Here is a 119,643-nt window from a genome sequence, read left to right as displayed (position 1 = left end):
TGTCATCATAATGTAAGCAATTTAGTCTAAAGAATGATTTCTCACTGTGCATGAACACGCTGTTGTAGAAGTTGACTATATGAGCTATTGTGTAAGACTGAAACATGGAGAGCACAGCTACTCTCACACTAATATGTCTCACATTGTTTTATTGTAGTTAAATGATTGTTGTTTAGCACTGTGCCTGTTTTTAGCCGTATGTCTATCTATGTGCATGTACATTTAGATAAGTCATATTTATTGTATGTGTACACACTTAGCGCTGATTCTGATTATATAATTAACAATACATCATTTGGGTTAGTTTGCTGTTCCTGTAAAACTGAGCAAAAGGGCCATTGGGTTCCCCAGGTTACATGTCAGTCACTAACAAATTTACATCAGCAGGTCATGACCTTCCTTAGCTAAGAGCAGTAGCTCACACAGTACAAGTTAAACACTCACACTTCTATATGATCCAATGACCTCTGTACACGTCTAGATTAGCAAAGAAAGACAATCTTTGGTATTTTCTAATTCTGTATGCCAAGCGCAAATTAAACACGCAGAAACCTTCAGAATCAGTTGTTGCATTGTGATTACATTCCTGTATTCGACTTGTATTGCTGTATCTTATACTTATTCTTCTGATTCTCCCATATGCAGTTAATCTGCTCACATGATTTTAATCATCACAGTTGAAATTGCAGGATGAAACTGCATCTGTATTTGATAGCTACTCTACGGTATATCAAATGATGATGATGCTGTCCAATCTTTGATGCAGGATTTAGAAAATGCACGAAACATGTTTTCAGAGGTGAATACTCCCTACAAAATGTGCAAATATTTTTCTGAAAAACACCTTGTCAAGCCCACAGAAATTTTCTTAGGGTAAAGAGGGGATATGGCAAGAAAGTAGGGGAAATTGACTCAAGTACTGGCTGCAGACACTTGCCAGTATATCTCCATTATTGATACCATAAAGTGTCTCTTTAAAAGTGAAACGATGCAGAGACTCTCTAAGCAATCTAACAAAAGTGTTGATGGTAAAATGCATGATTATTGTGATGGCATACAGTTTGCACATCATGGATAATACAGCAGGTATCCCAATGCCCTACTAATCCAACTTTATTTTGATGACTTGGAAACGACTTCAAAAACTAAAGTTGGTTTAGTTTTGCTTGAGAAACTTGTCTGTGTAATTCAACTCATTCCTTGCAAACATTCACCTTGGTCTACTCTTCAATTCTATAGACAGAGAGGTATATGGCTTTGGCAAATATTTGAGCCTTTGTTGGATGACATTCGATCACTTGAAACAGAAGGGGTAGAGGTTGAAATTGAGGGCCAGAGTTCTCTGCTCTATGGTACTATCTGCCTCTTGACTGCTCATAATCTTGCTTGCCATTCACTTGGAGGGTTTTTAGAAAGCTTTTCAGCCAACAAATTTTGCCATTTCTGTATTACCGACAAACATGCTGCCCAGGACGTGTTTGATGATGATCACCAGGAGTTTTTTAACAAAGTAAACTATAGAGAACATGTCATGCTGAACAATCCAACTTTAACTGGTGTAAAAGAGGATTCCTGTTTAAACTCAATCAACTACTTTCATGTGACCGAAAACATTTGTGTAGACATTATGCATTATACATTCTGGAGGGCGTGGCTCGAGTTGAAGTGAAATTGATGGTAAAACATTTCATCTATGGTGAAAAGCGTTTCATTGTTCTTGGGTTTTCAATGCCAGACTCTCCAGCACTCTCTTACGGACTGGTCTCCTGTTACCGACCCTCCCTGCCCCTGTTCTACCCACCTTGCCTGACTCCTGGTAAACCCACCAGCCTTCTGATCCTGTCTCTGATTAACTCTGCCTGCTGTACCTGGAAGTTTGTAATAAAAGCCAAAGATCCCTGGAATCTTGTGTGTTGCATTTGGGTCCATATACAACCAGTTACAGGTTCAGGACATTGAACCTTCTCCGGTGAGGTCACACTGCTGACTACTAAGGTGGCCCTGAGAGCTCAACACTTGAACACTCTATTGAATTTCATTTGATTTCCCAAACAACCCTCCCCCTCCAATAGCTTATTCGCAAAATATTAATTATTAAGTTATAAGTCCATTCAAAAGATTTAGAACAGTCTTCCAAGCCACACTGGATGCAGTCACCGCTTTGAAGTAGAGGGCTCCAAACATTTGAACGCTGGTGTACATGACACCAGCAGCTCTTCGTCTGGCCTCTTCGTGAGGCTCTATAGAAGGTGTTCACTCACTTCTGCTCACGTCACCTGTTGACTCTACCGTGTGAACCGTTCACTCTCCTGGAAGAAACCCACTTTACATAAAGCTAGCGAACTCAACCGTCAGTGAACAATAAGGTAAGTCCTCTAACAGCTAGTTTATGAGCTCACTGTAAATGTCAGGGACGTGCGGTCAGGGGAGGCAAGTGAGGCAGAGCCTCACCTGTCATCATGACAAGTAAAAAACAAATAATGCTAAAATAAAATAAATATTATTATTTCTCTACTGATCTGTGCACAGTTTATCGCGGAATCTCAAGATTTTCGTGGGTGGCGCCCGCGAGCGCTCCGCTTCTGAAACGCTCGTGGAATCAAATATGTACCTTACCTATGTGTGTGTAAAGAATGCTGATATGAAATATGAAAAACAACCAGTAGTCAATGTGCAAGCTGCCAGTTGAATGGTGATTTAAGCTTCTCTATTGGGTTCATATATTTGTAAATCTGACTTATGTAGCGTCAGTGCCTCACCAGCCACGTACCTCACCGCATGTCACTGGTAAATGTTTGTTTAACACAGTAGAAGTTAAACACTCATGAAGTGGATTTTATTACCTCTCTAAACTTTACTAAAACATGTTTCCTCTGCTCTGTTAATTGTCACATTGTTCACCTCAAAGAATTGTTGAAGAAAGCAAAGAAACTCAGATTCAGAAGTATTATCGACACAATAAGAAAATATGAGCTTATCATACAGATTGGCTCATTTCAAAGTTTTATATCATATTTTACATTAATGGATTATTAATACTGATTCATCAACATTTAAGCTGTATTTAAATGTAGCACGCTGAGCAGGTGAACCCAATTATACACTTTATATATTGTTCACTCTTTAAAATGTGTCATATCTTATAAAAATATCATGGAAAATAGGTTGTGTAAAATGTTTATTTGCAAAATAAGTAGGAACTGTAGCTGTCAAATATTGTAGCGAAGTCAAATGTAAAGTATTTCTCTTTGAACTGTAGTACAGTAGAAGTAGAAAGTAGCAGGGAAAAAAACATCATTGTATTTTACAGTGGGAACTCCAGACACATCGTGATTTTATTATTCTGTCAGTAATAGACTGTTATTGTGTAGCTGTGTGTTTACTATTATTATTATTTTATTATCATTATTAGTAATTATCAGTCTTATCAATGTTTGTCACAGGATCTCAGTTTAAGAGTCATTCTGAAAGTGAGAACTAACTGTAGGAAGACATGGATCAGAGTGCATTACCATTTGATCTGGATCTGGAATTGGATGACCTGCTGTCCATCCTCCGGAATGATTATGGTGATCTAGCACCACCTCCAGCTCCATCCCAACCTGTAGTCCCCGCTGGGATGGATGGGTGCACCCCCCTGGGAGCAGCCCCACACACATTTGAGCAGCTAAATACACCAATGGCTCCTCAGAGACCGAATGTTGGACCAGCTGCTCCCATCGTCCACCAAGAACTCAACCTCATACAGCCAGGTCCCCTGTACAATCAGGCAGGTTCTCATAGCCAGGGACAGGTGAGATACTACGAAGAGGTTAGGGAGAGATATCAGAAGAGTTTTATCAATACCTGCATCAGAAAAGATCAGCCTGTCAGAGCTGAAAGGGTTAGTCAATCTGCAAATATTTTGATAATCAATTCATTTCATTTAAACAACAATAACCATATATAAATGGTTGCAGCTTTTCAAATGTGAATATTAGCTTTGTGAATATTTTGGGGACTTAGATTGTTTAAGATATTGTGATTGACATTTTTTGGACTATTTAGTGAAATTTAAAGCCCAAACGGTTAATCAATCAATCAATAATGGAAGTAATGATTAGTAGCAGCCCTGGTATCAATGGTGGATGCATTAGGACAACAGAAGGACAGAAATGATTTTAATATAAGTACACTTTGTTATCTCAGGTGATGTTGAATGTAATGAGTTGTACAACAGTTCATCAATAAGCTCAATAACTGCCTATTAGTCATAATTCAGAAGTATTAACCCAAGACTGCTCCTTGTTGGCTTAATTCCATCAGTAAACCAGTAAGATTATCCAAATGTTCTTGTAGTGATGTCGCCTGATAGACAGGTGACACCATTGCAGCTTCTCTAACTAGCTGCTCTGTGTGTGTTTGTGTCTCCAGTATAACAATGTTCCTGTGTTGCAAGAGCTGATCCAGAGCCTGCCAATTTTTGGAGTCCTGCAAGTAACACACACATGAATGCAAACAAACACACACAAGTGTACATAGATAGTGAGCTTCTGTTTCTATCTTCAAACACAATCTTTCTATGAACTAAAGTATCTCTGTCTCTCTTTATCTGTGTAGGAACGGACAAGTTCTGTACAAGCTTCCTAAAAATTGTTTCTCTGCTTTCCACCCGGCTGCTCCTCCTCCGGACAGCGTGAACACAAAGTAAGCTCTGCCGCTTTGGTCTTGACTGGCTCATGATCTTTGGCAGTGGACATCAACTCATAAACAAACCACATTCACCTTTTTGCAGCTGTTGTTTGATTGAAGTGTCTGTTATTTGTCTACCAAAATTCCTGTATGAATATTATAATAATCAGCATTTCACCCATGTCTTGTATTATTCTGCTCATTTTAGAGTTCCTTCCTGAAATGCTTCTGTTTTTGTTCTGTACTCTCACAGAAAGAGAAAGCGTGATGAGCCGTACGTCAAGAAGCCACTAAACCCCTCCATGCTGTTCATGAAGGAGCAGAGGCCAAACTTTGTGGCTGAAATGAACACCGGCGGGATGGCAGCTGTCAACACTATCCTGGGACAGAAGGTAAGTGTGTTTGCTCTGTGAGACACTCAATGTTACACAACCTTCATGACAGTTTGGTAAAAGATTCTTCAGATGTGCTTATTCTTTATTGATCAGTGTCCAAAAGAAGTCTTTCCTCTAACTCTAGATCTTCACATCTGGACAGCAACTTTTGATGATTTTCAGTTATTGTCTCATATTATAATAACTATATAATAATAACTCATTAATGTTGTCCTCTTTCCACAGTGGACGTCTCTGTCCACTATCTCGAAGAGCAGGAGAAATACCACCAACAGGCAGACATAGAGAGACGTGTACATGCTCAGCGCCACCCTGAATGGTCAAACAGTACCAATTACGTATGTACAACTCATGTTAACACCAGAATGCTAGAGCTTATGAAACAAAGTCACTGACAGACTCTTGTTTTTATCTGCTCATGTCAGATGGAAAGTCTAACGTGTTTGTTTTTGTTTAGGGAGTAAAGAGAAAGAGGAACAGGAGGCAGGCCACCAACATTGCTGCAGGTAAGACAATATTTCTGAGGATCACAGCTTGTTTTCATATGAAATGGGATGAAAACTCCATGACAGGATCATATTGGACTATGATAGATCATAGATAGTCAAAATACATAGAAGAAGAAGCTTTTACCATGTGTTACGAAGTCTGAGAGGATTGATCAGTGCTTTGTTTGTTTGTACTGCAGCATCTACATCCGGAGAGATCACCCAGCAGGTGACCTCAGTGTACACAGGCGTGGTGGAGGCTCCTCCCACACACACCAGCTTCACTCACCTGCTGGATAAAAATGACTCCTTCAGGCCGGAATCTATACCAGTGATCCCATGGATGGAGTCCCCCACTTTACCAGCGGATTCAGAACACATGGATTTGGCTAATGAACTAGAAGCCCTGGTAGCGGGGCTGATGGAACCTCTTCCCCTCGAGTCAGAGCCTCATTCCTTTTTTTCATGGACATCTTATAAGGAGGATCATACAGATGTGTTCACATGCTGAGAGTCTGCTTAACGCAACACACACATTGTGTACATTTGTGAAAAAAATAAAAACATCCTCCTAATTCAACTCTTTTATAATTGATCTATAATTTACATTGTTTTTAAATTGTTAACATGTTATATATTACAATATTACACGCACATGTAAGAGTCCACCTGAGACTTTCTTTTTTGATAACTCTTGTAATTAGGGCTGGCTCAGGTTTATAGTGAGGGCTGGCTCAGGTTTATAGTGAGGGCTGGTTCAGGTTTATAGTTAGGGCTGGCTCAGGTTTATAGTTAGGGCTGGCCCAGGTTTATAGTTAGGGCTGGTTCAGGTTTATAGTGAGGGCTGGCTCAGGTTTATAGTTAGGGCTGGCTCAGGTTTATAGTTAGGGTTGGCTCAGGTTTATAGTTAGGGCTGGCTCAGATTTATAGTTATGGCTGGCTCAGGTTTATAGTTATGGCTGGCTCAGGTTTATAGTTAGGGCTGGCTCAGGTTTATAGTTAGGGTTGGCTCAGGTTTATAGTTAGGGCTGGCTCAGATTTATAGTTATGGCTGGCTCAGGTTTATAGTTAGGGCTGGCTCAGGTTTATAGTTAGGGCTGGCTCAGGTTTATAGTTAGGGCTGGCTCAGATTTATAGTTATGGCTGGCTCAGGTTTATAGTGAGGGCTGGTTCAGATTTATAGTTAGGGATGGCTCAGGTTTATAGTGAGGGCTGGTTCAGGTTTATAGTTAGGGCTGGCTCAGGTTTATAGTTAGGGATGGCTCAGGTTTATAGTTAGGGCTGGCTCGGGTTTATAGTGAGGGCTGGCTCAGGTTTATAGTTAGGGCTGGCTCAGGTTTATAGTTAGGGCTGGCTCAGGTTTATAGTGAGGGCTGGCTCAGGTTTATAGTTAGGGCTGGCTCAGGTTTATAGTTAGGGATGGCTCAGGTTTATAGTTAGGGCTGGCTCGGGTTTATAGTTAGGGCTGGCTCAGGTTTATAGTTAGGGCTGGCTCAGGTTTATAGTTAGGGCTGGTTCAGGTTTATAGTGAGGGCTGGTTCAGGTTTATAATGAGGGCTGGCTCAGGTTTATAGTTAGGGCTGGCTCAGATTAATAGTTAGGGCTGGCTCAGATTTATAGTGAGGGCTGGCTCAGGTTTATAGTTAGGGCTGGCTCAGGTTTATAGTTAGGGCTGGCTCAGGTTTATAGTTAGGGCTGGCTCAGGTTTATAGTGAGTGCTGGTTCAGGTTTATAGTTAGGGCTGGCTCAGGTTTATAGTGAGGGCTGGTTCAGGTTTATAGTTAGGGCTGGCTCAGGTTTATAGTTAGGGATGGTTCAGGTTTATAGTTAGGGATGGCTCAGGTTTATATTTAGGGCTGGCTCAAGTTTGTAGTTAGGGATGGCTCAGGTTTATAGTTAGGGCTGGTTCAGGTTTATAGTTAGGGCTGGTTACTGCTATTACTGTTATTATCATTCTATTGTATCCAGTGATGCTGTTATTAGTAGCAGTAGCAGACATATCTATATTATTATCTCTGCTATTACTGTTATTTGTATTATCATTATATTATATTCACCGCCACTACTATCATTGTTTATTAGTCCAATATATATTTTATTAAAGCTGTTGTGCTACTACTGCCTCTCTGTGTCTCCCTCTCTCTCTCTGAAATCCCAATCATATGTGCTTCTATTTTGACTGAATGGAAAAGATAAGCAAATTAATTCATTTTGGGTTCAACTTACTCTGATAATTGTCAGAGTCAGTATAGGAAACAGGTTGTAAGTCCAGAAACTGTAATTGTAACTTACAGTAACTGTATAGTAATTGTTAGAGGAACATTCTGTTCAATAAAAGCCAGACAGAAACCTTCATAGGGGAGCTAGCAAGAATGTGTTAACTTAAAAGAACAAGTCTGTCAGAAAAGATAAGACTATGTAAACTGTTTAACCAATGAACTGAGAATGATTAGTTGTCCACCATATATGGACCAGGAGGTTATGGATAAATGAATATTAAACTGCATGTAGTCAACTACTGTTGCTAACACACTCCCATCGACCCAGGTTTATCTATTTCTATTCATTGATGCATTTTCTTCTAATGTGGTTTAATTATTTATATTCATGAATGTATTTTCTTCTGATGTTACTCTGGTATGTGCTTTACCGTCACTTTTATTTTGAAATATTCTTCTTTCCGGGTTACCTGTTGTGCTATGCGTCTCATTTTAAAGGAAACAAACTAAAAAGGGATTTGCAAAAACGAAATTCGGCTGTTATTTGACTTCAGACAGCAAAAACAGAAACGAAAAACGAGAATACCATGGTATTTCCGTATTTTGTTTTTTTCGACTGAACGGTAAAACAGACTATCAAAACGTACACGGAGCCGGTCGCAGGGACTCACACTTTGTATGAAGTCCTCACTCACCAATCTTAACCCGCTGGTAGGGGGCGCTAGTGATCCCACAGCTGAGAGCATCGCAGACCCCCCTAGTGGAGAGAACAGTTTGCTCTCTTGTGTTGTTGGCTAACAGCTGACTGAACTAGTTTGTACACACACACCACTGTACCTCTCCACCACTCAGGGGTTTGTCAACTGATCTATGACATGTTAGCATTACCTCTTTACAAATTATTCCTCATTAGAAAGGGATACTATCTACAGAATGTTTTAGAAAACGGTCAACTTTAACACAAACACACTGTGGTTGTCAGAATATGAGAGGCAAAATATGCTTTAAAAAAATTATAATTTGCACCTTTTAGTGTAAAGAAATAAGAAGTGCATTGATTTCAGGTGTATTAAAAGGTAAATTTGCTGAGGATACTGTATGTGTCTCGCTTTGTTGCTATTTACAACTTGCTGTGAAAATAAGGAATAATCATCAGTCCAGTGAAGAGCCCATGAAGACACGGGGAAGTGATTTGAGTATGTAAATCAGTTTATTGCAAGAAGACCACTGGGAACAAGGCCAACATCTTCATCTCTGTGCCCAGAGGTCCTCATCAACAAAAGAATGAGGATTTACAAACAATTCAAAAGACATGAGCATATAATGACACTGATTAGCTGAACGCTAACCGTTGTAGGTCTACATTCTAAATACAGTATAGATCTCAAATATGACTGCTCAGTTATTCCAACATCCGTGTTTCTAATAGCAGGAAGTTGATCTTGGAAATGCATTAAAACTACACACAAAATAATCTGAATTATGAAAGAGGCATGCAATCCGACCGGTATGTATCTCTACTAGACTACCTGGAAATATTCCCACACCCTCTTCTACTGAGCGTGTAAATGAGCCACACAGCTTAGCAGCGCTCTCTAGTGGCCGCAGGAGGCGCATCAACACCTACAGAGGAGGCTTTTAATTAAGCAGCAACTCTATTTGATATGAGAATTCAAGGTAAAAATTAAAATACATATCTTCCACATTTAGTTTGAACACATGCTGAAACAGAGTGGCAATACTGTTGATAAAGGTGGTGTTATTTTTGGCTCAAAGACAAGCAGGAGGTGTTCAAGCCTCAAATAGATGGGATGGCACAAGAGTTAAAGCACTGTGTTTAAGAAATCACTCTTCATCACCTATCCACCACTCTTCATCACTAGTTCAACGCACCACTGGATTATCTTCCACACGTGATAAACATGGCATTTCTAGTGCGTTTCACCGAATCAGACCCCCCCCCCATGTGTTTGTACTAATACACAAATGTTGCAACATCTTTCCAAACTATACAAAACTTATAAATTATAAAGTACTATTCTTAAATATAAACAACATCAAGTCAGTTTCCAGTACTTGGATTATATATTAAGGTACAGTACATTGTACGTTCCAGTAAATACACCGTGCCCATCCTGAAACTGGTGGTTAGACATGATCTTTGAATAAATTAATTCATAAATAAATCATGATTATGTCTTCCCAGTAACAGTTGTGTCTTGGCTCCCCCTCAAGACACTCACTCGCTCGCTCGCTCGCACGCACGCACGCACGCACGCACGCGCGCGCGCGCGCGCACACACACACACACACACACACACACTTAAGTCCAAATCTAAGATTTTTACTCCTATTCTAAAAATACTTTTGGCTTTAAGAAGTAACAAGTATTACACTCAAAACGGAATCTTTATTATGAACATGACATCTACTGTCTAGAGGGAACTTTAAATTCAGTAGTTCTATGTTGAGAGTACTTGTAGACGCTTTGCAATGATGGAATAATATTTCTAAAGTGACAGTGCTGGATGTCAGTTCCAGATAGATCCCTTTGCTATGTGTCTTTTATTCAGTATTATTATGTGTTGGGATGTGCCAGTCTATGTGAACAGTGTGTTAAACATTTAGACTCTGTCTGTCAGTGCAAAGCTACAGTTGACTTGTTAGTACGGCATGCTGTGTAGCTGGTGCTGAGCATGGGAAACATCTGGACCAGATCACTACAGTAGAATATATAATAATGTCACTGTCACCGGATCACTGGGCTCGGCAAGCCTGATGCAGTGGTGTATAAGATAATCCCATGTATCAGCTAATATTATATATATATATATTTATATACATATATACACGGAGAATTTTTCATTCAAAATACCTAAATGGTGTGCTTATATCCAAACTTTTACAAAGAGTAACAAGAATCCAGCTAAAAATGTCTGTTAGCGCAGGATTTCTCTCTTTCCTCCAGTCAGCAGCAGCGTCTTCACCAGCAGCAGCATAGCTTTTGGAGTGGATAGGGTGAAGTTCAGTCCGGACAACCTTTGGGTTCATGAGACGATTGGAAGCCATCTCTGCTGCAGGGACTTTCTCTTCACGCCTCCTGTCCGGTCCCAACAAACTAACTACAATTCTGGTGTATTGCACCAAAGATAAATCATACGGAGCTCTATTTTTCTATTTGAAAATAAAAAAAGGCAGGACTTGTTTTCAAGGCGCAGAGAAACTGGAAGCCAGGTGAGGTTTCCTCCATCAACCGGAGGGAGACGAAGAAGACGCAGAAGAGGGGCAGGATGGGAGGTCAGTGGATGTCTCGGCACATAGGGAGGTTGACGAAGATGAAGACATTGAACTCGATGAGGATGGAGAAGCACAGAAAGACGGCGTACAGGACAAGGCAGGCCAAGCCCAGTCGCCAGTCCAGAGTCCATTTGTTCAGATGGACGCCGAGAACCTGCAGACAGGAGGGACAGGCAGGAGGGACAGACATAGTGACAGAGAACAGATGGTTTAACACGACACGCTCTTTGTCCTCCTACGGAGCTCTTTGTCTATTAGCAGACCTTTTTTTTTTTGTCTCCAGCATTTAATTAGCCCCACCTCCACCTGAAGCACCCCCCTGCAGAGAGGAAGTGACCATCATCACCCCACTAATGATGGGAATCCACATCCGGTTCCAAATGGTCCGAGCCATCAGAATTGTGGGCTGGACAATATATGATGTATAAGTCATTTCATATGTCCATAACCATTTATTTCACAATGTAGCATGTTTTCTGCTACTGTTTTTTGTATTCTCCTGTGTGAACTAGATACTTGACAAATGAAAAGTACTGAGCTCATTTTATTTAGAACTAAGTGAAACAACAACATGAATAAAGGCCTACCCTATTTTCTTATCTAAACAGAAACCCTGTGTTAACACATGGTTTCACACGAGACAAAAGGCAAGAGGCGTTAACCAGAGGTTTACTGGTCGCTGTCTGACTTTCTCACGAGCGCTCCTGGTTTTGGTCGGGTGGTCTGAGACTGTAGGCCTTTCTCATTTCCCAGTTCGTACATCCTCCATTCTTTTCCTTCCCTCCTCTCCTTGCGTTTAACAAATGAGAACTCGTTGCCTCGTCGTTTTATTAATGCACTTGTTAACATCATGTCTGGATACTATCTTTTGTAACCTACATTCAGTATGCAAACAGAACTAATATCAGTGCAAATGTGGTTAGAACAGAGCCTTAGGAGGAGCTACACAAACTGTCATGGACAGAAAGTTTGATCGCCTTAGATAACTACAACTTATGAACTAAATAATGAACTGTTACAGTTGTGGTCAAAAGTTTACATACACTTGTAAAGAACATAATGTCATGGCTCTCTTGAGTTTCCAGTTATTTCTACAACTCTGATTTTTCTCTGATAGAGTGATTGGAACAGATACTTCTTTGTCACAAAAAACATTCATGAAGTTTGGTTCTTTCATGACTTTATTATGGGTTAACAGAAAAAGTGACAAAATCTGCTGGGTCAAAAATATACATACAGCAACATAAATTAGCAATTTTGGTGACTTAGAAAGTTGTGTCAATGAAATGAGCTTCATAGCATGGCCTCTTAACTTCTTGTGAGTGATTATGAGTGACTACAGCTGGTGACTTCTCTGAGGCCATTTAAATAGGGCTCATTGGATACAAACGCCCACAAACGCTACAATGGGAAAGTCAAAGGAGCTCAGCATGGATCTGAAAAAGCGAATCATTGACTTGAACAAGTCAGGAAAGTCACTTGGAGCTATTTCAAAGCAGCTGCAGGTCCCAAGAGCAACAGTGCAAACAATTGTTTGTAAGTATAAAGTGCATGGCACTGTTTTGTCACTGCCACAATCAGGAAGAAAACGCAAGCTATCACCTGCTGCTGAGAGAAAATTGGAGGGTGAAGAGTCAACCGAGAACCACCAAAAAGCAGACCTGCCAAAGAATTAGAAGCTGCTGGAACACAGGTGTCAGTGTCCACAGTCAAGCGTGTTTTGCATCTCCATGGATTGAGAGGCTGCCGTGCAAGAAGGAAGCCCTTGCTCCAAAAGCGGCACCTTAAGGCTCGACTGAAGTTTGCTGCTGATCACGTGGACAAAGATAAGACCTTCTGGAGGAAAGTTCTGTGGTCAGACGAAACAAAAATCGAGCTGTTTGGCCACAATGCCCAGCAATATGTTTCGAGGAGAAAAGGTGAGGCCTTTAACCCCAAGAACACCATGCCTACCGTCAAGCACGGTGGTGGTAGTATTATGCTGTGGGGCTGTTTTGCTGCCAATGGAACTGGTGCTTTACAGAGAGTAAATGGGATAATGAAGAAGGAGGATTACCTTCAAATTCTTCAAGATAACCTAAAATCATCAGCCCGAAGGTTGGGTCTTGGGCGTAGTTGGGTGTTCCAACAGGACAATGACCCCAAACGCACATCAAAAGTGGTAATGGAATGGCTAAATCAGGCTAGAATTAGGGTTTTAGAATGGCCTTCCCAAAGTCCTGACTTAAATCCCATTGAGAACATGTGGACAATGCTGAAGAAACAAGTCCATGTCAGAAAGCCATCAAATTTAACTGAACTGCACCAATTCTGTCAAGAGGAGTGGTCAAAGATTCAACGAGAAGCTTGCCAGAAGCTTGTGGATGGCTACCAAAAGCGCCTAATTGAAGTGAAAATGGCCAAGGGACATGTAACCAAATATTAGCACTGCTGTATGTATATTTTTGACCCAGCAGATTTGATCACTTTTTCTGTTAACCCATAATAAAGTCATGAAAGAACCAAACTTCATGAATGTTTTTTGTGACAAAGAAGTATCTGTTCCAATCAATCTATCAGAGAAAAATCAGAGTTGTAGAAATAACGGGGAAACTCAAGAGAGCCATGACATTATGTTCTTTACAAGTGTATGTAAACTTTTGACCACAACTGTACATTTGTAGTCCTGCCATGGTTGAAATTATTCCAGAAGTGTGACACGCCTCTTTTATTTGTTTATCATTTCTCACAGTTGATAGATGTCTCGACATTTCTAGAACATGTCGAGTGACTTCATGTGTAGTGATCTCGACTCTGTCCAGAGGAGATTCCATTCTGGCTACATGGGGGGGCCGAATGTCTGATTTGACATAGAATGGCTTGGTTTCTCCCAATGAATCATGATATAAAGCCTGTTTTGGTTTACATAACAACCTATTAATGACATTGTTAATAGACATTTGAAAATGTCTCATGTGATTTCAATTAATGTCCTTAGTGTGCATGAATAAATCACTATGTATTCACAAATGAGCAGAACCACCGGAGCAGCATCTTGGCTGTAGCCTCTCAAAGGGTAAGTAACAAAAACAGAAGGCTGCTGTTACAGATTTGTAAAAGTGTTACTTACTGTGACGAATACTGAAGCTAGCAGGAGTCCAACCGAGAATATGAGTCCTCTGCTGTTGAGATGGATCTGAGGAGGTCCAAACACACATTCCATTATACCTAGTCCAAATGTCTTTTCTTGTGTGAAGTGCAATCAGCAGGCTAATTAACACATAATATGTCCTCAGTGTGAGCTGCTAAACCGTGCAGTGCCCCCATGAATATTGTGTGTTTGAGTACAACTCCCTCATTGCTCTGAATATGACAGACTATTGTCCCCGTCCTTCATGCAACCAGCTCTGCTGTCCTCTGGCTGAGCGGAGCGGCACTCACGTTGGAGCCATAGTCGATGCAGAGTGTTTGCAGAGTCCAGGGCAGGCCCAGGCCCACCAGGATGTCAAACACATTACTGCCTATGGAGTTGGAGATGGCCATGTCTCCCAGACCTGAGGCAAGGAGAGCAACACTGTCAAGGTCTGAAGTACAAGTGTAAGTGGAGAAGTACAACGCCTCTTCTCCTTCTAACAGCATCCACTTTCTTTTGATCCAAACAGGGATTGATTTCAACTTCCTGTGTGTGTGTGTGTGTGTGTGTGTGTGTGTGTGTGTGTGTGTGTACCTTGCCGTGCGACTATAACACTAGCCATGCAGTCTGGGACGCTGGTGCCTGCTGCTAGGAAGGTGATGCCCATGATGACGTCTGGAATGCCCAGAGTGAAGCCGATCACAGTCACCTGAAAGCAGACATTTACTCCTCATATGTGGCTCAGCAGTGAAATGACCAGACCTGTCTCCACAGAGGTTCCTCACAGCATCATTCTGCGATAGGGAAAAACTCTCCGGTTTACTAATCAAACTAATCAGACTAATCAAATCCAGACCACAATTGAAACACCTGGAATTCAATCACAGTAGAGTAACTAGAGTTAGTGAACGAGATCTCCACCTCAGTAACAATCCTCCTGCTCATGATTACTACGTCTCCTCTGTGACCATGGAGACACTCTGAGTGTAGATCAGCCCTCTCTATGATCCACTGCACCACTCTGCTTTATAGAAAGAGCATCTTTTAAAGATGTTCATTAAAGGACTAAGAACAACACCAGTCTCACAGAGGGACTGTATGAAAAACAACTCCCCATACCTATGCATATTTGTCAGAAAAACCTTCTTCAATATCTTAAAGGAATACAACAGTATTGACTTTGTACATGATGTTGCCACTGTGAGGCTGTATACTAACCAATAATCTGCTTTTATTCTCTATCATCTATTGATCCTGTATGAGCAGCTAGTTGAAGCCCTGAGACAGATTTCAGTCCTCTGCACATGGCCAAAGTCATTTCTCTCAAGAAATCAAAGATCAAGACTTCAAGATCAAATCCTTTTAGTGCAGTCCTCAAACTAACAATAAAGTCCTAGTATCTAGTAATTCTAGCAATAGTTAAAGATCAGAGGTCTCATGACAGAAAAATATTCTAACTGCTTGTCCTGTCTTAAGTTTCAAAGACAGGAATATTCCAATCTTCCTACTACAGAGGTAATTCCTAAAGTCATATCTGTGTCCCATCCCGGCTCAGCGCTCCTGTCTCATCTTAACTTAAGAGACCTTACTGGACTCTGGGTCTGACTCTTCAATCGTCCCTCGTCCTGTCCTGTCTGGATCTATGTTTAGGATGCACAGAATGTATCAGAATGTACCGCAGGCTACTAGAGACGGACAAACCACAACGTCAACGGCTCTGTCTAGCTAGCTTGCCATCATTGACACAAAAAGACGGCTGATCAATTTTAGCTATGAACATTCTGAGGCACCGATCGAGTCTGTTGAGGATTAATTATTGTTTAATATTTATGTCTTAGGACAGGCTATATGCCATCCTAACTTGGGAAATCTTGAAGTGAGGACAGTTCTGTAATAGATACGTTCCTATCCTGAGATTAGATGGGATTGTTTCCTAAATGTAGTTGGGAAACATACCAATATTCCTACATGTCATCCTACAGTGAGATGAGAGTTCAGACTTATGTCTCTGTAATGAGGCCTCTGGACAGACTGGACTGACCATCCAGACCATGATGTAAGAGAGGCCAGCAATCCAGACGGTGGCGGTGAAGAAGGAGACCATGAACCATCTCTCCCAGCGCCGCTTGGCACAGTTGGGCACGGTGAGGAACAGAAGCAGGGACAGCGGCCACATTGTAAGCCACTTCAGCTTGTTACAGGCCCCGGCTGGAGGGACGGGGACAAAGACATGGTGATGGCCTCAGCTCTACACACAAACACTTATTGTCAGGGATCATTTCATTTCAAAATGTGCTCTGTGCTGTACCTGGAACTTTGAAAGGCACCAGGGGGCCGTTATCGTCATCCTCTCCCTCTCCTTCCTCGTCGTTCTCGTTGTTCTCATTATCCTCATTTTCGTTCTCTGTCTCATTCCCCGATTCCAGCCGCTGAAGTCTACACCTCCCGTTCAGACCCTGCTCAGCTCCGCCCATCCCGTTCTCTAAGCCCCGCCTCCCCTGAGCCCGGGCTGCAGATTCAGGATCGCCGTTAGTGATGCGGTTGACTCGAGTCTCAGTGGTGTTGATCAGTCTTTGTCTCTGGGGGTGATTATAGAATATCAGTAAAGACAGCATTAGAGGGACAGTGCTATGAATCACTCTAGATAATAATAACAATAATGATTTTTAATAATACAAATTATTATTGTAATACATTTTTTATATACCTTTAAAAACAGAGTTTACAAAGTGCTTTGACAGACAAAGCAGCACTAAGGTAAGAGTTAAACCTGATAAAACAGTACGATACGATAAAAATAAACTAAGAAATGAATAATATAAAATAATATAGTAAAATAATTTAATGAAATCAACAAATACAAATAAAACAGTAAAGCAATGACATCGCATGAAAGCCAGTCTGTAAAAATGTGTTTTAGATAGATAGATGATACTTATTCATCCCCAAGGGGAAATTTGTTTGTTACAGCAGCAAAAATAAAAAGTATAATATGTAAAATATGAAAATGCAATGAGAATGAGTCAAAATATTAAATATACAAAATATAAAAGAATGCACAATACATACAATTAAATAGTATGATGTTATTAACTAAACTAACCAGTAGTGCAAAGATTAACCACAGCAAACAAACAACAGTGTAGCAGTGTTATATGTTATATGTATGTCTAGTGGATGATTTATTATAAAGTCTTATTGCAGTGGGCAGGAATGTTCTCCTGAAACTGTCCTTGTGACAGCGGAGCTGGATGAGTCTGTCCCTGCAGTAGGTGGTGGTTTAGAAGTGATTTAAAAGAGATTACAGATTCTGCAAGCCTTATCTCCTCTGGCAACTCGTTCCAAAGCCGAGGGGTCCTGATGACAAAAGCCTTGACTTTGGAACAGAGAGAAGAGTCCCACCTGAGGATCTAAGGCTGCGAGCTGGCTCATAGGGGGTCAACATTCCTCTATATATGGTGGGGCCAGACCCATACGTGCTTTAAAAGTAATCAGTAAAATCTTAAAATCAATTCTAAAATGAACAGGGAGCCAGTGTAGATAGTAGCTCAGTGTTGGAGATGTAGACAGTAGACATGTCTGCTGCTCTCCACTGTAATGCTTTCTATTTCTATAGCACCTTAACATTTGGAAAAACTGAACATGAAATCATGACTCAAGATAATCCACAGACCTTGTTGTTAGATGTAGGAACTATTTCCTTTCTATTGAACTACACTCCTCTAACCGTATCAAAGTACAGAAGGACATTCGATGCTGCTAGCTCACCTAGCGCCACCGAGCTAGCTAATGCTACAGCTCAGCCAAGGAGGACGCCATTACAATACAACATGTGGCGCTGTCACAAGCACATTCAGGCTTTCCATCATAGAGAGTAAGGCAGACATCTCTACGGACGATATCTCCGACACTACACTGATTCAAAGCACAACAGGTAAGAGGACCAATGTGTCTTTTTGATTTGGGGTGAACTGTCCCTTTAAGCTAGGACCACAATACGTCTATTAAGACATGTTGCATTGCTGCAGTGTAGCATGAATGGTATTGTGTGAGTCCCAGTTAACTACTCAAGTTTGTTTTCATTTATTTATATCCTAGAAATCAGAAGAAAAGCCTCTTATATTTGTCTGAAGCAGAAGTTGATATTCTTTTCTTTTCAAAGTAACGTGAGTTGACCAATCATTGTGTTGAGGGTAGCTTTGCTGCCCTTCAACTCTTCCCAGAGTGTGTGTGTGTGTGATGGACATGTACCTCATTGATAAGCATGCGAGAGGCCATGGTGAGGCGGGTTCTGGGGGAGAAGTGACTGGTGATCATGATCCTCATGCCGGCCTCAGAGAAGGACAGCTGGTGGGGGTACGCAGACAGCAGCTCGTCCACCATCAGCACTGACGGCTTACAGTGGAAGTTAGCTGGAGAGAAATAACACGCACAACAATTAGACATCAGCCAAAAAATAAATGAGAGAGCAATTTTTTTTAAATATATCGTCTTATTATTAAAAGAAAGAAAATGTTTTTTTGCACAGTTCTTCTCTAAACGTATTAGTGGGTAGGCCTGTGTACTGCTTTGATTGACAGCTGGGGCTGCTGAATCCAGTTTACAAGCTAATTAGCATCTGAAGTGACGGAACATGCAGGCAGGTTTTTCAGCTGGACCGTCTCATGTAACCCTGACTCTCATGCAGAACCAGCCTGCAACTTCAGTTTATCCAGAGTTCCACGTTTGATGTGACATCAGCTTTTAAAAGGACTGAAATATAAAAGATCCAGCGTCACTTTGAGCTCCACCCTGTCTGTTGCCCAATACTGTCACCAATACCAGGACCTTATTACTGCGTATCAATACATAACACTAACAACAGCGATACTGACATGGGCCATTCAGTAAATGTATATAGTTATTATCTTTGTATTAGTAAAGCAATGTTTAAGTCAATGATGTTGCCCTACCCATAACAGAATGATATCAGTCTCTTCCTCACAGTAAGGCATACAGCATATTCATTAATCACTGGTATATAATCCGTGCTCGGTATCCGCCGACACCCAAAGCCCAGGTATCGCTATCGGTATCAGGACGGAAAACTTTGGATAGCTGCATCCCTAAGCAATTGTAGGCTCATGTGATCATTTCCCCCCAAAGCCGTACACCATCTGCCAACCGTGATCATGTCCTACAAAAGCCCTGTCAGAGAGGCCTGCATGAAGACAGAGACGTAGGACGTTATCTCTGCAAAGATCTGAAGAGCCGGGTCCCTGCTGGTTTCTGTGGGACGCTGCCCATCCCGACTTATCCAGCCTCGTCTCTGGGTCAGTGCTCGGAAAAATCAGATGCAGAACAAGCTGACGGAGCAAGCTCCGCTGAAGAAGGACGAGCACAGGCCTGAGCCAGCATCTTGTGCTGCTCTCCTCTGATGCTACACTTTAGCTTTGAGGCCAGAGACACAGAAAATACAAACACTAGAGCAATCAGTGGAAGTGCTGGGTGACAAAAACAGTCCCTCCTTTGACAGTGGAGGACCCATTCCATTTTCCTGATCCTTCTAGCGGCCAAACACACTGATGCAGACCGCAAATAAAACCACGGCATAGCCAAAGGCATCTCTGGTAGGGAATCACGAGGAGGATTTACAGGCAGACACATCCATCTGCACGGTTAGCAGAACCAGATGCAGGTGAATCCTCATGGCTCTGGTGTTACTGAGGGGCAGGTGGTCATTTTACTCAAGTGAATTTTGACTCATCTACACACTCTCAGAGCGAGACTCAGAGTTAGTTTAGGAGTGACACTGGCTCAGCAGCACACTGAGGATCTATGCTGGCAATCATCCCAGGACAAGCAGACAGAATGTAGTGCACAAAGTCATCCTTACTGTCTTATCCCGGAGCTGAACACAAATAGATGCCTTTATATTTCTGTAAATGTCAGAGCGCGGAGAGGATCGGCTCAGACCTACAGAGTCCAGTGTAAAGCAGAACAGATGGGGCTACCTTTCGTGAGCAGGACTGCAGTAGCGTCACACATGACGTTATCCTCCAAATCAGTGCTGCCTGTCAGCCCGTTGGACAAATTCACAGAGCTCCTCTTTCGACGGTCAAAGTAGCGATGTGCCCTGCTGTTGAACCTGGCAATGACAGACGAGGAAGACGAGGCCACAACTTTTAAATAACTGAGTCAACTGAAGGCATCAGACGTTCCTGATGATGACACTCACTTCATGATGAGGATGTAGACTGCATACATGAGAATCAGGACAAGAGACTCCCACCTGCACACAGACACAAGGTCAGCAAAATGTTCTTTCACCATATATACACATATATGGTGAATATATATACACACACACACACACACACACACACACACACACACACACACACACACACACACACACACAGAGATAATATGATTACTCACCAGCACACCTTCTCATCGTAGATGAACTAAAGAGACAAGAGGACAAAGAGGACACAAAAGGACATTAGGTGGAGGCAGTGAAGCATCTCCTCCACCAGAGGACTTGACCAATACAGAGCTCAGACAGACAGGAAAAAAGGTGAAAGCATGACCTTTTGGTTCATTAGGTTTTATTTTGAAAGCACTCATGAGGTTTGCTCTGTGACATCCTGAAGTCATGAATCACACTGTGACTCACTGCCACATATCACCATGGTGCCGGAGTGCTGCCGACTTCTCTGTTTTTGTGTGCATGATATGAAGGAACACATGAGCCAATCAGACATGACAAAGAGAAAGTATTGTCAGCCGAATATACATGAAATATCAAATGTAAAAGTATTCGTTTTGCAAAATGACCCAAGTCATTATATGTGTGACATTGTTGGATTGTCTTTGTGAATTACATTGTGGGACATTAGTGTACTAGGACCATGTGGTGTTTCTTTAGTTTGCGTATTGTGCTCATTGAGGGGTCATGATTTGTCTCTTGTCTTGTGTGAACACAGTGCATACTGAAAAACCATACACAGCTTCATTCTCTCATGATTCTCCATACAGACTACGTTTATACAACCAGACACACTCTGCCACAAGTCCACATTAACAGTTGATGAAAGGCATGCTGGGTATTCAAACCATAAACAGGCCTTTAATGCTTCACAGTAAGGATTTCTGTAGTCAGCACAATCTGAATCCTGTTTTGTTGCATGTCAGTATCTAATCTCTTACCGCAATGAGGGCCGTGATAGAAAAGGTGTAAAAAGTAGAATCTCGGAGTAGAGCCCAATGAGAGAGCTTCACTGCCTGCAAGGAAAAAACAGATAAGGAGAATATATATATATGCAGCTTTAATTCAAACACTTTAATAGCAACACTTATCCTCGCTGGAGCTCATGCAGCTCTGTGACATCATTACCATGCTGATGTAAACACAGGAATCACAAGTTACCATCCTACAAAGACACAATGCAGGAGCCCACAGCGCAGTGACTCACGCTGCAACACTCTCCCACACAGCACTCACACTCTGTCACACGTAAGTGGAGGGTCAGAGGTCACATCTTCAATGAGCCACTCCCAGCTGTGGAATGGTTTGCCGCTGCGAGGCGGAGCAACGTTTAGAGCATAACAGAGATTTGAAAATGTTTGCTTGTACTCTGTTTGTTTTGTTTCCCTGAACAATCCTGCTTTGTAGAGGGAACCTGCTACAATCAGCCAGCTAATGGTAACAAACAGTGGTGAGGTGCAGTGGCTTCTACTGCACCCCATCCCTCCGAGCCCCGTTCCACCTCTCATTATCTCTCTTTGATTACGTAATGCACTGTGCATCACTGTTTGAGGTCCAGTGCGTACATTCTTCGGAGCAGAGAGCTTATCCTTGTACTCCGCTCATTTACATGTCTCTGGAACGTCCGATAGCATCAGAGAGAGGCTGCACTGCATTACGTTATCTCTGTAACTCATGCAACACACAGCATTGAGGATGCGAAGCAGAAATAAAAGATACAAACGACAGACGGACGGTATATTGTTCATGTGGCTGGTCAAGCCCAACGAGCACAGAGGGGAGTATGAGAAGAGATCATCAAATGAAAAGTTTCCAATGAGTATTCAGGTTTTAATCCTAAACTTTGTTCTTTGAGAAAGTCATATAAAATATAAGACAAATCAGACTCACACTCATGAAAACATGACACAAGCAAAGGTTGAAAACAGCATGAAATATAAGAAGAAAATATGCATTATGTGGTTTACACATGGAGCGGATTTCCTCTGAAGCTGTATTTTGGTGCAGTCGGGCTCATGGACTCATGCATGCATAAATCAACACTGAGTGTGTGTGTGTGTGTGTGTGTGTGTGTGTGTGTGTGTGTGTGTGCATGTCCTGCTTCCTTCTGCAGAAACATCTACATGAGTACTTTCTCCCACTTTGTGTGTATGTGTCTGAATATTTAAAGGTGACATTAGACTGTTGCTTGCTCTGTGTGAAATGCCACCAGGTCAGTGTGAGGATCAGCTGCAGCAGTGTACCGCCGGTGTGACATCATACCTGGCCGGCAAAGAAGCCACACACACCAATGATGCAGAGGATGTTGAAGACAGCTGAACCCACGATGGTCCCAACACCCACATCACCTTTAGTTATGAACACCCCTGAGGAGAGAATGAGCGCCCACACACACACACACACACACACACACACACACACACACACACACACACACACACACACACACACACACACACACACACAGCATCAGGACTCCATAGAAAGCACACATGATGTGTTGTACACTACTTGACATTTCCAGTAGCAGCGCAGTGCTGACAAACAGATGTAGGAATGCCATGTTGGTCATGGACCTCCCTCTCTCCTCTCAATCCAAAGCCCTGGCTATGGAGCACGGCAATGTTTGATGCAATGTTATTGCTAACACACAAGCAAAACTGCTAAATTGGTTTAAATTCTGAATATTTGGTAGAGACTGAGGTTCTAAGATTACAAATGGTTTGCCACAAGGTTTAATTTCAGGCCCATTGTTGTTTGTGATACGTGCATCAGTAGACAACAGCAAAGCACATTTTTATGCAGATGATACCATTCTTTATGCAAATGCAGCATCTGTGGAGCAAGCTGTGTCAAATCTTCAATGTGCATCTTACTGTGTGCAAAAAAAAATTGGTTCTAAATAAGTCAAATATATGCTATTCACAAGGTCATGGAAGTACGATCATGAGGCCTACCTCATTCGTTCCCCAAACTGAACGTGTCACAGATTACTAATATCTGGACAGAGCTCAAAACATATGTGCTTGAGCTCACAAAGAAGTCCTAGATTAGGGTAATATATGTATTTACACTACATTGCATTTTAGAGCTCACTGCTGTGAACTACAGCAGAATGTGGAATGGTTTTCTCTCAGTAAAAAAGGGGTAAGACACTGCCTACTTACAGGGCATTGCTAGGCAAGATAGCACTCTTCCTCACTTCTCTTTTAAAATTCAAATCAATTTGTCAACACACACTCACAAGAATGTGAATCCCTTGAAACTCCTCCGATCAATAATGAGGTTGGTAAAATAGCTTTAATTTTTTTCATATTAGAAGAGATATTGAAATTAGACGTATGAGTTGATCGCTTTAAGTGAATGCTTAAGTGAATCTCTACATTTTATTGTTTGCATTGTTGTTATTGTTGCATATTCTTCTGGCCGGTGTGATTGTGATTTCTGCTATAAAAGAGCTTTCCTGAATAAACAATGGATGATGAAGGACATCAAAGCAACTTTTTTAAAGAGAGGCTCAATGGTTAACGGGATTCTGATGGGATTCAGTATACTTAAAACCATGTACAAGACATGCATGCTTCCTCCCTGATGCAGCTCCAGTGTTGTTGCATGTGCTTCAGTTAGACGGAGGAGGTAACGAGATGGACCGGTAGTTGTGGTGAATACCTATGATGGATGTGAAGAGCTCAGGAGCCGAGCTGCCAGCGGCCATGAAGGTAGCACCTGCTACGTCCTCGCTGAGTTGGAGACGCTGCAAAGGACAAAAAAAAACAAAAAAAACTTGTATTTTAACATGAAACAACAGCTGCGATTTGAAATTCCTAACCCCTAACACTAACCCTTGGCTGATCATACTGATCTACTAAAGATGTCTCACTGTGTCAACACACTGTGAACCTGGGATTTCATCATTCAATGTCGAAACCTGACGGTGAGTCAGTCTGGAAGAAGGAAACTGGATTTGACCATTAAAAAATATTGATTTTTACTGGGAGCCAGCAACACATTGTTTATGAAGACATAAACATGAATATATTTAGATACACAACATACATATCAGTTAAGTATTCAGTTACTTGAAGAACGCCTGGGAGAAAACAAAACAAAAACGGTTATAAGAGTACATGTATGATTTGTGACTGATGTCATGTGTAACTGGAGATGCGGCTGTATTTTCTCATGTTTGATATTGTAATCATGACTCACACGGCCCTGATGAAGTAGATTAGCTGAGTTCTGGACTGTTGATCTATTTAAGGGATGGTTGTGATGTTGTAAGCTTTGGAAATGTCCGAAATATATCGTACACTTAAACTGATATCGATTAATTTTAGTGTCTAAAATACGTCCACAGCAGAACATTGCTTTGTTCCTTCTAAATGTAGTAAAACACTGACCATGAAGAATCTCAACCCACCACACTTCAACACATCACTACTTTCCCTTTAATAAATAATAACTACAAACTTTTTAGTGGCTTATTCAGTCTTTAATATTTAACGTTATGAGTACATATTTAAGATTTTAAATCAAGTGTATAGGACCTTTAAAACCTCACATTCATACCTCACACAACTTGTCCAGTGAGGGGACGAAGTAGTCATCACAGACGAGGGCCAGGGCACAGAACATGTAAATGGTCTATAGAGAGAGAGAGAAAGATATTACAGGGATCTGTGAAGCATGAACATGTGGCCTGCTGTGATTTAAACATATGATATGATAAGTCCACACTTATACAATATAAGTACGTTGATATTTGTAATATAACAAGAACAAGAGATGCTGGTTACCACCTCCCATGTCTTTTATTGCTTTGTATTCTCCTTTGAACGAATGCCTGTGTACCCTGGATAGAAGCTCTAACTGCTACATTAAAGTTTAATGTCAATTACCATGAAAAATGAAAACAGGGATTTAAGTTATTTAAAGCGAAAGATACAAAGATCTGATCCCATGCAAATGCAGTGCAGTGCATTAAAAAATCATGAATAACATAACTGTGGGACCACACTATTTACATTTTTAAATAGGGAAGTTAGTTTTCTCATTTAAACATGCTGGCATTACAAAAGGATGATGATGGCTTTTTCTTATTGCCCGACTGAAATAAACTGGAAAAAGCAACTTGACTTCTGACCTGGAATGACACTATGGGACCAAGTTAAAGAACAACATGTGACACAAAATTATATTATAAAGCCATATTGCTTTCTTTCTTTTTCATTTTATACAACTGTTGGAAGCGTTCAGGTAAAGATTTAGTTCTACCTTTATACATACTGTATATCTGAATGATAGAGCCTATCAGCAATGGGTTTGTATGTTTTACTACAGTAGATACAGTTTGTAGGAACAGACAGGGGTACCAGCACAGGAGCAAAGCAATGTACTGCTGCGGACATATTTTAGACACCTAAAAGAATGAATATGTACGCTATATTTAGAGTATTGTTACTGCTTCACCTTGCTGTCAGACAGCCCTTTGTGACAGGGAACTGAAGCCCTTATATCCATCTACTTTGGTGTTTTAGGGAGTTGGTTCAGGTTCACCAAAGTTGCACACAAACACAAACTAACTAATCGATGGAGGCAGCAGTAGACCAGCAACTCCTATGTTCTGTGAGGTAAAATCACTGTTTTTGTCAAAAGTCTAGTGGCTTCAGTATTTTGGCATTTTGGCTAAAACAGGTTTTGCTGCTGCCGCTGTCCCCAGCAGTACATTGCTTTGCTCCACAGCTGGTACCCCTGTCTGTTTCTACAAACTCCATCTACTGTAGTAAAACACTATGGATAACAACCTCTCACAACCACACTTCTAAACATCAGTACTGTCCCTTTAAGAAGTTTTCTTGTGTTGCTTTACAGCTCTCGTTTGCAGCATGAACATTGGATTTGTATTTTTATGCATTTCCTGAAACTTCTTAAGTAATAAACAGTTTGGAAGTATAAATGAAGAGTAGAAAGCTCAGGCAGCTTGTCCTGATACATGCTGTTTATTATACATACAACTATGTTCAATTACCTTTCAAATTCTTACCACTACAAAATAAAATTATCTTCAAATAGTGTGTGAGGATTCACTGAGACTGTAAATAATCTACTGAAAGCTTTTTAATGTGTTCCCTGGTGTATTATGCAGGAAAGCTACCAAACCTCGTTTCGGCTTCACATAGCACAAAAAACAGAGCATGGAGAAGCAGAGACAGACTGGAGATGAAAAAGACACAGCGATGATCAAGACAGAAAAGCAGGTAGTGACGACAGACTGACGGAGAATGTGTGAAGAAAGGAAAAGCATGAATATCTTTACACTTTGTAATGATGAAGCCTTTCAGAGGAATGACACAGTCATTATTCCTTTTTCCTCTTGAGTCACATTTTACTTTGCACCGGGGGTTTTTCTGTTTCCTGAGTGAGCTACACAAGAATGAGCCACACACTTTGTTGTGTGTGTATATGTGTGTGTGTGTGTGTGTGTGTGTTTGTGTGAAGAAGAGCAGTGCCTTTTGTACAAGGTCATCACTCACTGAGATAAAGATTTGTTAATTCAGGGCAAGCAAAAGGTCAAAGGTCACAGGTAATCCTGATAACTGGGTTTAATCTTGATTCAGATTTGAGGTGGATATGGAGTGAAATATGTGTGCAACATATATGTAAATAAGTGTGCATGTTTAATGTTGCATGCAGATACCGAAGGCCTTAAATCTAGAGTTGTGGTTTTTGAGAGCAGAACTTTTCTAAGAAGTGATGATGCCAGCTGAGTTGGAGGGGCTCGGCAGTACAGCTGTCAAAAAAACAGCAGCTGGAATATTAAAATTCAGCTGGAATCCGAAGCGTTATTATTCACTTTTCTGTCTTCAAGCTAAATCAAATACCTGTGTTGGGACTTCACCATGTGGAGGGGAACAAAGAGAGAGAGACCTACATGTAAAAAATAAACTGGTTTAATAAATCGCGCCAAGCCCCCATCAAGCGCTAAAATCTCAGCTGAGTGTGAGATTTGGTTGAAAACACAACACTGGTGCCTCATTGAACGAGCCCCAGGGGAATCCCAGGGGCTCCCTGTGACACGGCCGTGACGTCACCATGACTATAAACATCAGCGTGCACCTCCACACTGCGCCATTCTAACTGTGACTAACGTTGCTAAAAGGAGGTAAAGAGAACATTGGTACCCCGAGAAGAAAAACCGAGGTAGCAGTCCCCACATCACTGGTCGAGCAATAGACTGCTTTTTCTTTTTTTTGTGTTCACACACTTGGATCCTGAAGGAGAAACAGTTAACTTGCCCTGTGCTATCCCACTTTAACCTGCAGAGAGAAGATCATGGAATTCCCGGATTCTTCAAGTCGACATTCGCTGTTTTCTCCGCTGCCATAATTGGAGGATCAGTGTGTTACGGTCCCGGGTCGCAGGCTGGAGAAGCTCCGCCGAACAAGTCCGAAGAAAGTGTTTCAATCAGCACCCTGGATTAAGACCATAAACTGCTACAAGTACAGCATAACACAGACAACGTGAGCCACAGGGTGACGTGACATTCTCTACTTTCTTCAAATGTTTTTAATAACATTTTCAAACTATAAATTGTTTTTAAAATGAGATTACTTCACAGGGCATTGTAACCTGCACAGTAGCAGGACAATAATCAGGTAGAACAGAGGGCTGCCAGTACATGTATACTACTACTTATACTATATGTTCTGGCTACTCAAAAGTGTGACAAAGCCAAAGTCTAGGGTATAAGGTCTCAAGTCAAGTCCCAGCAAGACTGAAGACAAGTCCAAGTGCTAAACGTTGTCTTCTTGATCAAGTCACTATGATTTCAAAGCAAAAAAGGACCAGCTGAGTCATGGGATGTCCTTATTTACATCTGAATGACATCATCTGTTGGTTTTGCACAACTAAACACACCTGTTACAAAAGCTCAGAGAGGAAGGTCAAGAGTTACCCATTTCCAAAGTCTGACCCGAGTGTTTTCTGCTGTAATACTCGCTGAAGAGCACCACTCCCTCATGTTCTAAATAGGACTAAAAGCGTTCATGCTCTCTTCCTGGTGAGTTTTAATTTAGTCACTCTAAACACAAGGTACTTCTGTAGTGCATTAGTAAGTTATGTGAATTAAAGCTACAAAAAAAAAAATTCACCTGCAAAGACTTTAAAGATGATCCTGACTAGGGCTGCAACAACGAATCGATAAAATCGATTAAAATCGATTATTAAAAGTGTTGGTAAAGAATTTCATTATCGATTCGTTGTCGCGCGATTATTACGCCACTCAATAAGTCGCGGAGATGTTTGAGTATAAAAAAAAAGTTGAGTTGAGCACGAAGCAGAGCGGAGGTAGAGGAAAGACCATCGGAGAGACCCGTAACGTTGTTCTGAAACACATGGCGGAGGCAGAGAAATCAGTACGACCTAAGTCGTCCAAAGAGTGGGAGCATTTCACACTAAATAAATCGGAAAAGGGTGATATGCAAAAGCGACATGGCATGGCACGGGAGCACCACGGTGATGATTCAGCACCTAAAACATAAACATGTTGGAGTCCTTGATGAGGAGGAAGGGAGTTCAACAGCAGGATAAGTCACTACAGAATCCTACTGTTGTTCCGTTTTGAAGTGAGGAACGTAACGTCCCTCCAGTAGCTCTCCTGGTGCTGCTGTTTACTCGTTATCCACCTTGACAAGCATGACAAGTTAGCGTTAGCTCGTTAATAACAGTGGTAAAGCAGGGGTGGTATAGTTTGCAAGACTAAAGACATGTTTTTATTCACTCGCCTTTTCCCCACCGATTCATCGATTAATCGAAAACATAATCGACAGATTAATCGATTATTAAAATAATCGTTAGTTGCAGCCCTAATCCTGACCAAACCTTTTTTCAGCTGTTCTTAAGTCATAAACACAGGAGAGCAACACTTTAGATCAGACTGAAAAATGGATCACCAGATTTGTTTTTCTCACATACACAGAATAAATGTTGCTTTTGTAATATAAATAATCTTCATCAGTGAATGAAGACTATTCTGATTGCTAAAGAAGACTGTCAGATGTAGTTGAAAACTAAGTGGACCTTGAGTTAATTTCTTGTTCTTGAAGTCAAGAATAAACTTTCACCACCAACATATGAATCGTTTCTATGGGTGGGACTCACCAGAGGCCCCACAATACAATATTATGACGATACGTAAGTCGCAATTCCATATTATCACGATCCCTAAGTCCCATTACGATATTATCACTATACCTAAGTCCCAATACAATATTATCACGATACTGTCAGGATCCCTGTCTGACCCTTTGTGTGTTAACCTCTGTTTTCCCCCCAATCTCCTCTCCTCATGTGTCTGTCATTTCCCTGTTTGTTATTGTGCGCCATGTGCTCTGTGTTTGTTTTCTCGGGCCTGCCTCCAGACACCTCCCATGGTCACGCCCCCTGATCGGTGCACAGCTGCGGACAATCTGGCTCGTTACCGCCTGCAGTTGGCACACTGGATCTTGATCCCACTAATCACCGCCTGGCAGTATATCTACCCTGGTCTTGCAGGCCTAGGTTGTCAGTCCGTACCGTCTTCTGCCTCGGTATTTAGCTACCGCAGTTCCTTAAGTTCCCATTGTCTAGTCCAGACCCTAATCGCTCTCTTCTCTGCTCGGGTATAGAGTAGCGGAAAATCTGCCTGCCTCCGGTGTCGAGCCACGGGACATCACACCGTCGATCCGCCAGCCCTCCGGTGTCAAGCCACGGGACATCACACCGTTGATCCACCAGCCCTCCGGTGTCGAGCCACGGGACATCACACCTTCGATTGGCCAGCTCTCTGGTGTCGAGCCACGGGACATCACACCGTCGATCCACCAGCCCTCCGGTGTCGAGCCACGGGACATCACACCGTCGATCCACCAGCCCTCCAGTGTCGAGCCACGGGACATCATACCGTCGATACGCCAGCCATCCTGTGTCGGACTACGGGACATCATACCGTCGATTCGCCAGCCATCCTGTGTCGGACCACGGGCTCCACACAGGCATTCCTTTTCTTCGCTGGTAGAAAATAAATAGACTTGTACCGTATTCTGCGTCCTGTGGTTGCTATTGGGTCCAGATCCTGAACTCCCGTGACAGATACCTAAGTCACAATACGATATTATCACTATACCTGAGTCACAATACCATATTATCACGATACCCGAGTCACAATACCATATTATCACAATACCCGAGGCACAATACCATATTATCACGATACCCGAGGCACAATACCATATTATCACGATGCCCGAGTCACAATACCATATTATCACCATACCTTAGTCACAACACGATATTATCACAATACCTAAGTCACAAAACCATATTATCACAAAACCAAAGTCACAATACCATATTAAAGCTGCAAGCAGCAATGAACGGCCCTTCTAAACGCTTGAAGATATCAACAAGCTTTTGATAACTTCATGTGATCTTGATCCAATAATGATCCACAGAAAATTTGGTAGCAATTGGACCAAGTGTGTAGGAGGAGTTCTCAAAAATGTGTTTTTCACAAAATTCAAGATGGCGGAAAATCTAGGGAGGCGGACCTTAGGGGTCTGAGAGGCTTTTTTTTAGAGCTAGTGGATCTGGACATGTGTGTCGAATTTCAAGTAAATCGGACATACTGGCCGAGGGGCGTCGTCGGTCCGACTTGTAGGGGGCGCTAGAGAGCCATTTCTTTTCACACATATATGAAACCTATATCATACCTCTATTTTCACCAGGCCTGACAAGTCTGCAAAATTTGGTGAGTTTTCATGCATGGCAAGTATCCCAAATATGCGCCCAAAGTACAAAAATAATTAAAGCTGCAAGCAGCGATGAACGGGCCCTCGCCTCCTCCCGCACGTCGGTGGTGCCGGCGGGACTCCAACGTATGCAGCCGAGATCGTCTGCGAGAGTCGGACAACGCGCGTCGGAGTCCGATGTTTTTTTTCTGCTTGGACCGCGTGACGCAGGAAATGATGCTATGCAAATAGTCCACAGCATCCTGTATCCACTGTGTGGTGCTACAGAGCATGCAAAAACATGTTTTATGTTGCTCTATAACAACTGTAGACAACATTGTGTAAATATTATGTAAATCGGATGCCGGTTGTCAAAAAACGCAGAATTACTTTGGCCAGCAGGTGGCGCTGTGAGTATTAGTGAAAATTAGCTTGTAAACATCCTCAGGCCATGAGTGTTATAAAGCATGGGAAGTTTAGGAGCGTTTGGAACAAGTCCAGCTGAGTTACATCAGCTTTTTTCATGGGGAGTCACGTAAAGTAGCCGCCCGCTACGGCTAAGCCATTCCGTCAAACGTAAAGCTTTTGATAACTTTTAATCACAAAGGTCTTGAGACTGTACCGACCAAATTTCAAGTGGATCCGACAAAGTGCCTAGGAGGAGTTCGTTAAAGTATAGCGACTAGAAATGAGCCTAAATCCATTGAAAAATGACACAAAAATCAAAATGGCCGACTTCCGGTACGGTTTAGAGCATGGTCCCAAGAGACTTATTTATAAGTCACTCTGAGATACATAATCCTACCAAGTTTCATACAGGTACCTCAAACGTAGCGCTGGGGCTGCTCTTTTGAAATATTGTAGGGGGCGCTATGGAGGCAATTTAAAACGGCCAAGCCAAACACCCATATAAAATATGTCCTCCCATTACCTATAACACATGTATAAAGTTCCATGAGTTTTTGAGCATCGCAAGCCACTGATCCATCAGCCTACTTTTTCATGGCGAATGATGCGTTGCCGCGGCAACAGCGTTCAACGAAAACTCCCAATATTCATGATGGTGCATCATCAACGTGTTAAGACTATCTTTACAAAATTTCAGACTGATGTGGTGAACTGGCTAGGAGGAGTAAATAAAAGTATAAAATATGACATTTCCTTTTGCCAGTAGGTGGTGCTATGAGTTATTGAACATTTTTCAATTGAAATGTGCTAAGGGTTGAAGTAGCATCATGCATAAGAAATTTCGTGCAGATTGAATAATGTACCTTGGAGTTATAACAACTTCTTTCTTCCCGGCCAATGAGGCAAAATGGCCGCACCGTCACGTCAAGGTTCTTTGATGAAAACTCTAGCTTTTGATAACTTTTCATCACAAAGGCCTTAAGAGCATTCTGACCAAATTTGAAGTCGATCGCATGAATTCTCTAGGAGGAGTTCGTTAAAATACAAAGGCTGAAAATGTGAAAAATCACCAAAAAACTGAAATTCAGTGAGTTACTGTAGCGCCCTCTATTGGTTTAATGGAATGAAAATTGCAGGGTATGTTCCACCATGCAATATGCACAAATACTGCAAATTTGGTGATTTTAGGATACACGGTTGAGAAGTTATGTGTATTGAAAAACAAGCCACGCCCCAAGAAGTTCATTGGTCCGTATCTTCTAAACGCTACAAGATATCAACAAGCTTTTGATAACTTTTGTGATGGACATCTGATAATGACCAACAGCAAATTTGGTAGCAATCGGACAAAGCAACTAGGAGGAGTTCTCAAAAATGTGTTTTTCACAAAATTCAAGATGGCGGAAAATTTTTCCAGGCGGAGATTAGGGGTCTGAGAGGCTTTTTTGTAGAGCTAGTGGATCTGGACATGTGTGTCGAATTTCGAGTAAATCGGACATACTGGCCGAGGGGCGTCGCCGGTCCAACTTTGAGGGGGCGCTAGAGAGACATTTTATTTCACACAAATATACAACCTATATCATACCCCAAGTTTCACCACACCTGACAAGACTGCAAAATTTGGTGAGTTTTCATGCATGGCAAGTACCCCAAATATGCTCCCAAACGATAAAAATAAAAATCATAATAATAATAAAAACTCAATAGGGCCTTCGCTGGCCCGACGTTGTCGGTGGCTCGGGCCCTAATAATAATAATACCCCATAGAATTTCAATAGGGCCTTCGCTGGCCCGACGTTGTCGGTGGCTCAGGCCCTAATAATACCCCATAGAATTTCAATAGGGCCTTCGCTGGCCCGACGTTGTCGGTGGCTCGGGCCCTAATAAAACCCCTTAGAAACTCAATAGGGCCTTTGCTGGCCCGACGTTGTCGGTGGCTCGGGCCCTAATAATACCCCATAGAATTTCAATAGGGCCTTCGCTGGCCCGACGTTGTCGGTGGCTCGGGCCCTAATAATAATACCCCTTAGAATTTCAATAGGGCCTTCGCTGGCCCGACGTTGTCGGTGGCTCGGGCCCTAATAATACCCCACAGAATTTCAATAGGGCCTTCGCTGGCCCGACGTTGTCGGTGGCTCGGGCCCTAATAATAATACCCCATAGAATTTCAATAGGGCCTTCGCTGGCCCGACGTTGTCGGTGGCTCGGGCCCTAATAAAACCCCTTAGAAACTCAATAAGAAACTCAAACTCAATAACTCAATAATAGTCACTCAATAATAATAATAATCCTTAGAAACTCAATAGGGCCTTCGCTGGCCCGACGTTGTCGGTGGCTCGGGCCCTAATAATACCCCATACAATTTCAATAGGGCCTTCGCTGGCCCAACATTGTCGGTGGCTCGGGCCCTAATAAAACCCCTTAGAAACTCAATAGGGCCTTCGCTGGCCCGACGTTGTCGGTGGCTCGGGCCCTAATAATAATTCTTTGAATTACAATAGGGCCTTCGCCCGACTTCGTCGGTGCTCGGGCCCTAATAATACCCCATACAATTTCAATAGGGCCTTCGCTGGCCCGATGTTGTCGGTTGCTCGGGCCCTAATAATTCTTTGAATTACAATAGGGCCTTCGCCCGACTTCGTCGGTGCTCGGGCCCTAATAATACCCCATACAATTTCAATAGGGCCTTCGCTGGCCCGATGTTGTCGGTTGCTCGGGCCCTAATAATTCTTTGAATTACAATAGGGCCTTCGCCCGACTTCGTCGGTGCTCGGGCCCTAATAATAATACCCCATACAATTTCAATAGGGCCTTCGCTGGCCCGACGTTGTCGGTGGCTCGGGCCCTCATAATAATTCTTTGAATTACAATAGAGCCTTCGCGCGACTTCGTCGGTGCTCGGGCCCTAACCAGTACAATTTAAATAGGGCCTTCGCTGGCTCAACGTTGTCGGTGGCTCGGGCCCTAATTATCACAAAACCTAAGTCACAATAAGATATTATCACAATACCTAAGTCACAATACCATATTATGTTGATACCTAAGTCACAATACCATATTATCACTATACCTAAGTCACAATACCATATTATCACTATACATAAGTCACAATACAATATTATCGCGATACCTAAGGCACAATAAGATATTATCATTATACCTAAGTCACAATACAATATTATCACCATACCTTAGTCACAATAAGATATTATGATGATACCAAAGTCACAACACAATATTATCACGATACCTAAGTCACAATACAATATTATCACTATAATTAAGTCACAATACGATATTAACGCAATACGTAAGTCACAATACGATATTATGATGATACCGAAGTCACAATACGATATTATCACGATACCGAAGTCACAATACCATATTATCACGATACCTAAGTCACAATACCATATTAACACGATACCTAAGACACACTGATACCACTTACTGCTTTTAAATCTAAAATGAAAGAAATACAGGCAGGTTCCCAAAAATGTAAATGTTTTTTAAATTAACTTGGTTACGTCACTGTCTCTTAACTTTTAGTTTCTTTTAACTTGTCTTGTTCTGTGTTTTCTGTCTGTAACCATGTGTTTCTTATGTTGAAAAAGAGATTTTTAATCTCAATGGGACTCTCCTGGTTAAATAAAGGATTAAAAATAATAATAATAATAATAATAATAATAATAATAATAATAATAACAATAATAATAATAATAACAATACGCATAAAAGTTAAAATATTCACAACTTTTCAGCGCGGCGTCGCTGCGCCTGTCAATGTCACTCATGATCGAGGCAGCCAATCAAATCAAGCAAGAGGCAGGCTTTACTACTTTACCACTGACTTCCTGTATATTTGCCGGTAGATGTGGTAGGAACGTCATTGATATTAGTGATAGTTAATTATGATGAACTATGACATTTTTCCCTCCTCCCCATTCAACAGCAGAGCAACAGCAAGAGCTGGATGTCTGCACTAAATCATTTTTTCCTCGTTATTTACATCCCATCGTCTGGTTGCCCACGCATCTCTGCTCAACTGGCTGTTGTTTGCCAAGGCGCATTTTTGAAGCGTCCGCGCCTGTTGTCAAGCCTCTCAGTTTGATCGGCGCCTTAGGAAGTTAAACAGGACATAATTCATCTCTAATATCTATTTTTTGTTGCTGTGAAAAAATCTCCTTCAAACAACTGGATTTATTATTTTTATTATTTTTATTTTTATTATTTTCCTGAATGGAGCTTGAACGCATCACAATGTAACCTAATGGAACCTCAATATCATAGCTCTTCTCCATTATAACAGCTGTTGCTGTCAGTGTTACTAACGTGACTATCTCTCCTCCTGTCGATTTCAACATGGACTTAATGTTCACAAGTATTATTATCAGACTAGACAGCATCAAGGCCGATCTTCAGATCGCATATTTCTACTGAATATAGGCCGATAGCTAAGATCACACTAAGATGGTTAAACTGTGTAATTAATCAGCCATTCACATGACTCCCTGGTATTTTATAACCAAAATGCTCCATCACTGTTAATTTAAGGCCCTTTTTGAAAGATATAAGGCTGAAGTGTTAGTTCCCTCTGAAATGTTTGGTGAGTAGCACGACTCTCTCAAACACAAAAAACAAACCAGCACGCGCACACACACACGTGTTATGTGACTATTGCCACAGGAGATTTCAGCACATACACAAACCTGTCTCAATGCAGGAATCAAGACACCATAGATATCACAGCTTCTTTAACTGTCATGGTTATGAAACCGAGACTTATGTAACTGCAGTTAAACCCGACATCCCTAAATGAATTATTAATAGTTTTATATAAAAGAAGATTGTGTATCGATACAATATTAACAAGCAAGGTCGAGGAGACACTGTCACTGCTCTCATTTAGCTTTTGCTCTGGCTCACTTCCTACAACATTCCAAACCTTTTTGAGGTCATATTTATACATGGGTATATTCATGTCACAGTGGACGATGGCCCATTCTTATTTTAAAAAAGTAAAGGTGGAAAAGAACAACAGCATTACAACTATACCACAAACTCTGCAGGTATAAGCCCTGATTGTCTTTCCTGGAATTCAGAGAACGCTGTTCTCTCCACAAAGCCAAGTACAGCAACACCTGCTGTGAAATGACACAGAGTACATTACTTTAAAGGTTAGACATCCCAGGAAAATAGTTTGTGATGATATACTGTTCTTTGGGGTTTTTGTTATTTTAATATCCAAGCATCCCAGAAAAGGTTACATTCATTTGCCCCTCTGCTGCTGGAAAAGGCTAACTCAGAGGGTGGCCGCGCTGTAAGCAGTGACATTGCCTATAATGTCAGAAATATTGTGGCAACACGGTCTATTCTGCAGTTCTTAGTGCTCTGTTTATGCACAGCTAAGTTCCCCTGATACACTGCACTGCTGGACGAGCTTTCACTACAGTTGGCCCTCCTGAGACCGTCAGCACTGCACAACATGGGTCATCATGTACTGGAACATTCTGCCTGTAAGAGTGACGGCAGAGGGGCTCCATCGGAGCCTTGACCTGGCTTATTGATGCCTGCTGGGCCATGCTGGAGAGGCCAGGGGGGCTGATCATGCATCAGCTGAACCAAAACTGACAGAGGAGAGGAGAGGTTTGGTTTTTAAAGTCCCTTTATTTCACTATTTGGGAAAGAAAAGGAGCATGTTTGAGTTATTAGCATATATAAAAATAAATTATTGACATCAATAGAATTATTAATGTCGGTAAGATTATTAACGATTATTAATAATAACGGGGCACCACCCTGGGAAAAGGGACCAATAACCTAACTATAAACTAAGTCTCATAATTAGTATTCACTCACAATGTCAATAGTCAAAGTACTATTCCATGTGTGTGTGGGGGAGAGGCGAGACAACAGCTCAGACAACGTATGATGTAATCTAAACGTAGCTACGTCACGTGGGACTGCACATTGAAGATAGATCGAACTATCAAAATGGAGCGGGACTCTAACATGGCGCTAGACAATAGAGAGATTGCGTTATCTGCATGTGTCTGAAGCAGTTAGCTCACCCCCGGAGCTACATTAGCTTAACGCTATATGTGTGGGTTAGTAAAAGAAGAGAGAAAGCAAACAAAACAAAATAAATCCTCCAAAAACAAAATAAGATCCTCCCCGCCGGGGTGGAGTAAGGAAGATTGTTCTCTCATCTAGAAAAACACGACTGACGACTCTTTGATTCGCACAGCCGTGGTTCTGACCTCTGAACTGATGGGAAACAACTTCCGGTCTCACCAGCGGTGAATTATCGCAACACGATTGCAGCAACAGTCATTTCTACACAACATTAACTATCTTGATCGTTAATCTTGGCAATTGTTGAGCATACACACCACGTCATAAATATGACACAGTAACTTAAGCAACACAAACAAGATAATAAACACAAGAACCTAAATCTGCCCAAACTCTTTGCCTTACTAGGAGTTGATTTTGTGGTCGAAGATGTGGTCCTTCTGGGTTTCTCGCCGGAACTCATGAAATCAGAATTATCATCAATATCCATGTTTGCTTTTTGGGATAAAACTCTCTGTGTGTCAGAGATACTTTCTTCGGCTCAGTAAAGGAATGTTCTTTCCTTACGGCTGGAACAAATCCACTTGGGTGGAGAGGAGAAGTGTGCTTCTCTTTCTCTAAAGAATCCGTTTCTTGACATCTTCACAAAACAAGACCTAGGATTTTCTTTTAAAAACAGCAACCTGTTCGCACCTCCTCACTTCGTCGTTAGTCAGAACGGAATGACAAAGTTTTCAGGGGCGCTAAGCGGTTTTGTAAGCTGGTCGCTTCCAGCTGTAAAACCGGAAGTCCCGCCTCGGCATCCCTGGGCTCGTCCAATGAGCAGCACCAAGCTTTCTCAACTGAACTACCTCAGAATTTCACAGGTATATGTGAAATTCATTGTTGTGGGGGGTTTGGTTGCTATCTACCCCAAATCAGGCTCCAGATTGCTCTGCAAAATAGGAAGGCCAGATCCCTTTGTCTCAGAGCACATGGTCAAGCACATGGTCCCAACACAGGGAAAACAGAAAACACTCTAAAACATCACTAGAAAAGCAAAAATGGGAAAATAAAAAACCTTCAAAATAATCAAACAAATAAAATAACCAAATTAAAGCACCAAAGAACAAATAAACAATCAATCACAATGATCAATATGTTCAAAAGGTGTACTCACTGCAGAGTGAGAGGAGTACAGTTTCCTGCAACTGCTCTCAGGTGTTGTGGCAGTGCGGCACAGACCTCCACTATTCTGTTGGTCAACCTGACAGACGTGATGTTGGCGTTTTGCCTGAAGGTGACCATGGATGATGCTGTTGGTGACATCTTCGCCAAATGTCCCAGTTTAGTGCAGCCGGCTTCTCTTAAACACGTTCGCAGGCTGGCAAACTGCAGCGTTTAAGTCCTTATGAGTCTCATCAGCTTCACATGAGATGTTAAAAACCTGCCACGCCTGCAGAACAGAGCCGTAGAACGGCATCAGCCTGGCGAAGTCCACTTACTCAGGTTGTAGGTGAAAGAGCTGCTTATCGTATCCCAACCAAGTTATTAGCAACCAGAACTCTTCCCCTATATGACAACTGGGGCAGCAACCATTTCCACCTAGAAAACTGAGCACACACCTTCTCCTTAACTCCCTCCCAGTTCTTTTTCTGAAAATCCTCAGAGCCTAAAAACACACCCAACACCTTTAAACCTCCTTTTCCCCACTGAAGACCTCCAGGCAGGCAAGATTTTGCCCAGTTCACCCGTGAACATCCCCCCGGCCCCTGATGAAGATGTTTACATCATCAGCATACGCAGACACAGCGAGGGAACGACAAAGACTAGAGGACCCAGGCAGTGACAGACCACTGAGCCGACTTCTCAGCTTGCACAACAGAGGCTCAAAAGCAAGACTGTATAGCTGCCCTGAGATAGGACGACCCTGCCTTATCCCTCGCTGTACAGGGATCGGTCGACTCAGCCCAGCTCCCATTTTTACCATACATTCAGCACCACCGTACAACAAACCCACCCAAGCCAAAAACCCATCACCAAGCCCAAAAGCCCTGAGTGCAGAAAACAGATAAGAGTGATCCACCCTGTCAAAAGCCTTCACCTGATCCAGTGAGACAATACCAACATCTACAACGTGGAATTTACATACATCAAGCACATCACGAATGAGAAAAATGTTGTCCATAACTGTTCTCTCCGGGATACAGTAAGTTTGGTCGCTATTTACAATTACTTCCAAGTAGTCTCTTAGTCTGTTGGATAAGGCTCTGGAAAGCACCTTATAGTTAGTACAAAGCAGGGCCACTGGTCTCCAGTTCTTAGGAAGGGCCAAGTTGCCCTTCTTGGGCAGCAGGGAGAGTACTGCCCGCTGGCATGAAACAGGAAGTGATCTTGTTTAAAAAAATCCCAACAAAACACAATGTAAGTCATTGTGTTTTGTAAGTCCAGAACTGCTTAAAGAAATCCGTGGAGAGACCGCCGATTCCCGAAGCCATCTGGTTCACTGCAGCCGTCAGCTCCTCCAGTGTCAGCACTCCGTCCAGCGTAGCCCTCTCTGCTGGACTGAGCTGTGGAAGACCCTCCAGGAGCTCCTTACTGCTCTCTGTACAGCATTGCTCTTCCCCAAAAAGAGCAGCGTAGAAACCCACGACATGGGACCTCATCTCCCTCTGGTTGGTGGTAATCCTGCCTTCTGGGAGCTTCAGACATCCGCTTCCTCTGTGCCACGATCTCTCCAGGTTGAAGAAAAACAAGCTTGGGGCATCCATGTCCTTCAACTGGAGAACACGAGACCTGACCAGAGCTCCCTTCGCTCTCTCTTGCAGGAACGAGCTCAACTCCAACCTCCTCTCCTTCAGCAGTTGGCCCACACTGGAATCCGGGTCTCTCTGGAAGCCCTCCTCAATACTTTTTATGTTAGCTTTAAGGTCCTTAATAGCAGACTTGATTTTAGACTTGAGGTGTACTGCTGGCAGAATACACGGATCTGTGCCTTTCCGACCTCTCTTCAGAGAACTGAAACAAACTTTTTCAGTTTTCCACTGCTGTCCCCTCCGATTATCAGTTGCTCCTGATGGCATCTCTGCAGTTCGTTTTGCAGCATAGTGAGGAAGCGTGCTCTTTCTGGCCCCTGATTTGGTGCATATATATTCACGAAGCAGTAAAGCAAGCTCTCTATCTCTGCCCTCACCATCAGCAAACAACCCTTCACCACCTCAGTGACTGTTGCATTAACTGCTGTTCTAAACAGCACGGCTACTCCGGCACTAAGATTGGTGCCGTGGCTCAGGGTGTATGAGCCCTCCCACCATAAACCCCAGTCTACTTCATCTGATGGAGTGGCGTGAGTTTCTTGCAAAAAGACTATGTCCAACCTTTTTTGATTTACAACTTCCATTAATGCTCTTTTATGTCTGTCCCTCCCACCATTGATGTTTAAAGCTCTGCATAGAAGCTGGATAGGAGTCAGAGGATAGGTCAGAGGATAGGAGGCAAGACAAGACCATAAATAAGCATTGAAAAGTGGAAAATCTCGTGTGACACATGATCATGTTAAACTGTTTTTTTTTGTTTTAACCCTTTTACTTTTTCTTACTCTCCACAGGGTTGTGATGTGTGAAGCGCTGTGTGAAGCGCTTTCGTTCTTCTAAAAGGTCAAAACCCACCTGTCTCTGCACCACCCCAACAGAACATATGAACTTCTCAATGTCACCGAAATATTCACTCACTTTTACAGATCTTTTGTAAGTTACATCCAAAAACGAGTTTATTTTCTCTAGTGAATACAGATCAGTGCTTTTAATGCACGTTTCAGAATTAGATGCAGTATCTGGTTTACTCTCATCCTCCATGTCCTCTCCTTCGCAAGACAGCTGGCTGTTGGACACAGACCCTACACTCTGTCCTTCATCTAAGGCTATGGTGTGATCTCCACCTGCAGAACCTGTAGCTGCCTCTTCACAAAGTTCTACAGACTGTGGTGGTGCTTTGGTACCAGATGCAGTGAGGTTCTGCGCAACCACAGAAGCATGCAGGTTGTAAGACTGGCCCTGATCCTCCTTGTCGACATTGTTGTTATCAGAAGAAGACGAAGAAACGCCGCCGGCCGCACTGCCGCCGGCCACACTGCTGCCGGCCACAGCCCCACCAGCGGGACCTGCCACGCCCGCGGTCCCAGCCACGAGAGCATCCGGGGCTCCAGCCACGAGAGCGTCACACGGTGATCTGTGTAGGGGGAGCTGAGAGCGGAGATACCTGCACAAAACTTTCCCTGATAAATATGTCACTCTCTATCAGGTTGTGGACACAAGGCCTCGCTCGTCACGAACACAACGACAGCTTTACTCATCCTAGACGCAAAGGAAAGTTTGTCATGTCCCACCTGTTCTCCAACAGCCAGCAGGACCTCCTCTACTGAAACATTGCTATTCCCTGCCGGATTGACGGGGGTGACGTCTCAGAGGACGCCATCCTCCCGAACAACGCCAAACAAAACCACTAATCACACGTTCGTCTACCGATAAATAAACTGCTTTGTATGTTACCTGATCATATGCATAGACAGAAAAACAGAGGAAAAATCCCAAAGCAGTGAAAATACAATCCAAACTCCACGGCACTCTCACATCCACCACTCACACGTTCACCGTTCTCACGCAACCGGAAACGGAAACGAGAGGAGAAGAGAGAAGAGGAGAAGATATATTTTTATCTTATTGTCAATAAGTCCCATCACTGATCATGAATTTCTTACATTAATAATGTAAGTTCAGTAATTTCCCCAAACAGCAGGGCACTGTAATTTTGAGCAATTGTTACTCAAACAGGAGTAAATAGGTGCATTAGGTAAGGACTATTTTCAGTGGTGTATTAATCCATATTTGATACTTTAGTATCATCTGGGTCCAGACCTGGAATACGTCCACTCCAGTTTAAGTCCACTGAGTCGTCAAGCATCGGGACATGAAACAGCGGTTTCACGGTTAAAAGGTAATCGACCAATAAGTTCAGCAGGGAGACTAATGATTAGCCAATCAGAGCCAGGGGCGGGACTAATGCCATTGTCAAGCAGTCGTCAAGTCAATTGCAGAGCTGAATACTTAAGAGGTAAACTTACACACAGGACATGCAGAGCCACGGCTCCTTCTGTTCTCTCTTTGTTGGTGAACAGGTCTGTGGGGAACTCGTGCAGAGCTGGAAGAGACAAACACACACTGTAGGGTTAGAACAGGGTGTGTGTGTATACATATGTGTGTGTTTCTGCAGAGTGTGAACTTCCCCAAATGTGTGTGACAGTTTGACTGTGCCCCGATTGTGTATGAGCAGGAAGAGGAGACCAGGGACATGGAAAAAGGGAGCACAGGAGGACAAAGTGAGGACAAAGTGAGAGAGAGCACTGCAGAAGTAGAGCGAGGGATATTCAGGGTACGGCAAAGATGGAGAGGGTGGTGTGAGGCGCAAACTCTGCATGGGAATCCAGAAAGTGAGACTCAGAGACAAGTTGGCAGACAGAGAGAGTGTGAGAGAAAACGGAGAGAAAGACATGAAGCAACGGCGCTTGGTTTAGATCCAGTAGTTGATAAACAGATGTATTTCAGTGTGGACCAACTGACCAACACTCTCTCTCCAGCTGTGCCCCCCTAGCATGGCCACAGAGTGATAGGAGACAAGGAAAGGTCTGACTCATCTTACAGAGAGCAGGATGTCTTTTGCATCACTCAGGCCCGCTCAGGGGACAGGGAGGCTACCCAGAAGTGAATGAATGAATAAACCAAGTTAGTGGTTTATCATTCCACCTACCTTTGGTCTTATTTCAGCCTAAACTCCCTCGCAAAATGAGAGCAGAGAGAATAGTTCACTTCTCTCCCGCTGTTCTCTCCCGTTTTGTACTACGTTGACCTATTTGCATCTCCAGCACCCTCGCTGTGTTTGAGCGGCTGCAGTCTTCCTCTGCACTGTGTTCCATTGCTAGAACTTCTTCAGCCTAGCACGAGGCAGAGACGCCTCTAAAAAGACACCGAGGGGCCGAAGCAGCGGAGCAGACGGCCATCTCACAGCCACAGCTGGATGTGTTGAATGTCTGCTGTATTTAAGTGTTAGCTCAAACATAGAGGCACAACAAGCAGCTCTCGGGAAAGGAATCAGAGCTTAATGTGGACAAACACTCCTCAGTACTGAGCATCAAAGCTTGTGCGTGGCATTTTTCAGCCCTTTTCTTGTCTGAAGCAGAAATGAGAACAAAAATAAAATAAAAACCAGAAATGATCAGAATGCTGAAGCTGAATGTTGCCTGCAGATAAAACCTTAGCGTATCACTGAAGTCTGATGTCCTCAGGGACCTGTGTGCAGATGGGATGCATTCAGGTACACAAGGAGTTTGAACGACACCTGTCTCTTTCTTGTTAAGGCCCCTCCTCATAGACATCCTGCCGCATCCTCCTCCAGGCATGATCCACTTTTCAGAAAGTGTATTCACTAACTTGGATCCAGGTGGACCAGTGTTAGAACCTATGTACTCATGTTGGCATTAGGTCATGTTTACTGAATGGCTCATTTCTCATTAAAAACATCAACATTATGCACTACACTGGGTGGGCCCATTCCTCCTTCACACACACACACACACACACACACACACACACACACACACACACACACACACACAGGGGGGGAATGTTCTGGAGCCGATCCCAGCTGACATTGGTGACCTATACTCACATCGGGATTACATTACATTTGGACTGTGGGAGGAAGTCGGAGAACCCGGACAGAACCCACGCTGACACGGGGTCCCTCTTGTTATGACAGTACTAGCCACTTGTGAATTTGAGGAGTGACTCATCCATGTCATACCAGACACCCAGGCATAGGGAGGGCGCTTTTAGGTTCAACAAGACGATGCTGACTTGTCCTCTCAGAGCTGCCAGGAGGCATATGTAAAGGTCCAACTACTCCACACATACCGGAGTTGATAACCACTCACAAGTATCCAGATTCAGGCCTTCACAGAGCAGACACGGTAATGCTGCTTCTGTCTTTTTTGAATAAGAATTGCTCGGGTACCGACGACGATGCAGCAGCTAATTCCTGCACGACTTAACATGTGATTTCATGTGTGGAGTGCGTGGCACTGAAAATGATGCATTGCAAATTTTGCAGCACCTCCTGTGTCTCGTATGTGGTGCTAGAGAACACACACACACACACGGATTACACATCATGTCGCTGTATATCATGTGTAGATCAAAACATGTACATTTTATGATCTTTGCCACATGAGGTTGACTTCCTGTGGTCAGTAGGTGGCGCTATGACTATGACTCAATATGGGCCTGTACATTTGAGATGCATCCGTTGTACCTCTAGGAAGACTTTGAAAAGTCCCATACCTGTAAAGAGCCTAAAATGGCATATTGTCATATGACCGATGACATCATCATTCAAGGTATCAACTAGTCCTTCACAATTAAGCGTTGCATTAGCCAGAGGGTTGTACCAACAAAATGTGAAAGGAATCCAATAAACTCTGGGAGGAGTTTGAAAATGTTTGCATAAAATACGTGTAAAACTTTGAATGTGTTTTTAAACATGAAAGCAATGATTCCATCAAATTTTGTGAACATCGAACATCATCAATTTGTGCTTTGACCTGAAAACATCACTGAATAGAAAACTATCATCAAGCACTGTAAAAACATTACAATCGTCATATACAAACAGGCACAAACATGAAATCTGACCTCTGCACTTAACCCATCGTCATCGTCAGCATCAGGACCAGTAGTCTGCTGTAAAGCTCCAAGGCACTTAGACATGTGGACAGTAGGAGCCAGAGATCGAACCGCCCTAACCCCTGAGCCACAGACTAATGTATTAACAGTATTAATCTGATAAATAGAAGATCACAATGCCCTTTCAGGATTTCATAGTCTGTCGAAGTTAATTTACAATTTGTCTACAGAGCAGAGAAACGCACTCACATCCGTCCACTTTGATTGGTTTCATCGATATCAGAACTCCTGCCCGGGCGCCTGTAAAGTGTGCGCCACTGTATCTGAACACAAACTCCATAGCAACAGAGTGAGTGTATCCTTGAGGCGCAGTGTGTTTAAGTGGCAGAGAGGTGGGCAAAAACAATAGACCGCCATAACCCGCAGGAGTGGCTCCACATGCTGCAGCTGTCATCACCGTGATAAGGTTGATGCAGTGCATCATGCATGCTGTTTGGGGATTGGGGGGAAAAAAAGTACACATGTGCCCTGATATATGATGGGATCCATTTTGGTGTGATGGGGGCCAGTTAGGAGAGAAGGGCTGAGGGGGAAAGTGTCAGAGTGAAACCTGAACCTGAACTGACAGCTCAGCAATAAGAAAGGAAGGAATAAGAAGGAGAGAAAGCTGGTTGTTCCGGTAATTAGCACAGTTTTACATAAAGGTCACTAGGATGAACCCACACCAGCTGCCAATGGTGCTCTGGCCCCAACTACTCCTGCTGGCTGTAGGACTGCACACACACACACACACACACACACACACACACACACACACACACACACACACACACACACACACACACACAAGCCAGAGAGTTTTCCACTCTCCCTCCTCTTCTTCACTGCACAATCAGTGGCAGCCAATGTATCAATCAGCAATCAGGTTTCAGCTTGATGGGGGACATGTTCTGCCTCAGTCTGCTTCATTCTCCTGTTGGTAGCTGACCACCCGCCCTGCTCGCCCACCCACCTGCTCCTTCCCATGCCCGTCTAATTTACCAGGCAGAATGAGGGCTCTGAATGGAGATGGAGCAGGACTTGTTTTCGTCCTGCTGGAGCTCTGCGCCACCTTCGCTTTTCCTTGAGGCTCCGTTACGATAGCCGCCGTGTTTTGTAAGATGCTGTAAAATCTCTTTTGCATCCTACTCATCCTCCTCAAACTGGTTTAATATTTGTCTGCATAATGTCTGTCAGCATCATTGTAGAAGACAACCAATATGGTCTCTGAAACTGAAAAAAAACTTTTTGGTGATGTTGACCCATGCGAGCACAGACAGCTTTTCTGTGTGTAAACATATCTAAGGAGAAGAGATGGTCACACAAATCGGGTCAGGAGCTTTACACCAAAGTAATGACCCCCTCTGAACACATACTGTATGTGTACTCAACATTGCTCTATGACTGGGGAGGCAGAGCCACCTTCACATCAGAGAGACCATGAATGCTCCCGGGTTTAAACCAAAGAACAGTCAGAGTTGTTGATGAATGTCCTGTCGGTTGGCTAGTCGTGAGGTTACAGATCACCATGTCATCTCATAACGTAACACACCCTGAACGTGGGCGAGTGTGTGGATTTATTTATAGAGAGGGAAATGCACATGCATACAGTGGTGTTCTAGCTGTTGGCCTGAAGCTCTCCCTCACTCATCTACTCAAAGCACTCTCGTCATCTTTACCTCGCGCTCCCTCACTCCCTCCAACTTTCACATCTATTTATAACCATCACAGAGATGCGGGGTGAGAAGGTGGAGTAAGTCTTTGGGGATTTCCTGCTATCTCTGCTTTTTAAATATATAATGTAGAAGCAGGAAGCCCCCTGCCCGCCGACGTTCCCCCTTAACCACTGTCTGCCCAGTGCTTCTGCCTTGCTCATCTCTTGCCATGAGAAGCCAGAAGGCTGAAACCACTGACTGCTGCATATTTTAGTTTTACACTCAAAATAATCACAAGTAATATCTGGTTGCTCACTTCATATCCCGGCGAATGAGAGCAAAGCACAACGCAGGCCTGACACTGTAAACAACCAATCCGTATTTAAATCAACAGGAGAGCTGGTAACCAGGGTAGCACCAATAATGGTCAACGATGGAATTTTCCGTTTGGTTACACAATGATGCGTTCAGGCTCTCTTCATTGACAATTAGTATTGGGCGAAGGTAAATTATAACGTTATCATGATGTGTTCACATGTAGTCTCGTAAAATGTAGTGTTGGTGAGAAACTGTTATGTTCTGTTGTTTGATGGCGATATTTTCACAACAACATAAATAGATATTAGAGATGAATTATGACACTAGCTCTAAGCAGCTTATAATATATCATTAAAACTACAAATGACTAGACTTGTTTTAATCGCATCAGTGGACATGAGGTCCTGGCGGCCGATCGACCCGGTCACGGCTGTTTTCTGTCCTGGCCCCACAGTGGTGGAATGAACTTCCCACTGACGTCAGGACAGCAGAGTCGCTGCCCATCTTTCATCAGGCTGAAAACCCACCTCTTCAGGAAGTGCTACCCTGAGCCTTCCACTTAGCACTTATTGTATTCATACTAGCTTGTTGCACTTCTTGTATTCGTATTACTTATAGCACTAACTGTTTTTCTTGTTTCTGCACTGTACTTTGGCTCTGAGTTATGCTCTGTTTCATGCTCTTAGATGCTTGTTTGGAAAAGAAAATGTACTTATGACTTCTGGTGACTAGTAGTTCTTTTGATTACCAATGTTGAATGCACTTATTGTAAGTCGCTTTGGATAAAAGCGTCTGCTAAATGACTGTAATGTAATGTAATCAATAAAAGTACAATATTTTATTTATTGTAGTTAAAAAACACTACAACAAAGTAAAAGGATAAAATTTTGAATTTTTTAATGGTTTACCGACTTCAGAGCAGTTGAAATGATTTTTTGACGGTGGCAAAAAAAATTTGTCTGGAGCCTTGTATACCAGTGTATAAACAAACAACAAAGGGATCTGTATCAGCTAACATGGATCATCAATGATCAGCAATTAGTATCATCTGCAAAAAAACGTGATCAGGGATCTCTAAAAATTATATTTCCTCCCTTTTTTCTTTTGTTGATCCGTTACGTGACTCTGATCCACGATACGATCCGAACCCTGAGTTTTAATATCCGTTCTCCACTAACAAAGAGACACCAAAATATTACAAAGAGACACAAAACAACTACAAAGAGACACAGAAAGACTACAAAGAGACACAAAACGAAGACAGAGAAACACAAACAAATTACAAAGAGACACAAAACGACTACAAAGAGACACCAAACAACTATAAAGAGACCAAAAGTTGTGAGAGTGGTATCTTTGCACCAAAGCTACTATGAGGAGATATATACAGTTGTGGTCAAAAGTTTACATACACTTGTAAAGAACATAATGTCATGGCTCTCTTGAGTTTCCCCGTTATTCCTACAACTCTGATTTTTCTCTGATAGAGTGATTGGAACAGATACTTCTTTGTCACAAAAAACATTCATGAAGTTTGGTTCTTTCATGACTTTATTTTGGGTTAACAGAAAAAGTGATCAAATCTGCTGGGTCAAAAATATACATACAGCAGTGCTAATATTTGGTTACATGTCCCTTGGCCATTTTCACTTCAATTAAGCGCTTTTGGTAGCCATCCACAAGCTTCTGGCAAGCTTCTCGTTGAATCTTTGACCACTCCTCTTTACAGAATTGGTGCAGTTCAGTTACATTTGATGGCTTTCTGACATGGACTTGTTTCTTCAGCATTGTCCACATGTTCTCAATGGGATTTTAAGTCAGTACTTTGGGAAGGCCATTCTAAAACCCTAATTCTAGCCTGATTTAGCCATTCCATTACCACTTTTGATGTGCGTTTGGGGTCATTGTCCTGTTGGAACACCCAACTGCGCCCAAGACCCAACCTTCGGGCTGATGATTTTAGGTTATCTTGAAGAATTTGAAGGTAATCTTCCTTCTTCATTATCCCATTTACTCTCTGTAAAGCACCAGTTCCATTGGCAGCAAAACAGCCCCACAGCATAATACTACCACCGTGCTTGACGGTAGGCATGGTGTTCTTGGGGTTAAAGGCCTCACCTTTTCTCCTCCAAACATATTGCTGGGCATTGTGGCCAAACAGCTCGATTTTTGTTTCGTCTGACCACAGAACTTTCCTCCAGAAGGTCTTATCTTTGTCCATGTGATCAGCAGCAAACTTCAGTCGAGCCTTAAGGTGCCGCTTTTGGAGCAAGGGCTTCCTTCTTGCACGGCAGCCTCTCAATCCATGGAGATGCAAAACACGCTTGACTGTGGACACTGACACCTGTGTTCCAGCAGCTTCTAATTCTTGGCAGATCTGCTTTTTGGTGGTTCTCGGTTGACTCTTCACCCTCCTGACCAATTTTCTCTCAGCAGCAGGTGATAGCTTGCGTTTTCTTCCTGATCGTGGCAGTGACAAAACAGTGCCATGCACTTTATACTTACAAACAATTTTTTGCACTGTTGCTCTTGGGACCTGCAGCTGCTTTGAAATGGCTCCAAGTGACTTTCCTGACTTGTTCAAGTCAATGATTCACTTTTTCAGATCCATGCTGAGCTCCTTTGACTTTCCCATTGTAGCGTTTGTGGGCGTTTGTATCCAATGAGCCCTATTTAAATGGCCTCAGAGAAGTCACCAGCTGTAGTCACTCATAATCACTTACAAGAAGTTAAGAGGCCATGCTATGAAGTCACCAAAATTGCTAATTCATGTTGCTGTATCTATATTTTTGACCCAGCAGATTTTGTCACTTTTTCTGTTCACCCATAATAAAGTCATGAAAGAACCAAACTTCATGAATGTTTTTTGTGACAAAGAAGTATCTGTTCCAATCACTCTATCAGAGAAAAATCAAAGTTGTAGAAATAACTGGAAACTCAAGAGAGCCATGACATTATGTTCTTTACAAGTGTATGTAAACTTTTGACCACAACTGTATATATCAGCATCAGTTACTATTACTTTAAGACTGTTCGTCATAGAAACACCTATAGCCTGGCGGTGGGGGCGACGCTGTCCATAGTCCTGAAATGGAGAGGCAAATATCCATAGACAGACTCAACACATGCATGGTCAAATCACTTAACCTCTTGGACTTCACATGAGTGAGAACCACTTAAAGTGAACTTTCAAAATGTGTCCGTTGCCTGCAGGAGCTGAATAGGTTTTGCCTGTTGCTGTAAGCGTCCAATTAAGAAATAGTAATTTCACTAAGAAATAAAGTTGCAGCAGCACGACACCTGGTTCTGTCTCATTAAGAGAAGAAGGTGAAAAGAAGAAAGATAACGATTCAGGTAATGTATTTCACAACAAACTTAATTTTGAGAAAATAAAAAGCTAGCAAACAGAAACATTCTGTTTATTTCCTAAATGTGCTTGCATGAAACCTCAACTCAAAGGGAATAGGCTAATTATTTAATATAGTAATGTATTATAATATAGCCTATAATAATATATGTACATATAATAATATATTCAGAATAATATATAGTAAAATAGCCTTTAATATTGTATGTAACATATATAATAAAGTCAATTATAATAATATAATATAATTTCACTATATTGAAAAGATAAAGTAGCCTTTGTAAAAGTTCAAAGTGCCACTCAAACTGGGGGGCCTATTACCAACACTGGCTGAACTGTTAAAGTAGGCCTAATAAAGTTATTCAACAATGATCTTCTCTCAGCTGCGGAGCACTTTTTGGAGGTCCAGGCCAAGTCTTTGTGGATGTGGAGGAGGAGAAGATAAATGAGGCGTTGCTCGGACATTGTTGAGTGAATGAAGGTTTTCGACTGACAGAGGCTGGAGAGAGGCTCCGCTCTGCTGTTACATTTTACGTGGGCACCGTCAAATACAGCCGGAGAAGCCTGGTGACTTCACTGAAGAGCCTCGTTCCTGTGCTGCCAGCATGCAGGCAATTGTGGCCACCTCTGTTATCCGACTCATGGGTCTATCAGCGGAGCCGGGGAGCATGCTGATGCTGTCGAATTCCAGGGGACTGTTGATGCTGTGAGGAGCACCTGGCCATTGCTCACCAGCAGATGCAGAGAGGGTTGGTTACACATGCCAGTCAGCTCTCAGGTGAGCAGGAATGGCCATTCTTTGTCCATCTTCAAAGATGCTGTGGGACGCATCAGTGGACATAAAAAGTTTTGCCGTGTGTCTGGAGCATCTGCACTGCTGACTGAACTGTCTCTGCCGAGACGTCCCAGCCACCTCTTCCACAGAAGAGATCAGTCATCATCATTCTGATTATTTCATCTTAAGTGTCGTAGACAACTTCATAATGATCAAGCAGCGATTTGATTGCACTGGTTGTGGCTGTCCAGTAGAGCGGAGTGGGTTGAGGCTGCTGATGGGGTTAAACATGGCAAGTTGTTTTGGTGAATTCTTGATTATTTCATGTATGTCATGAACTTAACTGAGTGCACCACAGACATTGATGGACTTTGAAGCAGCTTCTCGAAGTAATGGGTTTAAACTGTGATTGGTGCAAAGCATTGAGAATGCTTTAAGATTAAAGTCTTCAATACATCTAGCCACACCTGACATTTGTCCCGGGAGAACAGATGCACCATCGTATGCTTGCCTCCTCATGTCACCGACATCAGGGCCACATCCAAGTCACATGTCTGATTCTACATGGGTATTAGGACAGGCATACATTCCTATGAAGACTTGTGGATATCATAGTTGGACAAAACCCATCGTACAGACAGAGACAGCTGTTCATGGAGTTTCATCCACAGTAAACGCATAGTGTTTTGCCTTGATTTTCACATTTGTTAAGAGAATGGTGAGAGACTCCCGGCACAGATACTCTTGTATTTGTTCATTGATTGTCTCGTGTGATGCCTATTTCATAGTCTTTTCTCAGCTAGTTGGACTAGCTTTTTTAAGTTGCTGTCCTTGTCCGTATGTCTCCGTACCGCAAGCCTGTGTCGAGTTAGAGAGTTGCTCCATCATTCCATCCCTTCATTTCTCCTGCTGGATATTGACTGGTGTTTTACTGAAGTAAGCACTCTTTTTTACGACACACGCTTTGTGAAAGTGACTTTTCATGTCTGTCAAGGAGGCTTTCCAGTTATTAATTCTGGACTTTACAAAGCCATAATCTCCACATTTGGAGAAAGTTACAAGCTGCGTAATTCACAGGTTTGCTGACTATGAGCTATGCAGATTTCCCAGTCTTTATGTCCCGACTTCAACCCTCCACACAGTCAGAGACAGCACCAGCTTGTTTCTTTTCATCATCCCAGGGGGCTCAGAGCTGCTTTGGGGTTCTTCTTGCTGCGTTGGTTCTCGGGTTGAAGGGCCAAGATGATCGATCGGAGTTGTGGTTGGGACAAAGTGACTCGAGATGACCCCAAATAGACACAAAACTTAGACGAAGTGACACAAAACAACGACAAAGACACACGAAACGACCACAAAGAGACTTAAGCCGAAGACCAGCAGAGGAGCAATAAGTAGGAACAATGCTTCCCAAAGATGACCTCTGATGATGTCACCTCTCCACAGGGTCAGCCCGGGGAGTGTTAGCAAACACAGGGCAAGGCTTCGTAAGCTCTGGGGGGGGGGGACTTAGTGTGTGTGTGTGTGTGTGTGTGTGTGTGTGTGTGTGTGTGTTGGTGACACAAGAGCAAAACACACACACAGTGAGGGAATGCATGTGTGTGTGTGTGTGTGTGTGTGTGTGTGTGTGTGTGTGTGTGTGCATGCATGCAAAATACTTCCCTACTCCCTTCTCACTGATGACATAATACTTTCAGGCCGTTGTCATGGAAACCAACAGGCACCGCTGACTGGATTTGGCATTGGGGGGGTAAGATGATGATGCATTTGGAAATTTGGATGGCAGTCCCTCATTTGGATTGCACTGTGTGTGTGTGTGTGTGTGTGTGTGTGTGTGTGTGTGTGTGTGTGTGTGTGTGTGTGTGTGTGTGTGTGTGTGGGGCCAGTGCTGTTTTTCTGTTCTGATGACTAAGCATATTACTGTATACTACAGTTTGGTGCAGACCAGAGCCGACCTCTAGAGTAAAGGCTCAAGAGAGGATTTCACTGTCTGTGTGTGTGTGTGTGTGTGTGTGTGTGTGTGTGTGTGTGTGTGTGTGATAAACAGACAGACACAGCAGTACAAACACACTATGATCTGACACTAGTGGTTCAGATCACACTGGCCGGTAAACATCCCCATCGCCTTAAAGGACAGTTCCACCTAATTTCACCTTGGTGTCTTATTTTCACACTCCTGACATTATTTCCATTGATTTGGATAACTCTGTCCTCACTAAGTTTACTACTACAATATGTTCTGACTGGGGGTTCACATTATACAGAAGTTGAACCGCATCAACCGCTTTATTTGGAGACAATAGGTCAATTCTGAATAATAATGGTCATGTCGGTAATAATTCCTCAAGAAAGCCATGTGTGCACAAAACAGTGTGCACACACATTGATTAGAATCAGCTGTTTAAGTTACTGACTCCTTCATCAACTGTGTGACTACAGTTGACCAGTAATGGAGTGCTCTCCTAGTCAGTGAACAGATTATGAAACTCATCAATATACTGTTACACAATATGTCAACACTAAGTCAAGGCAAAGTTCGTTTTCAGCCAAGGAGGCCAAGTGTCATCATTCAAAATTAACAGAATACAGAATACATCCCCAAGGTTCAATACTGGGGCCTCTTCTGTTCAACATCTACTGTACATGCTCCCACTAGCTCAGATTATGGAAAACAACAAAGTGTGTTATCATAATTATGCAGACGACACACAAATCTACATTATATCACCAGGGGACTATAATCCCATACAAGAGCGCGGTAAATGCATTGAACAAATCAACAACTGGATGTGCCAGAATTTTCTTCAATTAAACAAAGATAAAACAGAAGTAATTGTTTTTGGTACCAAGGACGAACGATTGAAAGTCAGCGCTCAGCTTCAAATCACTGATGTTAAAAACCACAAACCAAGCCAGAAATCTAGGTGCAGTTATGGATTCAGACCTCAACATGAACAGGCATATCAAGACAATCACAAAATCAGCCTACTATCACCTGAAGAACATATCAAGGATTAAAGGACTTATGTCTCAACAGGATTTGGAAAAACTTGTCCATGCATTTATCTTCAGTAGACTGGACTACTGTAACGGTGTGTTTACAGGTCTCTGTAAAAAGTCAATCAGAAAGCTGCAGCTGATTCAGAACGCTGCAGCTCGAGTCCTCACTAAGACCAAGAAAGTGGATCACATCACTCCAGTTCTGAGGTCTTTGCACTGGCTTCCTGTCGAACAAAGAATTTACTTTAAATCCTGCTGTTGGTTTATAAAGCACTGAATGGTTTAGGGCCAAAATACATCTCTGATCTGCTGCTACCTTATGAACCATCCCGACCCCTTAGGTCGTCTGGGACCGGTCTACTTTCTGTTCCCAGAGACAGAACTAAACGTGAAAACAGTAAACAGTGAAACTCTATTAGCAGGACTGTGGGTGAACAACAGGTAAATATGCCAATAATGAAATCCTGCTAACTTGCTCCGGTGTGAGGCACAATGGCTCTGCAACACATCTCCCTCTGCTCTCTCTCATCGTACTAACTGGAAGCTATCCAGCCCATCATGAATGCATCTTACACTTCTGGGTAATTATGCACAGTGGGAAATGGTTTTTTTTCTGTGTGTGCGTAGTCAATGTGTGTTTCTCTCAATTAAAAACACAGAAAATATCTCATGAATGATGTTTGGCTGTAATTACACGGTGGTGGTGGTGGTGGTGGTTGAAGTTAGAGCGTCGTTATCTCCTGGTTCGGTGCACTCAGAGGCGTTTAGAAAAAATAATCCAATCAAATGAGGCTTTGGAGCGACTAGTAAGCCACAGCGGTCATATAAAACTGCACTTCACTGTTTGTGGATGGTAGCAGCTAACAGAGCAATATGAAGAGAGACAGGGAGAGTGTGTTTGGATATCAGTGGACAAAAATGTTGTTTCTGTTTTCAAAACAATGTGGCTGAGGTCTAATTCATTCCAGAGAAACATTGCCGACTTTCAGCCCGCTCTGCGTCTCTGCAGCGCGGTCAGTGCAGCGGATAAACGCGGGGATGCTGGCGGCATGAAGGGAGACTGGGTGCTGTTCATCTGCATGAAGTGGTCGCTCTGCAGTGACACAGAGCATCTCTCATCTCTCCCTCCTCCTCCTGATCTGACAACAAGTGAGGGAGGCATGTGTGGAGCCAACAGTCCTCTGTAGCTCATATTGTGCTGAACTATAAGCCTGCCCACTTTAGCTGTCCAATCAAATATGAAGGATTTGATTTAAATCCCTCTTGTAACTGTTTAATGCTCAAATACTCTGTTTCATTGTGTAAGATGTCACAGTACAGAAGCTACAGACGCTCCAACGTCTGTTCCACTGGGACTTTAACATGGTTAAGTTCACTGAGGCACAACACAATTGCCCTGAAAAACAAATCTGACTTTCCTCCTGATTTAGAAAACAGAATAATACTGGCCGCTCAGCGGTACGGTAGACAAACTCGTCTATGAACATCCAGCATATTTTGTCACTCCAAAATCCAAAGAACTAAGAACTAAAAGACTCCATGAGTCTGTCTGCATGAGAGCAGCAGCATGCTGGTGGGAGTCTGGGTTCAACTGTTTATCACTAACACATTGTACTGCTCCTTTAACACTTGCATCTTTTAATGTAGAAAAACAGGTAAAGTCTTGGGCATTGCTCGCTGAAGAACAAATATCATAGTACCTACGAATAGCTGGAAGCTAAGCATTCTGGGAGATTGACTTGACTGGGGAGGAAGGTAGAGCAAAGAGAGCGATGAGAGTTGTCATGTTAAGACGATGATAGAGATGATGAAGGGGTTTCATTCACGCTGAAGTGACAGCTGTCCTGTGGAGCTGTGGATGATTTAATGGCGCTGGGACAACGAAGAGCAAACACTGAGGACAATAACAACAACAGCCAGGGGGGTGACGGCTCAGCAAAACAAACCAAAAAAAGGCGATTAAAGTTGCATCTCCCACCCTCGGGGATCTGCACAAGCTCACCCCATCTACATCTCGTGCATATTCCAAGCGCACGTGGAGGGCTGGGGGCCTGTTCTGCACATGCTCAGTGGGTGATGGTGATGCGGGCTGACACATCGCATGTCGTGAGCGTAGTTACCGTGCTGAGTAATGTGACATTTAAGGACTCCCGCTTTTTGCCTTCCCGGCGCAGTTTGCAGCACGCGCACACTATGCACAATACATACACAGATGTGCTCACACGCGCGCACATACACACATATCATGAGCGCATCCTTCAGCGGAAGAGGAGAGAATAGTTTGAGCATGGTTAGAGTGTGACACACCACTTACTAGTTCATGACTACGTGCTTCTTCTGCTACACTGATCCTCTGTTTGTCTTGTTGGTGGGACAGTGAGGGAATGTGACGAGGTCCTCTGCTAACATTGTCTCACCGCTACGACTGAAATCACTTCATCTCACATGAACTGGGTGTGGACACTCCCATGAGAACAGAACAGGTATGAAGAGAGCGGTAACAGGAAAACAGTGGCAGCACAAAGACAGAGTCAGATCAGCTGTTACCCGGGTCCTTAATTAACCAAACTCAGAGGTACACAATCAGGAGCCCTAATACAAAACTAGAAAATCAAAACTCTCTCATGGATTTGTGAGTCAAAAGTGGACTGAAGCAGTTGCAAGTCAAATTTCTCTGTTGGATAATTCAGTTTTTGTACTTGTGCCTCCAACAAAAGTCGACAGGAGCAGTGAGATGATCAGGCAGGTTTGAAGCAACTCAGACACATAAATCAGGCTAATGTGAAGGCTGGTCAAACTGCTTGCAAATGCATCATAGATTATGAGTAGCCTGTGTTTTAGGCTGGATTACTGCACTGTAGCTCCTGTACTCAGGTAATCCCAAGGTAATACTGGGATTGTGCGATTATGGGTACTACAGTATATGCATTACGATGGATTAAGTGCATGCTCATTCAACCATTACCATTATAATTAAGATGAGCAATCTAACTATAGATCTATGAATCTCTGAGCGAGATACTGAACTCCAAATAGCTCTGGAAGGCTGAAGACTGTGAATATGAGTTTATATGAGTGTGAATAGTGTACAGTCCTTTGACTGCTCAGAAGACTAGAAAGATATAGAATATAGAAATGCAAGTCCATTGTCCATTGAATGTGTAACTTGAACAGTCCCCACTGACTCAGTAAGACAGAAAAGTGTCTAGTGACGTCTCCTCAGTAACAGATGGTGACATCAGGAAGCCTTTGCTCTCTGGTCAGCCATGAGTAGAAGATGTTTCTCTACTAATCCCATCCAGTGTCACATCCACCAGCACATCAGCAAAGTCAGTCGGTGGGACCAAACCCACGAGGGCTCAGTTTGGGCCCAACTCTGGCCTTCAATAAAACACTGATGACTCACTTTGATACAGTGCATCACCATGGTAACACAGGCTGCAGGTTAAGTTCCGTCTATTGAATCCATGTATGAAGCTGAACTGCTCGTGGTTCATCTGTGCTGTACTGAGATCAGTGAGGAGTATAGGACAGCGTTTTATCATAGAAGAGATGCCTGTTTGTAGCATTTATAGAGCAAGAAGCAGCAGACACCTTACACAGCATTATATGATTATCAGTTATGAATGAAAATGAGTGAGATGAAGATGAATAACAGCGTACCCACATTCCCATTTCCTCAGCATGAGGCCAGCTTAGTGGACAAAGAATCTGTTCCGTTTATTGTCACAGTGCTTTGTGTTCATCTTTCTTTTATTTTAATTGCTTGTTTCTTTTCTTTTTGACAGATGACAAATCTTAGTCATCACATTTCCCCCCAAGTCTTCATATTTTTACTGTTTGCAAAGTGTGCTGAAATTGTCGGTAGCTTATTTTAACATAACACACTGTAAATCATTTTACAATGTTATGGTATTGTGTATAATAGATTATAGTTGTGTGTCACTGCTGTAACAACAGGAATGAACTTTATCTTACTTCTCTATAACAGCAGACCTGAGCTCAAGTGTTACTGTGTTGCAGTAAACACACAAAAAAGTAGTTTGCAAAGTGTTTTGTGCATTCTGATTCCTTCATATGTTGTATAATGATGTGTGGGGCCACGCAAACTCATAATCAAAGCCTTCTTGGCCTAAAAAGATTTCATATTCTATGTACATCTGACAGGATAGGGATATATATACCTTGGTTGCATCTCTCTCCCCCTCGTATCTAGTCAGCGCTCTATTAGTCTTATAAAAGATATAAAATGACCGCAGCAATACTTTGTTTATACCTTCACGTCCTCCCAGACTCTTTGGACAGCAGCAGTAAAAGGAGGACAACTGTGGCACTCAGGAAACAGCTTCAACATGCTCACAGTCACACCAGGATGAATCATTAAAGGGAGCGTCGTTCTCTTCTGCTGCTGGAAACAACCTGGCCTCCTAACTACAGGAGGAGGCATTGTGGGAAGATATAAAAGAGAGAGACGGTAAAGACACGGGACAACAAATGAGCAAGGGAATAAAGGGAGACAAACAGAAGTCCTGTTGGATAAATGTTGTGGAGCAGAGTAAGAGGGAGTGGGGGTGCAGCAGGAGCTGATGTAGAGAGGACTCCCACTCTCACTGAGCTAGTTGTTGTGATGGATCGTCTCATTCCCCAGAGAACGGACAACAACATGACTTTACAATCTGTACGTTGGGCAGTTATGAAGGAACTTTGCCTCCATCTGCAACCGTTATACAGTTGCTGTCATTGTGTTGGGAGGCAGCAGCAGCCCACTCAGAGCTAATATTGTAATATGGCAGAATTGATTTCTCAGAGGAAATCATTCTGGGAGCTCCCTGGGTCAATTTGCATTTGATTAGTGGAGGTATTAAGGAGTGATTGTGTTTCTGATTCTATTGATTCATCAGCTGTATTATGGAGATGCTTACTTACATGGGACATGTGGAGGAGCCAGGAGGCTGACCATAAGAACATACTCTCACTCCTACTGACTGAAGAAACCAGGGCCAGCACCCTCGCATTAATCAATACTATTCTTATCGAGGCTCTCTTGTGTGCGTACACACACACACACACACACACACACACACACACACACACACTTCTCACAGGGAAGCCCTGATTAAGTCAGAGCAGCCTCCTTTCCTAAAATGGAGTGTTGCGTCGGAGGATCTTCAATAACGGAGGAGGACAGCCTCAGGGGAAACACCCCGGAGGGAGGGCTCACGTGATCGGGGTACCCAGACCGCTATCCATCGAACACGCAGCCAATGCTACTGTACACACAGCTGCTCAGGGGCTACATTAACCACCTGTGTCTGCAGATGTGTTCCAGAGAAGGAGACGAATGCATCAGCACTGTTGTGGTGCGTGTTTGATGGAGGAGGAAGATCGAGTGCGAGGGTGTGTGCAGGTGAAAACTAACATATGATGAATCTTCAAAAGCAAATTTTCTTATTTCCCACCATAAAGGTGGAGCATCAAAGTGCGACGTGGCCTCAGGCATTGCATCTGGACAGCAAAGTCAATGAAATGAACAACTCCTGCTTTGCATGATAAAGGGAAGGTCAAGAACAGAGGGCTCCATTTTGCACCGCCTCCCCAACTACACATGCTCACACTGACAAGGACACACACACACACACACACACACACATACTGTATGTGAACTCACCACCCTTCTTCAGCCACAAAACTCTCTTTGATATTTTCAGCAATTTGCAAACCTCAAGGTGGCAGAGGCTGAGAAATACTGACAGAAAGCTACTAGGATGTTGTTGGAACTATACTGCAGATTGTACGCTGGTCTAACAAGAGTGGAATTATTTCCCTCACAAAGGATCTTTGGCTGAGTACAGACGTCAGCACTTGTTAACTTTTACCGTTGTCCTGTTTAATGGCGTTAGTCATCTAAACCAGAGAAAGCGATCGTCAGCGTGGACTTAATGAGAAGTGATTCGTTAGTCGGAGCTTAGTGAGTCAGTGTCAGAGTCAGAATTCAGAGCCATTAGCTAACAGCTCAGCCTCAGCTGTCCTAGTATCACACTAACCATGAGATGGTGAACATGGTACCCGTTAAACATCAGCACATTAGCCTGTTCAGCATGCTGATGTTAGCATTTAGCTCAAAGCACTGCTGTGCATACGTGCAGCCTCCCACAGCCACTAGCGAGTATTGATGTGATCCAACTGGTTCCGGCATCCTAGTTTGCTACTTGTCCCTGTTTAATTAATATCATTTTAATTCTACCCTGTCACTATGAACCGGGATATTAATAATAATACATTTATTTTGTATAGCGCTTTAAATAAGGTACTCAAAGGCAATTTACATGGTAAAAACAGAAACAATAAAAGCAATAACAATATAAACAAGGCAGAGAAACGACATTATATATGTAGTAAACAAAACAAAAACCATACATAACTAGCTTCACAGGTTAAACGCTGATTTAAATAGGTGAGTCTTAAGTGCAGTTTTGAAAGTGGCGAGTACCAGAGAATGTCTGAGGGAGGGGGCAGCAATGGAGAAGGCCCTGTCCCCCCAGGTCCGATGCTTGGACAGAGTAGTGGGGGTAAGGAGGTTGGCGTCGGCAGATCTGAGGTTGCGGTTGGGAGCGTGTCGATGCAGGAGGTCCGAAAGGTATGAAGAGGTCCAGGGTTATGAAGGGCTTTGTATGTGATGAGGAGAATATTGAACTGGATTCTTTGCTGTATTGGGGGCCAGTGGAGGTTTTGAAGGACTGGGGTGATGTGGTCTCTGGTGGAGTGGGAGAGCAGACAAGCAGCTGAGTTCTGGATGTATTGTAGTTTGTTGATGATTTTGGTGGATGAGTCGTACAGGATGCTGTTGCAGTAGTCGAGAGGTGATGAAGTTGAATGATTCTTCAAAGTCCTTGATCACATTCAATATCAATGCCAACATTTTAATGGCAACTTGTGGTTGCCATTAAACCATCGAACCAGAAACCAGAGATATCGTCTTCTGTATTCTACGCAATATTCTTCATTGTCAAAACCTGGAGCCTATAATATCCACAATGCACCTCGACCACCAACACTTTGGCCAGAGATTGTGGTGCGTTCTGCACGTAGCGGCGCCTCAGGCAGAGATGAGCAGCAGCTCCAGAGGTCTGGTAACATCACTTCTTTCTAACTCTACACCTCCAGATGTTTCTACTTCTCTAACTTGTAGTCTTCAGACCCAACAGATGCTGGCTCAATCGACATCACTTGAGGACATTTAACAGGCATACTTTATATTTTCATGGATGCAGTAGTGTCCCAAAACCTGGAAACAGACTTTGATGTTTAAAATCAGTTCTTCTTTAAGGTTAAGGAAATATCATGGTTATGGTATAAAAACATCATTAGGTTTGTGACGGGACACAAACTGCATTCAGGGATACGTTGGATAAGTTACACCTCTTACTTTCTGCCTCGCTACATGAAGGGCAAACTACTGCCTGCACTGGCACTGGATGAAGGTAATTCCTCAGGATACTGGGCTGTTTCTTTAGACAGCTTGGACAAAACAAGTCACTTCAACCTGGGGATCTAAGGTTGCAATGGAAATATAGAAGTTTTTTGACATTGAAAAACACATCAGCTGTGACATAACCTCCAGAACGCACCTGCTCTCACTTTACAGCCCATGCGTACTGCTTCAATGTCCTTCTTTTCACACGTCCACCAGCTTCTTAATTTACACAGATTCTTCCCTTTCAACAGTGGAATAAAGAATGACTCAATAACTCCACACAAGGCTACATATTTGTGTCTCATAGAAATCATCAGAGTAAGAAAATAGTCTCTTTTAGCAAAAAACTTGCAGTCCTCCAGAGGGGGGCAGGGGCTGTAGCCACCAGGGTATGTGCTGTAATTTTAGCCTGACACGAGGAAAGGGCAGAATCTGTGTAATAAGCAGGATAAGAGAATAAGTTGAACTTTGACCTACGCTGCCTCTATAGATGACAGCAGCGACCTTGGGAGGGTGAGGAAGGAGATTGATGACAGACATTTTCCTTAATGAGCTCACAAGAGAACCGCCCCTCCCTGTGTGGGGAGGTGAGTCGTCTCCCGCTCAAAGCAGAAAAGACAAATGTCAGTGAAGCCCTCTCTACACCCTACCATGTACACACCAATTATAACAGGAGTGAACGACAAATGTCCTTCCATCTCCTACTTCCATCTAAAAATAGCCACAGATATGGGTGATGGTGAGATTCAGGACTAATCCAACGAGAAATAGTCTAGACTACATGAGAAGACATGCTTATATATAACTTTAAAAGCGTTAACTTTCATTATTTCATTTAATAAAATCACCTACAAGTGCCCTATGTCAAACCTTTAATCTGGACGGAGTGATTTCAACATTACAAACAAGAAGCCTTCAGCATCCTCACACGCTATCCTTGAGTGCCTCAAAGAGAAGTCGCTGGTTGATGATAAGATAAAAGGTCGCCATGGAAACAGGGTTTTTTTTCTGAGATGTGGCCACAATGAGCGAAAACGTTAGCGAAACACAGAGGAAGGGAATGGGAGGGATGAAAACAGAGTTGGTGCGAGACGGAGAGGGACAGCTAAGTGGAGGAAGTGAGAGTGAAATCTACAGGATCCTTAAAAACAATTTGACGGAGAGTGAATGAGAAAACCGCTAAGGCCGCCTGTTGTAGCCTGTGCTCATGGGAAATCATCTGACTCCACAATCTGGGTTATCCCACATCAGGAGGAGAAAATAGGGGGACAAGAAAGGGGAGAAAGAGCGAACATGTGGGGTGATTTGTTCTGGAGGAAAGGAGGAGGGGGGGGGGGGGGGGGGGGGGCATTTGGGTGTCCTCTTTCTATCAACTTGTCTCTGTCTTACCTGGAGTAGTACAGTTCTTAGATTCTTCCTTCTCCATGTCCTCTAGGCTGCTGTTGTCTGTTTCCTGCAGTAGCCTCCTCCTCCCTCCCCATCTCTCCTGGTCGCTGCTGTGGCTGGAGACATGAAAACCTGGGGGATGTTTGTCACAGTGAAAAGTCAAAACAGATTCAAGGACGTGTCAGTGCAGCTACAACATCTAGATGACGATTTCATATACAAAAACTTGAGTCTGAAACTGTGATAAGATGCCAGCTTTGAGCTAAATACTTGTGGACTCAAGATAGACTTGACTTGGACTAGTTGAAAGATATGGACTCTAGCTCAAAGACTTGAGAATTGACGTGGACTCTAGCTTAAAGAATTTAGACTTGACCTGGACTCTTGCTCAAATACTTTAGACTTGACTTGGACTCTAGCTCAAAGACTTGAGACTTGACCAGGACTCTTGTTAAAAGACTTGAGGCTTGACCTGGACTCTAACTCAAAGACTTGAGACTTGATCACTAGCTCAAAGACTTTAGACTTAACAGGACTCTAGCTTAAAGACTTGAGACTTGACCAGGACTCTAGCTCAAAGATTTGAGACTTGACCAGGACTCTAGCTTATAGACTTGAGACTTGACCTGGACTCTATATTAAAGACTTGATCACTAGCTCAAAGACTTTAGACTTGACTTGGCCTCTAGCTCAAAGACTTTAGACTTAACAGGACTCTAGCTTAAAGACTTGAGACTTGACCAGGACTCTAGCTCAAAGATTTGAGACTTGACCAGGACTCTAGCTTATAGACTTGAGACTTGACCTGGACTCTATATTAAAGACTTGATCACTAGCTCAAAGACTTTAGACTTGACTTGGCCTCTAGCTCAAAGACTTTAGACTTGACTTGGCCTCTAGCTCAAAGACTTTAGACTTGACAGGACTCAAGCTCAAAGATTTGAGACTTGACCAGAACTCTAGCTTAAAGACTTGAGACTTGACTTGGACTCTAACTCAAAGACTTGAGACTTGACTTGGACTCTAGCTCAAAGACTTGAGATTTGACCTCTAGCTCAAAGACTTGAGACTTGACTTGGACTCTTGCTCAAAGATTTGAGACTTGGCCTCTAGCTTAAAGACTTGAGAATGCACCTCAAGCTTAAAGACTTGAGACTTGACTTGCACTCTTGTTAAAAGACTTGAGACTTCACCTCAAGCTTAAAGACTTGAGACTTGACTTGGACACTTGCTCAAAGACTTGAGACTTGACCTCTTGTTAAAAGACTTGAGACTTCACCTCGAGCTTAAAGACTTTGAGACTTGACTTGGACACTTGCTCAAAGACTTGAGACTTGACTTGGACTCTTGTTAAAAGACTTGAGACTTGACATTGAGCTTAACGACTTGAGACTTGACCAGGACTCTAGCTCAGAAACTTGACTTGAACACTAGTTCAAAGACTTGACTTGGACTATCTAGCTATCATTTGATTGGACAGAATGACACCAGAGAAGGTTTGGCATTTTTGCTTAAAAAAAAAAAAAGAAAGAAACAATTATTAAATTACCAAGTTAATTATTTGTTGATCAACTAATTCATTGCTTCAGTTCTATTGTAGTCCAGCACATTTAACATATTACTTGTCATTTCTATGTGTCAGTTACATGTTGGTGTTGCAGGTAGAAAAGTGCGTGTCAAGCAATTTGTTTCATTTTTATGTGCAGGGTTGTCTTCTCTGTCACATTAAAGTTTGATTCTTTATGTAATAGTGGGGTAGGGAACGGCTGGAGGAGTGCACCACAGATGTTCCAGTTTGGTATCCCCCCCCCCCCCCCCCCCCCCCCCGATTCATATATTGAAGGGGAATTTCATGACTTTCCAAAACAAAATCCTCTTGGGGGGTGGAGCAACAGTGCACAAAGTGGGGCTCCCACTGTGGCTACATCTGCACATTCTTCAAGAAAGCAGCAACACCAATGAATTCATTTCATACTTCAGAGAGCCCAGCAGGAGCACTCTGCCCTTTCCACCCTGCCAACCACAAGTCTGGTCCAAGCGAGGGATTCAGGTAGAATTATGAAGCCCAGTTATTCAATAGTCCTCAGGGCATGGCTGAACTTCTCACCTGGCCTCACCTTCACTACATCTCACACAGCAGCATCAGCAGCTAGAGCAGCAGCTACAGCAGCAGTGAGATTTGCGTGCAAGCGCTTTGCTCTTCCCTCCCTCTTTCTATCTTTCGCTATCTTGCTCACAGAGAGGAGGAGAGGAGAGGAGTGTGGGAATGATTAATGCACCACTGTGAGGAGGCGTTGAGTGCTCTGCTTCCAGCTCCACAACATCAAGCTCAATTTAGCAGAACTTCATTCAGCGCATCATAAATAATCAACTTTAATTGATATTCCGGCAAGCTGATTAAGAGTTAACTAGAACACAATAGGGACAAGGGAAATGCATTAAGTGTCACAGAGTCATCCCTTGCTCAACTCTGATGGTGAGCACATGCAGGGAGCTGCACTGTTTCATTTCCATGTAACCAGGATACGCAGCAGGGAGGAAAGAAGAAAAAAGAATGAGTCCCACTGATGATGCACAAATCATGAGTGTATGAATATTCATGCAGGCCTTCTGTCCATAGAAAGTGATAAATACATCTCAATTTAGCAGACGCTGACTCAGTAATCAAGAGGAGTTTTGGGGGCACAGTCGAAGACGTATAAAAAGAGTTAGAGAGGATCATGCAGACATTAAGTCAAGTGGTACAGATGTTTGCTGTTAGGAAGTACAGCAGTACTTACTCTTTATCGGTGTTTCATCTGATTGCATTTGGATTTGTTTGGTAATACTAATCATGTCAGAAGAGCTTAGAAATGAAGTTGGAGAGAGACATGTGCAGTAACCTGGAGAGGTTTATACCCTGGCTTACACCCTGGTTTACACTCTGGCATATGGCATTGACCCTGGAGTTTACCCTGGTGTATGCACTGGTTTATACCATGGCGTATACTCTGGCATACACTCCAAAGTATACCTGGTATACACTCTGAAGTATACCTGGCATACCTCCTGAAGTATACCTGGCATACACCCTGAAGTATACCTGGCATACACCCTGAAGTATACCTGGCATACACCCTGAAGTATACCTGGCATACACCCTGAAGTATACCTGGCATACACCCTGAAGTATACCTGGCATACACCCTGAAGTATACCTGGCATACACCCTGAAGTGTACCTGGCATACACCCTGAAGTGTACCTGGCATACACCCTGAAGTATACCTGGCATACACCCTGAAGTATACCTGGCATACACCCTGAAGTATACCTGGCATACACCCTGAAGTGTACCTGGCATACACCCTGAAGTATACCTGGCATACACCCTGAAGTATACCTGGCATACACCCTGAAGTATACCTGGCATACCTCCTGAAGTATACCTGGCATACCTCCTGAAGTATACCTGGCATACACCCTGAAGTATACCCTGGGGCTCACTGGCCTGATTTCAGAGGTGTGGACATACAGGAGTCTCTGCATCCCTCAGTCCAGAACAGTTCCCCATGAATAAATGAACTTCAGTGATAGTCTGTGGTGTACTTGCATGACAGTACAGACACCTTGATGCTGTGTCACCCATGGCAGTTTCAAACTGGGCCAATGGTTGTGCCATATTTTAACACAACATACACTTCTTATGTCATAGACTAAATGCTATGGAACACACACTGCTTTGGTTATGCTAATGCTTGGGCACATAACTAAAGGAAGATTTGATAAGAACTTTAGTCCCCATAAGAACAGGCTTTTACACATTGTGCCTCAATTTAAAATGAAACCACAAGCACACAGTTCAGTTAGACGTTGAGTAAATGTAGCACGCTGTAAGCAGGCTTCCGGAAATTAAGAGTGATAAATGGCATGAAGTGAAAACAGGAAGGATGGTTTTCATCATGTAGCTGCCTAACGTTAAAGTCACTTTACGAGCACAGTAGGGAGATGTGTAATTGTTAAGAAAATAAAGACAGTTAGCGTTAGCCTAACTGGAGAACCGTTAAAAACGCGTAGCCTACAGAAAAGAAACAAACAAGCAAACGACTGGAGGTATTCAGTTGCACTTCTATTCAGCGTCCCAGAGCCCCAAACAGGAGCTGCACACACGGCTAAATCCTCACCTGAATTTTCCGCAAAGTAGGAAAACCCCTTCACGACCAGAAGCAAGCCGCCGAACAAGCATATCTGGATTAAAACCAACTCCTTTCGTCTCTTCCGTCTCGCTTTGACCTTCCTCTGGTTCGGCATCACTTGCGTCGGCCGATTCCGGAGTCGGATACCCGGCAGAGACCTCCCCTCTACCGCTGCCTCATCCATGCGGATCGCCGAAGTAAACAAATAACGAGGAGCCTCCTTTTTTCCCCCTCAGGGAACTGCTGTATCTTCCGGGAACGGAGGACAAACAGAGCAGCCGAGTGCTTTCACAGGAGCAGGGGAACGTGGAAAGAAAAAGTTGAAAATTGGTGCCGCTGGGATGCTGCGAGCGTCTGCTGTCTGGAAGAGCCGGGTTTCGCTTCTTAAGTCATGTTGGAATGCGGCTTTGGAAGTAGTAAGGCGGGCGACTGCTGTACGAGCCCTGCGTTGGCGCGTCCGTCTGCGGAGTGTCGAGTGAGAGAGACACGGTGAGGGAGCACGAGACGGTGCGCGTGGCCATGCACGCACACGCGTTAATTTAAGTGAAACCCAGGTCAAAAAAATTATATATTCACATTCACTGGAAAATAAATAATACTTTTAGTATATATGTGTGTGTTTGAATAGTTTCTACCCATATTACTTAGTAGTCATTTTTAGCATCTTTTATTTATTAATTCAATGTGCAGTCAAAGTTAAGGTGGAGCATCCTTAAAGCTGCACGACTAGATGCTCTGCCTACTTAAGGCAATCTGTAAACACATCAGTGAGGTTGATATGGTGAACATGTTAGTTACCAGTTGACACAAAGAAACAGAGGTGTGTTACAGGTCATTAGACCAATAGCAACATTTCATCTCAATATTTAGCTAAATGACCCACTGAGCTCACCTGTCTGTCTGCTGCTTGGTCCAGGCTATACATGTATACAATGCACTTGGACCCCTTTTCCAGTTTGAAAACAACGATGACTTATATAAGTGTGCACATTACATTACATTACAGTCATTTAGCAGACGCTTTTATCCAAAGCGACTTACAATTCAGTATCTATCTATAAACAGTGTGCAGGTATCAGCATGTATCTGGTGGAAAACATCAAAAACCAGGACAGAGACTCAGAGGTTGGACTTTATTCACTTTTAAAATGGACAGTGGTAGTCAACATGTTTAATAGCTTGCAGCCATAGAAGCTGATGTTTCTGTTTAACTAGTGACCGTGTTAACTGGTAACTCTCAGCAGAATGTGTGACGGCAGCTGTTGAAAACACCAACAGAACATGTAGGTGTCCTCGTAAAAGACTTCAACCCGTTTTAAATACAGACTCATCTGAGTTTACCAACCATTTACATAAGTTACTGCGAGCAACCACGGACGCATTTGGCTGAGAGTCACCAGTTAACACGCTCACTACTTGAACTGAAACACCTTGTTGCCCTGAAAAGGTTGTGATCCTGACTAAATTCTGTAGAACCTGAGTAGGTTCTGACAAGGCGAACATGTAACAACCAGACATTTAGATGCTGGTAACAAGATTCTCGACACAACGACACTTCTGTTGACAACATACATACAAAAGTTTTTGATCTGTAAAAAGGGTCTATACAGCAGTGATACAGTCCAGTGGTTATGATAGATGCCGAATGGGAAAAGGCATCGATTGGCCAGATTATGAGGATTTCTGCCACAGAAGGCTGGAAACCTTTCTCTTCCAAATAAGGCTTCCATGAATGAATGAGTGAAGTAATGTCCGTTTATTTTAAATGTAGGTACAATTTACTGCATATAGTTATTTACTTGTATATGTTTGGCAGTTTTTCATATAGCCTATAAACGACATTGACAACTAGTCCAATCAGGTAAGTTTAGGTATAAGACCAAACTTCTGGCCTCCTCTGGGACTGTCTAATTGATGAAGGAGATGACGTAAAGGTTTGTTCATGTAGCTGTATCGGCTGTCTTATAACCACACCAGCAATAATAATGTTATTATTCTAAAATATGTAAGTATTCCAGTCAAAAGTCAGTAACCGCCACTTCTGTTTCTCTTCAGACATTTGGGCTAAAATAAGAGGAAGACTCTCTCAGGACAGATTAGCTGTAGTATGTACACAATGCTAGTTAGGTCATATGGATTGATTTCTCTTGTGGCTTCTTGTACATGTTGGGATTTCACGGTGCGTCTGCCATGTGTGATAGTGAAAGAGAACTTTAGGATAGTGGATCAAACTTTATACAGGCCAAATGGGTTTGTTGATTGTCGGGCCTGAGGTTTCATATAAATAGCACTGGAAACTTTCCAGCAAGAATGGAAAAAGTGGTCAGGGCTCTAGGCAACATGGTTTCTTTGTGTTTTTTTTAACCCTTCGGAGCATGGAGCTTAGACCAATAAAATAAAAGACAAGAAAGAGGGAGGGAAAACAAGAAAGAGTTATCCAACATGTTTTAAGATAAATAATCCACATTTATATGTCCAAATACAGTTAGGTTCCAAATAAGATAAACACACTATGAGCATCCCTTATGGCAAACTAGGGACAACCCCCCCTCCAACCCCTGTGACTGGTGATCTTAAAGCTGCCATGAAACCTTGCCTGTCCGGGTTGTAAAGGGAGCCCAGCCTGGGCATGGAGTTACCAAGCGAGATGAATTCCCAACCTCTCAGAGGCACACAAAGTAAGGGGAAGGAGGGAAGAGGAAGGGGGGGGGGGGGCAACAAATTAAATCCAGTTAAATTGTTTTTCCATAGCCAGTGGGCTTGGCAAAGGACTCTCACACACGCACAAGATGTAAGATAAGTTGGAGAGAAGACAAACCAGAAACAGTGTGGCTTCAGATGGAAGAGAATGCCTGGAATTTAACCCACTTTCCCATGTCTGACTGCCCTGCCCCGCGGCTCAGAGCGTCCACCTAGCACACAAACACAAGTGACTGCAGAGACAAAATTTGAACATCGGCTCTGCTCACACTCCCTGTTCTTGCCCCGTTACAGCCGCTACCTCAGATGTGGTACAGTACATCAATAATCCGAGGCCCCCACCATCTACTTCCTCCTCTGTACTGTGAAGCCTGTCTGGCATTGGGATCAGAATGCAGTCATTGCAGAGCACAAGCTGCAGTTCCAGACAACTTTGAAGCAGCACTAAGGCTAGCAGAGAGCAGACATATTTGGGTCATGTCCACCATGCAGCAGCTCCTCTCCGCCTCCTGCTGCTCTCCACAACATGGAGAGACCTCAGCTCAGCACCACTGGAGGGACAGAGGAAAAGGGGTGCAGGGATACGGCATGATTGGCCAGGAATAGCTCACTGAACTAAAATAAAAAATACTTTAAAAAGTTGGGACAGAATAGACGGGCCAGGTGGTGGTGCTGAAAGGAGAAATAAGGACAAGCATCTCTGCTCTTGTATCACACAAAGCAGAGTGGAATAAAGCAAAGCACAGCATGTAAAGATCTGTCCAGCGACGACAGGACAGTGTAATATCCAAAAAAATGAATAAATAGTCTGTATTTTTGCTGCCAGTGTTCAGTGACGCTGGAGCACCGCTGGCCCCTCATCACAGAGTGCACGTCATTGAGACAAACTGACTCACCGTCACTGAGCCCAAGTTACTCCATCCTAGACGATAAATGGACTGCAGTCAAAAAGATCATTTTCTCAGAGTGGGTCTGGTGGGGCAACAAGGAACAGTTTAAAAGAGATAAATCACGCTCATTTTCAGGTTCATACTGGTATTTGGGGTTTCTTCTAGAACGTCTTTACCATTTTTTTCTCCTACTGACTGTCTGAATATTCAGGAATTCCCCGTCTTAAAATGCTTCGTTTTAGTGTCTGTCTTTTTAAACACACCCCCCCCTACATGAAAAGCCCAGTCTGCGTTGATTGGTTGCGTTTAAAATATGATGCACCTTTGCAAAGGTAGATCTCAAGGGCTGCGGTCGAAAAGTCCAAAAATGACCTCATACCGTCTATTCCTAACCACTCTTCCTTGACCTCTATGGAAAATGTCACAGGCTCAAGGAAAGATGAGAAGGAGAATTCATGAACGACAACCGTGGTGTTTAGAGAATCCACTCCACTTTCACTAAACTACGTCATTATGATACCACGGTGGAGGTCACTGACGTAGGTCTGTCATGGAGAAACTACAACAAAGAAAGACTACAAAAAGCACAACTAAAACATGACCCCATGAAATCTCTTATTATATTGCATGCAGGCTTTATGAAGAGCTTCTTCTCTGACAGGCTGCTTCACTCGTGGTGTGAAGGAGAGAAACCAGAGCTCCTTCCTGCTGCTGTCACACAACAATCATCATGCTTCAGTAGAAACTATTCACTCATTCAACATCAATGAAACTGTTCAATATCAAGATTTCCTTTGTGCAATGATGTAGATTCAATGGTTTGGTTATATTTAGCTTTTTATCAGATTCATAATCTATCACAGGCCGAGCTTGTTTTGTTTTAAGGATGCTTCTTGTTATTGAGAACGAGAATTTGTTCATTGACAGTTTGCTCTATTTACTGTTCATTTTATTTCGTATTATATTTTTTAAACTTATTTGCTATGTTCGAAGTGAATAAATACATATGGAATGAAACATAAGGATTGTCACTGTCTGTTCATATTCATCAACATGAATTCTATTACTTTATGACTGTATTAGTATAATTGTTAAACCTGTGTGAGATAAGGATATTTGTTTTCATGGACGGCCGAATGATGAGTCACTTTAAATGTTGCCGCTGCAAGGAATTGTGGGGCAGAGTGATCTACTTTCCTTTGGTAAAGGAAGGTCCAGTGTTTCCTACGCTAAAGGAGCTAATAAAGGAAGCACTGAAGCACCTTTCCTTAGCATTTAGGTAATTCTAACAGCTCTTATCATGAAGGCCACTTGGACACTTCAGGTCATTTCACTCAGTGAGGAACCTTCCTAAGCAAAGAGGACTATTCCACCACAGCCAAGCTGTGGCCGGTATATTCTAATGAGCCTGCATGTGACACAGGAAGGGGAGCTGAATCTGATTGGCTTGTTCAATCACATGATTTCCGATGCAGGCAGCCCACCACAAACAAACAACAGGGTCGTCTTCTTTACCAGATGTGGGTTGGTAGGCTCTCCAGATACACAAACAAATATGCACAGACACAGGAAAAGTGAGGATGTCATCATATATAAGAGACACTCAGATCAATCTTTTATTTTTAGGTCCAACTGAAATCACAGTTTTTGCACTCTAAAGATCATTCTTAACATATTGCCAATATTCTAGAAAGCATGAGCTAGAGAGCTGATGTGGGTGGTCGGTCAGAGTCCGAGGCCTTGTGTGTTGTTGCGATGCTGTCTAGCTATACAATATATATTTCTTTTACAGAGCACCGGTGTTTTGGAGCAGTTGGGCCTCAAAACATAGCCTTTTCATACAGGTACAATAACCTTTAAAGACAGACGTTACACACAAAGCAAGGTGTCACTGACGTTTTGATATACTGACATCACTGTCCTCGTGTTCACTATAAGCCAAGGACTTGGATCTGAGTTATGCCTCAAGGACAGGACAGTCCATGTCTCTGAGCAGAGCGAGAGAGAGAGTGAAACAGGGAGGCAGAATCTGAAAGAGAAAGACGGAGAGAGACAGAGCAGGATAGAGGTAGACACCTGGAAAGATAGGCAGGAGGAGAAAGACACTGAGCCACACAGTCTAGTGCTGTGATGTCTGATCCCTCCCTCTGCACCCCTGTTCAAGTCTCCCTTCATCAATCGAAGAAGACTGGGCAGTCTTGAGGTGAGACTTCGCCTCTTTACTTTACACCTAGCCAGTCCTATCTGATTGCGGAGGAGAGAAGCCACGGACACCGGCGGGGGGACGATGCTCTGCGCCAGGCCAGAGGAAGGAGGACGGTCCACCATCAGGTGTCAGTCACTGAGGATTGAGGCCTTCCTGAGGGAACTGGGCTCAAGGCTACGTCCCCGGTTTGAGATCTGCACGAGAGAGAACAGAATCATTTTTGGTCTCTTCTCATTTGTTCTATCATTCTATCATCAATAATCAAAGTATTACGGTTGCTAGCATTAGCCACAATAAGCTGATGGTCATAGCAGACCAAGTGAGGCGGTCGCATCTAAACTCTTGAGCATATTTGAATGAAAAAGGACACTTTTTATTGCTTCTGTATAATATTGTTAAACAAACAAAAAATAAAAGGGCTAAACATTAAAAAAATATATATATTATTAATTCAACTTTTCATGTGTAAGACATGAGTGTAACAGTCTGCCTTTAAAGCTGGCTTAATAGTGCCAGTAACACATTATCAACATATCTTCACCTTTTAACATTGTAATGAGAACATGTTAGCAAACAGTTACAGTAGCACACCTATTCTGCAGATAGAGGGCAGCATTCTTTCAGTCCAGTATTCACTCTCTATTTCTTCTGTTTCTGTGAGCAAACTTGTGGGCCAGAAAACCAAAAGCTATTGGCTGAAAGACACTCAACCAGTTCTCATAGCTGAGAGGAAGTGCAACATTTGGTGATAATTCTCTGTCTCTACGAGGGACAACTTTCACATTTCTGTCTTTGCTAAATACTACCAATAATGATTAGCACGGCTGTTAAGATCGCCCTCATCCACAGCCATTTTAGGTGACCAGATGAAGTGAACGGTGACAAAAACAGGTAACTGGAATTACTTTTTTATTGTTTATCATCAACGTTTCACAGATGAACAATGTGACTGTAAGGGTTAATAAATAAAAAAGGCAGAACATTGTGAAAGCAGACATATGGAAATTGAAAAATGTAAGTTGCATCCACTCTTTGAATATATATGTGACGCGTCTGTAACAGTTTTGCAATTGACAATGTGGGATAGGAATCGCTAACAGCTGACACATTCATGTAAGATGTTCATATCAACATCAGAACATTGTAGGCAGCAAGGAAGGAAGACCAGAGCAGGTAACGGAGGACTGTCACATGAGTCACTGAGAGAAAAGCCAACGCTGCTCATGTTTAAGTCAGGCCAAGCAAACCAGTTCTCTCTTTAAAATATGCAACAACAGAGTGAAGCAAGCAAGCCCCTTGTCTGACATCTCTCTCTGACATCCAAACTTCCCTCTCCCACCTCTCCTCCCTCCATAGCTGTGTGCGAGATGAAAACCCAAAGAACTCTCTGAACAACTCAGACTTTATTCTTTTAGCGTCTTTCTCATTTCCCCCTCTTTCTCCCGTCTCCCTCGATCTGGCTCTCTGTCAGACTAAAAGGCCTTATGTAACGAGGTGCTGAAGCCTCCATGTCTTACCCAACATGCACTTGGGGATTACAGTGCAAGGTTCCCCTGCAGAAGAAGATGGGACTACGGGCATAAGCTTTGTCTGTACTCCGCAGGCGGAGCGCGACCTGGAGCATGAACGGAGGTGTTTATACTCTCTGCGCTGTTCGTTGCATTATTATTAACACCAGAAGGCGTACAAACAAAATGAACTGTGAAGAATCAAAACGACAACGAGTGTAATCCAGAGATATACGCGTAGACTGTACGTGTAACAGCCATAAATCAACCGCCGCTACGACGAGGAAGGATTGTGATTACCTGTAAACTCATATCTCATTCATAAACTACTTTATTGCCTTTGAACAAACCCTGTAAACAAGTATTAAATATATTATAAAGAAACAAAGGTTGAATATCCTGTAAACTATTTGATTTGGCTGCAAAATAATTACTCAAATGTAGATTTTTAAGACCGGTTGTTTCTAAAGCATTTAAAAACGAGCTGACCTTCTTTGTATAATCCCTAGACATGTATACAGAGCTTTTATCAGTCACGTGATCGTGGGCGGCGCCAAGTTACAAATAAATTCAGATAAAACTGTACCAAACACATCAAAATGAATGCAACACACTTCAATGGTGCACTTTAAGATGTTTCCACTGGTGTCTGAGTGAGTGTGAACAGCGGAACAGGAAGTAGAACCGTCATTGTCACAGTTGGGTTGCAGTGCCAGACTGCTTATCGGCCAGAGAGGTGACACAGCAGCAGGGACACGGAGAGAGATGACTCAGTGCTCTTTATCCTCCTCCTCTGTTTTTGCACTAGTAAACAAATACTGAAGGCAAATAGGAGCAACCCAAACCCCTCCTCATCCCCACAACATGAGCCAGAGAATGAGAAACTAACAGTCTGTTTGCTGAGTTTCACTGCAACGTCAACAATATGAAAGAGAGCCGGCAGGAAAAGGAGAGGCAAAAAACAGAGATGCTGAGGTGAATGTGAACGACACTGCTTTTCTCTTCTCACTGCACATTTAAAGCTGCCATATTGTCCTTGACAGAATATGCTAATGTAATAAATGGGAGTAGGGTTGAGAAGTTCTGGGAATATTGAGGAATATTTGTGAATAAAATGGCTGCTCCGGTTGTATTCATCATGCAGATAGAAACAAACCATTTCATCATATCATAAACTGACAAAATCCATCAATTTGCCAAATAAATACAATGTGCCATGTGGTAAGTTAGCCAGCTAGCTAGTTAATTAATGGGGCAATGTGGGCTCCAGCACACCTGTCTGAGTGAGAAGGAAAACTTTCGTGCAGAGAGGAGGGGCTGCTTTGTCTCAGCCAGCAGAGAAGTTGAAGGATTTGAGATACGTGGCAAACTAATCTAAACTACATATAGACAGCTTTTGTTTTAGCTTGTTTCGCTAATAGCTGAGCTAGCGCTCTGTGGTTGAGTGAACATAGGGGCGGTGGATGAGAGACTGCGAACAGAGCCGATTGACAAGTTGCTTTTCCACATGTTCTCACTATGCTTATGCTTGTTGAATAGGTGTATTGATAAAGTCTGTTTAGCTGCGAAGGTATTACTGCACGCTTCACTCCAGTAGTATAACAAAATGTTTGCTGACAGCATGGAGCCTGTCGGCTCAGACAGTGCAGCCGTGTTGGCAGTGATGTGGGCTACATGTGCGATGGGAGAATGAGAGTAGTGATTTTACTGAATTCTTATTTAATGGGACGCTGGCAAATGATCTGTGCATATGATGGAGAGTGCGCTGCTGAATGTAGTGCATGGTTACAATTCAACTGGATGGGCAGACTTTGAACCAAAACATACCATAAGACCTAGTATTGCTTTTTTTTGGGTACTTTCCCCCCCAATAAGTTCACTGTTAAAAAGGCGAGAAGGTTTACGGAAATATGCAGATCCTTTGTAACTCAAAAATGTGAGCGAACCATTCTTGTTTACAGTGTGAAAGACATTCAAAAAAACAACTGTGTAATTTGTCGCGACAAGGCACAGCTGTAACTTGTCTGGTGTGTTCAGGTCTGTCAGGGTTTCTGCAAATTTCAGTCAAACTGGTCCATTAAAACATCTGCCACTGAATTGAGCTAAAACAGACTACTTATAATTAATCAATATAACTCTACAACTATAAATGAAATGTGTAAGAAAAAAATATAGTAAAGCCCTGGTCAGACATGGAATCTGTAACTTTTTTATTTGCTGACATGCTGTATGTATGCTAACCGTTTTACTTTAATCATACTGTAATCAAACATTTAGGGTGTTATTTTCCTCTTTTGCTTTAAAAGGTGAATTAGAACAGATTTGACAATGTCAATGCAGATTTCTCTGGGTTTGAACATTGTTGAAACATTTGAGATAATGGAAGTACACACAACTCATGGGGCAGAAAAGACCTCCTGCGTCTCCTCACCCTTGACCTAGGGCTCCCTTTCTGATGACACATCCCCGTCGGCCCCACTGCTGGCGTTGGGGTCCTGTCGGGAACGCACAGCGCCTTTTTCCCTGCTCGACTCTGAGGGGCCCTTGGAGCGCGTCTTCTCTTTCCTCTGCTGCTGCTTCTCCTGCTTTGATAGCTGAGGAAACAAGAAACAGGAAAGCTTGATTTGTAAAAAAAAATAATAATAATTGTCATCTTGTAGTTCAATTCATGAGGCCTAAACATGTACAATCACACGCCCTAAAATTGTTCCTAAAAACATTTAGGTGTCTCTGAAGAGGAAAATTACATTCAATTACCTCAAATACTTCTTTTTCCCCCAGAGAACATGCCTGAACTTTGAAGTTGTGTTTGTTCTATGTGTTCCACATTATTGCAAAATAATGAGCCAACAAACAAACAATAATTCTGAGCATTGCGCTTGTATATTTTTAGATCATAGCCCAAAATATTTTCTGCTAAGTAACTTCACTGTAGCTTCCCTACAATATCTCAGAGATGCAACGCGCATCACGATTTGCTTTTACCACTAATTATTCATATATATTGTATTATTATACCACACGTAATCATTTATTTTGTTGTTTTTACATTACTTCAATCTCATTTTAAAGAGGCGCTGCATAGTGTCACACTGCATGCCGACACACTGCAGGCCGACACACTGCATGCCGACACACTGCATGCCGACACACTATATCTATCACATGACTGCATCGATCACACATCTGTATCAATCAATTAGGCTCGATCAAGATGAAGTGGTGAAGTCGGACAGTTTACAGCAGCTTTCAAAGAAAATACAGGATGTGAGAAATAGTTAGATCCTATTTGTAGGCTACTCGTAGTTTGCAAAATACTTTCCGATAGTTTGCAATAATATATATATATATATATATGTATATATATATATATATATATATATATATATATATATATATATATGAAAATGTTTAACATTTGCAGAACAGATTCAACCTGGATTGCACAACATGAGACTTATAGCTAACAATCTAGCGTCTAATATCTAAATTACACAGAAAATTAGGATTCTCTACAAAACGGAAGAAGTCAAGTTGATATATAAATCTATATAAACCTAACTAAGTAGTTCCCTTTAAAGAGGGAAGTTTCTAATGGAAAAAAAATTGACCCATGTTGCTGGCTTTCCTAGGCAAGCGCACGTAAAATGAGGAGTAACTTTTCTCAAGATATCAAAACAAACGTTGTGAACTTAAGTTGTAGAAATCCATCCGCTTTGGCTGAACTGGAACTGAGACCTTTTCCGTCTAGGGTTCCTGGTGGCTCACATCATGAATGTGCTGCATCATGACTTGCAGATCATGCATGACCTTTGCAGCATGTTCAGTATTCACCCAAAGGTCCCGACATGCATGAGAATTAGTGAAATTACTTAAACAAGGACGGAGAAACACGTCAGCGGCACAGACCAGCACTCCACATCTGACTTGTCTTTGTGGATGTACAACCACTTCTACTCTCTCCTCACCAAGAGCTGTTCTGGGTCGTCATATGCTCACTTCAACGAGTCCATTGTTGTGACTGCATGCCCAGCCTCGCACACACTCCAAAATAACAGTTCACAGTGCCACTTGGTAGTCAGCACTCCAATCAAAGAGCTCCTCCTTTCCTCATTGTGTTCTTCACAGCCCATGAAACACCACAACAGTATACTAGCCTCCATCTGGAAAGGGGCCTGTAAACACAGGTGTTAAAACTTTAATGGCGGCTGGGAAATATTTATGAACTAAATGTCATCTTGAAAATCCAAAGCATTGCATAAGACATTACATTATTCAAAGAGGACCCAAAGAAATCAGTGTTATTCCCATTTGAACCCATTAACACGCTGTGGTATCAAACCAGGCCTACTGGCTTTGTGAACCGCTGTGAACAAACGTAAACGTTCCTCTTAAAGCATTCAACATTTCAATCTCTGGTGTTAAAGGATTCCTTCACCCCAAAATGATCATCTGTATATCAGATACTCGCCCCGTGTTACCTTGAATTCTAGAAGAAAACTTTGTTTCTCGATCCTCTGTGAATGAAGAATACAAAAGAACGGCGATTGGTCTCGACGAATTAAAGTAAATGGGGGCCACGTTGAACAACAGCAAAACTACATGCAAACGTCCGTTTACAAAATCTCACACAACTCATGCAGAATAATCCAAGTCTCATTCATCCCAGAGTAATATGACTCCTGTTGAAAATACTTCAGACTGGTCCAGACGGGTAACGCACCTGTGCAAGCGTTAGTCCGTTTATGCAGAAGAGTTTGAAATGGTACGGTTGTAGTGACGATGTTTGTGCTACATGAGCTGATGGATCAGCTGGTTCAGCCTGCTACCTTTGCTGCTTCCTCTGCAGGCCGCTTACAACCCGCCTCCACCCCTCCTCCTCCTGCTCCTCCTGCTGCTGTGTCTGACCTAACCAATGTCACTTCTGTTATCACTGATGCTCCGCTCTGTATCCTTGGGGGTCTTTGCAGCTGCTCTCCCTGCCTTAGGCTTTTTACATAAGCACATGGAAGGGCAGGCAAATATATGTGAAAGCAAATGGAAATCAAAGTTTTCTTTGCTTAAAGTGGTGCTGGCTGAATTATCATTTCCTTTAAACCTACAAACCCCAAAACTCTGAATCCCAACTCGATAGAAACCTGACCTTACATCATCAAACATTCCATCTTTTTTGTTGGGTTACAGCCCAGAGCCCCAAAACAAAATGCACAAACAGTCAGGTGATCAACCTTCAGAAAAGGACCCCTCTGCTATGGACCCGTCATTCAGCGTCCCAAAGGCAACATCCAAACGGCATAATTTTCATTGCTCTGGATAACACCATTGTTTGCTGGCCGCCTGGCCCTGCAGAGGACTAAAACCCTGATTCATGGAAAGAATGGAACAGTGTCTGTTGGCCATTGCTTCACCCCCCCCCGTGCCAAGTTTAGCCTGTTGGCTGGCCTTTTATCCCTCATGTTCAGCCTCGGCTTTGGCTCGTCTGCCCCCCCCCCCCACAGCAAAAATTCCCAAACAGACAAGATTAAAATTCTGAGGACTGCTTAATATCCCTCCCTTTGGACTAGCGAGCCAAGGCCACTGAGGGGAGGGCAGCCAAAGACGAAGCATGAGGATGCTGGCCGGGTTCCACGGAAGTGACCAGAATCCTTTCAGGACGACGGATAGATGAACGTCTTCTGGAATAAGAGGCTGACAGAGGTGTATAGAGTGGTGCTTCATGAAAGAGATGTAGAGGGAAACTAACCATTATAAGATAATCCTTTAGTAGTCCAAAAGCGGGGGAAGTTATTGTAGTTGGGTTTTAATTATTTAAGAATAATAACTTAACTAACCTGTCAACTATGCTCAATTTAATTTTCATGATTATCAATTGAGTCCATCCCAAACTGAGTTACAGCAGGAGCAATGTGGAGTGAATCCAAAGTGTTATTATCAAACACAGGATTATTAATTATTAACTTTGCATTAATAGCTGGAACACAGCCATCAAATAGCTGTGAAAAAGATCAATTACTGACTACGTTTGGAATAATAAGGAGTGCTCTCATGCTAGGAGAGCTATCAAGATTCAGCTTAGCATCATTTACTCAGAGGAAATCAAACATATGAAGAAGCTACAACAGCAACAAATGAAACTAATATTGTTACCAGTTGATGGAAACACATTGTTTTGGCTTCCAAAGGGGGGGGGGAGCAATCTTTTTCATCCATTCATCCATCCATTATCTTTAACCGCTTATCCTGAATAAAGTTTGTATTATCCTGTTCAGGGTGACGGGGGCTGGAGCCGATCCCGGCTGACATTGGGCGAAGGCGGGCTACACCCTGGACAGGACAGACAACCACTCACACCTATGGGCAATTTAGAGTCTTCAATTAACATTAAGTTGCATGTCAGCCGGAGAACCCGGAGAGAACCCAAACCGACACGGGGAGAACATGCAGTCTGCACACAGAAGGCCCGTCTAGCCTGGGAATCAAACTCTTGCTGTGAGGAAACAGTGTTAGCCACCACCAGCCCGCAATATTTTTCAATTCATTGAAATAATACTAAAATAAATAGTTTTAAACATGTCTGTCTAAAATGTCATCACTTTATCATATTAGACATTTGTGTGAAATTGTCATAAATAGTATATAGTCCAAAATGTGAGAGACAACCCAAAGAGAATGTTTTGCCACAACATGGGTGGCCATGGGGTAGAGAGGGTCTGCACCAAAAAAGTATTGAGGATTAATACTCAACCCTGCCCATCATAAGTTGTCAGAACTTAATTTGACATCAACTCGTCTATTAATCAACTATTCATTTCAGCAACATGAATATCCTCCCCTACAGAGCAGGGCACATGCATGAGCGGCCTCACAGTGAATCAGTCCCACTGCAGCAGGAGACGGACGAGAGGGACGGCAGACATGCATCTCGGAAAAGACATGAACATTCTGTTTCCACCCCTCTTCACTCATCAAATGCAGAGCCCATCCAATAATTCAGGCAGATTTGACTGTCATGTCTATAAAAATCCAAAGATATGTCTGACATAAGTAATGGCTGGAGCTAGCATGGCGTAGAGAAACAGCAGAATACAACTAACTGAGGGGAAAAGAACATTAAAGTTTGGCTATTTTAGAGATTGAAGAAACCAGCAAGAGGACTTTAGATTTGACAGCATCTAACCGACAACCCAACTCTTCTCCACTGAAAGTAGCTAGCAGCTCCAAACTGTAGAAATGGTGAGAGTTCTTTATTAGAGCAGCTTTTAAATGTTGGATGTACATTTTTTCTTAGAAACTGTAAAATATCAGTCTTGATCTACAAGTCAGTTGAGCTCAGATCTCATTTCATATTTACAGCTACATAATAATTAAACTCTGATAATAATCTGCTCTTCATGTAACATGAGAAGCAAGAGTTACTGCACACAACAGGGCAGTGAATGGCCCCACCTAGTGGTTCACAAGGGGCTCTAAGAAGAAGCCAGTTCATATTACATAATGACTGAATATGCATGTAACCATGTATGCAGCTCAGTTTACTAGCTTTATTCTGAGCTGTAAATTAAACCCTGACAACTGAGGAAATGCCATCCACTTATACGAGAGTGTGGAATACGGTTGAACGCTCTAGTAGAGAGCCGATAAGTGGACCTTGAGTTAAATTGTTCTTTCAATCTACTTTGTCCAAACCTCAAAAAACGTACCTGTCTGGGGTCTGAGGGGCCCGTAGGTGACGTCAGTTCGACAGTAACGGGGCCGTCGTTTTGAATGTGGACCTGCATGTAGGCCCCGAACTTCCCGTCTGGAGACACAAGACCAAACAGACATTTTACAAGCCATCAGCAATGAGACCTGGAAATCAAACATCAGAGATTTGTTGTTTGTTTGGCATCGTCAGTCGTTGTCCCATGAGGACGTAGGACAACGTGAACCCTGGAGACATTGGGGACCAAAGACAAAGGGGCAATAGGAGGACAGGAAGTTTCAATTTAAATGTTCTCCTTTCTTCAAACAGGGTCCAGGAGATTAATGACACCATCTGCACAATGAAGCCATGGGCCGTGGTGGAAAAGCGCTGCATCATCATATTTCCTCTCTGGAGGGGGGGGGGGCTAATTAGGAAGCCTTATGCCTGCCTTGCTGGGACGAGGTGTTCTCCACACCCGCTCCCCGGTGGGCTGACCCAATTCACTGCCATCGTCACCACCGCGCCGTCAGAGCCGTGATAATCCCCCCCCAAAGACTTACACTGAGATGGGAATACTGCAATGAAATAGCAGGGGGGCAGGGCACCGATCCAAGCGTATGAGTCGGTGGTGATAATGGTGACCCTCAACACTTTACTTTTTAATAAGCTCAGAAACAAGTTTTCTTTTTATCGGTCTTGTCCTCCAGCCTCCTGGGTCTCTGTTGAAACCAGCTTCATTGTGACCTCCACACTGTTTCCACCGACTCTGGGAACTTCAGACTCTGACCTCACTAAATCTAGCACACTGTCGTAGAACTAGAGAAGAGTACTCAGTGGAGTGCAGATCTCCCCTCCCAAACAAAGAAGAGTTGAATCACTCAGTTGTTCCTCCCTAACTTCAGTGGATCAAACCAATCGGCTATGGAGTTAATCTGCAGATGCTCCGCTTCAAAATGAGATGTCCGTTTTTTGAGCCACAACAAAAGGTCAATCTATGACCTGCACCAGACTAGAGAGGCTTGTTTTTAGCCTGGCTGCTACTGAAGCAGCCGTTGATCACTTCAGCCCCTATACCGGCCGGTTTAGAGGAGTGAAGAGTCAGCAGTCAATGATGGTAGAAAACAGTCAATCAAATGGGTTTTGTTAAATTGTGAATCACTAGAATCCACGAGAGGTCCTTGAGCATACAGTTATAAAGAGCACAATTAATTATCACGCTGATGGGTCCAGTAGTATGAGGGATTAGCCGTGGACAGACGGACAGATACACATGCACGCCTGTGGAGAGATGCTAAACAATGGCTGTCTGACCTTGGGCTGACGTTTAATGTGTAGGGATAACTGGGACACTATCAGAAGCATGCACTAAGTGTTTTATCAGCTCTCCTCTGAGGTCCAGCAGCAGGAAACTTACCTTTAATGAGCTCCGGCTTGTAGCTGCTCCTCATGTTCTCCAGGATGCTGTTATAGAAGGGCTGGGCCAGCTCCGCGGGCATGGCTGAGTGAAAGTCTGGCTTGTTGCCCTTCAGAACACACTGCAGCGTGAACTGGCTCACGCACAGCACCTCAAAGTCCCGGTCCATGACACTTTTGGTCCACGCTCGGCCGCTCTCGTCCTCAAACAGCCGCAGGTTGAGGATCTTCCGCACTCTAAAAACACACGAGGATCAGCGGTGAGGAAACTGGGTCAATCCCTCCGATCCATGTGGTCAATGCGAACGGAGACTTTAGGACTTTAGAGCACACGTTTGGAGACCGACTTCCTGTCCTCCACACTTCGTTGCTTTTCATGCTAGGACATGAAAATCTACTTGGACCTTGACTGATATATGTAATCACTTACAACAAGGATTTATTCGTCTATATTGTTGATCAGAGTTCTAATACGGTGTCGTAATGCAGTTCATGCAGGAATCATTTCTAAAACTCTGCTTGCTTTTGATCGTTTTGAGCTCCTTAACTACAAACCATGGATACTTTCTATCTTTGCTCATCTATTTTTAATGCGTGCTATATATAGTCTGAGGTGTTTTTATGTACCATCTCTTTTGTTCCAGACACTTATTGGTTCACATTCATTTCTGGATGTCATGAGAATCAAAACGAGCACACCTGTAATCCATCAGTGTGAACCTCACATCTGCATTGGTTATCATGTTTAGTCATCGTTGCATGGCAATGAGACTGATTTCTAAAGTCTGCACTGCAGAAAACAAAAAGAATGCACACCTGATGTTCAGTGTGTTGGATTACACAATGTTAACACATTTAAAGACTTTAACACTGTGTGTGAGGAAATTAATAGAAGCCAATAGTTGCCTGGAATAGTAGAGGAGTTCAACTTGCCATGGCCTCGGAAGTTCTGAGCCCCTCTTCTGGGCTCTGACATTTAAAAGATACTAGAACAACTACTAAAACATAATAGAGTCTACAAATACCTGAATCAGCTTCAGAATGACCCACCATCTATAAGTTTATGATTATTAAATGCAAACGCCCCCTGGATGTAAAACATATGTAAATGCAATAACGCATTGCAGCCTCCTTCACCATGTCTGTACTGACATATCATGTTATGAACTCAAGTGGAAAATACATAGTACAATTTGGAAAGTTAAGGATACATCAATTCATAACTCCAAACTCATCCGTGTGGTACTGCACATAACACAACGTGTTCCCTCTGATGATTTGAACAGTAGCCAGGGGCCCTTAGTGGTGTTGAAGGCCCCTCCCACAAACACTCACATGTAGTCCGCATCCTTCTGGGTGTCCTCCACCGACACTCCCAGCAGCACGCACAGTCCTCGTCCTATGGAACTGATCTCCTCTTCTCCCACTGCAGGGACACAGGAAAAGCATGAGCAGCTGCTGTTTTCATTCAGGGACAAGCAGCCGGGACAGATGGGAGACAGGCAGGGGACAGACAGGAGGACAGACTGGGGACACTATCACTGCGAGGAGGACTGCAGCCAGCGGCAGTCAGCATGTCCTCCTGTACCCTTTGCTGGTGTCCTCCGAGCTTGGACACCCGGCCAGCCTCCGGATAGGCAACCCCCCCCTCGTCTGTCTCTGGAGCCATGCGTTTAACTTAGCTGCTAGTGCTAATTCTAACCCAGCTAGGTGAGCTAATGCGCGCGCTCAGCGACGTTAATAAACGAACGCTGTTAGCCTCGGTTTAGCGACACGACCAAGGGGGTGAAGGCATGCCACCTCGCACAAGTCGCTTACCTGTCACGGTCGCCTTGGTGACCCTCTGGATGATCGCTCTCATCGTTCAGCTCGTGTCGGGCCGCTCGCTCTCTCAGCTTCCGCACACCTCTGCCGTGGACGGGACGCTGTCGCCCTCTAGCGGCCGGAACACGCAGCACACGTCCCGGAGGTGTGTGGTACAAAGAAGACGTTCCTTCTTCTTCGTGGCATAAGTGGAAAGTGACTAAGTGTATTTACTCGATTACTATACAATTCGGACGGACTTGTACCTTACTTGGGTTATTTCATTTCCTGCTGTCCTGTACTCGTAGGCGACTCCACTAGATTTCAGAGTGAATATTGTACTTTTTACGATCTACCTGACCTACCTTTGCAGAAAAGGATTTTTAACCTCTAATGAGCATATGTGATGCATTGTTCAACAGTATTTAAAATAGCTCTTAAATACATCATAAACAATTAATGTTACAACAGTTCACTCTGACAAAGCTCATTTTCCTGCGTAGGCCTATACGTTTGTTTTACTCCTACGTTCATTTACTTCTAAGCAGGACTTTCACTTGTAATGGAGGTTTTTTTTTTTTTTACAGTGTGGTATTTTATCACTCACGTCAGTAAAGGATCTGACTCTAAATACTAAGTTAGGGAATATAATAATAGCAACCTCTAAACATGAATTTTAATTACAAAGCAAATGAGAACTTATTTTCCCTAACATAACTCAATGTTTTAAATTGATACAACAACCCAACTGTATGACAAATCTGAGCAATAATGCCATACAAATGTTACAATAATACAGTATAGTGTAGCGTTGATGGGTATTGCATGAATGGATATTGCTTACACCAGGTCAGAAAAACAAGGTGCTTCTCATGTATTCCCACCTCATAGGCCTTTTTGGGTTAGAGTTAACCCTACAAACATCACTAATGTTATTAGTAACTGCTGTCTCAGTCATCAATCAAGATAATGACAAGATCTATAAAAATAAACAACCTTCAGACAGTTTCATAATAGCCTCTTACATAATGAAGAGATTCAGTTTATTTATACATCATTAGTTGTATTGTGGACAGGAGCTGACAGTAACATTACTGAATATTGTTGGCAGATAAAGAATAAAACATATCTGGGGGTCAGACCATTAGCATCCAAACACAGCAGCTGCCTCAGACCTGGATAGTGCGCTGGAATTTATTTTCCAAATAAAGAGAATATCCTCACACAAAAGCATTCATTCATAGTGCATTATAAAAAGGTGCTCCCAACGAGCCCAGTGTCCATCGTCATTTGTCACAGTCTCCGCTCTTTGGTTCCCCGCTGAAGGACCGGATGAAGTTGTAGATCCTCGTGCTGTACGGGACAAAGTCTTTCCTGTAGACGATGACTGTTTTGGAGTGAGCCGTCTGGTGGACGACCTTATTTGGATCTTCTGGCTCTTGAACCTCTTCTTTTTTTTCCACTAAGTTCAAGGGTCAAAGTAAAGAGTGAGCAGTTAGAGCTGATATCATGTCTATGTAAGCTGGGTTGAGTGAATAATATACAGGATAACAACTGTGAAAGGCAGCCATGTCTGAATGAATGTGAGTAATTGATATTAAAAGATGTTCAACTTTGTTATTTATTTATTGTAATAAATATTCTCAGCTTGACTAAACAATAAATACAAATCAGAAAATAAAGATAAATAATGTAAGAAACTAATGCATTGAAGCACTTTGAAGTCTTAATCTGCAAAAAAAACTATTGCTGTCAGACAAATGTGTAGTAAAAAGTGCAATATTTCAACACAACATTGAAATACTCAAGTACCCTAACACATTATTGAAGTCCATCACCTAAATAAATGATATTCATACTAGATAACACTAACTGCTGATTACAGCCACACAGTTCAAACTATAGATGATGATTTGGGTTCACGTTAATGCTAAACAGGCTAACTGACTGTCACTGGAATAGAGAACAAAGCAAAGCTGCACAGTGATAATAGAAAGATAATGAAGTTAGTTTGTCAAAGGCATCGTCCCAAGAAGATTCAGGTCAAGTCAACCCCCACGTTGTTTAGCAGTCCGTGTATACAGTAGACATTATGGTGTAATCAGTGTGTCAGCACTGACTTCAAAATAAAAGCTAAGTTCTGGTGAATGTGATAGCCAATTTCACATTCATTCAATAAACCCGTCTGTCAATAAAAAAATAATTACATAAATAAATAAAATGCATAAATAAGTAAGACAAAATGAATAAATATTGAATAATAAAATAGTAAATAACTGCCGCCTGCAAATTGTATTTTAGAGAAAATGTAATTCCAACTATATAAATAATTAGTCAGACTTAAATATTAAGAATACATTTCCAAAGACCAACCTGACCTCAAAATTTGTACTTTACCTCACATTCAAAAACTCCATCCACTTTGGATTAATAGGAGACCACTTCAGAGTATCACTTATATAATATCAAGATATTCTGATGTGGAAAATGAAAAAATTAAAGCCCTTAAAATGTCTGATGAGCTAATTTCAGGTTAGAAAGGAAAGGAACGGCCTACTGTCACTGATTTATTTCACTTCAGAATGATAGCAGACTATCAGTGTGAAACTAAGATAATATAAGGACATTCTGATGCAGATTTTCTAAATTGACATTAAAATCTCATATATGAGCGAAATGCTATGGAGAATTTAAGGGTCAAAACTAAATGAATAAAACACAACTAAGTATATAAGTACATGCTTAAATAAATAAATAAATGGGCCTTTACAGCAGCATTCTAATGCTTAGAATAGGTTAAATGCAGAGGTCAACTTTCATGTATGTTTATGACTTTAAGATCTGTTTTTATTGTGTTTTTTTCTAACTTCAGCCCACAGTACACGCATTACAATGCGTATAAAATCCTCGGCATGTTTTTTTATTTTTACCTTAATGACAGATTCACTGATTTATTGAATTAATGTGAAATTGCCTATCACATTCACCAGAACGTAGCTCTTATTTTGAAGTCAGTTCTTACACGCTCTTACCGTAATGTCTACTGTGTTCACGCACCGTAAAACAACGTGGAGTCCAAGAAGACTTTAGTAAAGGTCTGTTTACAGATGACTGGGATTCTAGGAACACAATAAGTGACTCTAGTCTAGTGCTAGTGAACTAGTGAACTGCACTAGTACAAGCCGAATTAGCTCGTACGGTTTATTTTACAGCATCTAGTAATACAATAATACAACACTCCTAAACATAGACTGTATATTAAACCGACTAAACAGCAGCATAACACGGTTATAGTTGCCTCACCTGGCGTGTCCTCAAATCGACCTGAGTACTTGACGTATGCGTAAGAACCGACCATGGTCCAGATACCAACAGCGTAGACTGCAGACACTCTCGTGTTCCACTTCACCACATCTTTGAAATTCATGACAGCAGGCTGCTCCGGGTTTGTTAGCCTCTTCAGGGGTTAGGGTTTCTATTTTCAGTTCTATCAGTGCGCCGCCATGACAGTTAACCCGGAAGTACAACTGACAATAAAAACTTCCGGTCAGGGTTTTATCAAAAGTATCGAACGTTTTGTTTTTATCAAGAAATGTTGATGTACGTCACATGTAAACTCGAAAATTGGACATTATATAAAAAACATAAATAAAAGGAAACAAAGTTAGGTCTAACAGATTTGAGTTTATTTAAGCCCATAATGCTGATCATACATATATGTTTGTATACACATAAACACATATGAGGCACCACACAATTTAAAAAAATTCGGTCAAACACTGCGACTGGAAATAACCCGGGACACATGTATAATGTGTATGTTTAAAACTGTCGAATGGTCTATAGACTGTAAAGTATAGCCCTACACACACAAAACTATGCACACAATTCACACAAAATAGCATGTTTGTATGGCATTGAGATTGCTAATCCTTTGTTCTCCAATAAACATTTTAAATCAAGCAGGACTGAAGTCTTAGGGATTGATTTTTTGAAGGCACAGTTTCTGAATATTAGCTGTGTGTATTTTTCCATGGATTGAGCGTTTTGATATTTTATAGTGTTTGTATTGCACTTAGACCTGTCTTATAATAAAGATCCCGTATTTTTACAAAACGGGACCTTTAAAAGGTTAACTATACAACATTCAGAGTATAAATATAGCACCAACTATCATAAAGATATAGAGTAATGTCTACCAGGGCAGATAATGAAATCTGTGTGTGTTGTTATCACAGCTTCTCCTCTCTTTGTTCACATAGCTAGCCGGCCGTCCACATGCCTTTTAGTGCATGTTAATGCATGTGAGCATGCCTTACTGGTTAGCTCACAGCCGCCGCTCTGCTCTGCTCTCTTAAGGCGGTTACAGCTGATAATGCCGTCCTGACAGACAGCACCGTCCCTCCGATTCCCCCTCCGGTAAACACTTTTAGCTCTTTCCACACTTTCGGCGTTGTTAGCACCGTTAGCTTCTAGCAGCCGGCTCGGCCGTCTCCATGTTGAGTACCGTGTGGAGGCAGTGTGAGACTGACTCAAATGAAATACAGAGTTCATGATCATGGTGATGAAGGAACATGTAACAGTGTGGCTCACTGATGTGGAGGATCAGGATTTGTTATTGAAAACTACAGAATATCACCTGACTTGTTCTTTAAAAATGCTTCATACAAAATGTGTTTCAGGTGCACAGCTGTTATTACCCACCTCTGGCTGGCTGCTGGCCTGTACAAGAGGGTGAACATATGATTCATTAAAAAAATTATGTGCTGCTTTTGCTAAAATACGGTTGGACAGTATCTTATCTTAGTACAGTACAATAGTAGTTATCACAACAGCCTCCATTTAGAATTTAAACTATTATTATTATGAGTGGTTGTTTAATTTTTTCTTTTGAATATGAGTGATGCTAAATTATGCTATTAATTGCAGATGTCACATAGGACGTACACAATATTTCATAGATATATTCATAGACCTTTGGTTTTGTTTTTTCATCCTCCAACTCCTGGAGGCCCTGAAGCATGAAGGTGTAGATCCACTCGTGCCAGCACAGACACATACCTGATTAATAGTGTTTAGCCGCGAGCTGTGGGCTTCTTATTGCAACTCACTCACATCTCCCCAAACTATTTGCACTTTTAAAGACATCTGAGCGTGGAAAATAATTGTTATTATAACGGTTACTTCACACCGGTGGTGTTGAGGTGACATCTTAACAGAACTCAAACACGGCCTGTGCCAGTTTGAAGGGTGAAGTCAGATGAATCGGTGGAAACAGACGATCCACGTTAATGTAAGAGACAGAAGAAAAAAACACATGGTGCTGTGTTGTTGTTTGATCGCTGTTACATCAACAGACATTTCAAACATGTCACTAAAGAATTCATACCGCATAAGTTTCATTCAAGATGGATTCAGACTTGATTGAATAGATTAAACTCTGAATCACACCTCCATCACAAGGTTTGTGTCATAGTTCCAGATTGAGTCCTCCTTGTTTCTGAATTCAGTTTTTTGTCTTTTGATAATGACAATATATATCATAAATGTTGATATATGTTGAGACTCCATGTGTACCAATAAACAATATATATGATCCCTAAAAATGAGTGTCAGTCTAATCAACATTCAATCACGGCTGCTAGTGATTAAGTAAAAAGTAAAGTGGAAGGAGTACATTTGCTATTTAGAATGTGAAATTTAAAATGTGAATTTAACCAACATATGAACACCTATCTAGTGACAGCAGGTCAACGGTCAGCGTTACTCAGTACATGCAGCACAGTGCAGTACATATAAAGTTCATAATGCTGCAAGTTTCCATCATTGCAGCTAATGTTACGCTAGCTAGCAGAGGCTAATCGTGAATCATTGGCACTGAAGCCGTGATTGTGTCTGTAGTTTACCATAGAGATTGTCTTGTTGGTTTGGTTAGCAGACACAGATCCTGTCCTCAGAAACTCGTTGCATCCAGCTTCGATTAGGCTAGCACATCCTGGTACTGTAGCCCTCCGAGCAGTGGAGGATAAAACTGAATGAAAATAACTGGATCAGACTGGTCCATGAGAGCACATATGGAGGAACCAGTTCATACAGATAAACTGGCTCCCTGTGGAGTGACACAGAGAAAGTCTGCTCAGCCAGTGTGTGAAATGCAATGAAATATGTGATATATATATATATATATATATATATATATATATATATATATATATATATATACTGTATATATGTATAAAAGAAGATACAAATTATTATTACCTGTTTCAGTATAATAGGAAGTGTAACTTTCTCCTGTTGTCAGAATAATGCCTGTTAATGCCCAATGTCGAACTCTACTGTTTCCACACACACACACACACACACACACACACACACACACACACCTCTACGACATCTAACTACAACAAGCACCACACAGGAGAGAAGTCCTGTGGCTTCTCGTGTTATCCTTGATATTCTTTTATCTGTACGTTGATGTTGCAACCATGAAAGCGTATTTTTAAAATGAATTGTCAAATTCAAAAAAACACCTGCAACTCCCAGTCAGTACTGAAACGATGGACACAGTTGTGTTTATTTTCTATAGTTTTCTGTTGCTGTTGACTTTGTTTTTGAATCTCCTCTGTGTGTCTTGTTCCCTCTGCTCCTTCTCTGTTTAAGTCTCTTTGTCTACCTGACACAGTGGATATATAAGAGGGGGGTTTCAGCCACTTGTGTACCTGTGATGCATTTCTCAGCTCCAGTGAGAATGAATATAAATCTGACAGACACGGCGTTGGGGTGAGAGTTAGGCCTCACTGCCACTGTAAAGCTCAAAGCATGTAAACAAAGTCACAACAACACATTTCACCCTCTCGAAGACACGGCTTTGTGGCTGCTATTACTGCTCATATTCAGATACACAGTTCAGGAGTCTACTGCTGAATCATGATCACTATCTACAGCGCTGCAACACGTTCTTCTAGAGCAGGTAGAAGTTAATGAGCATGAATTGTTTTGTCCATATAAAACAATGTTTTCACTTTTCATTTACAATAATAATATTTTTCAGGCCTTTCAGAGTCAAGGTCACATTCTTTTAATGTGTATGACTCATGAAGCACTTAGTTTAGTCTTCTTGCATGACACTAGCATGTGATTATAGAAAAAAAGGAAAGTAATTATCGATAGAGTCGTGCAACACACTCTGACTGCCTTTATTCCGGTGTTTTCTTCTGCCATTTAAAGAGCCCGGGGCTCTTCTTCCTGCACTGACTAAACAGAGAGCCTGTCAGGGGCCCATTCCACTTTGTTGGGACTTGTCGACTGAAGCTATGAGTCAGACACATGCATGTCTCTGGCACTGCACAGCATATTCCTTCAGCACCTGAACTTCATACACTGCGATGTGCTGAACAGGACAGACTCATCAGTCTTTTCTGCTGGGAGAAGGCATTACTTCTGAACACATGATCTAAAAGGTAAGAAAACTCATTACCATTCTGTTTCATAAAATCACTCAAACCTATTAGTCGCTATGCAATCATTAGTTAATGCTGAACTAGTAATATCAAATCAAAGTAATAACATGAGTCATGGCAGCCATAATCGTTGTGAATAACAGTAATAACTATAATAACTTCAGCTTGTATGTCCTGAGTCTCTTTAACATGGATAATGGCTTTTAAAGATTACATAAGATCATCTTTATTGATCCATCAAATACATGCAATAGCAGGAAAAAAAGAAAAGGCACAATGTATATTCAGACACGTATAATAACACATATAGTGAGGAGGTTAGGAAGTTGCACTGTATGAATAAATGCAAAAGCTGCAACAACAAAAAAATGTACTTGAGTGAATGGAATTGTGGGAAAGTGTTTGTAACATAGTGGAGAGACGTATACTATGTAAAAGTGTCGTGCAAATGTTGACTGAGAAATGTAAAATGTGGGTTATACATGCAATTCTCTTCATGTACCAGGTATTTCCTTTTTCACGGTTTTACACCTATCTTCCTGAGGGGGCCGGCTGCGTGGGGGGGGCTTCACTCTGCCCTTTTCAAGCTAAATACCCAGACTCCCCTGTCAGACCAAGTTCATATTTCCACAAAGACCCAGCCAGTTACCTCAGGCAAATTAATGCTTTCAATGGACAAGTTATCTCGAACAAGCCAACGCAGGGCTCAACAATAAGGTGCATTCAGTGACCGTGTCGTCTCCATCATAACGTAGCTCTGGCAGCTTTCTTGAGATGATGATGGTAGTAGCTAAGGAGTGAGTCATCCTGCTTACTTCTCATCACTGTTGAGAGTTGCACATGCTCAGTACCGACCAGGCTTTCGCAAGAAAACGGCAGCGGGTAAAGACAAAGTTCATGAGATGAAAGGCAAGCGAGCATTTTTAATTATCCTGGAAACAAGATTTGCGCTGAGTGGTGGAATGCGGGAGAAACCTCATATCTGTATTACGCAGTTTGCCATAACTTTGAGAACAAGGCGGAGTAAAGGTTGTTTTTCAAAGGCACATCAATTTCATGAAAAACGTCACTGGAATGTCATGACAAGAACCATCAGAATCTCGTTTACATGCAGCTAAGAGTTAATTGATAACTGCTAATAAATAAAACAATTTGGATCGGGGCGGGTAAAAAATTACTTTGGGCAAGTGATTCCCTGACCTGCTACTGACCTGATACTGACCTTCCGCGCTAGTGAAAACAAATATAGCGTTGAACCCTGGGCCATGTCTCCTGTATATGTTCGGTTATGTTTCACATTAAATAGAACCACGTTTAACCGTTAGTTGTACCAAATGCTGTCAGTGTGAGAGCAACACAGCAAGTCGTTTATGTTATTAAACAATGCAAATATGATTTGGAAGCAAAAGCAACTTAACTGATCTTCCTCATGTTTTACAAAAATACAATGAGAAAAGGCAAAATGTCTCCATACTCCATGCTAGTGTTTAGCCAGACTATGTAACGCTGTTCTGAACAGCAGCCACTGCATCCACAAAGAACCATGATGGGATAAAGCTAAATGCTAAAATGTAGTGTAACGGCAGTGATAAAGTCAGGGAGCTGGGAAGTTTTCTAACCTTAGCTAACGTTAGCCACCATAAGCTACTGGTCAGACCAGACCAGGTAAGGCTGCAGTACCAAAACGGTGTGAGACACGGTGTCTGTTAGTGCTTATGAATTTACTTTTTTGTTAATAAGAGGGAGAAATATGTTAAGTTCTTCTTTCAAAAGTTTGCGTAAGTGTGTATGCAATCGAAATTCTATCAGTGAAGACAACAGTCTTGAGCAACTCTGTTTGCCCCCTAGTGGCAGTATGATAAATGACAGTGTAGTGGACAGTGGTGCACACCTCTACCCACAACTAAATGGAACAACTAAATGAGCTAAAAGCAACACATAGACTGCACCAGTTTTCACGGGATTCACTGAAGCCCTTTGTTTGTAGACAAGTTCCCAAAGTCCCAGTGGAACAGACGTTAGAGCGTCTGTAACTTCTGTACTGTGACATCTTTCACAATGAAACAGAGTATTTGAGCATTAAACAGTTACAAGAGGGATTCAAATCAAATCCTTCATATTTGATTGGACAGCAAAAGAAGTGGGCGGGCTTATAGTTCAGCACAATATGGAGCTACAGAGGACTGTTGGCTCCACACATGCCTCCCTCACCTGTTGTCAGATCAGGAGGAGGAGGGAGAGATGAGAGATGCTCTGTGTCACTGCAGGGCGACCACTTCATGCAGATGAACAGCACCCAGCCTCCCTTCATGCCGCTCCTCCCCGCTCATTTGAATGGGAAATTTCCCAAAAATATTCAAGAGTGCAGGATGAGTCATCAAAGATTTAACATCCGTAACAGAAGCTAAAGACGCTCTAACCTCTGTTTCACTGGACCTTTAAGTAAAAATGCTATAACCACATGCTTTGTATTATTTTTGAAACCATTACTTTATTTGTGATCTCTAAAATATAAAGAAGTAACTCTGTAGCAGTGCTCCATCTCTTTTATCTAACTTTAATTAGTGAGTTTGTTGTTAGTCAGTGTGCTGTGTAGCTCAGCTCTGACTGGATGTGACTTGGCTGCAAAGGTCAGTTCTGGTTTCAGTCCGTCCGTCTGACTGCTGGCCAGAGATTTTGTTCCTCTGGCTGTGAAAGCTCACCTGTTTCAGCTGAAGTTCTGTAGTGATCCGCCTTTTAGGTTCTTTTTGTTCAAAGGAAAGCCACATTCATCATAGAGCTACGCCCTTTCTATACAGCTTCAGGTGAACCCTTTACATCAATGGCATGTTGGATTCTATAGAGCCCCGTCCACAGGAAACAAAGGAAAGAAATATGACCACACAAAATGAAAGTTTATGACTCAGAAAAAAGGCCCGTGTGTGTAACGCCTCGGGGAGTAGTAACTTTCCAGCTCGGCGTGACCAAAATCTATTATTTCATATTTTACACAGTATAATAGTATTTTTTTTCTCAGGAATCAAACAGTGTGTTCTGTTTTCTTTGCAACAGCTAGCACTGGATGGACAATATAATTACAACTACGACTGTCAGCTCTGCTGGAGGAGTTGGAGGAAGCAGCAGAGGTAAGATCTCAGAGGTGTTGGCCTTTACCTGCTACACTTTTGATTTGATATACTTCACAGGAGCTAGAAGAAGCTGTGTAATGCCATGTATCAGTGACATGGCATTAGTTCGATGACAGCGTTTTAAAAGGTTCATTCATTTAAATTACAAACAGAGGGGAAAAAAGGGATCTGTCTCCATCATTTCTGCTTCCACCTCAATACAACGGAGGTGAGTCAACTTCCCAGAACACACTGTACTGTTTTTATGAGGACTAGTTCAGAGGTAAACTGTGTACAGTGGACCAACCTTTCAAAGGCCACATGCTAGAAAACGAAATAAGAACATCAGTGTTCTTGTATTAGTATTTTATAATTCAATCCTTTCTTACAAAGTGTTGGGGAAGCTACTCTGAAAGCTTTGAGAGCCACTAATTAGTAAATAAAACAACAACAAATGGACCATGTATATGTGATATAAATTCATAACAAAATATAATACAAACAGCTTGTCTTTGCAGTATAGAATGTATTGACTCTCGGCTGGCTCCCAAGTTACAGTGGTGGAGCTGGTCAGTGTCATGTATCTGCAGGGTGATTGTTGATGATGCTGTCGCTGTGAAACTACTACTCTCATTACATGTAGTTCTCTACTCGACTGACATCACAAAGTAAGCTGTGCCATTAGAACACATCATGCACATGCATATTTAGATTCTTTTGTTACATATTGAATGGCAGATTGTGAAGTTATGTCTGGTCTGATCAAATTGTTTTATACTAACTGACTCAGATGTAGGATTACTATTCATCCCTCCCTGGAGAGATTGTTATTCATGACACACATAGCCCCAAAACACTCGTGCACACACAGATGACCCTCGTAGAGAGTTGCAGGAGGACGTCTTTCTGTAGTGCAACAGGAAGTCATCATCACTGGTTCTCTCCACAAACAGCCAATGGGATTCTTCTGATTTTGGATTACTACAGAAAATAGTCTCTGTGTCAAACAAATGTGAATGATACTTACAGGTTTTGTAATCTTCACAAATGAGCACCACTTCTATGATGTTTGAGGTGTAAAGTAAAAAGCTAACGTTTGGGTATAAAGGGACTCCACCATGGTCACATGACTTCACTTCTCCACCACTAAGCTAAAGGAGGACTATTGTTAAAAGATTCTAAACTCACCAGAGGGGCATTTACTGACCTATTTAACATTGTAGAACTGAACACTTGTGTTAAACACAGACCTCATTTCAGACATCTAACCAAAAACATATCGTATACATGTATATGTCACTTCCCAGCTACCAGTTCACATTCTGTTCTTGCTATGTGTGGGAGTTGAACCCTCCGCTCTCCTACTGAATGTGAAAAGGGTCAGACCCCCCCAGAGACTCCCCCCCTGCAGCTCATAGCCTTGTTTCTAGGCAGTAGGAAAAAGCTTTGATAAACCTACTGTATGCTACTTTCCCAGCACCAAACAAAGTAAATGGAGACCAAAACTAAGCTAAAAGGAGAGTGAATATTGTTATTTAGTCAAAGTACAATTGCAGATGAACGCTCATGTATCTCTGTTTCTGCAGGATGGTGTCTTGCTCACATGTAGCCATATTAACCGTAGAAGTTGATCATATTGTATGTCAGTGTTATGTTTACAGCTTGAGTTGCTGCCCCCAGGCGGCCAGAAAAGTATGTTGGTGGAGACAAAGAATTATAGAGACATGCTATCGTCATATTTCTCCCTAGAGGAAGCTGAAGGCCTGTCAAGACTCCAGATGTCAGCTTGTCTTTTTTAATAGGCAAGAAAAGATCACTACCCTGGGCAGCACCAGCAACTATATTCTATACATGTCATAAATCAATCTCAAACAAGTGGAAGGATTCCGAGAGTATTAAGCATGTTCAGGCACACTACCAGTTAAAAGAAGTTTGAATAGGTATTCATGTTATAGGTCAAATATGAGCTTTGCCAGTGCAGTCTTGTAGATGAAACTGGATTCAGGCGATTAGTTATTAGCCATCTTCAGCCTTCCTTGGAGTATTTGATGAGAGTTTTGATAAAATCTGCTGCTAAAGATGAGATGAAAAACACAAGGCAAGGCAAGTTTATTTGTATAGCACATTTCAACAAGGCAATTCAAAGTGCTTCACATAAAACCATTAAAAGCATCAAAACATAATGCAAAAGAAAAGGAGATTTAAAAACAATTAAGAACATTCATTGAAACATTAAAAACAGTCATTAAAACACTAAAAAGCTAAACACAAGGGGAATCTTTTAACAAAGAGTGTAATAAATGATCACTGTAATTCAGGTGGTAAATATCCTCCTCCTCCTCTTTTAATTTCCTTTCTTTCCCTTTAGCTGATCTTTCTCTGAGTGCAGGAGGGTCAGGTGAGAGAGCTGCATCAGGAGGCTCTAGCAGCACCGTTCTGATCACATCCAGCAGCTCCTCTGGACCAGGAGGCCTCAGCATCTCAACTCTAGGAGCCTCCTCTGCTGTGTCCTCCGGTGGAGGGAGGTCAGTGGCTTCGGGGGGCTCAGGGGCAGGGTTTAGGGCTGCCGGAGGAGGGTCCTCTAGCATGTCCTCTGGTTTTGCGAGTGGTGGCAGAGAAGGAAAATGGGAAGGGGGTCTAGGTTCGGTGACGGTTTCAACGGTGACGAAGGCCAGCTACGGTCCAGGAGGATCTGGGGAAGCGAAGAGAGGATCGTCCTCCACTGTCACTCATTCACCCACTCCAAAAGAGAGGAAGAACATGAGCACCAGCATGGCAACTGCTCTCTCAGATGTCTTTTACGGTTAGTCGTAGGTCAGAGGTCAAGTCCTTCACGCTGCTTTGCTGAACTGTTTCTTGTGCGAATGACAGAAAACTGAAGGCTGATCTGATCATTACTTTGTCACCACGTTTCAGAGAGTTCAAGCACAAACTCCTCTCCAGAGTACAACAGGAAGGAGTACGGTAAGCTTTACCTGGGTCTCAGATCATGATCTGGAATGAGCACACAAATTCAAACCGTCAATGATTTAGGTTTCCTTCTTTTTTCTTTTAGGCTCAAGTGCAACTTCAAGTTCTGCCACCAGAGGGAGAACTCAGAGCAGAGGTACACTGGCTGCTGTGTCACATTACACTTAAAGGATAGGACATAAACAATGCATATCAATACAGGTTTTACCTTTACTTTATATGTTGTTATCAAAGCAATGTACAATGAAGACATTTTATGGTTTGTGTAGAGAGTGAGATCAGAGCCAGGCTGCAGAGTGCTTCTCCTCCAGCAAGCTGTGAGTATAGGACTCTACACGGCCATGCATATCTACATGTCTGATCCCTAAAGAAAGAGGTCATGATGCAGCAGTGTGATCATGACATACTGTCAGTCTGACATGTTGGTATTTATTGACTTCTTGTCAGTGCATCGACTAAAATCATGCTGTAAGCTTCCTTGAAGTGGCCACAGAGTGGTCCTCTGTTTGATGTGAGCTCTGCTGTGCAGGGACGGAGCTGGATGACGTGAAGCGCCTGCTGAGAGGAAAGCGCTCCACCAGCACCAGCCCCACTCATTCCCCTAACAACACGCTGCCCATCCCCAAGAAGGCCAGTGTGGACATTAGGACCGTGTCCGAGAGCCGCAGCGCAGGTTCAACCGATCAGCCGTCATGTCTGTTGATATTCATACACACTGACCTCCTTTACGTGCCACAATATGGAGCAGTGATGAACCATTGTTTAAAGTACACTTCTTCTACTGTGTGCTCAGTTTTGGATTTGTTCTGCCTTCCCTACTAGACCACTATGGCAGCATTTGGTCCGGAGGTGTGAGCAGTAGCTACAGTTACAACACCAACCCCAATAACCTGTCCTCTCCCTCCACCCTTCACCCGTCAGGTGGGTCATGTATGACAAGCAATAACCTGTAGCCAGAGGAACTATTGTATCTCACCACTCTCAGTTAGCTGCCACATGGTCACACCTGAGCAAAGGGACTGTGGGTTTTTTTCACAAAGTAAAGCATGTTTTGGTTTTGTGAACTGGATTCAGCTTGTGACTATTTCTACAGCAGACATTATTTCAATGAAAAGGTCGGAACATAAAACTCATAAAACTGTTTAGTGATTTGGGTGACCAGACTCTTAAAGTCAAAGGGACAACTTTGTAACCAGGCTTTATCAGGACTTGTATTTTCACCTGTGTGAGACTGTAGTTCATTATTATTGGTGAATAAGGCCTTTAAAGGTGTACTATGCAGCAATTCTCACTTACTCTTTATTAATACATGCAGGGCAGAATTAGGCCATTATCCACTAATGATAAAATCACAAAAAAGAGAAATTACATTTTGGACACATCTAAACATCAGTCAGTATCATTACCAAGCCCTGCAGTGCCAAGAGACCAGCAGACCAGCAGGCCCTGCTGCTGAGCCCACAAACCTGCTCCACCAACACACCAGCATTTAGACTCAAGCACATTACAACACAGTTAAAGAAAACTACGTCACCTATTGGCAAACACAAACACAAGCGCAGAGCTAAATTAGATGCTGTCTGGCTCTAAACCGACAGGAGGCAGATGATTTGAGCATGGTTACTGATCTACTATTAAAAAGAACCATGACAAAGCACAGACTGAGGCTACATCCACACTGCTGCCTGCCATCAACTGAGAGACATTGAGGGACAGTGAGAGACACTGAGAGACAGTGAGAGACACAGAGGGACAGTGAGAGACAGTGAGAGACAGTGGGGGACAGTCAGGGACAGTGAGAGACATTGGGGGACAGTGGGGGACAGTGAGGGACAGTGAGGGACACTGGGGGACAGTGAGGAACAGTGAGGGACACTGGGGGACAGTGGGGGACAGTGAGGGACACTGGGGGACAGTGGCAGTTGCCTGCACCTTGTTATTGTGGTTAGTTCTGCTTTGCTTCCGCTTTGTATTGTTCAAACTTTATGTTTTAGTTTACTTAACTCAATTTTTGAATACTTTTCTACATTCAAATATGCTTTGGCAACATGTACAGTGTTGTACTTGTAGTACAATGTTATGCCGATAAAAATATTTAAATTAAATTCAGAGAGAGAAACAGTAGCTTATGTAAATGATTGGTAGATAATAAACTCAGATGAGTCTGTATTTAAAACGGGTTGAAGTCTTTTACGAGGACACCTACATGTTCTGTTGGTGTTTTCAACAGCTGCCGTCACACATTCTGCTGAGAGTTACCAGTTAACACGGTCACTAGTTAAACAGAAACATCAGCTTCTATGGCTGCAAGCTATTAAACATGTTGACTACCACTGTCCATTTTAAAAGTGAATAAAGTCCAACCTCTGAGTCTCTGTCCTGGTTTTTGATATTTTCCACCAGATACATGCTGATACCTGCACACTAGCTAATGTGTTCTAGAATTCTGGAAAGGCTGTGTGTTTAGGTACAGTCACCATCTTTGCTGGTTAATGCTCTTATGTAGCTCGACAAGCTGTTTCACTTAGCCGTACTTCCATTGCTGAACTGTGTGTGCACACTTATATAAGTCATCGTTGTTTTCAAACTGGAAAAAGGGGCTATTCATTGTTTTTAAGGAAAGTCTTTTCTTTGCTTTGCCAACTGTGATAGATGGAAACATACGACTGTGCTCTGTTCCGTCCTGTGCAGGAGTTCAGAACAACCTGACACTCGGCTCTCCCTCCATGAACGGTGGACCATCTGCTAGCAGCACTGGTGATTCTCCTCCTGTCATGTCGCAGCCCACTGGGATTTCACGTCCTGATGCTTTGGCACTGACAGAAGATAACTGTGTTGATTTTTTTTCTCTCCGTCTCAGGTCCTGTGTATGGTGTTCAGAATAACCTGGCCAGTACCGGTTCTATGGTCCTCTCTCCAACTGGAACCAACACACCAATAGGTGAAGCAGGGATGTTAAGAACAAAAACGTATCCATTGATGTTCTGTCAATCCTTTTTTTTTATTAAAAGGGAAAAGCTCAGATGATCTTTTTGAGAGGTGCCAATATTGAACCTGTCAGTTTCAATGAGGAAACACTACAGTTAATGTGGAAGAGGCCGTGTGGTTTCCTTAGGAATCATGAATCACATCTAAACGAGCGTGCCTGTCTCCTCACAGTTTACGGCGTGCAGAAAAATGTGTCTGGCACTGGAATCAGCACCACTACAGGTGAGATGTTGATAGATTTGATTATGAAACAGAATGAGTTTACCCACTTCTGTCACATTGCGCAGGCCCTTACGACACATATCGTTTGGTGCTGAGGCCCGCCGCAGTGACTGTTACTGTTTCTCCGCACATGTAATTCAAAATGTCTTAATCACGAGGACATTATAGTTATTCACAGCAGCTTCTAACAGTGTTGTCTGTGCCCCACAGGGAGACCCAGCAGTCCTGTTAATGACGACGCCTCAGGCAAAGACTTTAAGTTTGTTCTGATAGAGAAGGAGAATGTTCCCATCAAGAAGGAGACAGAGCGGCTGGTGATGACCAAAGACACAGGGAAGCAGTTCATGTCTGCACCTGCTCGGGCTTCTGGTAATACTAAATGCTACAAAGTACTACTGCTTATACGACTAACCCTGATATACTGACCCCACTGCCTCGACTGCTTTCACTGTTTCTGACATTTTAAAGTCACCAAAGATGTGTTCTTTGTATGATCAGTGTTGCTGTAACTGTTCTGTCTTGTAGCTACCTACTCTGGGGACTCCCTAAAGAGAGAGAAGCAGGGGCTGTCATTCAGCAGAGCGGAGGGAGGAACAGATGCTAAATGTAGACCGACATACACCTAAACGTTATGGGCTTTTGGATTCATCACATACCTCCTATTTCTTGTTCGGTGTGTAATTTTTTGCTGTTTCTTTTTTCTTTTCTTTTTAAAGCTGCAACCCTAAAAGTTGCTACAAAAGACAAAGCCACCTATGCAGGTACTGTATTTGTTCCCTTTTTAACTTTTTCCCTTTAACTATAATCTGTTGAATACACAGGTTTACAGTCAAATCCTGTCAGAACTCCACCAAAAACTACATTCACAACAGAATTGCTAAAATAGGTGTTAAAAGAACAAGTAATAAGAATTTGAAAGAGTCAAGTCTAAGATTTTCATGTGAATAAATGTTTGTTAAGTGTCTATCTATCGCCGAAGGAGCTAAATGTTTTTTGTTTCTCAGAGATCGGCAACGAGGAGTCAGGCTTTAACTTCTGCTCCTGCTGCAGCTGGTGGAAGTGGCTGCTCGGCCTCCTGCTCAGCCTGCTCCTCCTCCTCGGCCTCCTCTTTGGACTCATCGCTTTGGGTAAGACATGCATTCTCTAGCAGCATGTTATTTACCTTAACAGGGCTCACTGAAGGTCATCTGCACGAGCCCATCATCTTCTCTCTGGCCTCACAGGTGAAGAGCTGAAACGGCTCAGGAACCGCGTTGATGCTCTCGAAGCCATCACTGGCACTGCGTCGGCCAGGTCCAGCCGACTGTCGGCCTCCTCTGGCATCAACATCATCGACCCGCTCGACTCGTCATACATGGGCAGCAGTTCTTCCGGGGCCACCCTGACCCGCTCTGACAACGGAATCAACCTGGGGGCTGCTGGGCCTGGTGGAGGTGCAGGAAGTGGACTAGGACAGGACAGCGCTGCCTTGCAGAGAGCCGTTCAGCAGCTGGTCAGGGCTGAACTCCGCTCGAATGCTGTAAGAGGTAAGGAGATATAACACACGGATGAGTTATCTTCACATAAGCTCATGAATCAACACATTCGTCAATAGAAAAACTTCCTCAACGCTTACATTTGATTGATCCTAACTTGTTTCCACCACCAGATACACTAAAAGGGGAGAGAGGAGATCCAGGACCTAAAGGCATGTTTGCACAAAATCATTAAATCATTTGGAAATTGATATTTTCCTCGATATCCTATTTAAGGCTGGCTGTTTCTTTACAGGTGATCCAGGGCTGCTAGGACAAAAAGGTTTTGCAGGTGACGGCGGATTTCCTGGCCTGCCAGGTGAGACTGAGAACAAATGTGTTGTAGCTGTTTCCTTCCCACAGAGGTGACCAACTCACTGCCGGTTCCTTCTGCCCTCGTATGTCTTATTTCTTTAGGCCCCCCTGGGCAGTCGGGACACCCAGGATTGGATGGACCGAGAGGACCAAAGGGAAGTGAAGGTAGTGTTAAATTTACATCATCATCTTTGTTCTTTGAGGACGAGCCGACACTGGGAGTAAGAAAAGTGAAAGTGAGCGAGTCTCTCCTCCTTTGTGACCAGGTGAACCAGGTTCCGAGGGACCACCAGGTCAGAGGGGCCGGGACGGGCCGATGGGCCCCCGTGGGGAAGCCGGACCACCAGGCTTTGGAGAGAAAGGAGACAAAGGTAGAAGATGTTCACGTCACCCACGTTGAATCATGGAACGTTATTCATTGATTGTGTTCAGTCTTTGAGAATGAAACTTGGTTTTGACAGGATCTCAAGGCGAGGCAGGACATTCAGGTCCTGCTGGTGCTGCTGGTCCTGTGGGGCCGAAAGGTAATGTCAAAGGTCATGGTGGAGTTATAGGCCAGATGGGATCCAATCTAAAAGACCATACCAGTGTTTTTGCATATTTTAGGCCCTGTACAAATGACTATATCTTTTTAAATCACTAAGGAAAATGACATGTAAAGTCACAGATGCTAAAACTATGATTTCCTTGTTTGATTTAGGTGCCATGGGAGAGCAGGGTACCTCAGGGAGCCCCGGTAAAGACTCATGAATTACTGATTTTGTCTGTTATTTCCTATTGATTCATTCATTGTAGTCATGTGTTAAATCTGTAATCATGTGTTTGCAGGCGCTCCAGGTCCAAAGGGTTTCCAGGGTGAAGCAGGAGCACCAGGAGAAAAAGGTACCTTTTAGGGTTTATATTTTTTTACATTTCACACAAACAAAAAACTACAAAAGTAATGTGATCTCTCAAAAACAATCAGTGGTTCAAGTCAAAAATATTCCTTCAGTGTAATATATCCACTATAGCAAGTTTTGTAAGTTTAAACATTAACAAGTTTTGGGACATTTGAAGGTTTCCCAGTCGGGCCACATCGACTTTGTCACTCCTGAGTTGTCCCTACTGTGAGTAACTTAGTAGTAACATAGTGGACAGTTTCCCGATATTTGCCCTTTATTTCAATATTACGCCTGCCACGGCTAACAACATGTCATTTTCTTTAACAGGTCAACCTTAAATTTCAACGTATATTTGACTTACAATAATAAAAGTATCAACAGTCAGTTACTCCTTCACAATGGACTGTTACACATAAAAATATATTTACATTTACCAAAATGTATTTAAAATGCCCACCGACATTAATAAACTGAGATATAAATATAATTTAGATGTGAATTAAAAATATTAAGTATTTAAAATTTGAAGACAAATAAAAGATAGATAATGCTGACTTTGATGGAAATTGTCAATTAAGTAATCAACTAATAGAGTCGACAACATGTGTGTCTGATTACATGATATGAGTTCCTTTTATTGGTAAAATGTGATATTTTTGAAGAAAAAGAAAATGGATTATCATTAATGGACATGAAATGTAACGCAAATATAAAATGACTCATAAACTACAAAAAATAATCCTGTCAAAATAAAGCTATGACTATGAATAGAACAAATAATGACGTGAAACTAAAGACCAAAATATAGTAAATGGGTTAACAATTGATACATTTGTTGCAGTATTAAGCAATGATATTATGTAACGATATCTCAGTAACTTTCTGAGAACTTCATTTTTAATGCAGGTGATCGAGGACCACCAGGGCTGACAGGAACCAAAGGAGAACATGGAGAGAGGGGACCACGTGGCCCAGCAGGTGAGTGCTAGAATAGAACAAATATATGAAGAACAACATGAATAATACGTTTTCATTACAGCGGAGAAAGTCCTTGACCTGTCCTATTAATTGTTCTTAATCTCTATCAAAACGTTTATATCTTAACTGTAAGTAGACCTCAACAGGTAGTTAGGCGTAACCTAACGTTCTATATTTGTGTAATTTATTCTTTTAAAATATATGATAAGAAATAACAAAAATAATGTTATTTAGACAGTCTGGCAAATGAAGAAGTTGTTATTGGTCAGAAAAAATGTTTTAGATTTTTACCTTTCTTGATTTCATGGTTCAAGGTGAACCTGGACAAACTGGACCACAAGGACCTGCTGGACCAAAGGGATCTAAAGGAATTGCAGGTGAGGAAAGAGCTTCAGAAGAGTACTAAAACACATTAACAAGATGTGTAGATTAAAGAGGGATATAAAGAGAACTGCATCAAACCTCATCACCCCTGAGTTTGTTCTGTAGGAGCCAACATTCTGACATGGCTGACAGAGAAACATCCAAGATTATTCAGAGTTGTTGTTGTTGAGGTAAAGACTGCTCTGTAATCCAGAGTCTGTATGCAGGTGACACCGGTTCAATGGGACTTCCTGGAGTGAGGGGAGTGCCTGGACTTCCTGGAGATGTTGGTCCCACAGGTAGGCTTCTACCACCACACAGCAGCACAGCAGTATGCACAGTTGTCATGTAATCAACTGTGTGTCTCAGATATTGTCTGAGGAATCAACGGTATCTTATTTTCAATACTGTACTGTACTGAAATGAAAATGATCTTTTATGCCTAACCTTATGACAAGATAAGAAACCTAACTCATAAAACTAATGGAAGGCAGGTTATTAAAATGAAAAGTAGCTATGGTTTTTATTGTTGGGGTTCAAATGCTAACTGTATAAGTGGCTGTGTGGAACAAACTTTAAACTTACACACACACACACACACACACACACACACACACACACACACACACACACACACACACACACACACACACACACACACACACTCACACAGACAAGTGAAGCCATGCAAACACAGTAAAAAGATGAGGAGTCTGCAGGCATGCCAGCAATGCTGAGTGGCTGCCAGACACCGCTGCTAACGTCAGCTTGCTCTCTAACAATGAAAGACAAATTTAGTGTGTAACTGTGCGAACGCTTTGTCCTTGGCACAAAACACACAGCTGAGGGTGAGGGCACAATCATTAGTTCTGGATAAATCCATATTTTGACTTGATGATGTCACTAGAGGAAAAGTCGGGGAATCTCTAAAGTTAATATAATTCATCCTCTGGGGACCATGCATTCATGTACAAAATGTTGTGAAAATCCATTCAAATATTTGGAGATATTTTAGTCAGGACCAAAGTGGTGGGGCAACTGATTGACTGCCATCGTTAGATTCTTCACTAGTATGCCTAAAGAAAGCTTGTACTTCTAAACACGTGTTTGTGAGAACTACTGTAGAAAAAGCATTGATTCTAGTTGTGTATATGATAGTTAACTTTTCTTGCCAAAGTTCCCCAAAACTAAAGACTTCGTTGAACTATTGATACACTGTATGTATGTCTGTATATACTGTATAACGGAGAGTTTGATCATGTAATCAAGCATAACTCTGTCTTTCAGGTGCACCAGGATCCCCCGGTAAAGTCATCGCTCCAAGTAAGAACCTTGACAAAGCAATAGTTGCTCCAATTAGACATCTAAACACAAAGTCTAAAATGGAACTGCCGTTTGACTCTTGCTTTTTGTTTCTAGTTGGCTCCAATACTGTGGCAATCCCTGGACCACCAGGGCCTGCTGGGCCTCCAGGTCCTGCTGGAACCCATGGTCTGTCTGGACCCATTGGCCCCGCTGGTATCCCAGGACAACCTGGTAAACCCAAACTCTTGACCTGTGTTAAGCATCTGGAATGAGTCCAAAATGAACTGAGGGACGTGAGAATTGTTGACACATATTGAACAGACTGCTTTTTTCTGGGATGGTACATTGATATCATAACGTAGGACCTAAGGGAGAACGAGGAGAGAAAGGAGAAAAGGGAGAGCAAGGAAAACCTGGTGAGTCTGGTAGTTCAGAAACTGCCAGTATCACCGGAACCGACAGTGAGTATATCTCTATTTCTATAATTCCTCTCTTTGGCAACATTTGGTGGTGGTATCAAGAATAACAGTATGGAAGAAAAGTAATACACACACCTACAATCCAAACAGGACTTTCTTCAGCGGTTAGACTGCCTGGCCCACCAGGACCTCCAGGGCCTCCTGGAGCACCTGGTACTCAAGGCGCTCCTGGTATGTCAAAAGCTATTTGTAACATTTTTAGGGCATTTTCAAATAATTGGAATAAGTGCTTAGATCAAACTAATAATTATGTGAATGCTGCTGTAACTCTTGTTTAGGTGAAATTAAACAAGGTCCTCCAGGACGCAGAGGTCCTGCAGGAGAGCCAGGTAAACAAGTATCTTGCATTACACAGATATATAAAAATAGATACCTAGATCATCACCATGCAGGATGATTTGAGCAGTGTCAGAATAAAAAGTTTTCTGTTTTCTGTTGTCTTCACAGGAGTTGGTTTACCTGGACCTCGAGGAGAGAGAGGGGAACCTGGCAGCTTTGTGCCAAATTCAGGTTAGTGAAAGAAATCTTATTTAAGACAAATGAATCAAGAATCATATTCAGCTTCTATTGTCTTTGCTTGGGATCTTTCATGTGTTCTTCCCTGGTTTGCCTCAGAAACCTTTTTTGCTGGACCACCAGGACCACCAGGACCCCCAGGCCCACAGGGTTCAGCAGGTAGGTTTGACAAATCAGATGCTTCCGACAACAAAAGTATCTTTCAAAATATTTCAGAGGACTGTTTGTATAACTATATATACTATATTCATGTATACAAAATTGTAAAGGTGAATGTGGTAGCTCGTGGGTCAAGATGAACTAGGAATCTTCTTTAGAATTGTTCTGGTTCACAGGAATGTTCTCTCATCTTATCATTCATTGTCCTTAGGCAGCCAAGGACCACAGGGGTACCAAGGTGAGAAGACTGCAAGCCAGTACATACGTCATGGTTTAGAAACTACAAACGTTTAAAAGAAATATATCTTAATGTAATGATAATTGTTTCAGGTGAACCAGGTCAACCAGGTCTTCCAGGGAGTCCAGGGGAACCGGGTCATGGTATGTGAACAACTTTTAGATAAGATGGATTTTTAATGGATACTATGGGGAGTCTTGTTTCATGTAAGAATATTTTTTTTTGTTATTGTAATATTTGTTACTATTTTCCAGAGCTTTCATCCACATATTGTAGCCTTCATCTTTAGGTGGAGTTTAGTTGTTATGGAGGGATTTGAAGAGTCAATGATGAACCTCCAAGCTCTTTTACCAGATGTTCAATCAGTGTTTTGGTTTTCATGTCAGGTTTCCCAGGTAAGTCTGGACCCAGTGGGCCTGAGGGTCCACCAGGCCCAGAGGGGCCACAAGGACCTAAAGGTAAACTCAGCCCAATGTTCTGATCCTCTCTTACAGACCTGTTACAAATCCTTTTCTTTGATTTGTGTGTTGTTATAGAAGATTGAACCATAGTGAACTGTTAAACACAAACACTTCCTGTCTATTCTGTAGGTATATAGGTACAATAGGTTTGTCTCTCTTACTGTTTACGTGTTCCTTGCAGGTTATGCAGGATCCCCTGGTGCCCCTGGAGTCCCTGTGGTCTCCAATGGTAAGACCATCCTAAATATCATATCGAATCATAAATTGATAATAATCTTCAACAATGCTGTGCTTTTAGAAGGTTTGCAGGGTTGTGAGCGTCCAGCAGCAACAATAACACACCTGTCAATCATTCAAACGTGCTCCAAAAGTTATATCTTTTTATACTTCATTACGAACAGTGTGTAGCATTTAGGGTGATCTATTGGCAGAAATGGAATATTATATTAATAACTATATTTTCTTTAGTGTATAATCACCTGAAACTAATAATCAGCGTGTTTTCGTTAGCTTGTCTATTTATATCTACATTTCTATTCTGAGACGTTCTGGGTTCTTTTAGCATTTTGTTTGTTTTTAGGGTGCAGTTCTCTTTTTTCTGTTGTTGTACTTGGCTATACATTGGGCCTATCTCATTTCCTGATGATGTTTCTTCCTCTGCTTGTGACCTGGAAATTTATCTCAACGTTCCATCTTAAAGGACGTCCCTATTCCTAAAATGCACGTTGAGGACCGAGGAGTGAGGTGGCTTTCCATAGGCGCTATTAGCGAGGAAACACCAGTGTGTCTTTGCAGAAGTCTTTTTACACCCGTGATGAATAAAAGAGGCGTGACACACAGCTGGAATCATTTCAGACTGTGGCAGTAACTGTTCCTTTTGTGTTCATACGTTGTAGTTATCTAAGGTGATCACACTTTCTGTCCTTCACAGTTTGTGTAGCGCCTCCTAAGGCTCTGTTCTAATCACATTCCTAAATGAATCAGTAGACTAAATCCAATTCAACTGCTATGATCCTGACATGATTTACAATGGCAAACAGCATCATATATCATACGATATATGTGATATCTGTACACCTCAACAATACATCACCACCGTAACATAGCGGAGAGGTTTGTGTGCCCCAGTGACCCTGCGAGCTGTGTTGTCAGGGGCAACAGCCCCTGGTAGGGTCTCCTAAGGCAAAGTAGTCCCAGGGGAGGGGCCAGAACAAGAATGATCCACTGACCCTATATGAATCGCAGAGAAAAGAGTTGTCGCACCTCGTCCAGAACCATGACTAAAAACTTAGACCACCTGGGGTAGTTCACAGTGAGAGCAGGAGTGGCTCAGCAATATTGACCTATAGTATCACTAATACCCTTTCATATTTCAGGAATATTAATAGCAGTAATGGTACTGCTATTAATTTAGATTATTTTGATATTTCAGTCTTTTTTTTACATAACATAATTTGTGGTGTCATACCAGGTGGCTCATTCAGTCCTGGAGCCCCAGGTCCACCTGGACAACCTGGACAACCTGGACAACCTGGACAATCTGGACAACCTGGACAACCTGGACAACCTGGAAGTGGATCTGGATCACCTGATGTGAGCCAGTACATAGCAGAGTACCTTCAGAGTAAGCCATGCATTATTTACTTTGGTTCATGTGCTGTTACTCTGTGATCGAATGAATGAGACAACATTGTCTTGACACGCAGGTGATAGCATCAGGCAGTACCTGGCTGGACCTCCTGGTCCCTCATGTAGAAAATGAGTTTAAATTTGATAGGAAATACCATTGAGTGTTGAGTGTTATTCAACAGAACTTCTAACTTTTTATTATTATTTACTATCATAGGCTTGTTGAAAAGAAAATGACCAAAGTAGCAGTTAGTAGACAAAAAATGTGTAGGTTAAGGCTTATGGAAATTTTCCAGAGCTTTCATCCACATCTTGTAGCCTTCATCTATGGGTGGCGTTTAGTTGTTATGGAGGGAAGAGTCAATGATGAACCTCCAAGCTCTTTTACCAGATGTTCAATCAGTGTTTGGGTTTTCATGTTAGGTTTCCCAGGTCAGCCTGGACCCAGGGGGCCTGAGGGTCCACCAGGCCCAGAGGGGCCACAAGGACCTAAAGGTAAACTCAGCCCAATGTTCTGATCCTCTCTTACAGACCTGTTACAAATCCTTTTCTTTTATCTGTGTGTTGTTATAGAAGATTGAACCATAGTGAACTGTTGAACACAAACACTTCCTGTCTATTCTGTCAATCCCTGTGTTTTCCTCAAGTTTGTATTTTCCTTTATCAAAAAGTCAGCAAAGAAAAAAGGTTAAGTCGTTCTGCAGCAAGACAGAGCAGGTAAAGTTTTAGACTCAAGATAAGCAGTCTTTAAGTTGAAAAGAACTGGAACTGCAGTTCAAGATGAGACAGTTAGAGACTGAGGCAAAGGACAGAGAAGAGACGACAAAGCTAGAAACGGATCGGTTGGTTCAAAAAGGACAAAATAAAGGAACAGAACAGGCTGTGTCTTGTGTCAGGGTGTTGAGAGGAAGTGTAGGTAGAGTAACGAGCCACCTATATAGACTCACAGCTTCACACAGGTGCCCTCCATCAACAGTCAGGGAGCTGCACCTAGAACACAAAGACATAGAACAGACACATGCGCAAGCAGAAAAACAGAACCCACAATGACATGTAACACTGTTCCTTGCAGGTGATGCAGGAGTCCCTGGGGTCTCCAATGGTAAGGCCATCCTAAATATCATATCAAATCATATTGTGATGATACTCTTCACCATTGTTGTGCCATGAGAACAAGCAGCAACAATGGTTGACAAATAACACACCTGTCAATCATGGTGACATGCTCCAAAAGATTTTTAAAAAATATTCATTTGTTGGGATCTGGCAGGAGCGGGTTTAGTTATAAGCAAGTTTAAAAATATGAATATGAATGAATATCAATAGGATTATTAACATATATTTACAATAACGGGATCAGGGACCAATAACCTAACTGAGGATGAAGCACTATTCCACATTCATAGAGTAAAGAGTAAAGGTTTGAATCCGAGCAACGACCATAACAACCAGCCATTACTACAACACACAATAATCACAGAAACTGCTCTTTAAACTATAACAGGGTTTATTTATCTTAACAATACTGATCAAAAATCAAGAATCATATAATATTATAATATTACAAGTTGAGTGTGTGTGTGTGTGTGTGTGTGTGTGTGTGTGTGTGTGTGTGTGTGTGTGTAGGAGGGGGAGGAGAAAAAAACATTCCACTGCATTGACTCCGACAATGTTGAAACAAAGAGTGCATTGCTACATTGGTGGATTATCTTTTGGTGGACTAATGAATAAAAATGTGTCTCCTCGTAGAAGAATTGCATTAACTTTGCATTTAAAAAGGGATGGTGGACTTGTTTTTCTTAATCTTGGAGGAACTGCAGCTAAAGTATCTCTGTTGGCCTCACCACTCAGCTGCTGGGTCAAATAGCTCTGCTTATAATTTAGCAGTATTGATAATTTTAGGTATTTAATCTTTGCTATTTCAGTCTTTTTTTCTACGTGACATAATTTGTGGTGTCATACCAGGTGGCTCATTTAGTCCTGGAGCCCCAGGAGCACCTGGACAACCTGGACAACCTGGACAACCTGGACAACCTGGAAGAGATGGAAGTGGATCTGGATCACCTGATGTGGGCCAGTACATAGCAGAGTACCTTCAGAGTAAGCCATGCATTTATTTACTTTGGTTCATGTGCTGTTACTCTGTGACCGAATGAATGAGACAACATTGTCTTGACACGCAGGTGATAGCATCAGGCAGTACCTGGCTGGACCTCCTGGTGCTCCTGGTCCTCCAGGGGCCCCGGGGACTGTAGGGGACAGGCCGGTGGATGATTTGGCCAACCAAGTTATCGCCTACATCCAGAGTATGACCAATTACGTAATAATGTGAATTCATTAATTATTATACAGGAGGTCTGTATGTGACACCTACGGTAGTGAAAACCTCCTAATAACTTTCACCTATTCAGGTTCAGGTAGAGGATATGATGGGACTCCTGGCCCACCTGGTCCTCCAGGTCCACCTGGCACCATCTCTGTCAATGATGTTATCAACTTGTTACAACGTAAGTCTCATTTAGAGGTGTTTAAAGTCCCCATATTTTTTGCAGAACCCAACATTTGAATGGCACACTTGAAGTTTGTTGGTTTGATGCCCTGCTCTTAGATCATAGCATGTGAGACTGTTTGTCAAAGTGTGTCAATTATTTGTGTCCAGGAGAGGACGTGAGGAGATACGTGGCTGGTACTCCTGGTCCACCAGGACCTCCTGGAGCTCCAGGCCTCGGCAGCTACGGATTGAACCTCCAGGAGGTGTCTGAACGTGTCCTGACCCTCATGAATGGTGAGTGTTACAGATGGGCCTACAGGTTACCATGAGAGAACATGACAGTGATTGACCGTGAGTCCTGTCTGTCACCAGAGAGGGGGGCGGTAGGTGTCCCCGGACCCCCTGGGCCTCCTGGGCCTCCTGGAAACTTTGAGCTCATCCTGTTTTTGTTCACGTAATGTCTATTCTTGTAATTAGATCCAGTAGCATTCTTAAGCCAATGATCAGTTTCATTGCTCAACTAGGTGGGTATCAAGCAGGTCCTCAGGGGCCTCCTGGTTTCCCCGGTATCCCTGGTCCACAAGGTCCAGCTGGACCAGCAGGTCCACCTGGCCCACCAGGATTTGGGAACTACATCAGTTCAGACATTCGTGACTACCTGCAAAGTGAGTCTGTCTAAAAACCTTAGCTTCATCAGTTCATGAGGAGTTCATCTGACAAAATATACAAATATAGCTGATATAAAATGATGATTTAACTTAGTATAAGATACATTTTGTCTTCCTCCACATCTGTTCCATTGTTTCAAAGGTGTGGCCTTCAAAGACCAACCAGGCCCCTCTAGACCCGAGGGCAACCCTGGTCGAACCCACGGCCTGGTTTCCTATGCTGAGCATGCAAACAGAAAGACGCTGAAAGCAGAACAACAACAATATATCAAGAGTGAGTTTACTTCGCCAATTTACAACGGTAGAAAGTTACTAAACTTTGCTTTACAGCTAAAGTGTATGACTTGTTCAAGCACATGGCTAGGGTTTAACAAAAACTACTTGTCATGTGTTTTCTGCTATACTTAGCATATAGGTCCAAAAGTATTGCATAACACAGCTTTTTGTTATCAACCATACAAAATTAAACCATAATTACTTTGATTATTTAATTAAGGCACAATGTCAACATAGACCTCCACAAAAATGTCAATTCATAAATCAGTCTGGTTTATTGTCACATATGACCCAATAACTAAGCAATTGTTTATTGTATGTTGTATTATCTCTAGGTGACAGTGTGAGTGAAGCTATGTTTGGTCTTCCCGGGACGCCAGGCCCTCCTGGACCCCCAGGACACAAGGGAGAGCCAGGTGTACCTAGTGCCAGAGACTGGAACCTGGATACTGGAGACTACGCCAATATGGCTGTCAAAGTAACTGATTACATCAAATGTAGGTGATCTAGATGAAGTTTTGTTATGAACGTTATCACATGACAAGTGTTTCCTCTCTGAACCTTGCTGTCATTATTACATTATTAGTGTATTGCCCGGTCGGAAGTGCTTGGCTCCTGGAAGTGCTGATTGCAGTATTATAAGGAACTGCTCATGACTCAGAAGAGTTTGGTTGTAATGTTAGTATGTCCAGTATCCAGCAGCAAAAGTAAACTGCTGTCAATCAGCCTGCTGTGGACAACATGCTCCTCCCCTGATTCTATACAGAACGCTGTCCGCTTGTTTTTTAAAGGTTTATTAATATTGAATGTGTCACGTGTCCAAATTGCACCAACTGCCCGTCTTTTGGTTCCCAGCAATACACCCGAGAAGTGTAAAGTAGACCGGATGAATGGTTCTTGAGTTATGCGAAGGAAACGCGCGTGCGCACCCGCGCACACGCACATGCACACACGCACACACGCACACACACACACACACACACACACACACACACACACACACACACACACACCACATTGTCAATCATGTGATTCAACAAGCCAATCAGGTTCAGCTCCCCTTCCAGGCTCTAGGTCTCTTAATTGTTATTTCCTCGTTTCCTCTCTCCCCGCATGGTTTCCTTGCGTCTCTCCATGCATCTCTGGTGGGAGGGACTAAGACGCAAGGAAAGGACGCAACGGGGATGCAATTAAGAGACTTGGGATGTACCCTCTACCTCAGCAAAGGTGCTTTAAATGAAAACCAATCAGAGGGCTTTTCATGTGGGGAGAGCTTTAAGAGACAGATGCTAAAATGGAGCGTTTCAGACAGATGCTAAAATGGAGCGTTTCAGACAGAGGGTGAATTCAGCTATATCAAAAGACAAGTATGAAACCTGAAAATAAACATATGTGTCCTTTCAAATATATATTCTGGGGGTTGATTGACACCAGTGGCACAGAGAGCTTTCCCTTGCTTGTCCTTTGCAGCCCGCGGTCTTCTGCACGACATCGTGAGGGAATACAACAGTCGTGTTTTCCAAGGACCTCCGGGACCGCCTGGCCCCGCAGGTCCCCCTGGATACAGCCGGGGGTTTGGTTCCCATGGAAACGCCACTGATCTGTTGGAATACATCAAATGTGAGCCACTGTACTATGACGTTACAGATCTCAAATCCAACTCTACAATATAGCACGAGAGGTAGAAGTATTGGTTGACACTTCTCCTCACCTTGTCTCCTTTTCTCCAGCTCACGGTCTGCTGCGCGACTTTGATCGGAACCACAATGAACGGGCCATCCAAGGGCCGCCGGGACCACCTGGCCCCCCAGGGCACCCCGGATACAGCCGACTGTTTGGTTCCCACGCAAATGTCACTGATTTAGTGGAATACATCAAAAGTAAAGACGTTACAAAGAAGAAGGATGAAGTAGCTGAGAGATGTGACAATTAGGATTTCTGATAACTGAATTTGTGCTCCACAGCACATGGAGCCATTGTAGGGCAGCCGGGGAGACCAGGACACAAAGGGGACCTGGGATACCCGGGGCCAAAAGGAGAGAGAGGTAGATCTAAAAGATCCTGTTGGAGTTTGGAATGAGAAATCTAGTGGATTGTACAGTTAATAGTTGATTACACAGTGATATAGTGTTCAACAAATGTAGTTCCGTGCAACAACCTGTGGAAACATTTACTGTTAAACTGCTCAAACTAAGACAGACAAGCAGTCTGAAACCAAAAGAATGGGATTCCTTGTAAAGAATCCACTCTTCTGAATAATTTTCCGGTCTTTCATGGCTTCTTCTACCATTCGTCTACCATGACAGTTTGTAATAACTATTGGTTGTTAATAATTATAAGGTAATCTACTCTGTCTGTGTGGACACAGGTGAACGAGGCCGTCCTGGGCTAGAAGGACACCAGGGACAGAAAGGTGATAGAGGTCAGTTGTGAGCTTCATTTGATGGTTGATGATTTTGGACTGGACTCCTCAGTTCTTCAAACTGTCAAGATATAACAAATGTATTGTAGTTAGATCATCACAGCAGCATCATGACCGATACGACCCATACAACACTGACCAGAGGAACTATTGGCCATTTAATTATGGCACTTTGACACAAATGTATAAAAATGACTTTCATGAGACCACACTGTATATGCTGCACTTGGATTGAGAGAATCCGGTTTCATAAATGAAGAGTGATTTGTCGTGCAGTTTATCGTGCAGCTCTAAAACTTAATCTGCTTCATTAGAAGATTTTATTGTACAGGAGTAGAAGCAGTTCATCTCTCCAGGTCTGTCTTTGAACAACAGCTGTATTTGATCTCCTTCTGATGTGCTCTCAATGGAATTGATGGAGACCCGCATCCACAGTCCCTGCAGGGTGACAAATAGATGACAAAGTAGATCTGAGGCTCACGTTAGCTGGATGAACTGATCTAAAGTCATCCTCCGCAGCTATACAAGGAAACCCGGTCTGGGGGATTTCACCGAGACCCAGTAGACGTGTCCAACTCAGACTGTGTAGCCTGTCGCTGGAATACGTTTCTACTGTATCGCTTTCATTGGAAGTCAGTATGCAGTGATTACAGCAAGACGTTCATAAGAGCACCTGACTTCTGTTTTAAGACAGACTTGAAAAATGGTGAACCTTTCCCTTAAGCTGGCTGCTGAGAGAGTGCCGTCTGCAGCCACCGTGCCATGCTGGTTACTCATACAGCTGTATGACCAGCACTGAGCCAGTCATGGTCCCAACTCTCTGCTGCACTCCAGACGAATAAACCAAATGGACTGACGGCATGTTTATGCTGCTGCTAATGATGACAGTTTGATTCAACGTGCTCAAACAAGAACCCAACGATCACAGCAGGTCTCTTTACTCCATCTGTGTGATGTGTTTCAGGAGAATTCCCTCTGATGACCAGCAGGAGGAGGAGGGACGTCGGTGTCTGAGTCACGTGACGGAACGATGGAGAGAAATCCTGTCCCATATGGAGTTAGTGTGCTGTAAATTAGTGAAACACAGTGGATCTGTTCTTAAATCCGCTTTGTGGTTCTGTTTTTTTATATTCATGAATGTCCACTGTGCTGTGAAACCAGGGTGTATGAGTAGGAGCTGGTTTGATCCACTGCACTGAGGGCTGACATCTGTATTTTGGGGGGTTGAATGAAGAGTAGTCTGTCTTTTATCTTTTTATACTCGTCTGCATTTTTCATTCAATCGGGTTTGTTTTGTAGATTGTTTTTACAACCTGTTAGATAATTGTACATGTGTAATCAGACTGAACACAACTGTAGTACAGAGAAAAAAAAGTTTATTTACAGCACAATGAACATCAACATTACACAGCTATTCTAAAAGAACTCTTTTTTTTTTTTTAAATGCATAACGATTTCGATATGAATATTGTTTTCATTCAGAATGTCGTCCATTGACTCGAACTGAACGACAGAACAAGCACTTACAGTTCTGAACGCTGTGAACCTCCAATGAGGGAACGCGCTGCATTTCATATAAATAGCTACAGAGAAAGTTCTGGAAAAGGTGCACAATGGTTCAGTTATTAAATACCTTTGACTAGCCAATCATGAAGAAAATGAGATGATGGGATGAACCGCTTGCAAGTCCAGATGGCTTAAACCAGTCAGGTCCACTTGTCCTTTGCTTTTCAACAGCTGCATCAAATATGATGTCATTCACAATACATCAGCCTGAATAAAAGAAATGCTGAGGGCTCATGTTGTGTTCGTTTCTTCCAACACAGATGCAATCGGTCTGAAATTGTTAGCTTGCTTCACAGTCAGAGAGCAGAACAGGAAGTTGGCCAGCTGGCATAAAACTCAGTGTCAGTATATCCATTTATAAGGCTATTAGCCAGCAGGACAATACAAACAGCATTTCAATAAGAAGAAGAAACTCAATGTGATATGGAACTGCAGATTATGTGATTTGTGTGGTGCTGAACTGGAAGCTGTTCACCACAACAGAAACGCCTTCAAATGTTATAGAACTTCCAGAGTCAATGAACAATTGCATTCTTCATTGGTCCCTGAACACTGCTGCTACAGATGCATCTTTTTGTGCTTGACAATAATAAAGTGGTGGTACCTAAAAAAATAAAAGCAGACCCATTGGCAGGTACAGAAATGCTCGTTTGTGCCACCACAGTGCTTGAACAGTGATGCTCTGTCTCTACTGTATGCTGAAGGCATTCGGAGGAAAAGCCCTCACACAACATTTCGGCTGGAAAAGGTTCCTGAAGCTCGCTATGAGATCATGCATCATCTCAAGCTCTACTCATCACAACCTACAACGTCTACCACAGAGATATAGGATTCCTTTAAATATACG

General features: G+C 42.5%; 5 protein-coding genes across 6 annotated transcripts in view; 1 reads left to right on the top strand and 4 right to left on the bottom strand.

Annotated features, from left to right (window-relative positions):
• Positions 1–8,961: 8,961 nt before the first annotated feature.
• Positions 8,962–68,129, bottom strand: LOC137885085 (sodium/potassium/calcium exchanger 3-like). Its single transcript, XM_068727232.1, has 17 exons — positions 67,570–68,129; positions 63,411–63,539; positions 42,783–42,859; positions 25,002–25,076; positions 24,102–24,186; positions 22,695–22,798; positions 21,374–21,448; positions 20,603–20,628; positions 20,400–20,453; positions 20,176–20,309; positions 18,434–18,594; positions 16,491–16,761; positions 16,224–16,390; positions 14,777–14,891; positions 14,491–14,603; positions 14,180–14,245; positions 8,962–11,224 (listed from the first exon to the last, which is right to left on the bottom strand). Exons 1-17 carry the CDS (start codon positions 67,763–67,765, stop codon positions 11,072–11,074), a joined length of 2,001 nt encoding a protein of 666 aa, XP_068583333.1. The 5' UTR covers positions 67,766–68,129; the 3' UTR covers positions 8,962–11,071.
• Positions 68,130–72,746: 4,617 nt separating this feature from the next.
• Positions 72,747–85,898, bottom strand: dtd1 (D-aminoacyl-tRNA deacylase 1). 2 transcript variants are annotated; one of them, XM_068727499.1, is made up of 6 exons: positions 85,801–85,898; positions 85,318–85,408; positions 83,984–84,219; positions 82,586–82,683; positions 77,279–77,479; positions 72,747–73,571 (listed from the first exon to the last, which is right to left on the bottom strand). In XM_068727499.1, exons 1-5 carry the CDS (start codon positions 85,841–85,843, stop codon positions 77,324–77,326), a joined length of 624 nt encoding a protein of 207 aa, XP_068583600.1. In that variant the 5' UTR covers positions 85,844–85,898; the 3' UTR covers positions 72,747–73,571; positions 77,279–77,323. The 2 variants fall into 2 exon arrangements, with proteins under 2 accessions (XP_068583600.1, XP_068583599.1); XM_068727498.1 differs by having other exon boundaries at positions 77,317–77,479.
• Positions 85,899–86,791: 893 nt separating this feature from the next.
• LOC137885047 (small integral membrane protein 26-like) lies at positions 86,792–89,294 on the bottom strand. Its single transcript, XM_068727180.1, has 2 exons — positions 89,089–89,294; positions 86,792–87,247 (listed from the first exon to the last, which is right to left on the bottom strand). Exons 1-2 carry the CDS (start codon positions 89,210–89,212, stop codon positions 87,072–87,074), a joined length of 300 nt encoding a protein of 99 aa, XP_068583281.1. The 5' UTR covers positions 89,213–89,294; the 3' UTR covers positions 86,792–87,071.
• Positions 89,295–93,156: 3,862 nt separating this feature from the next.
• On the top strand, positions 93,157–118,494 carry LOC137884653 (collagen alpha-1(XVII) chain-like). The gene is made up of 52 exons (XM_068726532.1): positions 93,157–93,248; positions 96,300–96,373; positions 98,724–99,158; positions 99,272–99,319; positions 99,411–99,461; positions 99,595–99,642; positions 99,855–99,998; positions 100,148–100,246; positions 102,017–102,082; positions 102,186–102,266; positions 102,485–102,535; positions 102,746–102,904; positions 103,061–103,141; positions 103,252–103,296; positions 103,540–103,662; positions 103,759–104,061; positions 104,184–104,222; positions 104,306–104,368; positions 104,467–104,529; positions 104,631–104,735; positions 104,826–104,888; positions 105,065–105,100; positions 105,193–105,246; positions 106,152–106,223; positions 106,538–106,600; positions 106,814–106,885; positions 107,874–107,909; positions 108,006–108,122; positions 108,254–108,352; positions 108,461–108,541; positions 108,649–108,699; positions 108,818–108,880; positions 108,986–109,045; positions 109,257–109,283; positions 109,376–109,426; positions 109,670–109,741; positions 109,926–109,973; positions 111,216–111,368; positions 111,797–111,868; positions 112,446–112,475; positions 113,339–113,473; positions 113,557–113,679; positions 113,785–113,880; positions 114,033–114,158; positions 114,389–114,529; positions 114,675–114,806; positions 115,144–115,305; positions 116,279–116,428; positions 116,539–116,688; positions 116,773–116,853; positions 117,177–117,230; positions 118,195–118,494. Exons 2-52 carry the CDS (start codon positions 96,310–96,312, stop codon positions 118,242–118,244), a joined length of 4,788 nt encoding a protein of 1,595 aa, XP_068582633.1. The 5' UTR covers positions 93,157–93,248; positions 96,300–96,309; the 3' UTR covers positions 118,245–118,494.
• Positions 118,495–118,589: 95 nt separating this feature from the next.
• LOC137884651 (STE20-like serine/threonine-protein kinase) overlaps positions 118,590–119,643 on the bottom strand; it is a 25,054-nt gene continuing 24,000 nt past the window's right edge. The window contains exon 18 of the mRNA XM_068726526.1: positions 118,590–119,643. This exon is cut by the window's right edge and continues 953 nt beyond it. The gene's annotated coding sequence lies outside the window, so the exon portion shown is untranslated.

Source organism: Cebidichthys violaceus, unplaced genomic scaffold (assembly GCF_023349555.1).
Source record: "Cebidichthys violaceus isolate CVI_PGR_0920_01 unplaced genomic scaffold, fCebVio1.0.p SCAF_4, whole genome shotgun sequence".
Classification (NCBI taxonomy): Eukaryota; Metazoa; Chordata; class Actinopteri; order Perciformes; family Stichaeidae; genus Cebidichthys; species Cebidichthys violaceus.
Note: the sequence above shows the minus strand (reverse complement) of the source record. Positions and strands in the feature narration are given on the sequence as shown.

Bases quoted from the DNA above. Each gene is read 5' to 3' on its own strand.
- dtd1 (XM_068727499.1), bottom strand. From the start codon at position 85,843: ATGAGAGCGATCATCCAGAGGGTCACCAAGGCGACCGTGACAG. The intron at 82,684-83,983 runs GTAAGTTTCCTG...TTGTGTCTCCAG, and splicing joins CAAGCCGGAGCTCATTAAAG to ACGGGAAGTTCGGGGCCTAC. The intron at 77,480-82,585 runs GTACGTTTTTTG...TTGTTTCCTCAG, and splicing joins GCCCCTCAGACCCCAGACAG to CTATCAAAGCAGGAGAAGCA.
- LOC137884653 (XM_068726532.1), top strand. From the start codon at position 96,310: ATGGACAATATAATTACAACTACGACTGTCAGCTCTGCTGGAGGAGTT. The intron at 106,224-106,537 runs GTGAGTGCTAGA...TCATGGTTCAAG, and splicing joins GGGACCACGTGGCCCAGCAG to GTGAACCTGGACAAACTGGA. The intron at 108,700-108,817 runs GTAAACAAGTAT...TTGTCTTCACAG, and splicing joins AGGTCCTGCAGGAGAGCCAG to GAGTTGGTTTACCTGGACCT.
- LOC137885085 (XM_068727232.1), bottom strand. From the start codon at position 67,765: ATGGATGAGGCAGCGGTAGAGGGGAGGTCTCTGCCGGGTATCCGACTC. The intron at 63,540-67,569 runs GTGAGGATTTAG...AACATCCCCCAG, and splicing joins CTACTTTGCGGAAAATTCAG to GTTTTCATGTCTCCAGCCAC. The intron at 14,604-14,776 runs GTACACACACAC...TCCTTGCCTCAG, and splicing joins TGTTATAGTCGCACGGCAAG to GTCTGGGAGACATGGCCATC.
- LOC137885047 (XM_068727180.1), bottom strand. From the start codon at position 89,212: ATGAATTTCAAAGATGTGGTGAAGTGGAACACGAGAGTGTCTGCAGTC. The intron at 87,248-89,088 runs GTGAGGCAACTA...CCTTGAACTTAG, and splicing joins TCGATTTGAGGACACGCCAG to TGGAAAAAAAAGAAGAGGTT.